The following is a 141059-nucleotide window of genomic DNA, read 5'->3' on the forward strand; positions in this document are numbered from 1 at the left end:
TCCGAGCTGGTGGCGATTGCGGGGATGCAGGATGGGGAATGTGGGGATGTGAGGATGTAGGGATGAAGTGTGCGGGATGCGGAGCCGTGGGATGCGGGATGCGGGCACTGCGGATGGGGCTGCGGGCGGCAGCTCTTCCGAGCGGGGCTGGACTCGGGTCCGCCGCTGCTGCCGCTGCTCCGAGCCGGCACTGACCTCTAGTGGCACCGGCACCGGCACCGGCACCGGCACCGGCAGCGGCACCGGCAGCGGCACCGGCGGACAGCGGCACAGGCAGCACCCGTGCGTCCATGGGTGTGCATGTGCATGCATGTGGGTGGGTGTGTTTGTGTACCTGTGTGTAGGTGTGTGTGTGTATGAGTGTGTGTGTAAGAGTGTGTGTACATGTGTGTGTGTGTACACGGGTGTGTGTTTGTGTGTATGAGTGTGTTTGTGGGTGTGTGTGTGTCTGTGTGTGTTTGTGTGTGTACAGCGTGTGTGTTTGTAGGTGTGTGTGTGTCTGTGTGTGTTTGTGTGTGTACATGCGTGTGTGTTTGTAGGTGTGTGTGTCTGTGTGTGTTTGTGTGTGTACATGCGTGTGTGTTTGTAGGTGTGTGTGTGTTTGTGTGTGTACATGCGTGTGTTTGTAGGTGTGTGTGTGTCTGTGTGTGTTTGTGTGTGTACAGCGTGTGTGTTTGTAGGTGTGTGTGTCTGTGTGTGTTTGTGTGTGTACATGCGTGTGTGTTTGTAGGTGTGTGTGTGTGTGTTTGTGTGTGTACAGTGTGTGTGTTTGTAGGTGTGTGTGTGTGTGTTTGTGTGTGTACATGCGTGTGTGTTTGTAGGTGTGTGTGTGTGTGTCTGTGTGTGTACATGCGTGTGTGTTTGTAGGGGTGTGTGTGTGTGTCTGTGTGTGTTAGTGCGCCCGTGTCCTGGCTCGAGCTGTCCCAGGCTGCGTTCTCGTTCCCGCTGTGGCAGCGCTGGACACCCCACGCTCGGGGCTGGGCAGGGCCGGGGCCGAGCTGCCCTGCAGGGGGAAGGGGCGCTGGGCACCACGGCCTCCTTTGGTCCTCACAGGTGCCAAGTCTCGCTCCGTGGCACAGTCAGCGGGCAGGGACGGGCCCCGGGGGCTGCTTGTGCCACCATCCGTCCCTCCCGGGCTGCAGAGGAGCTGAGGGATGCAGCCTCTGCCGGCAGGTCTGGACGTGGCCAAGGGCCTGTGCCGGGTCAGCCCGGCTCCCTTCAGTGCTGGCCGATTCCTGGAACAAGCAGCTGATTCCCAACGGGAGCTGCATCCTGTGTGCACTGGAGTGAGCCTGAACGCTGTGCCCTTCCAGGGTGACCACGGGAGTGCTGTGGGACCAGAGCTTTCCCCCGCCACCCCCGAGTCAATTATTAGGGGGATTTTTCCATTTAATTTATAAATGAGTTTAACTTTGCCTCAGATATTATTTTTCAATCTAATTGAAATGTAGTGTATGTGTGCCTTCTAATTGCTTTGAAGAACCTAATAAGAAGCTCCTCAAAGTCTAAAGGCTAAAAGCTGGAGGATTTTAATAAATTTAACATTAGCTTAACATTTCCACAGGGATTGGAAAATATCTACTTGTAAGGATATTTGCCTGAGCTGAGCAATGCAATTTGTTCCTCTGTTAATACATATATGATATGTGAATGGTCCAATTTTTAATTTTTCTCATTGTTTAAAAACTTTTTTCAAATGAAGGTTGCTTTTATTTTTAAATCTCCCAGGTCTTTAAAAATTGTTATGGTGAAGCATCAGATGTGGGGTGCCAGCCATTTCCTGGCCCACACAGGAGGCCAAGGCTGGGCTGCCGTGGGCATCCCCAGCTGCCCACCTGGGCATGTTCTCTCTGGGCAGGTGGTTCTCTCCAGCCTGCAGCCCATGGCTCGTAGGAGATGAGAGCCCTGTGGAGGGCAGGCCACTGCCCAGATGTGGGAGAATCTGAGCTCCCTTTCTGTGGCCCAGGCAAGGCACAGCCTCCCCAGCTGGCATGGCTGGGCAACCTCTGCTCCCCAGCTGCGAGCAGGCATCAATGCCCTTCAGATGTGTTTGCACCCAGCACCAGCAGGACTTCAGAATTACTAATAACAGGAATTTGCTTCGGTATTGAACAACATTTGCTCTAAATGAGGCTGTTGGCTTGTGGATGCAGCACCTGGGTTTGCTGAGCTGTGAAATTAAGTTCTCAAAGATCAGAAAAGTGAGGATATAGGGCCAGAACACCACTTTTGGGAAACAGCTTTCCGTGTGGTTTCAAGCTGCTTGCAGTAACACCTGACTGCAGGTGTGGTTTCCTCCCTGAGCCCGCTGCAGTGCCCAGGGCTCTGGCGGGAGGGGAGCTCCGGCTCGGGCAGGTTTTACTCTGAATTTATGGGCGAACAGTCCTGCCGGTGCTGCCGAGTGGGTGCTCTTAGAGCGAGCAAGGACCGTGACAGGAGCAGGGCGGGCCCAGCCCCGGCTGGGCAGGTGCGGCCCCGCCCGCCCCGCGCACCTGTGCGGGATCGGTGAGTGGGGGGCTCGGGGGGGACCGGGATGCCAGGGCCCGCCCTGGGCTTTCTGTCCCCGTGGCTGTTCCCGAGGCACTTTGGGATGCTCAGCCCGACTTGCTCTGAGTGTCTAAGAGGCTGGCAGACGCTCATTTCCCTGGAACCTGGATGGAGTCCTGCTGGCCGGTGCGAGACTCCGGGGTCCGCAGGGAGGGACCGGGGGCGTTGTGCCCCCCTCGGGGCCGCCCCGGCGGGGGCGTTGCATAACGCTTTACATAACGGGGCAGCGGTGCGGCCCCCCCGCACCTGCCCGGGCCGGGCCCCCCCCGGTCCCGCGGGCGCCGGAGGGGGCGGGAGCGCAGGAACGGGCGCAGGAACCGGCGCAGCCCCGGGCCCGCCGCTGAGGAGCCGCCGCCGCTCCGAGCGGGGTCTGCGGGCTCGCCCCGCCCGGCGGGACCCCCGGCATGGCCTCGGGCAAGGCGGCGGGGGAGCGGCGCTGGGAGCTGGTGCGCTGGTGAGTGCGGCGGGCCCGGGGCTCCCTCGGCAACGGGGAGCAGAGCTGGGCACCGGAGGGGCTCAGCTTGCGAGGGCTCTGGGCTTTGGCTGGGGATGCTCCCAGCCCGGAGAGGGGGAGAACGCGGGCTGGGGGGACACGGACCTCGCCCTGGGTCTGGGACGTGCGGGGCGCTCCGAGGGGCGCGGGGGTCCCGGGGAGGCTCCTGCTCCATCCGGGGGACACACGGGGTGCAGGGAGGGGGATCGCTGGCAGAGGCAGGAGAGGCGGTTCCGAACACTTTGTGCGCTCGGGAAAGGGTCCTGCCCGCTGAGCAGGCAGCGCGGGCCGGCAGCGTGCCGGGGTGCCGAGCGCTCCTCGTTCCGGGGAGTCCCCGGGACTCGCGTGGCTGCTCCGGGCTCTGGCGTGCGGGGACGGGGCTGGAACAGGGCACCGTCTGTGCCCGGAGCAGCCGGGACGGGCTGACATTGAGAACGAGCTTTGTCTGTGCTCTTTGATGTTGAATTGTGCAGTTCGTGACGTCCGAAGCTTGTGACTTTTGAGCAGGGCGCTGCGGCGATGCCAGGCTGTGGCTGGGGACGCTGATGGAAGCGCCGGGCCGGGCCCCGGGTGGGAGCAGAGCCGGGCCCGTGCTGTGTGCCAGCTGTGGGTGGGAGCCCCTCAAGCCAGGACAAGAGTGGGAACCACTGAGGCTTTTTCTTTTCCTCTCTCCCTCCCTTTCCCCCGCTCCTTGCAGCCGAGGATACTTTTTCCCCTCACACACTTGAACAAACTGTGACAGTACTGCTGGCCTGGCTGTTCTGCATCCCCACTGCCTCACCCTCACTTCCCAAGGGACATCCTGGCTTCCCTGCCCCTGCTCTGTGCACGGTTATCATACCCCAGAGCTGCAGGGAGCGCTGGCATTGCACCGTGCTCGGTTGTTTTTAACTGGAAAATTGGCAGGTCGCTCTGTGCTGGGGATGCTCAGGGAGCCTTTTGGGTGTCCTTCAGCTGCAGCTCCTGCACTGTCACTGCCCCAGCTCCATGGCACCTGCAGGGTGGGCTCAGGCAGGTCACAGAGCCCAGCAGCAGCACCTGGGGAGCTCCTGGCACACTGGAGCCTCCCCTCAGCCCCATCCAGTGTGGGCACATCCCTGGGGTTAATGCTGGGAATGAACATCCATGTGCAGAGGAAGGGACAGGAGCTCTCTGCAGCTCTGGCTGAGGTTCATGGCTGCGGCAGCTGTGTGCACGTGTGTCTCCCATCAGTACTACAGGGGCTTAACTTATTAATTACTCGCTGATGAAATTTCATGATCAGAGGAGTGTGTATGAAGCACAGCTGGCTGCTGGCATGGAAGCAGGCAGCAGGATTTTGTTCCAAAAGATGGAAACAACTGCAGTTATCAGAATTTTGCTCACTTAACAGGGAACCCATACTCTTCTAATCAAATTCATAACTATCAATTCACTCAAATATTGCTGGATAAGCCTCAGCATCTGGCCTGGCATTCGAAGTGATGCTAGAAAGGCCTTGGAGCCAGGGTCAGCCTGGGGATGGGGCTGGCCTGGGGGTGCGTGTGTGCTGGGGCAGGCTGTACCCCAGCACGATGGTGCTGAGCAGGGGTGCTGTGCCTCTGTCCCCTGGGGCTGTACAGGGGAATGTCCTGCGCTGCTCTGGGAATGTTTGCGCTTTGCTTTCCTGCACAAGGCGGTCAGGGGGGGCTGTGGGGCTGGTCTGGGGGCCCTGGGTGGGCTGGGGGCTGGTCTGGGGGCCCTGGGTGGGCTGGGGGCTCGGTCCCCTGGGGCTGTACAGGGTTGCAGCTGGCAGCAGCCCCACAGGTACCCAAGGGTGTGCAGGGCCCCCTCCCTGGGGTCAGTCTCAGGGGATGCCCTGTCCCAGACACGGCCGTGGCTGCGTGGGCTGGGGGCAGTGAGGGTGAGGATGGCACAGGGAGCAGGCAGAGGAGGGGCTGTAAAGGATTTTCTGCTGCCCCCGGGGCAGGCCGTGGCGCGGGCCCAGCCGCTCCTGCGCGCTGCGCTCCCTCCCGCAATCGGGGCTGATGAATATTTCAGTCTCCCTGGGTTTATTTTTAGGTACGTGCGAGAGGGCCGCTTCCGCATCGAGGAGAGGACGCTGACGGCTTTCCAGTGGCTCTACTCGCCCCAGCAGCACCGCATCGTCAGCAGGGCAGACCTGGGCTCCCCCAGCAGGTGAGGGGCCGTGGGCTCAGGGTGGGCACTGTGGGTAGAGCGCTGGCACGCCCTGCTGCTTGCTCTGTCACAAGCCCTTGTGGGCCTGCTGAGCCTGTCTGGGAGCCCAGTGACACATGAGCATCCTGGGCTGCGCTTCAAAATCAAGCGCCAGGTGCGGTGGTTGCACCAGGAGCTGCAAACACCACATAAGAGCTGTTTGGTTTAAAGCAGTGGGAAGGACAAACGATCACCTGCCTGCCCAAACTCTTCTTGCAATCGTCCCCATGGTTTTGGTCGAGGATCTGCTTTATGTGGGCAGCACTTGAGGTTTACTTAAAAACAGATGGTAGCCAGGGGCTGTGTTTTCCCCAGCCATCAGTGATCATTGGAAAATATCTGTTCTGATCCCCTGATTTTGGTCGGTGCTTAAACTCTCCCTTTGGGAGCCACATCCCAGGCACATGCTGCGGCTCTCCCTGCTGATGCATATGCATTGCTGTCAGTTCCCACCCCGTGTTTGATGATAAAACACCATTAACATAAAAGCCTCATGGGCCTCCAGACACACACAGAGCAGCATCTGCTCTCTGGCCTGCAAGGAGCTCTGGAACATGCTGAGTCCCTGAGTGGCTGTGGCACTAAAAGCTCTTCCCTCTCTGTTTCAGCAGCAGTTTTGCTCCAAGAGCCCTTAAAGCCCTGAAGTATTTATCTGCCTGGAACTGCATGGATGAGAACAGCAGTGGGAGGGTGGCTGCAGAGGATGGAGGTGCACAAAATCCACTTGGATTTCCCAGGACAGGAAGGGCTGCGGGTACTTTTCATGCAGGGCAAGCCGGGTGGGGTGGAAGGAGGTGACATTCACACCTGGGACAGGTGAAATTCACACCTGGGAGAGACTTCCAGGGGCACGATGAGGCGCCGGCTGTTGCCACGGCAGACACGCTGCCTGCTGCCATCTGCTTCCCGCGACGGGAATTCCTCTGCCTGCCGCTGGAGAGGCTTTCCAGAAACTGGAATGACTGTGCTGTTTATTGATTTTAACTAATTTTTGCAAATTGCTTTCAGAGGTTGTGTTAGCCCCGCGCCTGATGTGCATGTTTCATTTGGCACGTGCAACTGAAATGCGTGTAACATCATTTATAATTGATGTTAAGTGCTGTTGGGGTTAATTTCACTAGATTCATTTGATTTCCCGAGGGCGTTAATTTCCCTGGATGCCTTTGATTTCCCAGCGGAAAAGTTACCTGGAAGCTTCCCCTGGGAAGTTACCTGGAGCCGTCTGGAGACTCTGTAGGATACCAGCGACCTATTATGAGTGGTGTCTGTGTCTCTCTCATGGGAGTAAAATGTTTGTCTCCCAAGGCGGCCCAAGTGTAAGCTCTGGCTCGGCAGGAGCAGCCGCGGGCACCGGGACGGGCACAGGGACGGGCAGGGGGAGGCTGCGGGCACCGCTGGGGCACGGGGATGCTGCGGGCCGGGCTGCCCGCTGCGGCGGCTGCTCGGCGGGGAGGGAGCGAGGGGACAGACGCGGCGGGGCTGCGTTGGTGCCTTGGGCAGGACAGGGCGGTGGCACCGGGCAGGCTCTGCCGCCGCAGCCGGCGGGATCCCGGGGCCGCGGCGGCGGGCGGGGAACGCGCCCCGCCCGGTTCTGCCCCGCCCCGCCCGGTTCTGCCCCGCCCCGCGCGGGGCCGGCTCCGCCACCGCGGCGGGATCCGCAGGCGGGAGCGGCGGGCACGGCACGGCGCGGGGCTGCGGCTCCATCCCCGGTACGTACGCGCTCAGCGGGGCAGCCCCGCACGGCGCTCCGCGGCTCCGTCCGCGTTCGGGGCTGGGGACGGACCGGGGTAACGGGACCCGTGTGTGGGAGGGCGGTGAAGCGGCTGCCAGCACGGCTCTTAGAATATTGACCGTTCGAGGAGGCGACTTCCAGCAGCCCGTGCGGGGCTCTGCCTGCTGTCCCCGGGGTCGGGGTGCTGGGGTCCGGCGGCATGCGGGGGGCTCTGTCCTGCCTCCCCCGGCGCCTCCTGGCCGGGAGCCCCAGGTGTTCGCACAAGACGGGGATGTCTGAGCCTCCCTGCGTGCCCACGCCAGTCTGCTGGGGCGATTCCCCACCACGGCCCCTGTGCGGGGCTGCAGCTCATCCCTGACAGGAAAGCCGTGCAATGTCTGCCCACCAGGCTGAGCTTTCCCTTCATCCTGCTCATTCCCACAGGCAGAGCACCGGTGTGCCTGGCGTGGAGCTGCACAGAGCCTGTGAGGGCTGTGAGATGTTGTTTGCATCCCTGGCGAACGCAGGCCGAGATGGATCCTGCCAGGTTGTGCCATCTTCTGCACGCTCTAGGCTCTGCTGTTTTGTTTAAGACTGCTTGTTGTTTTAGAAGCAGAAGGGACATAATATCTGTCCACAAGGCAGGATTTATTGAAGGTTGGAATCATGCCAAAGAGTTTAAATTCAGATCCACCCCGCGGTGTGATTGCAGGCAGCCGGCTCGCGCTTGCACACACCACGTTTCACAGACACTGCATTCTCCCTCTGCTGCCGGTTCCTCCCAGTGGAGAGGATAACCATAGCAGCAAACATGCCTTTTTCTTTGCTTGTTTGTTTTATCATCCTCCCTTCCCTCATCCCTAGGCACATCTGTGTGGTAGCAGGGTCCTGAGGGCTGCTCAGAGAGGCCCTCTGCTGCTGCCTGTTGTGTACCTGCTCAGATGCTCTGGTGGCTGCTGCTGCTGTGGAAACAGGAACAGGACTTCAGCAGCAACAGGAGGACAGACATTTTTTCCAGGAGCTAAAACCAGCTCATTCTCCACAGACAGTTTTGCAGTTTTGTGGGGGCAGATGAATCCTCACTTGGAGTTAACATCTGCCTCCAAGCTGGATGCTAGAAGGACTGTTGCTTGACTGTGATTTGGTTTCAGCCTGGCTCTTGAAAAGCCCACTCAAAATGGTTGAAAAGTACAGATGATGTTGGCAAGAGGTAGCAGGGTTTGCAAAAGCTCGAGTCCAAGCCCCACGTGGCTTGTTTGCAATGTTCAGTGTCCACACACGGGTTTGGCCTCAGACCTGAGCCCGGCTGCTGAGGCCTGACCTTGTGCCAGTGCAGCTCAGCCTCGGGCAGCCACGGATTCCCTGTCTGCTGCTGAGGCCAGGGTGCAGGGCAGGGTGAGCAGAGGAGCAGCCCTGGGCAGGGCAAGGTGCCAGGACACATGCTGGGTCAGCGAGCCCAGCGCCCTGCTGCTGAGGGCATTGCAGGATCACACAATCACAGAATGCTTTGGGCTAAAGGGACTGTAAAGGTCATCCAGTTCCAAACCCCCTCCTATGGACAGGGACACTAGACCTTACCACCTTGTGTAATATCTTAAATGTTCTGAGTCTCAATGAGGGGGTTGGGGTATTTTTGATTCCTTTATTTCCATTATTAGGAAATTGTCCCAGAGATTGATTGTATTGAAAATTAGAAACCTCCTAATTTCCAGCCAAAACATGTTCAGGTCTCTCTCATTCCCATGCTTTCATCCCGCCCCCACGTTTTCCCAGCTCTGGTTTTCAGTTTAAGCTGTTCTTTTTCTGTCTCTCCACAATTTCTTCACTGGCTGCAGCCACCCCCTGCTCTGTGTTTGCTGTGTGAATTGGGCCAAACCCTCTCCAGCTCCTGGCGCAGCTGCCAGTGCCAGCCTGGCTCTGGGGGCAGGTTTTTGTGGAGGTTTGCCCCAATGCACCCTCCTTCCTGCAGCCCCTGCACTGCCTGGGCAGGCGAGCTCTGGGCTCCCGTTCCTGCAGGCAGTGGGGACTGACGTGCAGGGATGTGCAGGTAGCCATGGTGACAGCCCAGGACCTGCTCTGGCACGGCAGCTGCTCCTCTGCCTGCAGCAGGGCTGCCACAGCCACGGCGGGAGGAGCACGGCGGGCAGGGGTGCTGCCCTGTCCCTGGAGCACCCTGTGCAAGGCACCCGTTGGGCACTGTGTGGGTGCACAGAGCAGCCTCCCTGCTGGCTCCTGGGGAGGCACACGGCACGGGGATGAGAGCTTCTGCTTCCTTCTGCATCCTCCCTCTGGCTCTGCTGGCACAGGGATGTGAGCCTCTGCTGCTCCCCTCTGCATCTTCCTTCCAGCTCCACTGGCACAGGCATGTGAGCCTCTGCTGCTTCCCTGGAGCATCCTCCCTCTGCCTCCACTGGCACGGGGATGTGAGCCTCTGCTTCCTTCTGCATCCTCCCTCTGGCTCCACTGGCATGGGAAGGGGGTGGCTGGAAAAGGTGGAGAAAACAGGCCCAGAAAATCTGTGTGCTTGAACAGGCTTTTCCTAGAGAGAGCCTTTTCATGCCTTTTCATGAGAGAGGAATTTCGTGCCCTTGCTATCAAGGCAGAACTCTAAAATGGGTGGCCTTGAGAAAACAAACAACGCTGTGCATTAAATTCAGTGGGCTGAGAAGAATTCCATGAGCCTGGGAGCCCGTGTGATGAGTTTCTGCATACAGGGCTGTGGTGAGACACGATCTGTGGCAAAGAGCTGGTTCATGTGATGGTGGGAGCGGCCAGTGGGGCTTTGGGGGTCACGGGCACCTGGCCAGCACCTCTTGGTTTCCTGGGCTCCTTTCCTCTGTGCTAGGCGCTTCCTGGGCTGCTGGGAAAGCTGGTGCTGCCATACCTGGTGTAAGTGTCCCTCTGTGCCAGCTGCCTGAGAAATGAGGCTCTGCAGGATGCACAGTGGCTTCCTCCAGGATCTGTGTTTCAGCCATTTCCACAGAAACGAGCAGGAGAGGTCGGATCACTTTGGACGTAGGGATGAGTCCATGAGCCATCAGTGGTTTCTCAAGAATGTGGAAGAGGAGCTGGAGCATGGTTTGAACTTGAGCTGGGCTCAGGAAGGGCTCTGGCTTTCCCATCCCGTGCCTGAAGCTGCCCTCTGGGTGACACACAGCCTCCCTGTGACCAAAGGAGCCGCCCGGTCCTTCTGGTCTGAAGCTGTTGGACAGTGAAGAGCCACCCCTGAGAGAAAGCTGGGGTTTGTGGGAAGCCGCATTTAAGATATGGAATTTCTCTTTTCACTTCAGCAGTACCATAAAGGGAAGAAAATAGTGCTTAAATATTCCTTGTACTGAGTCAGAGGTAATGTGGACACTGTTTTCCTTTGCTCTGTAGGTCAAGCTGATGATGCACACGGTATGTTCTTCCTGTCAGGACAAAATCTAATATTTCTGGGTGCCCACAACCTTCTTTAGAATCATTAAAGGAAGCCGAATGCCCTCAGAGTGCCACAGGCAATATTAAAGCACTAATGATGCAATCCCAGTAAGAAAGGGAAGAATTATGCTGCCCTTGCAGGGCACAATCCTGCTCTGAGATGTCACCAGCAGTGTGGCACTGTTCCCAGTGGGCAGGGGCTGCTCAGCAGGTTTGGTTGGAGCAATGGGATCCTGGTTCTGGCAGAGGCCCCTGGGAGATGTTAATTTAGACTGGTGCAGATGGTACTGAGGAGTCGTCCTCCCCCAGGGTTTTGTTTTCCCTAATTTTGGCTGCTCGGCTATGATTTGCCTGTGCCTGCTCTGAAAGTAGGAAGGTTTTCTCCTTGTTGTTTTTGAGCCTGTGTGAAATACCTCGGGGGGGGAAGAGGGGAAGTGAGAAAATGTCATTGCAGAGCCTATTTCTGGAGGCACGCCCCTGCGGGTGAGATGGTGCTGGGCAGGCGGTGGTGAGGTACCCACAGCCAGGGAGGCTGGGGCAGCTGAGGCTGGCCCCTGGTGTGTTTTTAACCTTTGCCTGGTTCAAATGCAGTTTGTCACCTGGATCTGGGGGGGCTGATGTGGCCCTGGGGGGCTGCCAGTTGTGGGGATGGGGAGCAGGAAGAGCTCCACTCCTATCACTGCCAGCCATGGGTAACCCCAGGTGCTGGAGCGGGTGAGGTGGGCTTGTGCAGGGGCTGCCCCACTCCCTCCTGGAGCAGGAAATGGAGATGCTTCCCTATGGCCCTCCAGGGTCCTGCCCTCTTGTGCTCTGAAATCCTGGGGCAGGCAGGGGGTCACCCTGTACTTTAGCGTGAGGTGAGGAGGAGCTGCAGGAGTGACAATGGTGACCATGACCTACTGACTGCAGTGAGCTCCGGCAGAGGGGAGCCAGGTCCTGCCCTGCTGTGGGTGTCCCTGTCACCCTGCCCTGCTGTGCCTGTCCCTGCTGTCCTGCCCTGCCGTGGGTGTCCCTGTCACCTGTCCTGTGTCCGTGTCACCTCTGGTGGCTGTGAGCTCCTGCAGGGCCGAAGCAGCAGAACAAGATGCAGCAGATGGTGCTGCAAGGGGAAAAGGGGACAGGTCTAAAGCTGGCCGTGTCTCTGGGGCTCTCCCAGTTGTTCCTGGCCAAGTTGTGGTGCCAGCCAAGGTCAGTGCCTCCCACAGCCACTGTCACCCGTGTCCCACACCGCTGCAGGCAGGGCCCTGCTGGAGCAGCCGCACTGGGGCTCGTTCCAGTGTGTGGCGGAGCCTGGCTGCACCCAAAGCTTTTGTTTTCAGACATTTTAATTGTGAGCAGCTCGGTAGAGCTGGGCAGAAATCAGCTGGGAGGAGTGTAAGGAAGACACGACCTGGGGGAAGATGAAGCGATAGGATAACGTCACACTGCTGCTGGTGCAGAGCTTTGACACAGATCAGGCAGGCCAGGAACAAACGTGTTCCAAGCAAATGATTGCTCCAGATATTTTGTAGCACCTGAATTATGGCTTCCAAGCCTGCAGCATTTTTTTTTTAAATAATGTCCTTAAGAGATCTAAAATTAAAAGACTTTCCATCGTTTCATCCCTTTAAGGCTGTGGGCAGAAAGTAGGAGTTGAAATAGCTGGATTTCAGTCCAAGTTTTTTCCCTGGAGTTGAGCGATTTCTCTCTCCAGCTTGCTATACCCCCTCTCCCCCCACCCCTTTTTTCACACATCAGATAGAATTCAAGTGCCTCTCAATTTAAAGCTTTTGGGTGCTTGTATGAGAACGCTGGGCTAGAGCTGCCTCTGAGCCAGGAGCCAGCGCTGCATGGAGTGCCAGGGCAAGGGGATGCTGCGAGCCCACACCAGGCGTTGGCCTGGATCACTGGGGTAGGAGGTGAGTGTCTGGCTGGACCTTGGCACTCAGAAGCTCTTTCTGGCCTTTGAGGTGCTGATCCCCTGGTGCAGCCCAGCTCTGAGCAGGTGCAGGTGGGCACTGGCTGGTTTGGGGAGGTGAAAGGTGTGAGGTGGGCACCACACTCAGCCTCTGGGCACCATGCCCACCCCTGCAGCCAGGCTCACCTCCCCACGGCTCTGCTGTGTCCTGCAATGCCCAAAGCGGGGAGCAGCATCTGTTTTCTGGGGATTTGTGATGGATGGGAGCTCATACCCAGCTAGATGTCAGCATTTCCATTCCCGTGGGATTTCCGAAGCCTGGCTGTTAAAGGACAGGGGAGTTTGGGGGGTGGTCAGGCTTCAGGTGCCACTTCGGCCTTACAGAGCTGCCCGGGCACCAGAGGGTGGAAAACCTGTGCAACAGGCAGCAGCATGGGAGCCAGTGGGAGATGCCTCGCTGGGCTCTGGGATGGTGGGATGTGTTTGCCATGAGAGATGAGGTGATGGGGTTTTGATGCCTTAGGTGGGATGTCTGTCCCCCGAGGGGCACTGAAGGGGTGGGTGGAGGTTCCCCTAGCAGGGAGCCAGCCTGGTGCTGTGACTGCAGCGCTGCCATTTCGGGGACAGAGAGCAAGGGGCAGAGCACCGTGCTGCACCAGTGACCCTCTGGATCGGGCCTCAGCGGCCGGGGCAGCCGCAGGGCACGGCGTGTGTGGGTGACACGGTGGCCGTGGCTCAGCCCCGCTGCCCGTGTGGCGGGGATGGTGGTCCTGCCTTTAGGAGAAATACGATATTTGCAGCGTGAGGTTGCGAAAAGCCTGTGGCCACGAAAAGAAAAGGAAACGACTTTTTTTGTGGTGTTTCTGTGTGCGCGTGTGCATTCGCTGCTGCGCTGGGGGCGGCGGACGCGACGTGCTCCGGTCCCCCGCCCGGCACAGCTCCGCTCCGGCCGTGCCCGCTGTGCCCGCCGTGCCCGCTGTGCCCGCCGTCCCGTGCCCGCTGTCCCCGCGGCGGCAGCGCCCCGGCAGCACCGAGCCCCCAGCATGTTCCAGAGGAAGCGCAGCGTGTCCTTCGGCGGCTACGGCTGGTGGGTGCCTTCCCCTCCCTCCCTCGCTCTGCTGGAGCCGTGGGCGCTTCCCTCCCTCTGGCGGAGCAGGAGCCACCGGCGCGGTGCCCTCGGGCACAGCCCTCCCTCGCAGTGCCAGCCCGAGCGTGCGGGTCGGGAAGGACCTTCCTGCCCCGTGCCCCGCGAGCCTGGCACGGCTGCGGCCCTGAGCAGCCCCCCGGGGATGGCAGTGAGGGCATTGCCCCGGGGCTCCGCCGGGCTCGGCACCTGCCGGAGCGGCTGCCCCCGCGCCTCTCTCGCTGCTTTCCCTGCTGCTGCTCCCGCACTCAGACAGCGATGCTCGCAGCCGCCTTGGGCACCTTGGCGTGTGCAGCAAGCTCCCTCCTGGTCCAGGGCAGGTCCTGGCACCCCCAGGAGTCATCCCTTCCTTGTGTGGCCTCAGCAGGGCTGCTGCCGGCACCCCGAGCTCCTGTCTCTCCCCTCTGAGAGGCGTTCATCTGTAGGGAAACAGCTTAAGGAGACGACACGGTTCTCCCTCTGCCCTCTCCGAGGTGTTTTGTGCCCGTTCCAAGTGCGCTGTGGCTGTGGTGGTGTCTGGGGCACAGGGATGCTCTGCACCCTCCCGGGTCCGCAGGGGCTGGACAGTGGCAGCGCCGGGGCTTTGAGGGCAATACGGTGCCTGGGACCGGCTGGGGAATGCTGAGTGACTGCGAGGGCACCGGGAGGGCAGCTGAAGCGCCGACGCTTTGCAGGGTCCCCTGGGATGGAGCAGAGCCTCGCTGAAGCCAAGAGAGCTGCCTTGGCCGCATTGCGTGTTCTTTACTTAGGAAGGCAAAGGGAGCACTTGGATAGACCTCTGTTCAAATAAGTTTTGTGATATGTGGGCTCATTTTGGGGTGGGCAAGTGGCAGCTCTTGGGCAGCTCTGTCCCACGATCCTGTTGAGAGCAGCGGCCCTGGGCCCTGCCTGCCCAGGGGCATCCCAGGAGCTCCTGTGGTGCAGCAGAGCCGTGACCGTCCCTGGCAGGGCATCCAGGGCCAGCTGCGCTCTGCTCTGCATTGTCTGCTTGTGTGCTCTGGCAGTTGTAGGGGAGAGAAAATCACGAGCTGGAGAGTCACTGAGGGAAACGGGCTGTGCCAGCTGGAGGGGGCTGCACTGGCCCTTGGGGGGCTGCACTGGCCCCTGGGGGAGCTGCACTGGCCCTTGGGGAGCTGCACTGGCCCTTGGGGAGCTGCACTGGCCCTTGGGGGCTGAGGTGGCCCTTGGGGGGCTGCACTGGCTCTTGGGGGGCTGCACTGGCCCTTGGGGGCTGTGTTTGCAGTTGGGGCTGGGGGAACAGGACAGGGCCTTTCCTTTAGACACCCTGCCAGTATCTGCACGGTGAGGGCGGCGGGGGAGCCCCATCCCCAGGAGCCGGGGGCTGCTGCTAAGGGATCTGTGCTTTCCTGCCCGGGTCCCGGGGAAGGCACTCCTGGCAAGCCCTGCGCGCTGCCGCAGAGCCTTCCCGGGGCGTGCCCTGGAAAAGAAGGGACCTGCCGGAGCCCCATACCTGCGCCCGCCTCTTCTCACGGCCCCGGCCGCCCCACCCTTCCTGTGGGGCTGCGTGTGAGGTGCCTGGGCACACCCAGCGCCTCCTGCTGTGGCCGCACTCGCTATTTCCAGCCTCTGCTGGGCTGGAAATTGCTGTTTTATAAATCTCCAGCAGCTGCATCTGCTGCCAGCGAGGTCCCGGAGCAGGGTGCGAGGTCCCGGAGCAGTGTGCTCGTCCCGGGGCCAGATGCGGTGTTCCCGGTCCGGCTGCAGGGATGCACAAGCTGTGAAAGCCGCTGTGGGTGCCGCCCCGGAGCTGCTGCTGCCCAGCGCTGTGGGGTGTGGGCAGTTTCATTTTGCCGCCTTTGGGGCAGGGCAGGGCACACAAACGGCTCTCACAGTCACCCTGCCACTGCGGTTTCCCAAATATGGGAGTTTATTTCCTGTGGCTTTTTTTTTTTTTTTTTTTTTTTTTTTTTTTTTTTTGTTGTTGTTTCTTTTTCTCCCCTTCTCACTCTAAGAGGCCAAAAAACAACAACTGTTTTTTCTTGCCGTGGCTCCGGATGGAGCCCCTGGTGCAGCCCTCACTCAGGGACGGGTCCCATGGGAGCTGCCCCAGCCTTCCAGTGTCCCTGGGCTGCTTTGCCTCTGCCACTGAGTTTGGAAACAGCTCTGCTCCCCAGCACGCTCTGATATCAGTTCAGTGTGATTTAATGATCAACAAGGTCTGGGCAGGCTTGTAAGGTATTGAGTCACAATAGCAGGTGCCCTAGATCTATTTTAGGAGCAGCAGCACGCTGGCTCTCCAGAGCAGACCATGGAAGCTGATGCTTGGGGAAATGCCTGGCACAGAGCTCCCGCAGCCATGGGGTTTTGGGAGGGTGAGGCTGCTGCAAGTGAGGGACCCTGGGCCAGGTGATGGCACCTGTGCCCGAGTGCCTGCCAGGCTCAGGCTGTGCCACAGAGTGCCAGGGCCCGGCCCCTGTGCCCCCCGCGGGTGCAGCCCCTCCTGACAGCAGAGCCCGGCCTGGGGGGGACAAGGTAGAGCTGCAAGGGGGGGGGAAGCTGCATTTCTGTGGCCATGCTGTGTTCTCTGTGATCACAGTGCAAAACAAGAGGGTGTTGGGGGTGTTATTTTGCTGTTTGGTCTTTTTTTGAGATGTGGAATTGATTCCATGTGGCAGATAACAGAGCATTTTCAGTGACTGCCAAAAGACATTATTTTGCATTTTGAGACATTACTATGATTTGCATTAATTAATATTAATATGTCTGTAAGCACAATGATTCTGAGGAGATGAGCACTCATTACCAGAGGCAGGGAAATGAGTGAAGCAACTGGGGTTGCTGGTCCCACATGAGCCAGTGAGGGCTGGGAGCAATGGGGCTGCTCTGTGTTTTGTCTGCCTGGGCTGGGTTGCAGTATGTGGGATCTGGGGGGATCTTCCCAGCCCCAGGGCTGCCACAGGTCCATCATCTGTGAATACCTGGTTTGTGGCAGCTGTGCTTTGGAGAGAGTTGGGACACAGGCGATGCCCTGCTCTGCTGCCCAGCTCACCTCTGGCATTCCAGACTGGGAGGCAGCACTTCTGCACCGGGAAGGAACTAGGGGGGGGTTTTCTTGCTTGCTGCCAGGCTTCATTTTGGGTTAAGTCTTGGTTGACTTTGTTTTCCGATGAAATCTTTCTGTGGCGTTGGTCGTGTCAGCCGGAGCGCTGGCACCTCCAAAGGATGTGCTGAGGTCGTGTTTGGCAGCAGCCCCCAGTACCCAGCCGCCTCCAGCCACATCTGGAGCCCCGTGCCTGCAGTAACAGCCTGCTCTCTCTCTCTCTCTCCCCAGGATTGACAAGACGATGCTGGCCAGCCTGAAGATCAAGTGAGTACCTGGCTGTTCCTCGCCGCGATTTCCCGCGGGCTGGGGCTGGGCTGGCTCGGGGTGCGGGGGATGCTCCCCTGGGAGCTGGGCTCCAGCTGGTGCAGTGGAGCCCAGCCATGCCCGCCCACTCCAGGACACGCGTTCGTGCCTGTCCCACAGTCTGTTCTCCTGGCAGCCTGGAGTGAATCAGGCACTGGGGGATTGCAGCAGACACGGTGACAGGAGCGCTGTGAGATCAGCGGGCTGAGGGGTGCACGGGGCAACCCACAGGGCACCAGCTCTGCCTCGGGGGTGGGAATCAGCTGGTCAGGCTGACACTGAGCTTCTGGATGGAAATCCAGTGAAGTGTGGAGGTTTTGTATTTTGTTTTTCAATCTGGAGAGGTGGTGTCAGTGGAACAGTGAGTGCCGGTGACCCAGCTCCTCTCCTGTGCTGCTGAGGGGCTCTGGGCACTGCTCTGGAGGGGGTGGAGATGCTGCTGGGGTCCAGGAGGGTCTGTGGACTGGCAGTGTTGCTTAGTGGGTCCATCATGGATTTGCCACTTGCTGGACACTGGTGGGTGGTGTGGGCTGTGCAGCTCTGGCAAGGTGGTACTGGGCCAGGTGCTGTGCTGTGATGGAGTGAGCCGTGTGAGGTCACCATCCCTGCTGAGGAACGCCCTCAGCTGATGGGGAAGAGAAGGTGGAGAAGGTCTGGGAGTGGTGGCACCGATGCTCTCTGCTCCCCCAGCACTTGTGGCTGTCTGGGACCTGCCTCCTGTTCCCACCAGCTTTGTTCTCCTGGCTGCACATCCTGGGTACTGATCCCTTCTCTCCCAGTGTAATGCATCCTCCCCTCTCCTGGATTCTGGATTCCTGGGTTCCTGGAACCCCAGGCTGGCGTTCTCCCTTGTGAGCACACGTGCAGCTCCAGTGCTGTCAGCTGCACCCTGTGCTGATGCAGAAATGCTCTGGCCAAGCTTCCCCTGGGCTCCAGGCAGCGCACAGGGTGATGGCTCATGCAGTTTCCCTCTATAATCATTGTGCAAATTATTCATTAATGGAAAAGTATCCGGAAAGCCTGGGGGAGCTGCTGCCTGAGCGAGCCCAGTGCCCGTTGAAAACGGCACAGCAGAATCGCTGGTGCTACGCTCATTGCTCAGGTTTTGCTGAACTAATGAGAAGTTTAAATCAATGCTTTCCACTTTGGGGAGGGCAGGGAATTCTCTGCAGACTTTCCTTTTTCCGTGAAGCCGAGAAGGACTGAGCTGCTCTTTGCACTCTGCTGTGCACCGTGCCCTGATTTCTCTCAGGGCTGCTGCAGCAGTTCTGCAGCAGAGCCCCCTGTACCCTCCTGTCTCCGCCGTGCCAGGCAGGCTGGAATGCTGTGCCAGTGCTGTGGGCACGCTGCCATGCTCCCGCCTGGGCAGGGCGAGGGTTGGCGCCACGCTTCTCTCTCTATCTCCGCCTTTCCTGCCCTGGCCAGAGGAGGGAGTTTCCTTGGAGCTTTTGATGAACATCCGCTGCTGCTTGCAGAGAATGCTTCCCACAGCCCCGTAGTGCTTCTGCTCTGTGGGTAGGCTGCTTCCTTAAGTGGTTCTGTAACTGGGGCTCAGCCGGAGCCGCGTTTCATATTTGTAAAAGCTTTTAAAATTATAAAAATATTATAAACCCAAACTTTTGGGGGTTTAGCGCCCTCTTGTTATTGCTGCAGCCTCTGTCGGAATGTCCTGGTTTAACCCGTGGCACAGAGGCACCAAGCATCGGAAGTTTTCTTCCCCTGTATAAGTTATTACCGAAAATCGGAGCTGCTTTCCGCATGCCCTGGAGCAGCTCAGGGAGCCTCGCGCTGCGCAGAGGCAGCGAGCCCGGCCCGGGGCACCCGGCCGGGGTGGGAGGGTGAGGGATGCGGGGCGAGCCCTGCCTATGCCCCACGGGACCGACTGCCCGCGCACAGTCGGGATGAACTCACCCGCGCAGGTGGGGCACCACAGCGGCTCTGCCTCCGCCCGCCTCTCCGTTCGCTTCCTCGGTTCGGGTTCCGTTGGTTCCTATGGTAACCGGGGATGTGTCTGAGGGACCGGAGGGCGGGAGCAGCGTCGGGAGAGGCGGTGGGGAGCCCTGGCAGCGCCAGCTGACCCCGCTGGTGGCAGCAAAGGTGCCAGGGCTGCAGGAGGGCAGGGAAGGCGTTGTACAGGGCTCGGGCATTCCGCACAGCTGGGCTCTGTGAGCGCCCCGGAGCTCTGGTCTGGGGGAGGCTTGGGGATACTCTGCTGACTGTGTTTGGGGGTGCACGTCCCCAGGGGTGGCAGCAGGCACTGGTGCTGCTGTGCTCGGCTGCTGGGGCTGTTGAGAGCTGCTGGGACTGGGGCTGTGGAATGGAGACTGAGACACTTGGGCAGTAAATGGGATTTGGCATTTGCAGACCCTGGGTTTGGTTTGGACCAATTCCGTTGTGATCTCTACTTTTCTGTTACATTTTATTATTCCTTACCCACTTCAGGGGAAAGCGCTTGGAGCTGCTGAATCCCCTGGGCTGGCAAAAGGGGAATCGTGTCCAGAAGCTGCTCCCCAGCCTTGGCTTGGTGTTGGTGTTTTCTTGTGTCACATGAAGTCTCTGTAGGGAGCTGGAAGTGTCTCCAGGCTCCCGGGGGCACAGCTCCATGCAGTCCTGGTCACACATGGGGTGTTTGAGGTCAGGTTGTGCTGCCAGGAAGGGAAGACCTGAGCCAGATGGCAGCTAAGCTGCTTCCCTGGTGGGAAGGTCACCCTGGAGGAAAACATCAGCCTGCAAAGGATCCTTGCATGTCAAAGAGCAGTTCTGGCCAAGTGAGCCAGCCAGGTGGGTTTGCTTGCCTCTCACAGGAGCCCAGCAAGTGCAGGAGTCCCCAAGAAAGCAGGCAGAGACCCTCGAGCCCCCTTGGCCCTGTAAAATCCTTGGATTGGGGATGCTGGAGGTGGAAAAGTGGGATGGCGACCCATGGGACCCTTCCTCCTCCTGTGTGGAACAGTGGCAGGGTGATGTCCCGTGGGGGCTCACCAGCCCTTCCCCTGCTGACAGCTCCTCAGCTTTGTGCTCTGGTTATTTGCTCATTGCTATTGATGGGGTGCACTGAGAAACCACAGAGCTTTAAACAAAAAGATCAGTAAAAAAGCCCCCCCTTCAGGCAGAGTCACCTCTTCTTTCAGCCTTATAAAGCAAAAATAGCACCAAAATAATCATGTCTCTGTGGAACGGAGGAGCCATGCACAGCAATTACTGGGAGCCAGTGTGTGTGCAGTTAGAACTCACATGAAAGAGCATGTGATCCTGCTCTGCTGATGGCAGCAGGAGGATGAAGGTGGGAAGAGATGAAAGATTTGCTCGACCTTCGTAAAAAGAGCTATGTCCAGGCTTGAGGTTCTTTAATATTTGATGGGCTGGAGCTGAGTTAATGGGAAGATGTGGGAATGATTTAGCATCTTGGAGCTGGCTGCACTGACTATTGCACTGATCTTGGAGGTTTGAGCTTGGGTCCTGTGAGGACAAGGTCTGGCGAGCAGATTGCATCTAAGTAAATTCCTTTGACTTATTAGCACTTCATAAATGGATAATTGCATGTAAATGTATGTTTTGCAATTATATTTAGCCGGAGAAGCACATGCAAAGGAAATGCTGTCAGAACTACTGCAAGCAGCCAGCTGCAGCACACAGGGAGGTTTCCCATCTCCGTGTCTGTGGAACTGCTCCTCTCCATTGCTAATGGGCATGGAGCTAGCCCAGTGCCAACCCCAGCAGTGAGCCCCCACAGCATGCCCTGCATGGCTATCCCAGTTCTGGAGCCTGGCAGTGCCCCCCTCCTGTCAGTGCCTGGAGAGAGACTGAGTGTGCAGGGCCAGGGTGCAAGGAAGGCTCTGTACTTGCACAAAACTTTAAACTCAGTTAAAGCCAGTGCTGAGCTGGAGGGCAGAATGAGGCTGGGCTGTCTGTCCCCATGGGTCAGTGCTAGACAGGTGTTAGCTGTGCACCCAGCAGAGTGCAGGAGAGCCATGGCGGGGCATGGCATGCCACGCGAAATGAGTCCGTGTGTTGGCAGCAGGTCTGTGGCTGGGTTCCTGCTGGGATGAAGCAGTGCCAGGGAACTGCAGGTGTGTGCCCAGGGATGGTGACAGGCCTCTGCTGCTGCCACGGCTGGGGGCTGCTACCAGCCCTGCTCACCATCAGCTGCTTGAGTGGCCTGCCAGGATGGTGGCAGGGCCATGGTCTGTCCTTCCCCGTCAGCCCGAGGACTGGTGGGAGATTTACAAAATCCAGCCAGTCCCAACGTCTCGCTGCTATCTGTGGCAGGCAGGCTGGAGCGCTTCCCTCTTCGTGGAAGGGCAGTTATCGCCCTGGCTGCCTGCCCACACCCAGCCCTGCGCCCACACAGCATCCTCCCAGCACGTCTCACAGCCTGCCTGGGACAGAGGAAGCTTTCACAGGAGGAGGAAGGTGCTGTCAGCTCTGAGGACTTGCAGTGTTTCAGCCATTTAATCTGGTAAGCCTTAGCTATATAAAATTCCAGGCCGGGGGAATGGGTACTGGCACAGCTCCACTGATGCTCTCCCTGGGTACTTGACTCTATGCTTTCCTCCTAGTGGCCTGGTGTAGACTTTGGGTTTATGTGAGGGTTTGTTCCTGCAGAAAGCCCAGGCAGGGAGCAGGGAGGTGGTCTGGGATGTGGTGGTGACGTTGGAGGTGGCGCAGCGGTGAGTGCCGCCCCGTCCATATGCTGAAATGTTGTTGTTGCTGTCAGACAGCCTTCCCATATTTAAAGCTAGATTATCCACAATTACATGTGCCCAGAGGACTGAGCAGCCCCACATGGGTCTATTTTTAGCTCTGTCTCAGAACTAATAAACTGTGCTGGTTTCTCCTCCTGCCATATTTATGGCCTGTCAGGCTGGGAGCTGTTTGCAGCCGGAGGGCGGTTGCTGGGAGAGCAGCCACCTTCCGAGAGCAAATATTGTCCTGATGGGTGGAGGGAGCCATGATGGCTGTGGTGATTGAGCCCCATCTGCCCTGGGTTTGGTCTCTGTCTGCAGAGTCACTGAGGTCACCCAGGCAGGGTCTGCAGGGGCTCTGCCCCACTTGGGGTGGTTGCTGGCTTCCTCTTGGCCCAGGCCATGTTCCCACTGGCTTCCTCTTGGCCCAGGCCATGTTCCCACTGGCCTCCTCTTGGCCCAGGCCATGCTCCCACTGGCCTTCCCTCGGCCCAGGCCATGTTCCCACTGGCCTCCTCTTGGCCCAGGCCATGTTCCCACTGGCTTCTCCTCGGCACTGGCCATGTTCCCTCTGGCCTCCCCTCGGCCCAGGCCATGCTCCCTCTGGCCTCCCCTTGGCCCTGGTGATGCTCCCACTGACCTCCCCTCGGCCCTGGCCATGTTCCCTCTGACCTCCCCTCGGCCCAGGCCATGTCCCCACTGGCCTTCCCTTGACCCAGGCCATGTTCCCACTGGCTTCTCCTCGGCGCTGGCCATGTTCCCTCTGGCCTCCCCTCGGCCCAGGCCATGTCCCCACTGGGCTCCCCTCGGCCCTGGACAGGGTGGGTGTGATTTGGGGACCGTGAGCAGCCCCACGTCTGCCGGGCCAAGGAGCCCAGAGCAGGGTAGGCAGTGCCGGCGTGGCAGTGCAGGCATTCTGACAAAGCCCGTGGTTTGTTCCTGATGATAATTTTGTTAATTACTGTACGCTCTCGCCGGCTGTCGCTTTTCCTGCCAGTTGGCAGGGCCTGGCTCCAGCCAGCCCGGCAGGGATGGGCGGCCACGGCACCCAGCGGCGCTCCCGTGCCACGCTCCTGCTCTGGAATGGCCCTCTCCATCTCGCCTGTTCTAGTTCTAGTGGGGCTTGTGGTGCTCTCCGTGACCCATACCGTACCCAAGGAACTCACATCTTCCAAAGCCCGTTGTGGAAACATGGCTCATCTCAGGCTCCCACCCAGAACAGACATGTAGAGGCTTGACAGGTACTTGAATAGGTCAGAGCCGTATTCTGGGTCTCTGTGAAGTCTCAAAGGTCAGTCCTTTCAGGCACTGCCCTGTCTCGCTCCTCTCAAATGTTACTGGTGTCACACCAGGGACCATGACAGCTCCTTTCTGCTACAACAATATACTGTTAATTCCCAGTTTGGAATGCAGAGTCCGCTTTCTAAAGCCCTGACAAGCTGATCTGGGTCTCCTCTTCCTGATCATTGATAAAGTTACACAGTGTGAGGTGATTTGAAGAGGAAGATGATGGGTCTGCAGCTAAAAACTGCTTCATTTTCCATCTTTTCTTGTTTGGAGCAAGAGGCAAGGAAAAATCTGTATAGCAGCAGAAACCCCTGGATTTGATTGACTTCAGAACGTTCCCCGTAGTACGGATGTGTCAGAGATAATACCTGTGTTTTAGCTCCGCAAATTATATGTCTTTTAATGCTTTCACATCAAACAAGGTGTGCGAGGGAGGCGGGTAATTGAGATGGTGTCATCTCCAGAAGCGTGGCTGGGACCCAGGTGCTGCTGCTGCTGCTGCCCCCCCTGTGGCACTGGGACCCTCTCTCTGCCCCTCTCTCTGCCCATCTCCTCCTCCCACATCCCTTGCAGCACCCTCGGGAAGGGCACGGCTCCATTGAGGCTAAAGTTCGGGCCTAATCCTGAGCTTCCCAGCAGGATTCCAGTGGTGACTGGTTGGCACAAAGGCTCCAGGGATGGTCTTTGCTCTGCACGGGCAGGGCTGGGGCTGAGCAGGGTGCTGGGGGTGCTGGAAGTGTTGGGCGAGTGGCACATGTTAGTGGCTGTGCCTCCAAATCTGGCTTTATGAGTGATGTTAATGATCAATGCTGACATTTAGCTCATTGATTTACTAGTAAAATTCAGAGGATCTGCTCATGCTGTAAAGACTAATTTCCTCTGCTGATTTGATCTAATTTAATTGGATGCTGAAATCTTGGAGCTCATCTCTTCAGGAGGCCTGTGTTCACAGGGAGAAATACCCCAAATTATCAGGAATACAATTTCTATGTAATTGTGCTGCTGTCATGGCCATGACTACCTCGTTCTGTGTCAGCTGTGCTGTGGCTGATGCTGCCCCCAGTTGCCACCACACAGGCAGGCTGCTGGGCAGGAAGAGCCCAAAGGTGACTCACTTGGGCTGTCTCACTTACAGAATAGGGTTTGGTTCATAGCCAGTGGCACACAATGGATGGGAGAGGTGTATAAGAGACTCCTTGTACCCACAGCTTGCTTTGTTCCTTGATAAATGAGTCTCAGAAAACCACCCACTCGTGCATTGATGTGTTGATGGCATGGTCAGTGTTCCAGGCTCCTGTCACTGATTGCTCTTGGGTCACTGTTCTTTCGTGGCTTTCTTAAAGTTCTTGGCTATGGCTCAGGTCTTACCCCCTCTGGAGCTGTTTGAGTGTGTCTGTCACACACGGTGCTCAGTGTCCCCTGCACACCTGCAGCCAGGAGCCTTCACTGGGCTGCTCTGGAGGCTCTGTGCCAGGAGGAGCTGCTCCCAGCACCTTCCTTAGCTGTGCTCCTCAGCATCCCCTCTGCCCAGGGGAGGGGGACAAGACCCACCTGGCCTCAGCTGCTTTCTGCAGTGAGAGTTCTTTCATGTTCTTTTGTTGTGGCTTTGACCACTCTTTCTGCCTATTGCTTGGGAGGGCTGGAAATTGTGCTGGGGAGATGGGCACTCCTGGGCCCGGCTTGGCCACAGCCCAGGCAGAAGGTCGATGTGGAGAGCACTTGTCACAGGGATGGGCTCTGGACAGGGCCAGCCCATCCCTGTGTGCTTCTCCTTGAGCTCAGGGGTAAATTTCTCCTTTCTTGCACTTGAGCTCTGCTCCTCTGTACAGGAGCCACAGTGCTGGGCACAGGGACCGTCAGGGCTCGGGCACTGCTGTGCTGGGGGGCCTTGCCAACGTGTGGGGTGGGAGTTGGGGCTGCCCCACGCCTTGGCACACCATCCAATCTCAGAATTGATGTGGTGTCAGGGTGGCTGTGGCGTGTCACACCTGTCTCACGCCATTTCTGGGGAGATGGGCTCACTGTGCTCTGTCTCACTGCCTGCATGGAAGAGCTGGCTCTGTGCTTTCCTGGGATTGCCTTCATGTCTTTCTAACTGAAGCCATAAAATAAATTTCTAATCAGATTACTTGGGGCTGGATGTAATGTAGTCTAAAGCTCTATTTCTTGTGATACTTCTGTAAAAGTGGATGCCCTCTTATCCTCCTCCTGCAGCACCAATTGAAACACTATAATCGCTTTCTCCCTCGTTTGCAAGCTTCCAAATCCATTTCTGCCATGCCAGGGAAATTGGGATGTGACTGCTCCTTTGCAGGGAAGCAGTTTCTATTTCTGGGGTATAGACTGTGTTGCATTGTCTCCTTTTGTTCCTCCCTGGCTGCCAGTCCTCGGTGCTGGTGCAGCTGCCCCATCTCAGCTCTCCCACCTGGGCAGAGCAGGTGCTGTGCTCTGGTGGGAGGCAGTGCCCAGAGGGGCTCTGGGCGAGCGCCTGGGCAGTGGGGAAGGGTCCCGGGGGGTTGGGGCAGGGCCTGGGCAGGTCTCTGGGCTCCCCTCAGCCTCTGAGCTCAGGCAGGCTGGGCTGGCCATGCCTCCAGCCCGGCTGTGGCAAATGCCTGGCATAGCTCGAGTATTTCTGGCACTGTCCCTCATGAGCAAGGGAACCAGAAATATCCCCTGCCCAAGGAGGCAGGGAGGGTGACAGGGACGTGTCCTGCACTGTCTGATGAGGCAGTGCCACAGCTCTGGCCCGAGAAGCCCTGAGTCACCAGAGCTGGGCTCAGGTGTGAGCAGGGGGCTGGCTCCTCTGCAGGTGGCTGAGGCAGACTGGTGGGCTGCTCACCTATGGGGGGCTTCATCTCACAGCAGCAGCTGTACAAAAGCCAAAGTTATGACATAAATTAATGGCTTCATAATAACATTGATAGTGTCATTTATTCATGGCAGATCCAGTACTCCTAGGGGTAAAGGCTCAGTCTTGTCCCAGCCTGGCGTTTTCAGGTCCTTCTCTCCCAGCAGTGTCCAGACGGCTGCCAGGTGATGAGTTAATCACCGGGTGTAATTGTCCTGACCTGTCCTGACCTGTCCTCCCTCCTCCAGCCCCTCAGGCTTCCTAGCTCACTGACAAACTGCTTTGTCTGGAGCAAAAGTGTCAGGGCATTTTTCAAGGGATATATATTCCTTCAAAAAACAGGGGCAACTGCTTACCCTGGAGGTAATTTAGTCACTGACAGGGTGATACTGCTGTTTTAAAGGAAGGATGGACATTAAAGGAATGTCTTGATCTGCAGCGTTCTCTCTTAGGAGGTGTCCTTTGGGACATCTGGAGAGCTTCTGGGGGTGCTGGCCCTGACAGGGCGTTCCTATGGCAAACATAGGATGTGATGGATGCTTGGTGGCATCGCTGCGGGAACAGGAGGCTGGATGGAGTGGAGACGGTGAGGCATGGGGAGGACAGGCAGGGCAGGAGCTTTCAGCTGCACCAGTCCTGCCACCCTGTGTGCCTTCCTAGGCATCCCTGTCATCCTGCCCTGTCCATCCTGGAGCAGCTCCCAGGTGGCAGAACCCAAGAAATACAGGGCAGGCTCTGCAGGGCCTGGCTCAGCCAGAGGTGATGTCCTGTGGGGCAGGAGGTCCTGGTTCCTTTTCATGTGTGAGCCCATAGCCCCCAGCCCACCCCCAGCCCTCACCATCTATTGTCTTCTATAAATGACAAGTCAGCTGCAGTGAGTCCAGATGCCATTATCCACTGTGGGCTGGGCCCTGTTTGGGTGGAGAGGAAACCTGAGTTTCTGCTCAGTGTTTGTCTATTTCCAAATAGGACAGAATTGAACATCTTTAAAAATCAATACAAAGCCACTTCAGCATAAACCAAGAGGAGATTAATACTTAGCTTGTCTGGAAAAGGGGAGGAGAGATGTGGAAAATGTCTCCAGAGAGGGAGACTCAATGAAATTTGAATCTGCCTGTTTAATGTGAGAGCTAAAAGATTTAAAATTAACCCCCTCCCCCTCCATTAATTGGAAATGAATTTGAGAATTGGTGTAATTTGGCACAGAAATAGGATCTATTTTTTTTTTTTCTGTGCCTGAGGAATTTGTCAGACTGATAGCTTCAGCTTGGAGGAAAGCAGACAGGTATTTTCTGCAGGAAGAGATCTGTTGATCCATCAAAGACTTTATTGAAAGGCTTGGCAGTACAGGTAGCACCCGGGTTTAGCAAGATTCATTCCTCTTACCAACTTATGTATTCTCACCAGCATTCAGAGTTTGGCATCATCTGATGTTGTTCTGAGGAGACAGAAATGCATTTTGGAATTTTTGGAGAATGAGTTGGACTTTTTCCTGTGAGAAAGTGGGTACCTCAACACTTGTCTGCTGGAATTGCTGCTGCCTCTCTCCCCAGGGACCTCGAGATCTGGTGAAACACAGAAATACTGATCCTGGGTTTCAGTTTGGGTCTTGGCTCTCTGGAGTGCTCCATGTGCACAGTGTAGGTCGGGATGGGTGCTGTGGTGACACTGAAATGCTGTCTGGTTCATCTGGGGTGAATTCATGTGGTGCGCTAACAGAAATAACATCACACCTGCTTTTATCTGGCTTACAGTAGGATACAGAAAGAGATTACAGCAATGATAGGGGTTTTGTTATGGTGGCATTTAGGGAATCCATCTGATTAGAGATTCTGCTGAAACATTTAGATAGAGAAGGCCAGAGCTGAGGTTGTGTTGATCTCCTTAAGGGTGGTAGACAGGAGGGTGACAGGCAGGGCGGTGGGTGAAGCAGGAGTGTGACAGGCGGGCTGAGGCAGCAGGAGCGGCTGTTCCCTGCCAGATGTGCTCTGCGGCCTCTGCAAGCTGTTTCTCCTGAGCAAACACATTTATTACAGGCTTTGCCAGGGGAGCCCCATGCATTGTTAATGATTGACTGCCCCAGCTGGGGGTTTCCAGGCAGCTCCTGCTCTGTGCGTGGGGAGCAGGGGGCCTTTCTGGCCATCCTTCCCTGGGAGCTGCTCAGGTCCTGTTCGAATGGATGGTGGATGTGCTTGCCTGCAGCCCGTGTGTGCCCCACAACAGATTGCTGTTTGTGGCAGGGTCTCCCCAAACCCTGAGCTGGCTGTGGCACTTGGAGCTGCCCCAGGGTCCCTGCACCTGTGTGCCACTGCCAGGGAGCTCCTGCCCTCCCTGCTCCGAGGCCAGGCTGGGTGCACCCACCCAGGGCAGTGGGCTGGACCAGCTGCAGGAGGATTGTTTGACTGTTCCTAATGGCTGCGGGGGTACAGAGAGCCAGCAGGTTTGGGCAGGCGCCCGTGTCCTGTCCTGGGCTGGGTGGGTGCTCTCATGAATGATCCCGCACCTGGATGTTGTCTTGAATGATCCCACACCTGCTGGCAGCGGGGATGGTGCTCCATCCCTTAGGCTGGGAAGTAGCTCAAAGAGCTGTAGCTTGTCCTGTGTCTAATTCCTGTGAAAATTGAACTGGCCGAGGAGAGAGGTGAGATAAGGGGGGCAGAGGGACCTGGGTGTTTTATCACCATGGCAACGAGGACTTCCAGGGAAAGGTGCTGAAGTGAGAAGTAGATAATTTACAGTTTACTTAATAAAAGAAAGAAATCATTTCCTGGAGTGAGCTGTGTGTCAGCTCCCGGTGTGAGGGACAGGCTGGAGGCCCCGTGCTGTCCCGGTGCCGCAGGGAGGGAGGGATGCTCCATGGCAGAGGGATGGATGGCAGGGCCGGGCTGGGACCAGCCGGGAGCTCCTGCGGGGTTTGCTGCGGTGAGGACCCGTCTGTGGGGCAGGCGCGAGTCCTCCCTCTGAGGGGGCTGAAGGGGCTGCGCTGGCGCTGCGCCCCTTGAGGAGCCCGGGCTGCGGCAGCCGGGAGAGCCGGGAAAGCCTCGGTACCGGGGCGCCCGGGCTGTGCCGCCGACCGTCCGCTCCCCGGGCCCGTGACGCGCTCCGAGCCCCGCCCGCCCGCCCGCGGCCCGGCCCGGGGGTGTCCGGGGGTCTGCAGGGAGGGGGCAGAGCTGCCGCCATTCCGCAGCGGCTCCCGCGGGGCTCCGGTGCCGGCCCCGCGCTCGTTACCGGCGGCGCGGGGCGCGCGCGGGGCGGCGCGGGGCGGGGGCGGTCGCGGCCGTGGACGCGCCGCCGCCCCCGCCGGTGCCGGCGCTCGGTGGCGGCGGCGGCGGCAGCGGCGATGTCCCGGGCGGGCGGCAGGACGCGGTCCCGGCGCGCGGGGGTGCGGGCGGCCGTGGTGCTGATCGGGCTCCTGCACCGCTCCCGGCAGAGCAGCGAGAGAAGGTGACGCCGCGGGCAGCGCCCGGTACCGTGGGCCGGGCACAGCCGGGGGCTGCGGGGGACGCGGGGCCGGCGGCGGAGGGAATTACCGGGTGGGGTGTCGGCGGCGGTACCGGGAGCTGGAAACGGACACCGGGGTACCCGTGACCCGCTGGCGGTGCGCGCCGTGCGCCGGAGCGGTGCCGGGCAGCAGGGGCCGGTAACGGTGACCCGCTCGCCGTGTGAGGGCGCCGGGAGCCGCGCTCCGGCCCCGCTGGTCAGTGCGGGCGTGCCGGGCCCGCACCGGGCAGGTGAGGCCCCGCTGCCGCCGCACCGAGAGGAGCAGCGCCGTGCTCGGGGGGCTCCGGGCGGTTCTGCCGTGACTCGGCTCCGCAGCTTTGTCTGCGGCGGGAATAGCTGACCCACGGTTTCATCTTTCATTGCCGAGCCACGGGCTGGACTTGGTGTCCAACTTTGTGCCGTAGAAATGGCCTGCTCGCAGCGCTCCGCGGGCGCCGCTCCCCCCGCTCCGCACGGAGCCGCTGCTGGCCTCGGAGACTGACCCCGCGCTGATCCGTGCGGGCTGCCCGGGCAGGGAGCTTTCTCCTCCTGGACTCTGCTGCTCCAGCAACTTTGGCGTTAAAAATAGTCAGAAATATGTACCCGAACCTCGCAGTGTCTGTACCTCTGTTTCAGGGTGGAAGCAACATGGGCCCTGCTGCAGGCTGAGGGGTTTTTTGTTTCTTTCTTTTCCTTGGTTCAATTCGTGATTTTGTACCAAACTAAAATGAGTGAAGAAATGATTATTTGCAATCGTTATTGTAAAATATTCCCTCACTCCCTAATCTATAAGCATGAAAAATCAGAGTGAGGTGACTGAGGATGAAGCTTTTTGTCTGCCATCAGTTGTGGATTGCAGGGCTTGTACCCCATTTTTCAGTGCTGCTGGCATTGGGACTTTGCTTGGACAGCTGGTGCCATGGAGAGCAGGATGTCAGTGATGCACCAAAGACTGAGCATTGGTGTTCCTGGGGAGTTCCTGTGTCACTTGCTGGTTTGAGGTATTTTTGTCTCCCTTGCTGGGCTATTAGGTAGATCATCGAAGCAGAACAGTTGGGAAAAGCCAGCGTGCAGGTCCTGAATGAGCAGCAGCAATGTCTGCTCACCTGAGCTGAGCCGTGGCTGGGTCCCCTGTACTGGGCTGGAATGAAGGTGTGGGGACTGTGCTGGGGCTCCTGCTGGGCTTGACTGTTCCTGCCCTGCTGTTGCTCCTGGGGTTTTGTCCTGTTTAGCCCAGGCCCGTTCTGGCCATAGCTCTGCCCTTGGGCCATGGGCTCCAGCTACCAGCTGGCGTTTAGGGAGGGACTGGCTGGCTGGGGTCTCTCCTCCTGCCTTCACATGTGTGGGGACTGTGCAAGTGCAGAGTGACGCTGGGGGGACCCAAATGATCCTCTGGATGTTGTATCCATTGAAACTCACTGGCCAATCCTGCATTTGCCTCAAGGGCAGGGAGTGCTTTACTGGTGACACAAGGAAGACTTTGCCTTAGAGTTGTCTTTCCCCCAGGTACGAGGTTTTTATGAATGAGCTCAACATGACACTGGAGTGCTTAGAAAAAACCTGGCTCTGAACTTGCACTGGAATCTGCCCCGTGATGTCTGAGCCTGGTTTTCCTTTTCTTTTTTTCCCCCAGCATCATGTTGTGCACAAAGTGTCTCAGTGCGCCTCTTGCTGCAGGGTTTACTGAGTGCAACAAGAGTCACACAGATTTCTCAGGGGGAGAAAAAGACCCTGAGGAGGTTTTTTCTGTCTGCCATGGACTGAGGAGCTTCCATGGGAGTGATTGCAAGAATCCAAGCAGTGCTTTACGGTGGTTGTTTCATCTTATGCAAGCTGCCAGGGCCATCAAAGTGACATAATCTGCAGGAAAAGGAAGGGACTGCTAGCGACATCGTCAAAAGGGACTCTGTTCCTCCACCTGCTCCTATTTGCTTTTTTCCCTCCTACATTCAGTCTTTGTTCTGCATTTGCAATTGAATTTTGCTTTCCATGAGCCATATGCAAGCCTGGCAGGATCAGTGGCAGCTGCAGAGTCTGTGGTGGCCCATGTCCCTCCTTGTCAGCAGCCCAGCAAAGTGCAGTGCAGCACACCAGGCTCCCCTGGCAGAGCTGGTGATGCTCACCTGCCCCCTCCACCTGCACTCTTCTCACCTGTGCCTCCCCTGCACACCTGAGCTGGAGGGGAGGAGCAGGGAGGTCTGGGGGGTGGCTGCTGCTGTGGGCTCCTCCTTTCCTCTGAGAACCTGGGATTTGGAACTGTATTTATATCTAAATGAGTTTTCCCAACTGTCCCACATGCAAGTGAGGTGATTCTGTGGTGGCTGCCCTCTGACAGGGGAGAGCTGGTGGGTGGGTGCCCTGGTGTGGGGCATTCTCCTCTCACAGCCCTTTGGCAGCAGTGCCATGGTGTTTAGAGACGCAGGTTTCTGGGAGCTGTTCTCTGCAATTTGCAAATTATTGAATCAGCTCAGAAACGGCTGCCCAAGGTTCCTGGCTCGGGTTTGGCAGGAATAGGATCAGACGAGCCTTCTGGTCTGAAAATGTCTGCAAGTGCCTTGGCTGATTTACCCAGATCTGCAGGAAATTGCCACTTTCTCTGTTCCTGCAAGGCAGAGCAGGCAGCACATTTTGTGAAAGATAAAAACTTCTTTTCACCATTACTTGCATTTTGAGCCGCACTGGCCTGGCCTGGCCTGGCCCAGCCCAGTGAGAAGCCCTTGGCCAGCTGGGCAGATTCCAGTGTCTGTAGAGGTGCAGGCAAAGCAGGAGTCAGCCCCTTGCTGTTCCCCCTGCCCAGCAGGACGGGCAATGTGTGCTGCAGCAGGGACCCCATGGCCGGGCAGGCAGCTGGCATCCTGCCTGCTCAGGCACACAGTGCCCTGAACTGTTCAACAAAGTTTATTTGCTGTTTGGAGGGGCAATTAAAGCCAACCCCAGTGGCAGTTAAATGTCACCTTTCTCTGAGCAGGGCTGAGGACAGAGTGCTGGGGACACTGCGTGTGTGCAGGTGCAGGCTGGCAGTTTGCAAAGATGTAATTTATTGCAAGAAATGTAGATGAGAAAATGCTGCACTTTTTTTTTGCTGACTCTCAGGCTTTGATGTGAGAAGGCAACGCTGCTGAATAGGGCTAAGCTGAGCCAGGACATAACAAGGTAAATGAGTTTCTAGGGAAGATGTTCCATAGCAGGGGCTCTGCCCAAGGGTCCTGCAGCTCTGCAGCAGCGAGTGCTTGGGCTGCACCCCATGCCTGGGGGGGATTCTGGAGCCCCACAACTGTCTGACATCAGTGGGAGCCTGCAGCAGTGCATGTCCTCTGCTGATGTCCTCCGTGGGATGAGTGATGATGCAGCGAGATCTTGCCTGCCTGGCATCCTGGGATTGGGTGGAGAGCTGCTCAAAGTCAGGGCAAGGTTCTTCATTCAGGCACTCACTGCAGATTTCCAGGTGTAAACTCACAGCAAGGTGCCCTTGTCTGTGATGCAAAAACCCACAGGTTTTTTTGGGTGTTTTTTTTTTTTTTTTGTTTTCTTCTGCAATTTGTGAGCAGCTGGCAAGGGCCCCTGGCCGTGCTGCTCCGCCTGGTGTGTCAGCAGGTGCTCGTGTCCCGGGAGCCAGGGGTCAGTCCCAGCTGTGTGGGGCATGAGAGGAGTCCCCCAGAGGGGGGACGAGCAGCCTGTGCCCCACTGCCCGCTGTGGGCAGGGCCGAGCCTGGCTAGGGGCAGGATGGAAAGTGATAGGGAAGCACATCCCCTCTGGAAACTTAGGAGATCAGGCATGCAATATGAAATAAACTAAAAAGGAAGCAGCTGGCAAGGTGATGCCCATCAAGGATAAAAAATTATGAGTCCAAAAATAGAGGCTGTTAATTTACAGGAGAGTCATTGCTGACCTTCTCAAGGATGAGGCATCTGACAGGCAGGACTTGTTGCTGCAGGAGTTTGGTACCTCCTTAGGCCAGGTTTGATCTGTGGAATTAAGCACAGGCATACGGGTAACCTGGGCTGCTCCCATCCCATTTGCACATCCTGACAGAGTAGAGCCAAGCACATGTGGAGTATTCACCATGTCAGGTAATATGCTGGCATCTCCCCTCCCCACCTGGGGTTTATCTAAAGGTTCTGTGTTGATTTAGAGCCTGTCTGGGAAACAAATCAGATGGACACAATGAGGAGGTGGGAGGCACTGGGGTTTTTTCATTAGGCTTTGACTTGAGAGAGCATGAGAGAAGTGAGCACCCTGAGTCAGGGACTGGATGGGAACACGCCAGGGGTCCAGGCAGCCTTGGCTCTGTGCTGAGCAGCACTTATTAATCAGAATTTCAGTATGTCAGTGGGGTTTACTAAATACAGGATATTAATTTGAAGGTGCTTTAGGACTGTGATCAGGGATGCTTTAAAGAGCAAGACCTCACTTGCCCTTGCTGTGCTGGAAACTCACCGGTGTCCGTGGTTTCCCCCCAACAAGGGGGGGAAATCCCCATTTTCTCCCTCTGGAAGAAGCCAGGAGAGCAGCCCTTGGCAGGTGGGCTTTGCCTCCCTAGAGCTGACAACAGGTCCCCAGCACAGTCCTGGGGGCCAGAATGGCTGGGGTGATCTCAGATTCCGTTCGGAAACCCTGCAGTCGGCCCTGCCATAACCGCATTAAGGTATTTCCTTAATTAGATTTACTAAGAATGCAGGATTCTAATTCTCTCTTTTTCCTTGTCTCTTAATTTGCCTAATGAGAAAAACAAAGAAATAATTACAGAAGTGATGCCCACGTTTCCTTCTGGAGAGGCTGGTGTCCGGCCGCCGGCTCCTGGCCCTTCCTGTGCGCTGGTGCCTGGCCGTGGCCCTGGCCAGGGTGGACACGGGGGCATCAGGGGCGGGCAGAGCCCCCTGGCAGCTGCCAGGTGCCCCCTTAGGGAGAGCACACAGCGCTGTGCCCTTTGGCTGTCCATGCTGGGGCTGTGCCTCTCCTGTGGTGCCAGGGAGAGGCAAAGGGAGGTCCCCAACGCCCATCCTCGCTGGGGTGGGCACCTGCCACCCCTGCTGTGTTTCAGGCTGTGCAGAGAGGCGCCCTCAGTGCCATCTGGGGACCGGGTCACTGAGCGGGGCTGCTGTGAGCCCCAGTGCACTGACAAAGGCGTGCTAACCTTCCCCTGGTTCATTTACCATCCCCTGAGGGCAATCAGTTTGGGAAACGGGCGCCGGCCCTTGACCCCAGCGCTGATGGCGCTGATGGCGGGCTGAATCATCGGCGTCTGTGGTTGGACTTTACCATAACAGATTCTCAGCGCAGAGGCCCGTTCCAAGCAGTCGTTGGGGATGGGCTTGTTTTGCTCTCCCGGAACTGCAGGAGCAGTTCCAGCACTTTGGCCCCAAAGAAGCAGCCAGCATGTGACAGAGGAACATGTTGTTAAGTTGGGTGATTTTATAATACTTAGAATATGATGCTATGGCAACCCACTACAAATCCCAAATCAAATCAAATTATTTGTGCGTATCCCTGTAACTTTAATCTTTTCAAAGTCGTATCTGTTTTATGCCTTTGAGGCCACTGTGCAGCTGAGTGCAATCAGGCAGAGCTCAGGGTTCAAAACAAGGAGAGCAGAGGATGAGTGGTTTGCTCCAGATCAGGCTGTGCTTTAGTGTCCTAGAAAGTCAAAGAGCAAACAAGGAAAATCTGTCATCTCGGCATTTTTCAGCAGCAGAGACAGGGTGAGGTTGTGGAGAGCAGAGAGGGAAGGAGCTTGATAAACAGTATGGGTGGGCAGGATGGGAATTCTGCTATTGCCCCACATTGCTTCACTTAATTTCTTGCACTGAAAAACTAGAAGATACCAGGAACTCAACTGAGGTGTAATAATGTAAGTTTAACCTGCTCTGATATGAAAAAGAGAGAAAGAAGATTTACTTTGATTTAATGTAATGTGAAACACCAGTTCTTGGTCTGGATTCACATTTGGGCACAATGCAGTGGGTATTGCCCCCAGTGCCTCTGGCTAAGCCCGTGTTGCTGGCACAGCCCAGGTGGGGCCATGACTCCCCTGGCTGTGAGTAGGATGGTGCTGCTGGTCCCACTTTGCCTCCCCAGCATCCCTGCTGCCTCCCCAGCTCATTCCCCAGCCCCTCCGTGGCTGCTGAGGAGGGGCTGCAGGCACCCATGACCAGCAGGCGTTTGTCACCCGCTGTCACGAGTCCCGGGGCCTGGGAGGGCAGCCCGGGGTGCTGGGCCGTGGGGAGGGCAGGTGTTTCAGGGGGTGTTCCTGCAGCAGGAGCTGTGCTGGAGAGCCCGGCGGAATCGGTGCCGGCGCCGCGTGGAGCATCCCGGGGCGCGCTGCCATGGGAACCAAACCTCGTTACCGAGAGATAAACAGTTGGACATTTTGGCCCGGTTTCTGCAGGACTAACCTGGCAGGGACGAGAGGAAACTAAATTAAATCTCAGATTTTCTGACTCCCGGAGGAGCATCTGGCAGTGCCGCTGTGCGATGGCGTGGCTGCCTGCCCGGGAACCGCCGGGCGACGGGGATGGGAATCTTGTTCAGGGGAGGGCTGAGGCTTTACTTTCCCAAAGCTTAGGGAACTTTTGGGGGGCTGTCTTGACAGCTCCGTGGCACAGGGGCTGCTTTCTGCTTTCCTGTGGTCTTGCATCTTCATGATGCTCTTGGTACTTCCAAATCGGGTGCCAGGTGCTGTGTTGGGGCCCTCAGCTGTGTCCCTCCCGTGCTGGGGTGTCCCTGGGTGTCCCTGAGCCTCCTTTACTGCCACAGGGCTGCTCAGCCGCAGGTCCTGCCCAGGTGGGGATGGCTGGCTCCTGTCATAGGAACGGCCCTGCTGTCCCTGCACCACCAGCACTACACCTGGGGACTCGCAGCCCACCCTGGGCACGGGCTCTTCTGATGGCTTTTATCACCTCCTCACACTGTCTGCTGGGTTTTTGCTCAGATTCCAGATATTACTGTACAGGCAGCTGCACAACCCCGGCTTTGCCAAGGGAGATAACCCTTATCTCCTGCCTGGTGCGCTGGCTGGGGCGGGGGGAGCTGACCTGCCTGTGTTTGGTTTTCCAGGAAGCAGGAGCTGCTGAACAGCACGGATGTGGCCGTCCCGGAGCGGCCGCTGTCCCCCCCGCTGACGGCGCCCCCGACCATGAAGGTGAGTGCGGGGCCGGCTTCGGAGCGCCGGGCTGGCGGGGAGCGGAGCTGCCAACGCAGCGGCTGCAGGGAGCAGGGCTGTTCCCGCAGGAGCAGCAGCAGGTGGTGTCTGCCTGTTCCGGCTCCGTCCCTCTCCCCCCGCGGCGGCGGCCGTGCGTGCGGCCCGTCCCGCACCGACGCTCCCGTTCCGCCGCCGCGAGCGGCGCTGCCAGGCGGGGCGCCGGGTCCCGGGGCTGCTTCCCTGCCAGCGACCCTCCCAGCCCCGGGCCGGTGGCTCTGTGTGATTCCCAGTGTGATTCCCTCCCATTGACCCTCCCAGCCCCGTGCCGGTCGCTCTGTGCCCGCATGGGCAGGCGCTGTGCCCGCCGCGGGGCCGGGCACCCTGAGCTGTGCCTGTCCCACCCGCCTGTCCCCGCAAACCCCACCTGTCCGTCCCCGCAAACCCCGCCTGTCCCATCAAACCGCACCTGCCTCCCGCCCAGCCTGTTCCGGGCGCTGCCACCCTTTGGAATAACAATCCGGCTGTCTGGCTGCGCCTCTGGCTTGAGGAACCATCCCCGAGGGGAGGCGGGGCTGGGCGGGATGGCCGGGCTGCGGCTTTGCTGGGTGCCCCTGAGGAGCTCGGGCTGTGCGGCTGATGCGGGCGGGGAGCGATGGTAATAGATTTCTTCTATTCAGGAAGGTAACAGATTTCTTCCAGGGCTGTGACATTTGTGGGAGAGTGCTGGGCAGGGGTGCCTAGCTCTGCTTGCTGCCCTCCACTCTGCTCCTGCCTGGTGCAGGGTTTTCTTTCCGTCCTTTCCTTTGTGGCCCAGCAAAGCTGGCTCTAGGTGTGCACAGCTCTCTGGGGAGCTGCAGGCTTTGCTCAGTACGTGTGGCATTTTCTTTGGGGCTCACTGTAGCACCTGGGTCTGGTGCCACCCTGAGATCAGGTCTTGGCTCTGGTTACTGGTAGAGCAGGACCTGAAACTACCCTGGAACATTTGTACCTGGAGATAAACAGAATCCAAACCAAGATCAAACTAAGGAGGACTTTTCAAAGAGTATTCTGCTGTGGGCACAGAGCTGTCTGAGCCTGAGGTTTTTCTTTTTGACTCCCTCAGGTGTGTTAGGTGAGGAGGGGCATGGTCTAAAGCTGGAAACAGCCAGGGTGGTGTCCGAGGCACAGCTGCCCCACCTGTGCTGGCAGCCACAGACTGCTTGTGCTGTATATTCGACCTTTGCTCACCACAAATATTAAAGGGAAAAATGTCTCTGAGACTTTTCTTTTTCTTTGATTTTCATTTCTTCATCCTCTCCTCTGTTTTTTCCTTTTTTTTTTTTTTTTGTCTTTTAAGAAATTAGTCTATTCTAAGGGCTCACTAAAAATCATCCCCCTTGCCTTTCCCCTTGTTACCATGACCCCTTTTTTTGGCCCCAAATCACGCGTGTCCCTCCCGCGAGCCGTTTCTGGCCGCCGCTGGGATGGGGGCTGCTGATGCCGCGTTTCCCTGGGGGATCTGCCGCTCCCGGCCCGGTGAAAGGAGGGCAGAGCCAAGGGACGGGGCGGGGGCGGCCGCCTCCAGAAAAGCCACTTAGGGGCTTAGGGGAGAGCCACGTTCACAGCCGCAGCTTGGCTGGGTGCTTTGTTTGTGTGTACCTGGCGGCAGCAAGAGCTGGGAGGGGGATCGGGACTGTCCGGCCGCTCCGGCTGCTGCGGTGCGGAGCGATGCGGTGCGGTGCGGGAGCCGCGGCCCCGAGCAGCTCCCGGACGGCCCCGCTGGGAGCTCAGGTACATCGGAGCAGGGTTACCTGCAGGTCCCGAGGCCGAGCGCGGCTGAGCCGTCAGTGGGGTCCGGGCAGCTCTCCGGAGGGGCCGTGGTGGGCTGCGCCCGCCCCGGTGGGTTCCTGTCCCTGGGCCCCTCGGTGTCGCCCAGGGTGCGGGGCCGCTCGCCCTGTGCGCGGCTCCTGCCCCGCGCTCCCGAGCCGGGCAGCACAACGGGGATTCCGACGGGAGCAGCTCAGTAATCTCTTTAGTTCCTGTGGCAAGGGGGATTAACCCTGCGCTGGGCAGCCCAGCACCACAGGCAGCAGCTTCACCAGTGCTGCTGTGATTAAGAAAATAGATGATTCGAGGCCCCTGATCAAACGTGCTCAAAGCTCGGCATTTTGGGGGTCGAGGGCTTCTGGCAAGGGCAGCTGCAGCAATGATGCTGAGCTCCAGGTGGGGCTGCATGGGAATCCCAGCTGCTTGGTCACATTCAGGGAGCAGGACAAGTGCTCGGGGTGGGGGTCCAGTGTCCCTGCTGTCATGTGGCTTGGACTGGCTTGCTTTGTGTCTGCTTTTCTCAAACAGTCGATTTCCTTCTTTTCTTTTCAGTCGGCAGAATTCTTCGAAATGCTGGAAAAAATGCAGGTGAGCAGCAGTGTGCATGCCAGAAACTCGGGGTGTTTGCCCCGGCACAGCCCCTGAGGGCAGAGGGCCTGTCCCAGGAACAGACCTCACCTTCCAGCCACTTGGATTGGAGTGATCTCCATGTAGCAAAATACCCTCATGCTGGTGGACTGACGCCCTGTGTGGGTCAAAGCATCTAAAATGCATTCATTTTGTTCCAAACAGGCACCAAAACTGGAAGAACAGAGGTCTGGAAGCCAAAAACACAAGGTTGGTTGATTTTTGTTTCCTGGCGGCATCTCTTCAAGTGTCCCCCCCATCTCGGAGGTTTATTGTGATTGTCAAAGACAGTCACTCACAGGGCTGGGAAGGATTTGGATGTTATCTAAAAACAAGGCACTGATTGAATTGCAGAGATGGGAGCATGGTGCCTGTAAATCCCTAATCCAGCTTTATGCCCAGCCCAGTGCAGGTCAGCTCCCAGCTGTGCAAAAGGGTTGGGGTTTGCCACTGCACTGGAAGTTGCACCAGTGGAGGAACTCCCTTTAGGCAGGGCTTAGCTTGCATCGGTGCCTTCCTGCAAGGGACCGGCAGGTGCTGGAGGCATTCCCTGGCTTGGGTGGGTAGGGCTGGGGTTTTAAGGGACAGCCAGGGGAGCAGATGGTCATGGATGATGTTTTGGTTCCTTTTTCCAGGAAGACTACATCCCGTACCCCAGCATCGATGAGGTGGGTGCCCTGAACCCCCTTAACACCTTCTGGTGAATGCCTTTCCAAAACTGCTGATGGCAGAGGAATTGGTGGAGATTCTCTTTCTGAGAGGAGCTACATAAAGCATGTTCCTCCTCCCTACCTTTGTGGCCTTTCCTCAGTAGCATGTGCCCTCTTCTGTCACAGAGAAGAGGTTTCAGAGAGGGGCTGGACTTGTCCCTCCAGGGCTGGGGTCTGCTGCAGTAGAGGGGCAAAACATGGAGCAGTGAGCTCTGCATCCCACATCCACACCCCAATCCTGCCTGAGCCCTTGTGGCACATGTCTCTGCAGATCCTGGAGAAGGGCAGCCCATACCCATTGATCATCCTGCCCCAGTTTGGGGGGTACTGGATAGAAGACCCAGAAAACCTTGGCACGCCCACCTCATCTGACAGCAGCATCTGCGAGGAGGAGGAGGAAAACCTCAGCCCCAGCACCTATGGCTACAAGCTGGAGTGCAAGGGAGAGGCCAGAGCCTACCGCAAGCATTTCCTGGGGAAGGTGGGTTTCTCCACCCCACGGGCTCAACCCTTTGGCTAAGAAAACTCTCCGGCTGAGAGCAAAATGGGCAAGTTTTACAATTTCCCTCCTTGCAGGGAATGGAGCAGTCGTGGGTTCCCAGCATGGCAGTGATGGCCACACGTGTGGCTTTGCCCAGCCCCACAGGCACAGGTCTCCTGTGACACCAATGGGGCTGTTGGCTCTGGGCCTGCTGCCCCTGGGGCGCAGCCAGACACGGGGCCTGTAGGGCAGCCCCTGCCCTCCTGCTCACAGCCCTGCTCCTGGCAAGGGGTGCAGGGGGGGCGGTGGGAGGCTGTGGGGTGGCAGGTGAGTGGCCAGGCAGTGTCCTTGCCATCGGCGCGTTGCTTCCCAGCTGCTAACATGCTGTTTTCTATTTTTAGGATCATTTAAATTTCTACTGTACAGCCAGCAGCCTTGGAAATCTGATCCTTTCTGTTAAATGCGAGGAGACAGATGGCACAGAATATTTAAGGGTTATACTCAGGTACAGAAAAAAAAAAATCTTTGTTTAACAAAATATTCTCTCTTTGTGAGTCCCTGGTTCTGTTTCTACAGCAGGTGCTTGGGCTGGACTGGCAGCATGTGGAGGGATCTGGGTGGGATGGGAGGCAGTGGCAGCATCCCTGTGTTTCTGTGCTGGGACTGCCTAAACCTGATAATGAACGTGAGACTTTGATCTGTCACTAAACCTGCTGGAACTGAACATAAACCTCTGGGGTTTAATCCTCCCTGGGATAACACCAATCACTTCTCTCACTATCCGTCCATAAGCTGACAGGACCCAGCATGTCTGAACCATTGTGTCATTTCCCTCGAACTATGAATATTTTAAGAGATGAGAAGACAAATTGAGCCTTTGCTCACTAACCAGGCCCAACAAATGCGGCACAACTGTGTTTCCCAACAGCGGGTGCTGCTTTGCTGTAGACACTCTGACATCTGTGTGCTCGTTGTTTCTTTGCCAGGTCTAAAGTGAAGACATTGCATGAAAGGATCCCATTGGCAGGATTCAGCAAACTCCCGAGTATCCCCCAGATTGCAAAGGTGAATTTTCTGGCTTGGCTGGAACTCGTGCAGCAAAGCCTGTGCCAGGCAGTGCTGGGCAGTGCTGGGCAGTGTTGGGCAGCAGTGCCTGGGCTCTCAGGTCAAGGGGCACTTGGGTGGTGCTGTTGTTTTCCTGCAAGGAGAGCAAGGGGCTCTCCTTTGACACGGAGGGACCTGGGACCTGGCTTGCTGCATCCTCAGTCGGGGCCAGCCAGGCCATGGGGCATCCCAATGGTGGATGTGGGGAGCTCCTGCCATTGGAGACTGTATTTGGCTTCTTTATAAGACATTGATGGCTGAAGTTTTGGCCCAGGACCTGGCACTCACTGCTCCTTCCCCTTGCCCACAGGCCTTCTGTGACGATGCCTCTGGGCTGAAGTTTAACCCGGTTCTCTACCCCAAGGTGAGCTAACTTGCCCAAGTTGGTTGTGGGACACTGAGAACCACACCCTGGGCCACTGTTGAAAACTTTTAGCCTAATTATTTGGGAATTTGGCTTCTTTCCCCCTTCCACTCCCCTGATGCTGCCCAGCTGTTGTTGTACCCTGCTGCAGCTCTGGTGGGCTCTCCTCACCCCTCTTCATGGATCTTTTGGCCATCACATTTTGAACCACCAGATGAAACTATTGGCATTTTGCTTTCCTGCAGGCATCCCAGATGATAGTGTCCTATGATGAGCATGAGGTCAACAACACGTTCAAGTTTGGTGTGATCTATCAGAAGTTCAGGCAGGTGAGTTGTCCCCACGCTGCTTTCATGGAGCATGTCCCAGTGATCCCAGAGATCCATGTTTCAGGAGCACAGGCTCAACTCTGACCTTGGTTCTGCCATGTGCAGCACCCTGTGGCACTGGCTGTCCTCACTGACTGTGTTTCTCATTGCTCGGATGTTTTCCCCACTCATTAAAAAATTATATGACTGAAAAGTCTCAGTATGGAAATCAGCCCACAAGCTGCTGTACGGAAAAGCGGATGTGAAAATGGATTTTAGCAGGCGTGGTATTTTAATCAGATATATGTTTAGACAGCTAAACAGCTACGTTTGTCTGGAGGGACTGTGGGCTCTGAAGAGAGGTGCTTGCTGAAAGTGCTGTCATTAGCAGGGGTACTCTGGATGGGGAGTGCAGAACTCAGCCTCAGAACTCACTGAGAATTACTCTGACAGGCACTCTACATATTGCATTTTGGGTTGGATTGAGTGACTCGTGCAAGGCTGTAATTAGGGTCTCATTGTTTTGAAATACAGCAAGCAGGAGATGATTAGGGATTTTTCAACAGAGGATTCACTTCTGGTTTGGTATTTCCTGGACATTGTCCTAAGGCCCTGCTGGGGCTCAGAGGAGGCTCTCAGCAGCTTTGCCCTGGGCTGTGCTGGGTGCTGAGCGGGCTGTGCAGCCCGTGGATGGTGCTGGTGGGGAGTGTGGTGGTGCCAGCCGGGGAGCAGAGGTGGGGAGCAGCCTGTGGCTGTGCAGGACACCAGGGAACAAGGTGCTGGTCAGACCCCAGGACACCATGGGTGGAGCTGGAGGTGGCAGGGGATTGGACAGGCAGGGAAATTGGGGCTGTCAGCACATACACCCTGTGTTTTGTAGACACAAGAGGAGGAGCTGTTTGGCAATAATGAAGAGAGCACTGCCTTCAAGAACTTCTTAAGTTTTCTGGGAGACACCATAACTCTCCAGGACTTCAAAGGGTAAGTTAAATAAAAAGGATGATTTTACAAATACATTAACAAGAGACCATGTCATATGTAAAAATATCTATGTGTGAGAACAGAAGTCATCTCGCTCTTGAGCGGGATGTGCGGAGCAGAAGCAAATATAGTTTTGGCTTGTTTTTCAAGGCTGGGGGAGTTAAAAAAAAATTGGAGCTGCCAAGAGAGAAAAATTTCTTTTCCTGCAGCTTTGAGGTTGTGATAAAATCTGGCTATATTCAGCCGTAGATGGAAGGCAGTCTGTGGCAATGTGCTGTGCCGGGCGTCGCGGCTCAGCCACGGGTGCCTCCGGGCAGTCCCACCGTGCAGGCAGAGACCCCCGCTGCTGGTGAGGGATGGGGAGGCCACGGCTCGTGCCCATGGCCGTGGTCAGCCCTGCTGACCAGCCCTGCCTTGTGTGCCCCCTGTATTTCAGGCTGGTGACAGCGATGGCTGGTTGCAGCACATGACGCACGGTTTGTTCTTTCCCATTTGCTCGCTGCTAGATAAAGATAAATGAGCTGGGCTGTTCATCAGCCTGTCCCCTGACAGCCGCTGGTGCTCCCTGTGAAGCTTTCAATTAACATCTCTGAGCTTCTCTCCGCCTTTCCCTTGATCTCCAGTTTTCGAGGAGGCCTGGATGTCAGCCATGGGCAGACGGGAGTGGAGTCTGTGTACACGGTGTTCAGGGACAGGGAGATAATGTTTCATGTCTCCACCAAGCTGCCTTTTACCGAAGGAGACACACAACAAGTAAGAGAGATGTGGCTGCTTGCTCAGAGGGGTCTGAGTGGGGATGCCCTGACGCTGCCCAGTGCTGTGGGCCCTGCTGAGCCCTGGCCCGTGGGATGGGGCTGCTTGGCTCCCCGGCATGGGACTGGCACTTGCTGCTGCAGGAGCAGAGCTGCCTGGTTTTACTGACCCAATGTTCTGCCTGCTGGTTTAGCTCCAGAGGAAGAGGCACATTGGCAACGACATAGTGGCAATTATCTTCCAAGAGGAGAACACGCCATTCGTGCCAGACATGATTGCCTCCAACTTCCTGCACGCCTACATCGTGGTGCAGGTGGAGAACCCCGAGGCAGACAATACAGCATACAAGGTGAGGCCAGTCCCAGTGTCACCCACACAGTTTTGCTTCAGCATCTTTTGACAGGGGCATGGAGTGACAGGACGAGGGGGAATGGCTTCCCACTTGCAAAAGTAGGGTTAGATTAGAGATTAGCAGGAAATTCTTCCCTCTGAGGGTGGTGAGCCCTGGCACAGGCTGCCCAGGGCACTTGCCCTGTGCTCAGTGATGCAGTCAGTGTTAGGCCTGGTGGGGACTTGTACCTGTGTGCTGAGCACACACACGTGTGCACACAGGTATGTTATGTAAGCACTGTGACAGAATGTGTGTGTATGCAGACAGTAGTACATGAAATACATGTTTGTGAAACAGCTCATTTGTTAAAGAGTTTTGATGATCCTGAGCATTTGAATGTGCCTTGGAACAGTCTGACATATCACCTGGGTGTAGGTGGCACAGACCCTGTTATCCTGCCGCACCCGTGGGAATAACACGTCTCTTGGCTCCCCAGGTGTCAGTCACAGCCCGGGAAGATGTTCCCTCCTTTGGCCCGCCCCTGCCGAGCCCGCCGGTGTTCCAGAAGGTAGGGGCTGCCAGGGAAGCGTGTTCCAAGATGTAGAAATGTAGATGTGCGTGTCCGAGGTGTGTCCATGCACACTGGCTTGGGGAAAACAGGACTGCTGGAATCGACCTGCATTAATTTTGGTTTCCATTGGGGCCCCTGGTGTTTATGGTAGGGTGAGTGGCCGTGCACCACAGCATGGCATTACTTGAGCAAGGCAGCAGCCGCAGCTCTGGTGCTGGGGCACTGTGTTGGTGCAGGCGAGCCCCTCAAACCCCCTGGGTTTCCACCAATGCTTCCACACCTGGAGGCACTGCCAGGTGCTGAGAGCTTGGGTTTTGGGTTGGTACAGCTTGCTACCAGAGACACAGAGAGTCCTGAGCTGGAGGGTGTTTTGTGCCTCGGTTCTGTCCCCGCAGAGCCCCGAGTTCCGGGAGTTCCTGCTGACCAAGCTCATCAATGCTGAGAACGCCTGCTGCAAGTCCGACAAGTTTGCCAAGCTGGAGGTAACGCTGCCCCCGTGTCCCTGCCTGGGGCAGCTCTGGGGGCTGTGCCAGCCCTCCCCAGAGCCGCCTTTCCCTGCCGAGCTGGGTCAGTGCTCGCAGGCACGAGAGGCGCTGCCCATGGGTGGCTGTCTCCTCCAGAGGACGGGCTGGGCTGTGGGTCAGTGCCACTGCTCCTCCCGGGCCCTGGCTGAGCCCTGGCTCTCCCCAGGACCGGACACGGGCTGCCCTGCTGGACAACCTGCACGACGAGCTGCACGGGCACACGCAGACCATGCTGGGGCTGGGGCCCGAGGAGGACAAGATGGAGAATGGCGGTCACGGAGGCTTCCTGGAGTCTTTCAAGGTAAAGCCCTGCCCTTGCCAGCAGCAGGGCTAGAAGGCACCTGGGGCTGGCAGAGTGCATGCTGGGGGACAAGAGATGTCCCCCGAGGGTAGGGTGGCAAGAGGAGGTGGGGGCAGCTGCCACCACTGCCCGCCCAGCCTGCCGAGTGCCTGAGCTGGTCCCGGTGGGAGCAAGCAAAAACTGGCACGGTGGCATTGTTGGGGAGTGTCCCCATTGGAGTGACTTCTCCAGAGCTCCTGAGCACTCTGTGCCAGTGTGCTGCAGCATTTCGTGTCCCCAGAGGGGTCTCAGTTCAGGCCCGTGCCACAGAGTGTGCCTGCAGCTGGGCTCTGCTGTGGCAGGACATGTCCTGCTCATGTTCTGGCTGCTAGCTGGCACTGCTGCGGGACAGGGAGCAGGACGGATGCCTGGGGCAGCCGCCACAGCAAGTGGGTGGTGGTCATTGTGCTTAAAACAGAAATAGCATGCTGGGTGTGGAGTGGGGAAGGGGTGCTGAGTGTGCCAGGGAGCCTGGGTGACGGGAGGGAAAGCAGGTGATGTGGGCTGGAGGAAAAGGAGTGGGTAAAGTGCTGTGGGGGAAACTCTGAGCAGCCACTGGCAGCAGGGACAGTGGCTGGCTGGGCAGCAGGGACACCCTGGAGATGGAGGGGCAGCACCTAAGCATGAGGGGTGAGCCACTGCCAGGTGCCTGTGGTGCAGCTGCCCTGCAGCACGGAGGGGCTGGCGCTGGGTGGCTGTCGCTGTCTGGGCAGGGGCCTGTCCTGCTGGGCCTGCTGGGACAGTTCCTGCTGTTATCTCAGGCATGGCTGTGTCTGTAGCACAGACAAGTGAGATGGTGAATGGGGGGATGGGGCTGGGGAGGAGGGTGCACAGCTCCCCAGACCCCGCTGCAGAGGCTCAGGTGTGTCTGTTCCAGTGTGAGACATGTAGGAAGGGCACAGTCAGTCGTACACCGCAGCGTTCACGTCAGGTCTCAGCGCTGAGTTTGGGCAGGGATGTTCTGGCCCACTGTGTGTGTGTGAGGAGACAGCCCGTGCTCTCTTGGCATTGCAGGGAGTGCTGGGGTGGGAGGTGAGCCCCGTGGTCCGTGTGGGGCGCCTCGGGCCCGCGCTGCTGGGCTGCCTGCTGGCTTACATCCTGCACCGCATGCTCTGGGAGTGACGGGAGCACACACGGTAAAGGGCGGCTGCAGGGCTCACACCTGTCCCCATCACACAGGAGGGCTGCAGGGCTCACACCTGTCCCCATCACACAGGAGGGCTGCAGGGCTCACACCTGTCCCCATCATGCAGGGAGGCTGCAGGGCTCACACCTGGTCCCCATGGTAAAGGAGGGCTGCAGGGCTCACACCTGGTCCCCTTGACAAAGGCTGCAGGGCTCACACCTGTCCCCACTGTACCTTTTTGCTCGCTGCCTTGCACCCATGACCCAGCCTACAGACCCATCCCCTTGGCCAGGGGACCAGTTCTCAGAAGTGAGCAGAGCTCAGTTCTGCTGGGCTCTGGGTGAGTGAGTGAGAGGTGCCTTTGCCTCTTGTGTGGGGAAAGGAGCCCCTCCTCAGGGCTGGGCTGTTGGGGAACCCCACAGAGTTCCACAGCCCTGGACAGGAGCCTGCAGGGTGGGAGTGCCTGTGGCTGCTGCTTTGCAGCAAAACAACTGATCACTTTTACCTAAAACGACATCAAATTGTATGTCAATGCTGCTGACCCAAATAAATGCAGTCTGATGGACTCTTGCCTGATGTTCATTATTGGCTGGGCAGGAGGGGCTGCTGGGACTGTGGTCTGCAGCACTGCAGGCTCGGTGAGAGCTCAGGGCTGCAGTTCCTCTCACCCTGTGCAGGTCCCCCTGTGGCTCCATGAGCCCCAGAGCCAGCAGCAAACAGCCTGCATGCTGCAGATGCAGCGCTGGCACCCGGGGAATTTGGCCTGCCATGGCTCATTTACCCTTTAGCCTGGGCTGGGGTTCAGGGCCTGGAGCAGCCATGGCTGAGGGAATAGCTGAGAGGAGAATGGAGAAGGTTGCTGATGTGAGGAGTGAGGGAAGGGACGTGGAGAAATGAGGATCCATGGGAGCAGGGAGGGCCTGTGGCTGCCGTGGGGCCAGTGCTGCACAGCTCACCTCCAGTCCCTTCCAGAGGTGCATAAACCAAACCAGAAGCCACAGCAGGGGTTCAGGCTAAATGTATTCTCAAGCAGCAGCTTGCTGAAGAACAGAAGCACTTTCATGTGGCTGTGAAGCCTCCAGCTCAGGGGCTGTTTTGAGTAGGCTGGAGAGGTGCAGGAGAGGTGCAAGAAAGGCAGGAGAGGATCCGTCCTCTCTGAGTCCAGGCAGAATTGTGGAGGGTGTGCACACAAACAAGGCTTATGGCTTGGCTGTGGTTCCCATTCCTGCTGAGGGGTCTGCGAGCTTGGGGCTTGGGGCTTGTGTCCGCATCTCCTGGTCCCAGAGATGGAGTCCTTGATATGACAGAGCAGTGGGGGAAAATCTGATCCTGTGGTGGCTGTGGAGCTCCCCAAGGGCAGCCGTGCTCAGCTGTGCTGCTGTTGGGGTGTGCTTGCTCTCGGGGAGGCACAGGGGGTGGCTCTCCCTTGTGCCCGGGGAGGAGTTCTGGGGACAGCACTCCCCTGGTGGTGACCTGCTGTCCCTGTCCCCTCTGGCACAGAGAGCCATCCGGGTGCGCAGCCACTCCATGGAGACCATGGTGGGCAGCCAGAAGAAGCACCATGGCAGCGGCATCCCAGGCAGCCTCAGTGGGGGCATTGCCCACAACAGCGGCGAGGTGACCAAGACCACCTTCTCGGTGAGCATGTCCCTGTGTCCCTGTGTCCCTGCCTCCTCCCAGCCCTGCACAGCCAGAGGGGCTCTCAGACCCAGACTGTTCTCTGCTGCCAGCCCCCTGTCCCAGCTGTTGCTGCCAAGAACCAGTCCAGGAGCCCCATCAAGCGCCGCTCAGGGCTGTTCCCCCGCCTGCACACGACATCGGAGAGCCAGGCAGAGAGCAGGACAAGGTGGTGAGTTTGTGGTGGTGCCTGTAGAGCCTCTGCCACTCTCACAGTTTATAGCTGGTGTCAGGTAGTACAATTTGACCATCCTTTTAAAATCTCTTGTATAACTCATGCAACTTGTCTCTTTGTGCCCTCAGCGACAGTGTTTCTGGAGCCCAGAAGACACCAGATTTGGGACATTCTTCCCAAGAGATGAAATCTGAAACCTCATCCAACCCCAGCTCCCCTGAAATATGCCCCAACAAAGACAGGTGAGCCAGGAGGAGCCCGTCCTCCTTCCCCCACAGCTCAGCAGACGTCAAGGAATTTGTCAAACAAAACCATATCTAAATTTCACTGTAAATAAGTTTGATATTAAGGGAGAAAAGATTCTGGTGGTTCTTGAGCCCAGCTCCTTTTTGGTTTTACAAAGAAGAGCAAAGAGCAGCATTAGACCGAGGTTGCCCGAATCCTCAGGACGTGGAAGGCTGCTGTGCCTGTTCCTCCCTGCCAAGGCGAACTCAGCTCCACCTAGGGTTTCCTGCTGGCACCCACCCTGTGCCCTGTCCCACGCCTTTGGAGGTGGTTATGTGCTGAAGCATGCCAAAGGTTCATTCCTGCGGCAGCACTGTGCTCCGGGGGTGCAGGAGGGCCCGTCCCCGTCCCAGTCCCAGGGACACGCTGCCCTGGTGACAGCCACGCGCCCTTCCTTCGTTCCGCCTCTCTCTAGGCCTTTTATCAAGCTGAAAGAGAACGGGCGGTCGAACATCTCCCGTTCCTCCTCCAGCACCAGCAGCTTCAGCAGCACGGCGGGGGAGAGCGAGACCCTGGAGGAGTACGACAGCGTGGTGGGTACCAAACCCTCCCCGTGGCCCGTTCCCCGCTCCCTGGGCTCCCTGAGCTCCCTGCTGCCCCCAGGGCCCCGGGCTCTGAGTGGGATGTGCCTGCCGGCCCCCAGGTGCCTCCTCGCTGCTGAGGCGCAGGGGCTCAGCCCGTCCCTGGCTGTGGGAGGATGGTGTGTGCAGGGTGGTGTGCCTGGCAGGGCCCGGGCTGTTGTGGCTGCCCCATCCCTGCAGGTGTCTAAGGCCAGGTTGGACAGGGCTGGAGCAGCCTGGGCCGGTGGAAGGTGTCACTGCCCATGGCAGGGAGGGTCTGGTAGATGGTCTTTAAGGTCCCTTCCAAACCAAGAACCAAACCACTCTGTGATTCCGTGGCACCCCAGTGAGCCTTGGAATGCCCTGGGCACTGCTCGCTCTGCCCAGGCCAGTGTTTGCAGCGGGCCCGGGGGCAGTGGGGCGTTGGCAGGGTGCGTGGAAGGCCTGTGTGCAGGAGGAGCCATGTGCTGTGTGTGTGAGCAGGGGAGCCAGCCCTCCACGGCGTCACCGTTCAAGCAGGAGGTGTTTGTGTACAGCGCTTCGCCCGGCAGCGACAGCCCCGGCGCGGGGGCCGCGGCCACCCCCGTCATCATGAGCAGGAGCCCCACAGGTGGGTCAGGCCAGCTCTGCCTTCCCCTCCTGGAGCCGCCCAAAGCCACAGCCCCAGGTTCCTGTGGGGTGGGTGGGGATGCAGGAGCCCACTCCCAGCCTTGCCCCAGGGTGAAGCAGCAGCCGTGCCCACCATGGCAGGGCGGGCACCCACGGGTGTGGGGCAGCCCCATCCTGGCAGGGCTGCTCTGGACACATGGCCCCATGTGCTGTGGTTAGTTCCATGGGGAATTGGTTTCCTTCCTCAATTAGAGTGCAGAGGTGGCTCTTGCTGTGGCTTTGTTCCCTCTGTCTCCCCTGACAAGCATGTGCAGTAGTCGTGGAAACTCTGTCTCCAGAGGCTGAGCCATGACTCACAATTACTTAATTAACAATCAGCTTCCCGTGGTCTTGGCTCCATTCCTCTCGTGCCAACCCACTCACCAGCTCCATCCATTTCATCTGGATGATTTGCTCAATGACGTGCAGCTCAGAAGGGCCAAACAGGCAGGAAAAGCTCTTTGCTGGCCCGTTCTGTGGTGAGGGTGCAGTGAGATGTGATGGCCACAGCCACCCCTCGCCCACAAATCCCCATGGCTCTGGTTCCTTGAGCTACAGAGAGCCTGCCACAAGGCACCAGCAGCCACGTGGAGACACACTGTCAGCTGAGGAGCTGTTTCTGAAACAGCCGGGAAGCACAAATAGACCCAAACAGCTCAGTAACTGGGAGTGTCGCAGGCAAAATGGGACCATGGAGTGCAGGCAGGCTTTTTGTGTCTCAGCACCCCACAGGTCCTCCTCCTTACTTCATAAGTGATTTTCTGAACCCTTAAACCAGCCCCTTTTAATGCTTGAAGTGTTTATTTTGTATTTTTCCTGCCAAGAACATGAAAATCCACCCATACATTATATGGATCAGTCATTCCTTGTAGCCTTTTCAGTGGCATTTCCAGGAGAAAGACTGTGAAATGTAATTAAGCCTCAATTTGTTCCATCGCAAACACTTAATATACAGCTTTTGCCAAACATTCAGCCAAGGCAGACTAAATATTGGTAGCACTCCTGACAGCCTATTAAAGTGCCTAGCTGGGCGAGTGCAGCCAGTACTACAGCAAATATTTTTGTTCACAGTTTATTATTTTTGTTCTTTGTTTGTCCTCTCCTTCCAGCAGATCTAAAGAACAGAAATTCTCCAAGGTCCAACCTGAAGTTTCGCTTTGACAAGCTCAGCCATGGCAGCTCCAGCCTGGTAGGTGCCAGGGCTCTCTCTCACTGGTGGATGCTGCCAGCTGTGTCCTCCCTGCCTGACATGGGCCTCTGGGCTCTGGGTGTGCCTCTGGGCCCATGGGGGAGAAAAGGGAAGGGATTTTGTGACTTCTTGCCCCTTTGTTTGCAACCCACCCCGTGTTCTGTTCTTTCTCATAGAGCCACTAGCAGGAGGAAGTCATGAACTTGTCACAGGTGAGTGTTGGTGTGTTTTGCTTTGTGCAAAAAGGCTGCTTGGGGGCCAGCTGTGTTCAGCTACCCACAGCTGCTCACTCTGCTTGTTCTTGCTGTGGGATCCATGCTGTGCCTTGGAACACCCTGGATGCTGCTGTAGGTGAGGGAGGGAAAGGGCAGGGGTGCGTGGCAGTGTGCACCCAGCAGCGCTGCTGCTCCTGTCTGCAGCACCGTGCTCCTGCACCTGCTCCCAGGTCAGCCCAGCAGGCTGCAGTTTCCCCAGTTAACCTCTGTCAAACACTGGTGCCCATCTCCAGGTTTGCTGTGCTGTGCTCTGGGCACTGGGGTGGAAAGGCAGTGCAGGCCCTTACCCATTCCAAAAATCCAAGGGGAAACAGAAGATACACGAGATGGATTTCATGGGCAGAGGTAAAGGGAACTCAGTGGGATTTACCTGGGTTCCTTCTGTTCCATGGAATTAAGGGTGTCATTAGGAAGAACAAAACTGAGCAGAAGAGCCCATAGAACTTGAAATGAAAGAAAGTTATATTTCTGAAAGCATGGGTCTCAAAAGCTGGGCTTTTCACCCAGTCACTGGGTTTCCTTCTCCCACAGCCTGGGAGTGATGGGTGGCCTGGTGTTTTGGGGAAGGGCACTGCTGTGGCATCAGCTCCCTCCCTGGGACAGGTGCTTCACAGCCAGCACCTCCGGGGTGGGAATATTCTCCTTCCACACTCCTGACTTTTATCCTTTTCTTCTCTGCACAGAATGTTTCAACAAAGGGAAAAATCTTCAACACCCCATGGAGCACGCACGCCCCAGCCATGGGCAGCGAGGTGCCCTCACCCACACACCAGAACAGAGCTCTCACCTTGCTGCAGCCCTGTCCTGACAGGGACAGCCACCTTCTCACCCTGTGCTGTGCAGCACAGCCCTGTGCCCCTCTGCGTGCAGGAGGAGACTGTCCCTGCCTGTGCTGCACTCCTGGCCAGGGCCATGTCCCCTTCTGGTCACCCTGCGCTTGCCCAGAGTGCCGCAGCTGGTGGCACCGTCCATCCCCCTGTCCCTGGGTTGCCTGGCAGCTCCTTCTGGGCAGAGGGGCAGCAGGAGAGACCTCCACATAGTTTAGGTCCCTCCCTGCTTTATTTGCAGTTACCAGTGGGGAAACAGGGGTTTATGTTTGTTTTTTGAAGGGTGGGGGTCAGGCCAAGGCTAGGTGTTAGTGGCTCTGGGGCAGTTTACCTTCCACCATCGTTTGCTGTTGCTCTTCTCTGGGGACAATGGGGCAGAACCTCCCAGGGGGGTCCTGGGCAGCTCTCCCTGGGGTGGGGTCTGCAGGGTCCCTCCAGCCATCCCCCAGCTCCTGCCTACACCCCAAAACTCTTGGGGCAGAGGCAGCCCCTCGCTCCAGACTTGCTCAGTTTCTTGCACACGAGGCAATGAGTGACTTGGCCCAGGGAGGGCAGCTGGGGACAGCAGCCAGCTCATCCTCCTTGGCAGGTTCATCCTGCCTTCTTTGTCCCTGCCTGACACTGGGCACAGGCCTGGAAAAGGTGATCCAAAGTTGTGCTGTATTACGGCTTTAGCTTTTCTTAGTGCTAGAACTGGAACCAGAGGGGATTTGCCTGGTGGGCTCTGCTTTTCCCTATGGCTTGGATCACCAGGCAGGCAAATGCATAAAACTCTGGTGATTTGGGAGGCATTAGGCTGCTCCAGCCCTTACAGAGTCTGTCCTGCTGCTTTTGAGCAAACTCTTGTTATTATGAAAGGATTATAGATTCTGCAAGGTAACTCTCCGATAATGCCCTTTCCCAGAAAATACCTCTCTCAATATGCCAAGAAATCCTTTTGCTCTTTTATGGAGCTTCATGTGAAGTTTCCTGAAGCCTGTCCGTAAATTTCACATTGCCCATAGATTTCCCTTACCCATTTTCCCATGGAAGACAGGCCATGATGCTGCAGAGATATTCCCCCCTGTCTCCCCAGCCTGTGACCTTTGGACACCCTCATGAAATCAGGTTCTCAGTCTCAAGTGAACGCCGTTCTTCAGGTTTGTGATTCCTACTGAAAGCAGGACTTTGAGTGCCAAAGCCGCCTTCCCCCGTGGGTGCTCCAAGAGCACAAAGCGCCTGGCAGAGGTTTCAGAGGGGCAGAGCTGTGCTCCTGGAGCAGCCCTGGCTGTGCCTGCTCCTGCTCCCCTCTCTGGGGCCAGTGCTCATGGGGTTCAGCCACCACCTGCCCTCCTCCTGTCATCTCCCTGGCCAGAGGCGAGCCCAGGCAAGCAGGACGTGCTCTGCTCACCCTGGTCCTGCAGGGAGGTGCTCTCCAAGAGCCTTAGACCCGGTTCACACAGGTGCTGGAATTAATCCATGGGGAAGGCTGTAGCTATGATGGGTGGGGGGGAACCAAGTTAAAAAAGGAGAACAGTTGTGAAAAGGCAGGGAACAGTTTCACCGGCCCTAAGTGCTGTGTCGGTCTAGTAAATACCAATAACTCCCGTGGGCATGCTCCCTCCTGCTCCCAGCCAGCTGCATTTCAATAGGGTTTAAGCCTTGAGTTTCCTTTGGAAGGGGAGCATGCCGTGTGCTCAGCCCAGCCCGCAGCTGTAGGTGTCTCAGGATCACACACTTTGCTGCTCAGCACTTGTCTGATGATGCTTCAGTAGCACTTTCAAACCCACCCCCAATTTGCCTCTTAGAAGCTTTGGTCTGATTTCCTGAGGCTGCAGAGTGAAACACTGACTGGTGCAATGACTTGCTCCCAGGGTCTGCTCTGGGTTTTTTTCCTCTGAGAAGTCACTTGGTTCTGTAGATGTTGTCATTCCTGTGGGTGTTGATCTCCGTGAGATCTTTCAGCAGATGATGCAGTGGCTACTGTCAGCTGGTTTGGCATTTTTGGTTGTTTTGTTGCTTTCTTTTTTTTTTTCACTTGAAACTGTGGCTTTCTTTTTGACCTAGATAGGTTTGGGAATTATTCGAACGGGACTAACAGGCAGACAACAGTGTGAAGCCTCAGGGAGGGTTGCAGTGCTCTGGGCTTGTCTCCCTGCCAGCCCACCGGAGCAGCGCTGGGGCCGGGTTTGGCTCCAGGGGCCGTGTCCCGCAGCGCTGCTGGGTGCGTGTCCCGCAGCGCTGCTGGGTGCGTGTCCCGCAGCGCTCCTGGGTGCGTGTCCCGCAGCGCTCCTGGGTGCGTGTCCCGCAGCGCTCCTGGGTGCGTGTCCCGCAGCGCTGCTGGGTGCGTGTCCCGCAGCGCTCCTGGGTGCGTGTCCCGCAGCGCTCCTGGGTGCGTGTCCCGCAGGGCTGCTGGGTGCATGTCCCGCAGGGCTGCTGGGTGCATTTCCCGCAGCGCTCCTGGGTGCGTGTCCCGCAGCGCTGCTGGGTGCGTGTCCCGCAGCGCTGCTGGGTGCGTGTCCCGCAGCGCTCCTGGGTGCGTGTCCCGCAGCGCTGCTGGGTGCATGTCCCGCAGGGCTGCTGGGTGCATGTCCCGCAGCGCTCCTGGGTGCATTTCCCGCAGCGCTCCTGGGTGCATTTCCCGCAGCGCTCCTGGGTGCATTTCCCGCAGGGCTCCTGGGTGCATTTCCCGCAGCGCTCCTCGCCAGGGGGATGGAGCCCGCTGTGTGCCCTCCAGCGGCGGGGTCGGCTGCCCTGCCCTGCCCTGCCCTGCCCTGCCCCACTCTGGCCGGGCTCCAGCCGCCCCCGCAGGGCTCCTGCCGCATCCCGGGCACTTCTGCGCTGCCAGCGGCCGTGCAGGTGCTCCTGTAGATATCTTGCAAAATGTTTTGTGCTCATAAGTGACACTTACACATCTATACATATATGAAAGGGATATATATATATGTATAAAATATATATATTTATATATATAAAGGAAAGGATCCTTAACTGACACTAGAATTACTGGGCAGTGCATTTTCCTTTCTGATTCCACTGTTTCCAAGCACACAGCTTCTGTCCTCCTCAGAAGTGACATGGCAGAGGGAGCAGAGGGGGCTCAGAAATGCCTTAGGGGGGTGGTGGGGCAGCCCCCGCTGTGCGGAGGCGTTTCTGGGGGTCTCTGACCTCCTCTGCAGGGAGGTCCCTGTGGCTGGGGGTGCTCCCCCTCTGCCTGCTGGTGCTGCAGCCCCTCGCTCGGCCCAGCCCAGGTGCAGCTGCACCCCTGGGGCCGCTGCTCCGGGTCCGGTGCGGGACCTTTCCCTGCGGGGGCATCGCCTCGGCCGGGGCCGGTGCGCGGCTGCCCCGGGCTGGCACAGCCCTGCCCTGCCCTGCCTGGGCTTCCCTTCGGCAGAGCTCTTGGCACGCACTCGCATCGTCTCGAAAGGCCACAGAGCCGAAGCACAACAGGAATTGCTTTTTGTGAGGGAAGCAGGGCATCGCAAGCACAAACTCCGTTTCTTCCCCGAGCTCTGAGGGTCCCCGGGAGCGGCAGGCGGGTCCCCGGGCTGTTTGTGCCGCCGGGGGCTGTTCCGGGCCGGATCTCGGCCGCGGGCGGTGCCGGTGCCGGTGCCGGTGCCGGTGCCGAGCCCGGCGGGTCCCGCTCTGCCGTCGCTGCCCCGCTCAGCCCTGCCCGGCCCCGCACGCTCCCACCGCCCCAGTGAATGTAGCACTGCCCGCGTCCTGCAAAGGGAACGCTGCGCTTACAGCAGAGAATGTGAGGAGAGTTTATAGAGTGACTATGAATCCTGGAGAAATGTATCTGACAAAGTTTATTTTTGATGTAGAGAGGCAGTGCTTTGTAGTTTCTGGTGACCTATGTCTGTTGTAAATAATGTATATTTAATTTATTGCTATGGTAGCAGATTGTTATGTATAAAACTAAAGGTTCACAAATGTATATTTTGTTGCTTAAATGTGTCTTTGCAAAATTCACAATAAATAACATATTTTGTGTCCATATACGTGCTCTGTGTGTGTGGCCATGTAGTAACAGCTTTAGAGGAGCTTTTGGGGAACTTTCCTTTGAAAACCAGGTGAGGGCATGGAACCAGCTGAGCCTGGGGAGCTCCCGTGGAGTCAAGCACCCGGCAGTGGAAGCACAGGAATATTGGGGCACGGCGACATAAACGGGGAAATCTCTCTGGTGCTCCCAGCTCTGGGACTGGAGCAGTGCAGGAGGAGGCAGCCACTCCTCTGCAAACACTCAGCCATTTAACCATGAGAGCTGTCCTGTCTGAACTGAGGTTAGTGTCCCATGAAGCTCCACACAAACCGGTTCCTGTCAGCAGCCACACCGTGTGGCAGCAATTCTGTGCCAGCCGAGCTCCCCTCAGGGCATCAGGCCTCTGGGCAGGCCAGCTAAGCTAACAAGGAAATTGCATTTTCTCTCTCCAGCTCCTCAGCCTCCTTTCAAATCAGTTTAATTTATTTTTTTCAATATTTTAACAGGGGCTAGGGAAAAGGCTGCTGTGGGAGAACCTGAGCAGCTCGGTGTGTGGTCAGTGGGCACAAAGCCTGTCTGGTGCCACAGGCGGCTCTTACATGGTGCAAACCCACTGACAGCTCCTCCCTTTGGGAGCAGGGTCAGCCTTGAGGGGCTTAAAAAGTTAAGCTTTAAAATTAAATAGTGTGAGACAATGTTGACAGATAAACAAGCAGTTTAGACATATGTTTTAAAGGATTTAAAGAAATGTTTTCTAGACCTGGCAGATGGGCAAGTTGGGAATTAATGGCTGAGTATTCCAGCTAGAATTTGGAAAGTTTCCCACAGAATCTGAACTCCTAAGTTTGGTGGGAGGGAGACTCAAATACTGCAGACAACTGGAAAACAAACTCCAAACAGGCTGCTCAGCCAGAATTGCTTCACTCGCTTTTAAACAAAATGCAAGTGTTGTGGAAACAAGGACCTAAATCCAGGTTTCAGAGGAGTTTGTGGAGTCTTTCATTCACTGGGTTCCAGCTCTCCTCAGAGCAGCGTCCCCGAGTGATGCTGGCAGCAAAGGGCAGCTGTGCCCAGAGCCAGGCTGGGACAGGTGCTGCTGCCAGGCTGGCCCTGCCACAGGGGCAGAGTCACGGGAGCAGGATTTCACTGCCTGAGCACCTTCTCTATTTATTTCACTGCCTGAGCACCCTCTCTGTCTCCCAGGGATGCCCACTGTGCCACACACTGCCCGTCCTGGTCACAGGGCAGGATTTGATCCCTCAGTGACAGGAGCATCTGCAGACGTGAAGAACTGACCCCAGTTAAAAGTGGTTGGATGTTCTAAGGCTGTTCCAAATCATCTTGAGAGCTTATCAGATCTGGCAGGGCAGCATGGGGCAGCTATTAGGAAAGATGATAAGACCTTGTCTGTCTCTTTAATGAAACTCTGGAGGTACCAGATAATCATGCTGAATAGTGCTTAGAGGAAAACCTCCTGAATGTAATTAGTCAAGTAATCAAGTAATTTTCTCAGCACTGTAGGCAAGTAGAAGGACGAATGGAATCACAGAATGCTTAGGGATAGGAGGGAAGTTTAAAGATCACCTGCTCACCCCTGATAAGGGCAGGGAGATCCACGAGGCTCAGGTGCTCAAAGGCTCATCCAGTCTGCCCTGAGCCCTCCCAGGGATGTGGCTCTGCAGAGCTGCTGCTCTGGATCCAGCTTTGACAGCGGCTCTGGGTGGCTCAGCCAAGCAGGGCACCAACTGATAAAAACCAGGTTTGTTCTTAATATTTGAAATTGAAATTAGGGACATGAAAATTCAACTTGTTTTTGTTTTGGGGCCTTTTTTTTAATGCTTGCAAACTCTTTTTGCAATATGAAAAAGCTGGATGTTTCCTGCAGTCCTTTGTGTGGCTGGATGCAGTGTTGGTCTCCAAGGATGAGGGGTGTGTTCCACGGCACAGCCAGGACACTGCAGCCCCACAGCAGTCCCGGGCTGAAAACCTCTGGGAAAGGCTCAGGATGACAAAGGAAAACAACTATTCCTGATCACATATTTTATCATGGCCCCATGAATTTATTTGGCATGTGGTTTTGATATTTATAGCCAGACTTATGCTTTACTTTTTTTATAATAGTGGATGTTTATTTCTCTCACCCATTACATCCCATCCCAGAAATGGCACAAATTTATGACAAACACAAAGTGAGGCTATGTACTTTCTTTGTAAAATTAGAAGGTTTTGGCACCTGTGGGTGTCTCTAGCACACAACTCAGTGTGCTGTTGAGCTACTGAAAATGTAAATCCTTCAGTGTTTAATTTCAATAGTGACTGAGTTTTTCCATGTGGGTGGGGGAAGAATTTTCCAGTTTCATTCCTCGGAGCTGCTGAACTCAGAGGTTTCCCCTTCTGTACAGAAGGTGGCACTGGAAATACAGGAATGAGATGTCACCATCTGCTTGCCTCTACCAACAGGCTTCTGTGTGTGTGTGGGTGGCACCTGCCAGAACAGCTGGGAGCAAAGTGCTCCCTCTCTCTGGCTGTGGGGTCTGTCCTGTCTCCTGCTGAAGGTTAACTCCAGGAGACCAGCACAGCTACCACAGAGCACATTTGAGATGTCTGAGCCCCGCGGATGAGCTGCGCCCTGGTGGGAATCGACAGAGCCGAGCGCTCAGGATGGCGACAGACAGCCCTGACAGAGAGCTGAGCGGCGCTGTCCCCTCTCCAGCGAGGGAGCCCTGCTCCCATCGGCAGGTTAAGGGCTCTCCAGCCCATCCCAGCTCCCATCGGCAGGATAAGGGCTCTCCAGCCCATCCCAGCTCCATGGGCGGCAGGTTAAGGGCTGCTCCAGCCCATCCTAGCTCCATGGGCAGGATAAGGGCTCTCCAGCCCATCCTAGCTCCATGGGCAGGATAAAGGGCTACTCCAGCCCATCCCAGCTCCGTGGGCGGCAGGAGCGAATCCCGGGGCTGCAGGGACCGGAGCCGGGGCTGTGTCAGCTCCGCCCGGACCGCGGGGCGGCGGCGGAGCCGCGATCCCGCCTGGGGAGCGCCGGCTCTGGAGGTAACCTGGAAATAAATAACTGCCCTCGTAGGAGCTTAGGGCTTACACGCTTGACTAAATGGGAAAAACCTTGGTTTCGTTCTTTGCGATGTTGGAGGCGCTGCAGGAGAGCGCAAATTCACAGCAGCTCCTGCTCAGGGACGGAGCAGCTGCTGCCGGGAGAGGCTCAGCTGCAAAAGGCATGTTTGTGTTCATAGTGCTACTCCTGTTTCCTTTACAACTTTGCCAAATGCAACAAGTTTAAAGAATGGTTGTCCCAATGAGAAGAAATGAGTTCGGCTTGCTGGAAGTCCTTCCTGTGCTGCTGGGATGCAGAGGGAAGGCTGCTGAATAGCTGTGAACTTTACAGTGCCAAACACAGGTCTGGCCAAGGCCCAGCAGCTGCCTGCACATCTGGCAGTTCTCTTACAGCCAGTGCCACGGTCTTGAATTTCTGTTTCTGGCTCTATTTCTTGTGTCCAGTAGGAGAGGAAAGTTTTGAAAGGAAAACTGATAGATCTGCCTCTGTGCATGCCTGGCACTGAGACCTGCAGGAGCAATTGTGTGGCTCTGTGGAGCTCTGCAAGTCCTCACTCCAGCCATGATCCATCTCCCTTGGATCCTTCCCTCTCCCTGTTCCCATCAGCTCTGTCTGGGAGGGCCTCCACACCTCCTGAAGCTGCAGGAGCTTCTCCCTGTGCCCTCGAGGCCATTCCCCTCTGCTGCCTGAGCCAGAACCTGCAATCTGGAGTGCAGAAATGGCCACTGTGGCCACTCTAGTCGTGCCTCCAGTGGCTGACAGGGACTGTGATGCTTTGCTTTACTCTGGTGCTTTGTCTGAATTTTGTGTGCAGGAGCAGGGACTGGGCTGTGTCTGCTGTGCTCTGTTGTCTGTTTGCTTTCCCTGAAGCCTTCCTAGAGGAATTATTTGTTAAACAAATTGAATGTGTTGGGAATAACAGACAATGGTTCATAATTCTCTGTCATGTAAAACTGAGTCCAGTGGGGATTTCTGCTACATCACTAGCGCAGTGCTGGGGCTGAAGACAGCACTCTGGGAGGTGCTGCAGCTGCTGAAGACATGACCATATTCATTGACAAGTAGAATTAATTTGTTGGGTTTTGTTTGCATGGATTTTACTGGAGTAAAATCCCACTTATTTTCCATTTCAGTGCCATGAAAAGTGTATTGATTTTTCTTCACTTCTGATTGTTCACATTACTGGATTGCTTTTAAATAGTTGACAGAGATCATTCATTTTCCAGCTCCAACATATTTTACAGCCTGCTCCCTGTTTTATTTGTGTGCTCTGGGGGAGTTGCACAGTCATTCATCACTCTGGTCACATTCTGCCTTGGCAGCCCTGGCAGCAGGGAGGAAACTCTGCCCCCGCGGGGTTTTTGCTCCTCCTGCCTTCTCCCTCGCAGCTTCTGCACCTGTTCCACCTTCGAAGGTGGAGCTGAGGCTCAAAACCTCTCTAAGCCAAAGAGCAGAGCAGGCCAAAGCAATAAGGAGGCCACAGAAGGATGAGTGGTGCTGTGAGAGGTGCTGGCTGGTGAGAAGGCATTAAGGGCTGTCCTGGTGTTGGTGAGTGAGGGTGATGAGCTCAGCAGGGAGGGGCAGCATCTTCAGCCCACACACAGAGAATGAGGGAGCTCTGGGCATCCCTTCAGTGCAGAGCCCACGGGGCTTTGGAATGCTGCCCCAGCACAGCTCCCACCCTTCCCCTGAGCTGGGCCACCTCTCCAGGCTGAGCCCTTTGGGAACAGGGATTGTCCCTGTTTGCTAGCACAGTCCCTAAAGCAATGGGGTCCTGATTTCACAGAGGCCTCAGGCAGAAGGGAGACAGTGCTAATAATGAGAATTAATTATTCATTTATCACTTCACTCTCAGTGAGTAATCTCCAATAATCATGTATAATTTGCTGCTTCAGTGAATACTTTGATACTAAACAGAGCTGGTAGAATAAAGTCACAGAAGTGAAAACCCCATGTAAATGAAGTGAGAAAATGGTCAAGACTAAAAAAATGATCTAAGAAATATTTGTGCGTAATCATTTGCCCAGATCTAGTTGTGTCCTGGATAAACACATGGAAGGCAGATAGAGACATAGATTGCTCAATCTCTTCCCCAGCTCTTGTTAGAGAGTCAGAGATCACAGTATGACCCCAAACAGAAGCCTAGGTTCTGTGTCCAGAGGATGGTCCAGGAGATCATTTTGCCTTCTTTAACTTCCTTCTGGGATGAAGGAAGTGCAGCAAGGGAAAGCTGCTTGGCACGGAAGCAATTAAGTGGGGAATTAAGTATTCAGCAGGCCTAAATGATTGGGACATGCCGAGCGCAGGTCTGCCCTGGGGAGTCAGGGGAAGCTCCTCCAGTGCTGCTCAGGGTGAGTTTGCATGGTTTGTGATGGTTCAATGACTTTGATTTTCCCCTTTGCCTTTTCCCTTCCCATGGCTACTGAGTGCTTGGCCACAGGGCTGTGCTCACCCACACCAGGGGCATTTATTGCAAAGCTGTTTGTGACAAGGGCAGATCTCAGCGGCCAGGAGCTGTGTTGGGCTGTGGTGTTGTTATGGGAAACTGCTGAAACACTGTCTGTTTCCACATGGAAATCTCTCAGAAGCAGATTGCACAGTTGTATTTTACACTGTGGTGCCTGCTCACATTATCCCTCGCTGACGTGCAGTGATGATGCACATGTTGGATCCCACAATGCTGAGAGAATTAACGCTTTGGAAGTGTTTACCTCCCCCATTATGGATGTTCTGCCAGTAGCAGTGTGCTCATATTCTCTGCAGAGAAACTAAAGGCACTGATAAAAATCACTGAGCTTCTCTTCTCATCTAAATCTCCAGGTAAGAAATGGCATTTCTGTATGTGAACAGCACTGTTTGGTGACACAAACCCTTACCTGTTTCTCCTTTGAGTTACAGGATATTTGTTCAGTTTTTCTTTCTTTTTTTTTTTCCCCCCTCTGGACAACTTTCCGAAGCATCACTTGGCAGATTTTATTTATTCGTGCTTTCCTCCCTTATATCTATTTCCACAGAAGTATTAAAACATTTAACTTCCACTTATACATTCATAAGTGTGTGACTAAAGTCCTGTTGGTGGGATGAACAGCTAGAGCTCTCCTGTGCACTGAAAAATGGGCATTTTCAGAGAGAAAACAGAGTCTAACATCCTAAAGCTACAAGGAATTCAGATATCTCATGTTTTGGACAGCTGGTTTGAACATAAAAACCCAGGAAGGGATTTACTCATTTTCTCATTAAGCCACCTGAACCAAATCCCAGTGTCTGTGTGAGATTCTCTCAGTGAAGGCCACGGATGCTGCCAGTGCAAACCAACCCTGCAGGCTGGGCAGTGCTGGGCAGTGCAGGGATGGGCAGTGCCAGGTGGGCAGTGCCGGGCTGGGATGTGCCGGGCTGGGCAGTGCAGGGATGGGCAGTGCCAGGCTGCACAGTGCCGGGATGGGCAGTGCCGGGCTGGGCAGTGCCGGGCTGGGCAGTGCCAGGCTGGGCAGTGCCGGGCTGGGCAGTGCCAGGCTGGGCAGTGCCGGGCTGGGCAGTGCAGGGATGGGCAGTGCCGGGCTGGGCAGTGCCAGGCTGGGCAGTGCCGGGCTGGGCAGTGCCGGGCTGGGCAGTGCCGGGATGGGCAGTGCAGGGATGGGCAGTGCCGGGCTGGGCAGTGCTGGGCTGGGCAGTGCAGGGATGGGCAGTGCAGGGATGGGCAGTGCCGGGATGGGCAGTGCCGGGCTGGGCAGTGCCAGGCTGGGCAGTGCCGGGCTGGGCAGTGCAGGGATGGGCAGTGCCAGGCTGCACAGTGCCGGGATGGGCAGTGCAGGGATGGGATGTGCCAGGCTGGGCAGTGCAGGGATGGGCAGTGCCAGGCTGGGCAGTGCCGGGCTGGGCAGTGCCGGGCTGGGCAGTGCAGGGATGGGCAGTGCCAGGTGGGCAGTGCCAGGCTGGGCAGTGCCGGGATGGGCAGTGCCAGGCTGGGCAGTGCCGGGCTGGGCAGTGCCGGGATGGGCAGTGCAGGGATGGGCAGTGCCAGGCTGCACAGTGCCGGGATGGGCAGTGCCAGGCTGGGCAGTGCCAGGCTGGGCAGTGCCGGGCTGGGCAGTGCCGGGATGGGCAGTGCAGGGATGGGCAGTGCCAGGCTGCACAGTGCCGGGCTGGGCAGTGCTGGGCTGGGCAGTGCAGGGATGGGCAGTGCCAGGCTGGGCAGTGCCGGGCTGGGCAGTGCCAGGCTGCACAGTGCCGGGATGGGCAGTGCAGGGATGGGATGTGCCAGGCTGGGCAGTGCAGGGATGGGCAGTGCCAGCCTGGCAGGGCCTGTGCGAGCAGAGCAGCCCCACCTGGGAGCTCGCCTTCCTCTCCAAGGCCACCAGCCTGGCCCCAGAGCGGGTCAGGGCAGGAGCTGCAGCGTGGGAGCTCTCCCTTGTGCTGGCACCAGGGATCCACAGCACCGGATCCAAACTTCCCCAGCCTGCAGCCCCAGTGCTGCTCACTGCTGAGTAAATGCTAATCTTCCATCTTACAGGCATGTCCTGAGACTTAATTAATGCTTCTGAAGTATTTTAAAGCCCTCAGATGGCAAGCAGGCTAAAATATTGCCAGTCCCTGAGGAACCTTCCCCTTCAGGGAGGACTCCGGGTGTTTTATTTAATGAGCAGCAGTGTCTGAGGACTGTCTTGACTGATTATTTCTGAGGCAAAGCAGCAACACGTTCACACGATGCTGCTGAATTTTAAATGGGCTCCAGTTTATTGTGGAAATACAGCACTGGAGCAGGTACTCCCTTCTGCTCTCCTGCAGCCAGCCTGGCCAGAGACTCCTCCTGCAGGAGCTGCACCCATGGAAACCCCTGCACCGTGGACAGGCTGGGGAGCTCCCCCCTCTTCTCCCTCAGGGAAAAGCGTGTGGAGCCAGAGGATCCATGTTTTCTGCAGGAATGTGTCTTGCTCACCTTTTCTGTGTCTCTAGGTTAGACAGCAGTGGCTGCATTGGGCAGCATCTCCTCACACCCTGGGAGTGCTGGGCAGCTCAGCCATGCTGGTAAACAACTTTATGATAATGCAGATTATGCAAATGTCCTGGTTTTCCTATCATTTCTTGTGCTACCCATGGGGGCAAGTATTTTCTGGTGTGTGAGCAGGCTGCGGCATTCAACCTGCTGCCTTTTTTAAAAAATGCTTTACAGGAGCAGAACTGTCTTCAGAGGTTCTCTCGCCTGATACCTGAACTAGTGACTGTGAACACGACGTGCACCGTGTGAAGCCAAATAACCCTCCAGGAATTCCTTCTATTAAAATAATTGCTAGGGCAGGGGAATACTGCAAACAGCTGTGGTTCATCCCATAAACATATTCTGCCTCCTTTGGAACCTCAGCCTCCAACTGATGCCAGAGCCTGTCAGCTGCAGGAGCAGTGGAACATATTTCCTTTGCAGAAATGAAACGATTACTGATGAATAAATCTGTTGTGCACAGACCTGAACTCCCCAGTGCGTGCTGCATATGCAAAAGGGAAAAGTGACAGTGTTTCACCCTGGAAGGAGCTGGAGCGACAGTTCATCTGCTGAACACGCTGGCGGTGGAGCTGCCTTGTGTCACTGAGCACGTCAGTCCAGCAGTGAATGGCATCACCGTGCCACGCAGCGCCCTTGCTCTGGCAGGGAGGCAGCTGTCCCATGGCGTGGATGGGCTGAGAGGAGGCTCCCTGCAGGCCCAGCATCCTCCTTTGGCAGTCTGGTGGCAAAGGGCTGAGCTGGGGAGGGCAGGGGGGCCTGGGACCAGAGGGGCTGGGGGTCCCTGGGCTGGGGCAATGGTGCTTCCAGGCTGATTGCTGCTACAGAAACCCAGAGCTGAGCCCCTTGCTCCACTGATCCCCCGAGGTGATGCCTGGAGTGGAGGGGGAGATGGGATGGACCAGAGAAAACCCTGCTCTGCATCTGTGAGGGGACAGGAAGGAGAAATCTCAGAGGTCGCTGAGACCTGTACGTGCCCGGTTTCACGGGCTCAGTGCTGTCTGGCAAAGCCAAACCCTCTGACAGGCCCATTTATTTCTGTCAGTCACGTCTGAGTGCAGGAGATGGGCAGTGGACACGGTCACTGATGGCCCTGGTGTGCAGGTGAGCTGTCCCCAGCCCTTGTGCCACAGTTTCTGCAGGAGTGGGAGCAGGGCTCGCCCAGCCCCACCAGTGCCTGTCAGGCTGCTCAAACAGCCTGCACTGCATTGTCAAATGTTGTTAATCAAGAGCCACAGTTCAAGGCATTTGACTGGCACATCCAGTTAAGTGGCAGCAAACTCGCTGTAAAACCACTGTGCTGAGGCCACCTTCCTAATGAAGGCAAAGTGGGAGCAATCAATCAGGGCCGGCAGCCAGGCTGGCACCGCCTCTGCAAATGCAAATTGAACGAACAACAATGAGCGTTATCTAATTAGTGCACACAGCTGCAATGTTACAGCCCTGTATAGGACACACCTGGTTAAATTTCATGGTATGTATCCCAGAGTGTCTGAGAAAATGATGGAGGTTTGCACGTGCACACCTTGTAGAGCACAGACGGGTAGAACCGTGGTGATAAATGCGTTATTCTCAGCAGGCGAGCTCTGGATTGGGCAGTGCCAGGATGGCCACAGACTGGGAATGGACCCTGCTGTGGAAGGGTCAGCCCTCAGTGAACTCCTCCTACGCTGCAGCTCCAGCACCTGCTCTTACACCAGGAGGAAGAACACCCGGGGCCAAATTCTTCCATGAGACACTTTTATACAAATCCATGTCAGAAATTTGGTGAAAGAAATATTTCAGGCAATGCTTTCGCCTTTGTTGCTTTAATGTTCAGCAATATCTGTTCTTCCTGTAAGATCCCTGGTGACACTTCAGGGGATGGTGGGATGGTGTTTAAATATTGATGTTTTAGCAGCTTATGGTTTTAATACAATTTAAATTATGCACATTTTTATTGGACTCATAGGTTCATCAGCAATTAGTCTCCCCCAGCTGCACAGGAGGGTGTTCAGCAGCTCTGTATTGATTTCTGCCTCAGCCTCTGAGTTTTAGTGACTGGCTACGTCTTGGTGCCTTGGCAAGGTAAACAAATCCACAGGCCCTTATTCGAGAGCTGCTGGTTAGCAGCCATAAATGTGTAAAATGTGTAATCAACAACTCAGTATCCTTGGATTAGATCTTCTTAACAATCATTAGTTTCATCCCTTGCCGCTCTAATAAACCTCTTGGTAGCAGGCCAGAGCCAATTATACATGTGCTTGGAAAATTATAAAAGAAGGAGAAGAAGTCTGTGCTGCCACAAATAAGTGAAAATTTTAACTGGCCCAAACCCGTGGCACATGCAGGACTCATCTGTTGTTTATAGGAGGTTGAGCATTGAGTATTGGAGACAATGTTAGGGAAATTCTGTATTTATTTTGCACTTTATGGTTCTTCCACCTGATGCCAAGCTGGCATCAATGCACAAGTCCTGCAGCCCCTTTCACATTTCTTCTGTGGGCTCTGCAGACCAGAGCCAGGGTTGTGAGAGCTGCAGTGAGCTGACTTTGACTCCAAGCTGTTTTGTGGCAGGATCCCTGCCCAGGGATGCACTGCAATGCTCAGGAGGAGCATTGCTGTCATGATACAGTGACCAAATCACTCATTTATCTTCTGAGAGACAGGGAACTGCTCAGCCTGGGGGTCCAGAGGCCTGGTTTTCAATTTCCCCCTCCCTTGTGCAGCCCTGGGCAGCTCATGGAAAATCCCTGGGCCCAGCTCTTTGCTCCCACAGATCCCTGTCCTTTGGGATGAGCCTTGGGGGAGAGCTTGGAGCCCTGGCGTGCTCCCTCTGTTCCTGTTTTGTCCCCACTGCCGTGGGATACAACAGATGAACACCCCTGAATCACTAAGGTTTTGCTTGCATTTGGTTTCTGTTCATTCAGTGGGACTTTTGCAAGGAGCAGTGAGAAGAGAGCATGCACCTGCACCAAGTGCAGTGGTTTTGTGGGCTCTTGCTAAAGAAAATCATTAATAACAGATCCACCTGTCCTTCTCCAGGTGGTTCTCATGCCATCCTGCACAAGACATGTTTTTTTGGGAGAGGTGATAAGTTTCCAGGATGTGCCATCAGCTTTACAGTCAAGCTGCTGGCATTAGGAGAGGAGAATGGGAACACAAACCATAAAAATAACAGATGGGAGGCAGATGTGATAAAATGGAAGCACAGGCAAATTATAAAACCATTCAAACTGCTCATGCAGATAAAATCAGGAAACAAAATCACATCTGAAATCACAAGGACTGGGTGTCTGTTTGAGAAAAGCGTGTTTGACTTTGCTGTTTGTTAGTGGTACTGCTGGTGGAGGTGCTCAAGTTCAAAGCCCTGGAGGAGAAGCAGGGATTGCTGCTGCAGGCAAGCTGGGGCTGTGGCACTTTCATTTGCTGCTGAGGAGCATTTCTCCTGTGGAGGCTTAAAGATGGTGTTTTTTCTCAACTCACACTGCAAATGTTAATGCTCATATTGTGCCAGTGCAATTACTTGACTGCAGTGATAAAATATCATCCAAATAACTGAAGAAACACGAAGAGAGAAACAATCCCTCAAAAACCTGAAGGGCAGATGAACATGAAATGGAAAACCAAAATAATGCTGGGATCTTCAGGAGCCCAGCTAGGTGTGCCACAGGACCTGGCAATGCCCGGCAGTGCCCGGCAATGCCCAGCGAAGCCCAGCAGTGCCCAGCGATGCCCAGCAATGCCCAGCAATACCCAGCGATGCCCAGCAGTGCCCAGCAGTGCCCAGCGAAGCCCAGCAGTGCCCAGCAATGCCCAGCAGTGCCCAGCAATACCCAGCGATGCCCAGCAGTGCCTGTCAGTGCCCGGCAATGCCCAGCAGTGCCCAGCAGTGCCCAGCGAAGCCCGGCAGTGCCCAGCAATGCCCAGCAGTGCCCAGCAATGCCCGGCAATGCCCAGCAGTGCCCGGCAGTGCCCAGCAGTGCCCAGCGATGCCCGGCAATGCCCAGCAGAGCCCAGCAATGACCAGCAGTGCCCAGCAATGCCCAGCAATGCCCGGCAGTGCCCAGCAGTGCCCAGCGATGCCCGGCAGTGCTCAGCAGTGCCCAGCAGTGCCCAGCTGGTGCTGTGGTGGCTCCTGAGAAGGCTGGGATGCTGCAGAGCCCCCCAGCCCAGCAGAGCTGCAGAGCCTGAGCCGTGGCTCGCACCAGGGCATTGCTGGGCACTGCTGGGCTCTGCTGGGCATTGCTGGGCTCTGCTGGGCTCTGCTGGGCATTGCTGGGCTCTGCTGGGCACTGCTGGGCATTGCTGGGCTCTGCTGGGCATTGTTGGGCATTGTTGGGCATTGCTGGGCTCTGCTGGGCATTGCTGGGCATTGTTGGGCATTGCTGGGCACTGCTGGGCTCTGCTGGGCATTGCTGGGCATTGTTGGGCATTGCTGGGCTCTGCTGGGCATTGCTGGGCTCTGCTGGGCATTGCTGGGCATTGCTGGGCATTGCTGGGCTCTGCTGGGCATTGCTGGGCATTGTTGGGCATTGCTGGGCACTGCTGGGCTCTGCTGGGCATTGCTGGGCTCTGCTGGGCATTGCTGGGCATTGTTGGGCATTGCTGGGCTCTGCTGGGCATTGCTGGGCTCTGCTGGGCATTGCTGGGCATTGCTGGGCTCTGCTGGGCATTGCTGGGCATTGTTGGGCATTGCTGGGCACTGCTGGGCTCTGCTGGGCATTGCTGGGCATTGTTGGGCATTGCTGGGCATTGTTGGGCATTGCTGGGCTCTGCTGGGCATTGCTGGGCATTGCTGGGCTCTGCTGGGCATTGCTGGGCACTGCTGGGCATTGCTGGGCTCTGCTGGGCATTGTTGGGCATTGCTGGGCTCTGCTGGGCATTGCTGGGCATTGCTGGGCTCTGCTGGGCATTGCTGGGCACTGCTGGGCATTGCTGGGCTCTGCTGGGCTCTGCTGGGCTCTGCTGGGCACTGCTGGGCATTGCTGGGCACTGCTGGGCATTGCTGGGCTCTGCTGGGCTCTGCTGGGCATTGCTGGGCTCTGCAGAACCCACCGCTGCCTTTCCAGGGCGCTCTGCTGGGCCCTGCTCCATTCTCTCCTCCAAACGTGGCATGTCTGCGAGGTAATTGGGTTCCATTATTTGATATATAAAGTGGGAGTGGGAGGGAGGGTCAGGGAGGACGAATTAAAATGAATTGAGAATCTTTATGTGAAGAGAAAAGAGGACTGGAGGGAGCCATGATAACTCCTTACAAATACTTAGAGGGACATTATGAAGAGGACAGAGACCAATTACTCTCATTAGTCAGTGCAGCAGAACAAGGAGCAATGCTGTGTGCTGCTGAAGGGAAACCTGGACTCTGATGCAAAAGTTCTAAGGATAACAGTGCAGAAGGAGCCATCAGGGGAAGGTTTGTCCTGGCTTGGCTGAAGAACCTGGTCAGGGTTCAGGTAACTGACATGCAGACTGCCAGGTAATTCACCAGTGCATTGGGGAAAAGGTTTTGCTGATTTCATGTTTACCTGGCATATATTCCTACTCAACTGGGGACATATTTCCTGCTCTCATATCAACCCTCAATATTTGACGTGACACCTTAGGAATCCACCTACAGTTTGTTGCTCCTTTTGATCAGACACTTCTCAAGGAAATGGGAGGGAAAAGGAGAAAACCTGGGAGGAACCAGAGTGGGAATCAGGGGGAGTATATTAGCATTTGCTGAGCTGGGCGCAAGAATCACTCAGGAAATTAAAAGCAGAATGATATTTTGGGGTGATAAAACATTAAAGTATGAAACTTGCATTTGACTCAGATCCAGCCTCAATTTTTCCTTTTTAAGCTGCAGTTTAGGAAAAGTTGAACACTTGCCAGTGACAAATGCAGGCTCTGGACTCTTGCAAAAGGGAGAAAGAATTAAATTATGTTAGTTGGTGATGAAAAGACATGAGAGATGCAGAAAGAGGACAAAGGAAAAAGGTAACCATGGAGGCGAAACAAAAAAGGTGCAAGAGTTTCCTTACACAATGTATTAATTAAGGCAATGCAGTGATTTTCAGGGCGACTCCAAGCTCACTCAAAGTCTGACCAAAGAGGTCAGGCAAGGTCCTGGGGCCTTTGGCACAGTGCAGGGTGGTGGTGATGTATACCAGTGCCCTGCTCTTGGATGAAGCCTCAGCTTTCCATTGGCTAAGTTATAAGCCTTTTGTTCTGTTGGGTTTTTGTTTGGCTGTTATTTTTTTCCTATGTTTGGAAATACACCCAAAGAGGGTGTAAAGCCTGCTGCAAAGGCAGCATTTATTTGATAAATCAGATACCCTAAATGCAATGTAACATAAAAGCCTCGTGTGGTTGGTTTGTGCTGATTTTCCTGTTTTCTGTGTGTGAATGTGGTTCAAGAAACAGCGTCAGCTCTCCTTACACAAGCTGGGAGTGGCACCCAGCATTCCCCACGCCAAAGCTCTGTGGTCCCTGTCCTGCAGGGGCACCATCCCTGCCCTGTTTGTTTTCATTCATCCAGCCTCTTGAGCAGAACGATCCCCCGAGCAGGCAGTGATTCAATCACTGATTTTCTCTCATTCCCTTTCACAGCTGTTATTGGAGGCACAGCTGTCACTACATCCATTCAGGGGAAAGAGATGATCAAAGAGGAAAAGACAGGAAAACACCATTTAAGAGATAAATGCAAAGTTATGATGCCTCTGTTTGCCTGAGAAAGAGAGATTTTTATGCAGCTTTTGGCATTTACAAATCCTTTGTGAAAAGGTCACCCTGTAGCTGGAATCTTATTAATACAAAAGAACGGCCCAGAAAATGTCATGTCTCTTTACGCTGATATTTGCCCGGGCAGGAGCGACTCAGCAGGCAGGGCTGCTGTGGCAGGGTGGCACACACGTGCGGGGCTGGCAGAGGTGGCAGTGCCGCCGCTGCCCGCGACCCTGGAGCAGCGGGTCCGTGTGTGCAACCCTGCACCTCCCCGGCCGCAGAGGGCAGCCCATGCACTGCCCACCGCATGCAGCGTGCACGTACACAACCCCCCAAAAAAGGCAAAAGTGCATAGCGGTTCTAGAAACACGCACACAGATTTTATAGGGGTACGGGTATAATCACATCCAGCAGGACGTGGGGATGGAGTTTTGGCAAATAAAGGCTCAGAGGGCAGTGTGAGATGCTGCGAGGGGAAGGCAGAGGGCACAATGAAAAAGACACGATAAATGCTTTTCCTCTGGAAAATCACCAAGAAAAAGTTGAAGTTTGTCTGTCATCTGCAGTTTATATTTCAATCTTTAATCTACTGCTTTTAGTTATGTTTGTGCTCACTTCCTTCAAGGGAATTTTCGTTCTGTTTGCCTTAGTGGTGACTCATGTTACCTTTAATATGTTTTGGCAGAACTGAGGTATTTATTTTAACAGAGTAGTGGAAACAGTTCCGAGCGGGGCGGCGCTGGCTGCGGCTCCCGCCGTGTCACTGAGTGGGCAATGCCCTGGCTCAGGCTGGCCCAGTGAGCTCCGAGCACACAATCAATCACCACCACACCTCACCCTGGGCACAATTTCTTCATTTTTAATAACTGGCACAGTGAAACATTTTGCCACTTCTGACACGTCACAGACTGACGCTGAATGGAGCTGTCTCGTTTAGCATTTTCTAACCCATTACAGTGTTTTCATTTTACTTTTCTCTTTACTGGAGCTGCAAGAGCTCAAGGTGGTGTTTATAACAGAGAACAACTGTGATACACCACCTCTGACTGGGGAACTTCTCAATATCAGTGCTTCTTTCATTTTTATTTCCCGTGGGATTTAAGGTTGCTGCTGCCCTGTCCTGTGACCCAAACATTGCTTTCCTCTCAGGACACAGATCTAGCATGAACGCTCATGAAAGGACACACATTGTCTCTTGGTTATTCGTGCATCACTGCTCACTCACAAGCTGACTGAATTCTGCAAAGCTGTGGGCAGAAAGCTTCTGGTGCTCACCTCCACATTCAGCATCATGCCAGTGAAAGATTTTACAGGAATGTAATTGCATTCCAAGATGAAATACCCTCAGTCTGGGTTTTCAGAACCACACCCAATTCTTTAACAGCATTTCCCTTCCACTGCAGCTATACAGCCTGAGTACCACATCACTCCTCCTTTACCCCTTTTCCCCCAGCCCACCCCATGTGCCTCTCACCATCACCTGCCTGGTCCTCAGGCTCTGCTGCTCACTGGGGAATGGCTGTCACTGCCACTGCTGCTGCCACTCATGACTGAAAGCACAAAGGAAAATTGACAGACAGCCAGCAAACCAATGGCTTCTGAATCCAGCTGCAGAGAGCCAAGTGAAGGTCACCCAGAGCTCTGTGTGGGAGCTGTTGGTGTTGATATTTGTAAAACCTTTTGTGAGCACTGTAATGATGAATGGTGACGGCTCATGTTGGTGTGCCTGTGTACACACACACACAGACCCCCCCACCTTGGAACACTGTGCCAAAGAAATTATGTTTCACATAATTTCTAGTGTCATCTTTGATTAATTTGCGTTTATTTTCTCATTATGACTCATCCCTCATTTCAAAGGTGTCCTTCAAACCAGAACATGGGAAGAGGACCAAGAAGTGACAGGCAGCAAGGAATAATCTTAAGGCACAGCCCAGGAAAGCCATTCCCACTGCCACATCTCTGGTTTAGCACTCCCACCCCACTTCCCACAGACAGTTTCCTCTTTGGAGAACTTGTTTTCCCAGAACTGATTCATCGTGTCCCAAGGGCCACAGATTCCCCTGTCACCCTTATCAGCCAAGGAACAAAGAAATGCCTAAATCAGTGAGATTAGCCATGGGTCATTTGACAGCTACGCAGAGTCACAATATGCAGAAATCCAAACAGCCCAATGCCATTTCTCCACTCGTCAGCACCCCCTGCCCCACCGTGATGTGTCTGGGCCGCTCTGTGTTGATTGCCACAGCTCAGTGCTGAACGGGCTGCAGGACGTGTCCCCAGTGCTGTGACCCTTGCTCTCCCCCTGCCGAGGGTGGCCACCCTGCAGGGGCTCTGAGGACACCTCTGCCATTGTGCAGTAAATCACAGCTCCGCTGGCCACAGTACTGTTGTTAAAATAGCTGCAGAACATCATAAACAGAACTCGTCTGGGGAGATATTTCATCTCAAGCTTTGATGGCGAGGTCAGCACTGCTCAAACACATCCTTCAGCTGCAGGTCAGCCCTCTCTGCACTCTATTTTGAGATCTCCATACCCCATTTGCTAACCCTGGAACAGTCACAAGACCCTCTGGACTCCTGTCTCCCTGAAATCCTGCCCAAACCTGTTGTCTCTGGAGGCACAAGTGGGTGCTCAGAAAACATGAGCTCACCTTTCTGCTCATGTGTGAACTGTACAACACAGACACAGTTTGTTCTTTGCCTAATACAGAATTAAACGTTATGCAACTCACTGAGTGATATGTTTTGTCCCACGAGAGATTTGCTTCAGAAATACAAAGACAGAAAAATACTCAACTGTCATTATCATGCCAGTTTTTAATCAGCTGGGAAATGCTGCTTCTTCCCCCAAAAGAGCAGGCTGGATAGAAACAATGTTCTACCTCTGCCTCCCCCAACACTGCTTCCTTTTCCCACAGAAATTTTCCATTTTAATTAGATTCCTTTATTACCACCCTCTTTTCTAGCATATCTTTTCTTGCTGTTAAACTTTTTTCCCTCTACATATCTATTTTTCATTTTCTTCAATTGCCAAGAGCTACAGCACGTGTCCATGTGTATGTGCTGGGGGAAGGAGAAGAAAGAGATAAGAAAGGAATAAAAAGAGAAAAAAGATGGGGAAAATGAATCTGATAATTGTTGGAAAGAATTGTTGCCAGCAGCAAAAGTGCTGAAAAGCCACTTTCATAAAACCAGAAAGTTCTCCTATTTTGCCAGGATGGAGGTGACACCCACAGGCCCTTCCCCACCCTGGCTGCACCCCAAAAGCGCAGGGGCAGTGACGCCCTGAGTGCCTGTCCAGCCTCTGCTCTGCCGTAAGGATCCATGCAGAGAACAAACCAAGCAGAAATAAGCAACCTCTGGTTTCTAAGCCACTCCAGCTCACTGACAGCTCTGGCCCACCATGCTGAGGAGGGGGATGCCCATGAGCAGTGTGGGGCTGCTGGCCCCAGAGCTGTGCTGTGCAAGGGCTGATTTGTGTCTTTCCTTGATGCACGTTAAAGCTTACATTTGCATTCCGACTCCAATGAAAAATTTATGACTGTTAAACTTCTGTATGTCATAATTAAACACAAACAATAATTTCCAAATAACTGTTTACCATGCTGCATATTCAATTGTGCAATCAATCTCAGTGACTCTTTTTCCTGCAGAGGAAGGGAGGCGGGCTGCACCCGCCACACGCGCTCGCACCCAGCCTGTGGAAGATGAAGAGTCAATCTGACATTTCAGGAGAGAGCGGTTACCTGTGGAATAAATAGATTGAAGCCCTGTCATTCCCAAATAGATGCCACCTCCTCCTGCTATTTGTTTGGAGGAAGCCTCCCAGAGAGATGGATGGGCCAACTGCTGTTCAAACATTAATCTTAATGCAGAGAGAGAGGGAAGCAGCTGCTTGCAGAGCTCTGCCAAGAGACCTGCAAGGAACGTGTGTGAGGTGGTCCCAGCCCTGCCCCAGGGATGGCCCCACAGCCAGGACCTGCTCTGGGAGGGGACAGGGACCAAGTGACCAGCAGAGACCCCCCTGTGCTTGTGACAAGCTCCAGCAGCAAGCAGGCAAGGGGATGAGCAGGGAAAGCTCCACTGAAAACTGGCAGAGGAAAAAGACCTTGGCCTGAGGGTAAGGTCCTGCCAGAGGCCCTGTCCCTGGGCATTGCCACCCTTGCCAGCTCAGGTGGCTCTGCTGGCAGTGCCCAGGGTGGCCAGCGAGGACCAGGGCAGCCGTGGGAGCTGAGGAGGTGGCTCATGCTGAGTCAGTGGCACTGTAAGCCAGGTACTGCTGGCATTCAGAGCAGCCTGTTTCCTTTGTGGCATAAAATCTGCACTGGTGACCTGCCAGCGGGTGCCAGTTGGTGGTGGCTTCACAGGGAACTGCATTTGTCCTGGAAACAAGGAAAATAAAAGATATAATGGAGTTCAGTGATGCAATACAAATAACAGCGTCCTTTTACATTACTAAAAACACACTCTACGCTGTCTGGCTCCCTGTTCTCCTGAGGACACCACTAAGAAGCTCTCTGTAAATAGGACGTCTTAATCAATGTGCTCTCCCAAAGACTGCATTAATCACCCTTTGTGAATGCAGTCTCGGGGGCAAGGGCTGTGCTGGGTGGGAGGAAGGATCCCTCCTCATGCGAGCGGTGTGGGCGCTGCCCACAGCCCAGACCCTCTCCGTGGCTGAGGCCCAGGGCGGAGATGCCAGCTGTGGCAGGCCCCACGCTGCAGGAGAGCCAGTGCCACGGCAGCACGGGGCTGCAGACAGGGCCACGAGCCCCTGGGGCTGGCACAGGGCTGTGGAGGGCACGAGGGGATGGAGCACACCTCTTGGGCAGCCCTGAGCTCCGCTGCCTCCACGAGCAGGCGTCAGCGAGTCTGGAGCATACCTGTGAGCTCAAGAGCCTTCTAATTGGGTCTGAAGGGTTTCTGCTCCAGACTGTGGGTTTACACTGCCCCCAGACCGATTCCAGTGACTGGAAGCTACATCCACCCAGAGAATTTGTAAAGCTGAATATTGTCCCAGACTGGGCCCCTTCTGTAACTGCAGCCCCTGCTCATGCAGAGGAGGACAGGGCTGGCAGCACATGGACCCTGCTCTGTCCCCCGCCACCAGGGCCAGGTGTGCCCCATGCAGGGCCAGGTGTGCCCATGCAGCAGCTCCCAGTGAGATCCTGTGTGCTCAGCTCATGCCACGGCCAGAAGATTTCAGCTCTCTGGGCTGTCAGCTTGCTGGCTTCCATAAGGCCTGATTCCATAATTAAATTAAATTCTTTAGTGGTATTTAATGTTGCATATGCAACATTAATTTTTGTGCTAGCATGATCAGTGCCATATTCACACTTGTTTATTCTCAGGGTGTTAACGCAAATCCTGCTGTAAACACATTTTCACAGGTCAAAAGCAAAGCATAAAAATCAACAAAAATATTTTCATCATTAGTTTACCAGTTCTACAGTAAATGTGATGAGAGAAAGAATGTCTTGAGAGCAGGAGAGGCTGCTGGAGGGCCCTGATGCTCTGAGACTTGTCATCCCACAGGGGAGCTGCTCTCACAGCCACATCCAGCAGCAAACCCAGCCCGGGAGTTTAACTAACCCCACAACATTCTGTCTTCCCTTCTGGCTGAGCCTCATGTCCTGCCTAGGCAGGAGGTTATACATGGGGTGAAAAGTTTAAGGGAAGGAAAAGGCTCTGAAAGGCACAGAACCCTCACTTTGGATTGCACAGATTCAAAGTGCTCCCACTGGGACCTCAAAACTGTGTCAAACAAATGCAACCTATTGCCTTTTTCCCTGCCTTTGTCCCTCACAAAGCTGTTTCCATTGCTGGGGAAACCCCTGGAGAAGGGTTAGCGTCCTGAGTAGCCCTTGTAAGCACAACCAAATGAGGGAAGCGAGCAGACAACAGAGCAGAGCAAACAGATTTCATTTTCTGTCTATCAGGTTCTGTTAGCTTCACAGACAGGTCTCTATCACAGCCAGGGCCTGTCTGTGGCCAGAGTGCACCCAGCAGATTGAAATGGAAATGCCTGCTGAGGGCTGGTGCTGCTATTGAGGGAGCTCCATCCCCAGCTGCTGCAATTACAGACGTCCCTACCGAATCCTGCAGGCAAAGCTCTCTGCAGGGCTCACAAACAGCTTACAACACAGACCTCTGATGTGCATCCAGGTGAGATCAAACTGCTGCTGAAAAGGTTCTTTGTGCCTGCTCCTCCACACACTGCTGTGAACCCCTTCTACCCACCAAACTCTTTTCCAGCACCTGTAACACATCATGGGCAAACTGCTTAATCACCACAGCACCACTCACCCAGCCCTGGCAGCGGTGGGACACAGACCCCAGCCACCTGAACAGCCCTCACAGCTACAGAGAAGCACCACCAGGAGGTGAGGGAAAGAAAATTTACCTAGTAATTGCTAACAAGCCCCATATTTCCTTGCTAGCACATATACAAGGGAATTTGGCTCTCTTGCTGCATTAATGTCACTTGTGAAAACTAACTTGGGAGGCTGGATGTTTTTTCCAGGGTAAGGAGATGTTCCAATTACCACTAAATTGCCAGCACTTGGAACAACACTGCATATTAATTCAAAGCAAGTGAATGTTCATTGAATTACCCAGAAGAGTAAACAGCTTTTTGTGGGCTGTATAAATAATCCCAGGGTAACGAAGAAATTGGGAAAAGAGATTTTAAAAACTAATTTGCCTGGGCAGAGAAAAAAAATCGAAAGGAAGTGAGTAAAAGAAAGGGTTATCAGTGAAATGGTTATTGTGGTTGTCACAAGCTGGGTCATGCATTTGTGGGTGGAAGGAGCAGCCCCAGGCTGCCCACCAGAGCAGCCCTGGGACAGGAGCACACGAGCAGCCCCATCCCTGCCCCGCAGCCCCCTGGCTGCCTCGGGCTCCCCACGGCAGGAGGAACACGGACCCAGTGCTGTGGGAGCAGGAAGGGGATGCAGGGGCTGCTGCTCTTCCACCCAAACCAAACTCCGATGCCTCTCCAGTGTCCACCACAGCCACCACTAACGAGCAAAGGTTTAATGAATACACCTGCCTTCAGGCGGTTTTCCACCATTTTCTTTTTTTTTCCAACTCAGCTCCCTCATCACTGAGCTAATGCACTAATGGACACTCACCATTACCTAACTTCCGACCTAATGGGCACAGCAAATAAGTGAAAGGCTCATAAAATCAAATTTACTGAGCATCATTCCTTTTGCTGTCCATTAACTGAAACTATTTATCAGGTTAAGCATATCCAGGGTATGGAGCTATATCCATCTTGCATTAATGCTGTTACAGGGACATTTCAGGATCCCAGGCTCTCCAGCAGTTGCAGGGGAGTGCAGAGAGGCCAAGCTCTCGCTCCTGGCAGTGATTTCAGCAGCTTGAGGGCTGCACCAGCCCTGTCAGATGGGTGGGCTTTCTTCTTAAGGCATCAAGGAGCTCCAGTCAACTGGCTGCTGCAACATTCCCAGAGCAGGAAAGTGCTGTTAACCTTGATATCAGTGCCTGGTTTAGAAATACCAAAACTAGAGACAGATTAGATGAACTTTAACAACTTTTCTGTATATATATTTAAAGGGTTTTCCCTTGCTAAGTTACTTTTTTCCTTTCTAAACTCTCAAGGCCCCAGTAAAGCCAGTCAACATGCCATTACAATCATTTGGGGACCAGTAAAGCTTTGAAAAATAGCATATGCACTGTGGATTTAAAGAAACCATGTGGACCACAGTAAGCCTTGAAGATAACTTTGAAATGCATTTTTATTTCTCAATAATTTCTTGAGAACCATTTAAAGAAATGAAAACTCTGCACCCCGGACAGACACAGGGTGGTAAAGCACTGTGAGGGGGAAAACCACATTGTCAATACTTTGGAAAGGATCTCAGGAGTGTCCCCAAGCACTGTTTTGCCAGCAGAGGCGACAGCTGCAGCTCTCCTGTTCCCACATCTGTAACCCCAGCGCCACCCCAGAGCCCCACGCTGCCCCTCTGGGTGCTGCTGGTCCCTGCTGCCACCACGAGGCTCAAGCACCTGCTTGGGGTGGTGGTTTCCTGCTTGAAATGGGTTTGGTCCCCAGAAACCCAGTCCTTCCTCTCTCCTTTCTCCTCCTAACCATCCATTTGACTATTTTCTAAAACAAAACAGCAGCTTCATCGCATCCAGGTAATGACATTTCAGGCCTGAAAGCGTGCTATGCACACAATTCAATGAATCAAACAGCCTCTAATGTCCCCTGACCTACTTCTCAGATCCTTCATTGTATCTGTTTAAGATAAAACCCTTGCCAGGATTAAAGCATTCATGGCATATGTCCAAGGGGCAGAAAAGGCCATGCTGCAACCACAAACCAAAAAAACTGCTCGTGGCAGTTTCTGTGTTGTATTTTACCTTCAGGACAGGAAAAAACTTATTTAAACTGTGAATTATCACACCCGTGGGAAGAGCTGGAGCCTCTCATTGCAGAGTGGTGTCTCCCGAGCCAAACCTAGCTTCTGAATGTACCTTTCTTCCTGTAAGGCGAGAACAAGACATCAACAGAAATTAGGATCTGTTTTTCCTCTTAAAATACCTTGATTTTCTTTAGTATTTATGCTATAAATGGGAATTAAGTAGTAAAGGATTTGAAGCCATTAAACAATGAAAATCCTGGTTTTCCATTTTCTCAGCTGTGGGTTAGTCTGGTCTCCATGACAGGTGGCACTTTGCAGGGGAGTACCAAATGCATTTGGAACATTTCTCAAGCATTCCCAGCTGGCAGGAGAGTGAGCTTGGTTCTGAAGGCCACGGTGGTGCCAGAGCCTGGAGAAGTGACAGGGATGCACAGTCAGTCTGCCCTGTGGGACACTGTCAGCACATGGGAGCAAATTCTGAGTGGGATTTCCCCCTTTCTGTGGGTGCCGCTCTGTGCCCGAGGAGTGTCAGAGGACAAACGGTGCCACGGCAGTGCCCAGGGGTGTCCCAGTGGGATGAGGGCAGGGTGACGCTGTGCCCGGTGCCACGGCAGTGCCCAGGGGGTGTCCCAGTGGGATGAGGGCAGGGTGACGCTGTGCCCGGTGCCACGGCAGTGCCCAGGGGGTGTCCCAGTGGGATGAGGGCAGGGTGACACTGTGCCCGGTGCCATGGCAGTGCCCAGCCTGGTGTCCCAGTGGGATGAGGGCAGGGTGACACTGTGCCTGTGCCACGGCAGTGCCCAGGGGTGCCCCAGCCCCAGCAGAGCTGGGCAGTGCCAGCCCTGCACTCTGGCCCTGAGGGCTGCCCGAGGCTCCGCGTGAGTGCCAGGCTGTGCCATGCTGCAGCTGGGCACGGGGTCAATGACAGTGAAGAGAGGAGCAGGAGTACACTGTGAGCTGGTTTGCAGCTAATTTAGCACATGATGTCAGCTGTGCAGACTCGGGCTATTTCTATTCCCCCATTAACCTCAGTCCTGACAGATTGTGCTGCTGCACTTCAGGGACCATCCATCAATCCCCAACTCCCAGTGACACTGCTCCCACTTCACTGATGGTGACTGAAGAAAAATTCCATTGTTTCTGCAGGATCAGGCCTCTGGGAACCCATGGTGCTGCTGGAGAGGGGGATTCAGGCACTGGTGCTTGGCCCTTTCAGCTGGGTCAGTACCTGACCCGATGCCTGCTGCGAGTGGACACCGGGCTCTTGGGAAGGCCTCTTGCAGATGAGCTGAAAAACTGCTGTCCCAAGTCACCAGGGTCCATGAGAATTTGACTATTTCTGTTTAACTTTTTTTGTCAGAGATGGGCAACTCTAAGTCCTAGAGTTCTACTTAAAATCTTGCCACCATCTCGCATACTGAATTTCTGTTCTAGAAGGAATAGGGCTTTCAGTCTGAACCCCCTGTACTGTCAGTGAAAGATTACATGAGATATGTGATGTGGGACAAATCTTTCTGATTTTTCAGATGAAGTTTCATAATTTCAATTTTCTCACGTTCTGGAGAGGAAAAAGAACTCCTGTACAAGGAGTCCCCTGGAAGAGGGAAAATTTCGTTACTTCAAAGGCTCTGTTAGAACAAAATATAATTTCACTCGAGCCTGACTTGTGGAAAACGTCAGAAAACTGAAACATTCAATTCTGAAAACACAAACAGGCACTCCTCCTTGAATGAGGCTGGAATGCTGGCCCCTTCCCAAAGTGTTTTTTTCCTTCCACGATCTCCCTGGAATACACGTTTTGTTGGAACTCTGTGGCCTCCAACACCTGCAGCTACAATGATGCCGCGGTTAAGGGCTGTGTTCCACAGGAAGTCAGCCCATCCAGATCTGGGCAAATCAGCCCTTATTCCTTATTTATGAGAGTTAATTTCATGTGCTGGCATTTCACACGCCATATGGAGGAGCGGCTGCCCGAGCCAAGCTGCAGGCAGCTCTCAGCTGCCTTTTTTTTGTTGTTGTTTTAAATACCGCTGCTCGTGACTGAAGCAAGGTTAATCACTGCTTTTACCAAGAAAAATTACTTCTTGAGAAACCCCAAATCCTCACCTCCCAGGCATGATTATGCCACAGAGGGCTGGTGTGCCCCAGCCAGGGCTCCAGCTGCCCGGTGCCTCAGGATTCACAAACAGATTGGCTTGGCAGGTACAGTTACAGATAATCAGATGCTGGGAATGTGCAGCCACGTCTATTAATTTTCACAAGCACCAGTTCCTCCTGGTATTTGCTCATCTGACGGTGACTGGAAGGGGAACAGTCCAGAGTGATTTGCCATCACAGCCCGAGTGCTGCACACCCGGCAGCTCAGTCCTGCTGCTGTGTTCTGTGCCTCCACCATTGCTGAGAAACCTTTCCTCACCACTATCTTCTGTTAAATCTGGAGTCTTTGTCACTTTTGGGAAGCTTTTTGTAAGGGTACCAAGGCCCAGGTTTGACCAGAAACTCTTACTGTGTAAACAAAACTAGACCTGTGCAGACTGGGGATTTGCATTGCTTCAGCTGCCCGATAAGCTGATCCCTGACATCCATCCAGACAAAAATATACATCCAAAAATATACAGCTATTTTCAGTATTACTTCTTTTCAGATGAGGTATGTCTCCAAAGATAGAACTGAGATAGATTCACAGGAAGGTTGTGGCACTTTTGGTATTTGCAGTATGAGAATGACATTTATGATAAGAAAGATGGAAGACATGTGGAGCAGTAATGATGGCAATAACACTTCACTGGGGACAGAGAAATTACGTAAGGAAATGAAAGCTGAAATGGAGGGATGGCAGGAAGGGGACCACGGCAGTTGGGAAGCAGAGAACAGCAGTGCCAAGGTGGGCTCAGGGAGCAGCTTTTGTCTGGGGTGGCGTGAGCAAGAGAACAGCCCTGGCTATCTGGCACGGGTGGGACCTGAAGGAGCCCCGAGTGAGCCGCCAGGGTCTGAGCACGTGGGTACAATAATCACAGCCACCTGGCTCCCCATGCATCCTTCCTCACCACAGCACCAATTCCCTCTCTTTTTCCCCACATAAATTTCTTTCCTCCTGGAGATTCCCATGGCTAGTGGATCCTGCACAAACCTGTTTGCTTTCTTCATTTATGAGGCATCTTTGATCTATCTGAGAAATGCTACAAACACTGTAATAGAAAACTGTTCTCATTACAGTCTGAAATTAAAATTTATTAGAAGATGCACAAAGCAGAATAAACCTTCAATTAAAATCTAAACACTGTACTGAGAAAGAAAACTGGAGGGAGTTCCTAGGTTTCTTTGCATTGAAAATGCTTGAGATTTAATTTCACTGTGACATCTCCTTGGAATTACACTGCTAATTGATCAAATTTTGTCTGTCTGTTATTTAAACTTTCAATAAAACTTAGATTAATGGAAGGTGTAATCCTCCCGGGCAGAACAAATATTCCCATTGTTCATTCCAGGTATGGAATAGCAATGCCCCCACTAACAGCTTCTGCATGCAGCCTGGGAACAAGAAGTTAATCATAAAAGTGTGGTGATTCCTTAATTGCTTGAATGAAATTTTCTCTGTGTGCCATTCTCCCCGCCCCCAGTCTCTACAACTGCTGCTACAGATCCTTCAAACACACAGGCAGCATTTCCAGACTGACTTGATTTGCTCCTGATGGAAATGAAACCCCAACTTGCTCTACTCACGGTCTCCCAGAAGGACAGAAGCACCTTCAACAGCTTTATGGAACCACAGTTAAGGAGGCTGGAAAGCCACTCAGGACCCCCAAGTGGAACCGTTCCCCCAGCACTAAACCAAGGCCACCACCAAACCCTGTCCCCAGGTACCACACCTGCATGTCTCCCCAATCTATCCAAGAATGGGACTCCACCACTGCCCTGGGCAACCTGCTTGGGGCTGGACTCCCTTTCCGTGGAGAAATTTCCCCAGTATCCAGTCCAAACCTCCCCTGACACAGCTTGGGACGTTCCTCCTGTTCCTTGTGACCCTCTAGAGCGGATGCCCGCTGCAGTAAACATTAACTCCCATCTCCGGCACCAGAGAACCAAGCCTGAGCCAGGAGGCAGGAGCATCCTACTCTCCTGGAATGCCCAAGGAACCTCTGTGCATCCCTACAGCTTCTGGACTGGCTAAGGGGGAACCCAAAATTCCTATCTGGCCGTGGGGACATTACTGTTGAAGAGCCTCTTGGCCACACACCAGCTGGACCCCAACACTTGCTGAGCATCTGGCTTGCACAGGAGCTGCAGCTGTAAAGGAGCCCTTTGTTAGCACAGCGACCTCAACCTGCAGCTTTTGAAGATCTGGTGATTTTCCTACACAAGGCACTTGCTGACACAATGTATTTTTGGATGCTTCTGGGGGTAAAACCATTTCTCTATTTCAAGCTGAGTTTGAATAAATTATAGAAAGCCTCTCCAAGATGCAGAATGCTTTCCAAATTGCTTATTTTAGTTTTCCATCTCAGTGAGGACTAAAATGTCTTGCATTTTTAGAGAAAGTGATCGACAGTCAAAGTGCCACCTGTGGGCTGAAATGGTTCTTGCTCCAGAAAACTGGGATCAGTCTTGGACAAAGGACATGCTACACAGACATGACAACACCATACGGTTCATAGATACTAATATTAACATACTGCAAAAAATTAGAGCCCATTTTTTACCATTTTTTTCCACTGAGATAGCAATGTATCTGTGCCAAACTGTTAATAACCACAGGAGGAGAAAATCATGCAGTATTTTTTCCTGATTTCTGCCTTTACAGCAAATTTACTCTCTACCAGACTAAGACCTTTTGTACTACATCTAATAAAAGCCAAAGAGGAGCACTAACAAGAGGGAGGAAGAATTCAGGAAGCAACACCTAGTTTGTATTCCTGCAGTGGTCCTGTTTGTTGTGAACTGCTAAATTAACTCCCATTAATTCATTGTGAAAACAAGCTGTAGAAAATAGCAAGGAACTTACAGTTTCTTCTGAATTAATGCTGCATGGTAGCACTTTATTTTAAGAATAATTAACGGTAACTCAGTGGTGGAAAAACCATCTTTTGATGCCTCTGAAGCATGTCAGGGTAGATGGCTATGATTGTACCTGTTGGGAGTCCTGCTTAAAATATAGTTAAATATTTTCATTGCTGTGATTCATCTTTTCATCCTCCTAGGCCTGTGCTATATTTATTACATACGCACTTTAAGAGGAGAAGAAGGAAAAATCTGGTGCACCTGAAAGAGGAATAAAAGGATCCATTTCAGGCACTCTGCTTACACCAAGCCAGGTGTCACTGGGACATTACTGTGGACAAGAACTAGCAGGAGGGATGCTGATCCACAGGTCAGCTGCAGGTCCTCGGATGTCCCTTGATGAAGGTGGCAGCCCTTGGAGCCTGAGATAAGATGCCTGGCCAGGGCTGTGCTGTGCTCCCTGCAGAGCTTTGATATCACTCAGCTGAAACATGGCAAGGTCTTCTTTGCTGGGTTGAGACAGGGCCTGTGGTGGGGGCTTGGCAGGAATGTGCAAAAATTATTGATCCAGGTGAGTGGCACACACCATCCTCATTAAACCATCAGTGGGGCTGGAAATGAAAAAGATTCATGTCTGCTGCAGGAGGCTTTCAGGGATCAATATGTTCCAACATATGTTTTAATACTTACTCAGTTCTCATGTGTGTCTCATGGGATTTCTTTATTTATATTTTCCCCCAAGGTTATGAAGCCAACTGTTTTTTATGTGCTCTGAGGCAGGGACCTGATTTTCATAATAAATCTCTTTCCTAGCAAGTGAAAAGCATGAAACTGTGTTTCTTATCCAAACAGAGCACGATCAGATTACGCTGCGCACAGAGCCCTGGCTGCTCCCGCTGCGCGTTGCTGGAGCGCTCCTACACCTTCAGGAGATTATTGTTCCAAAAGGGGCTGAACACAACTCCTGCTTGTCGGTGCTTCTGGAACATTTTCTTCTCTCCTTATCTCTCCTTTTCCCAGAGGATGCTGTGCTTTGATGTCTCTGTAACACAGATCACACTGACACTGAGAGGTGAGTGGCTGCGCAGAACCATACTGGAAGTGGGAAAAGCTGTCCTCTGCAGCACTGGAGGAGGAGGGAGAGCAGCCCAGGGAATGGGATTTGATAGGAAAGAAAGGGGAAAGGGCATGAGACTGTTGAAGCATGTGGGAGATGCAGAGCAGCCTTGGTTGTGCTGGCCTAGGAGCACAAACCAGTTCACAGCTGCTCTGTAACTTGGCTTCTGAGGCTCACGGGCTTGGTAACTAACCCAGCTCCTCATCAAACTAATTAATTGAGAGAGCTCAAGGGGCCTCTTGAAGCCAGTTCATGGCAGGATGCTGTGAACAGCTCCCTTGCTCACTGCAGAACACAGGACTGGGCTCTCAAACGCAGTTCAGCTCTGAGCTGGTGGGGTGGGTGTGCTCGTAGCTGCACCAGGAGTGACCCCCGTCCCCTCATGGTGCTCTCAAGGTCCTGGGCCACCGACCCCCGGCCCCTCGTGGTGCTCTGAAGGGCCTGGGCCGCTGGGGGGGCTGAGATGCCCCAGCCTCCCCTCCCCTGCTGGCTGGCCCCAGAGGCACGGTGGCCGCTGCTCCAGCCCAGGTCACCAAGGCCACACAAATCCTCTACCTGAGGTGCCCTTGTCCTTCTTTTTCATTCCGGGGACAAGCGATGAGCTGCCTCTGCAGCAAACGGGTGATGAGCAAACCGTGTGCGACACCTCCCACGTGTCTCGGTGCTGCAGCTCGCTCTGGGGTCCATCCCTGCTGGTGGGAAGGAAAGACAGGACGCTTTCACACCCTGCTCTCATTAGCTGCGTGAGCCTGTGCTGCTCTTTTCTCCAGCGCTTCTTTCCCCTCTCACAGCAAAACCATACTGGAAAAGGAACACTGCTGGATTCAAACCTGGGCCTTTATACAAGAAACCATTGTATTCCAAAAGTCCTATACCAGGGGCTAAATAATAGGATAGAAACAATGTTTGCGTGAAATCCAAAATCAACACAAGAAAGGAAGTCTTTGCAATTGCAGAACCCCACCCAAGACAGCTCAGACTATCCCAGTATTGCACTGGAAATGCTATTTATTTGTATTCACACCACCATAAAACTGCCTTCAGCCAGATTTACAGGCCTGTCATTTTCTAAGTGTATAATGTATGGTAAATACAGGCCTCTGACAGCACAGGAAGATACAAAAGCCAAAGGGTAGGAGGAAGCACATGCTACTCTGGTCCCGTTTCACATGCCAGGAGAAGGGATTTGGAAGAACCTTTGCTGTTCTCACTACAGCACATCCCTGCACTGACACCCATGGTACCTGTGCCTGGACACCGTGCTGTAGTGGGGAGGATTTGAATTTGCATCTCCCAGCTCTCCTACACAGAGTGCAGAATTATCATTTGTAACCTAAAATTCCCACTGAAACCTGCCTTGGATAATCACTGGTGTGCCCTGTGCCCCTCTGCCCTCCCGAAGTCGGAGCTGTCACAGAGCCTGGGGCAGGTGGCAGCTCCCTGCTGAAGGAGAGAGTGTGCTGGGAAGCACAGAGAGCTGCTTTGGGTGCTGGGCTGACTGCTCTGATTTCACCCTACAGCACAAAGTGCTTGTGAGAACCAAAACATGCAGCAGGTGCTGAAACTCCCTCCCTTGGTGTGGGATTCAGAGCTGAGACACGGCCAGGATGCAAGGCCAGCTCGGCCAGGCTCGCGCCAGGCATGGCCCTGCCCCAGCTGGGAGGGTCGGTGCAACTCCCAGCCCAGCCCCTCACACCAGGGCTAAGGACTCATCACCAATTCCTCATTGTCATCCTCAACAGGGGGACCATCCCGAGCTGTGCCCTTCTCTCGCTGGGACAGCCAGTGATAACTGTATCTGACGTGATGACACAACTCCATAGCTCACAGGCCCTGGAACAGGGACTGCTTGTTGGCCATCCTGCCTGAGAGACCATTTAAAAATAATTAGAAGATGTAACCGTTTATATGGTGTATGATGCTTTGATCAAGGTTTTTAATTAACCTACCTTGCTTTCAGCTACTGCAAGTTCATTTCACCCTCACTGACAACATCATACAGGGATTGACTATAACCCAGTGGAGAGCGTGAGCCACAGGGCCCAGCTGCGGAGCTCCTTTAACCCCTTGGCCACCAGTGCTCCTGACAAGGTCCCTAAGGGACGTGGGGCTGCTCTGAGGGGTGAGGTGCCTGGGGGCAGGGGCAGCAGCAGGCTGTGCCAGATGCTGGCCAGGCACCGCCGCAGAGCCGGGCACTGCATCCATCAGCACTGCTGCCACGCCAGGGCCGGCCATTCATCAACCAGTCAATTGGGAAGCAGCACGGGGGCATGGCCAGGACACGTCTCAATGCTGCTGCCTTGGAAGGGAAGTGTCGGGCTGGAATTAGTCACCTGAGTCCCTACAGTCAGAGAGACACAGGTCCTTCGCAAGGGTAATTTGCTCCATCAATCTGTGTGGAGACATTGAACCACTCACACGATGTTAAGTCAGTGGGGAGGGAGGTATAAATGTCACCTGACATTAATGCTGCTGCCTCTGCATGGCAAGGGAAGCTGCTCTGCATCAGCTCAGGGCAGATCTGCAGTGGCAGCGAGCTGGGGAAGGTGGAAGACAACCACAAGTCATGATGGTCCTGCCAAGAGCTGTCAGAAGGACCAGGGCAGGGAAGGAATTAAAGCTCTCCTGTCTTCCAGAGTCCTGTTCCTCTACTAAAGCTGCCATCAGAATGAACTTGTGCTCACACTGCTAAATGTGGGTATCTCCACTGGGCTGCCACGCTGAGCTGTGCCCGCCCAGACTGCTCACAGGGCGTGCATTGCTGCATGCCACCAAGCAGCACCACCGTGCCCCTGACCAGGAGATTGCCTGACCCACGGCTCAGCTCCCCACAGAAATTGCCCTAAAGGCACTGACTGGTAGAAGCAGCAGCACCGTGTCTCCTGGTGCTTCCACCCAAGGTCACAACATGAACTTGATATTGAACAAGAGCCTAAAACAATTTTTGGCAAGTGAAGAGACTTACAGCGTGCTGTGCCAAGAGCTTTCCAAGAGGCATTGGAGCAGGCTGTGCTAATAAACCCTGTAGAGAGCCATTGCATGGGGAAATGCTGAATCATTGCAGCATCCTCTGAACAGCCACTGGGCCTGGATAAATCCATTCTCTGCAACTTCTTTAAGAAGTGTTTCTTAGGAAACTGTTTTTAAACAAAATTGACATTTCTATCTCATATCATTATCTTAAGGAAAGGCTAATTAAGCCCAAGCTCTTGGAATAGAAAGATTTTCTGAGTCTGTTTCCAAAACGGTCATAAAAATTTGCATTTTCATGATGTTGTTGTTTTCTTAAAAAAACCCTCTTCTACACCCTGATCCCACTGCCCTGAGATATTCCTGCAGACAAGTGCCTTTGTCTGCTTTTTTTTCCCGACAGCTAGATTTGCCAGAGCAATCCCAGATGGGACTGAGACTCCTGCCCCACTGTATTTTCATAAAACCTGAGCCACATCTTAGTAACAGGAATTCTAAAGAAAGTAGAATGCTGGTGATGGGAAAGCACCTCAACTCCTTATTGAGGAATGGAAAAAAGACAATAGCAAAAGATTCAAAGAAAGAAAAAATTAAGTTGTTTATAGCAGGAACTTTCCTTAAAAACTTGAATACCTGTGGAAAATGTGAGAATGAAATAAGTAAAAGATTTATTGAGTCTCAAAGTCTCCAGTTAAAATTAAATGTGGTGAGAAAAGTGGCTTTCCACTTTTAATTGTCTTTACCACAGTAACTGTGTGTCAGTCTCTTCTAAAAGCCCATTAATTCTGTAATTTAGTGCTAGCAAGAGCTGGGAGACAGTCAGAACCATCACCGTTCTTTTTTTCTTAATTCATTGACTAAATGTCATCAGGCATCAATACTAGGGGGGCTTTCTCCTTCAAGGCTTTAAATACTAAAAATTTAAAACTTTTAATAGTTTACTGAATAAAAAAGTACTGGCACATCAGTTAACAGAAGGGGTGCTATGACATTGTATGTTGGTGTCTTAATTGTGGCTAAAAATAACCTGACAGGTCCAAAGAGCTGTTGAGTGAACAATTTTCCAGGCAAGAGAGGGAATTAGCTTGTTTAACTGCTGCAGCTAGATGCAATGTGTGTGTTTAGCCATAGTTTTAGAGTTTATTCTGAAACTAGCTAGAGCTGGTAATAGAGCTACTAAGGCAGAGACAGCCTGGTAGGTGGATTTCTTGACATTTGAGATTGTATAACAAGCTGAGTGGCAAAAAATCCCATTACCTCAGAGCCAGCAGCAAAACAGTGTCCATATTTGAGCTTTTAAAAATCAGGAGGAAACATACTCAAAGAAATAAATAAATCAAGGCATGGGCTAAGGGGAACAAAGGGACGTGCAGGGGCACCAGCATCCCCCGCGGGCACTGGGGAGCTGCTGGCACCCACAGCTATTTCTGAATGGTCAGTTATCACAAAAAACTCACTGGGGGCCCCTGGTCACCTCTGTGGCTGAAGCAGCAGCAGAACTGAAGAGTCACCTTGAGCAAGGGCTGGCACTGGAAATGAGAGCTTCTGTGTGCTTATGGAGGAATGCTGAGGGTGGACCCCAATCTCACTCATCCATTCCAGTTCTTTGTGCATTATTTCATGTAAACCAGGATGCAATTTCCCTGCATCCCTCCTGCAATCCATAGGTAGAAGCCTATAGGAATGTTTTTCATTATTTGCTGTCTGTTTCCATTTCCCAGGCCTGCAGACAACCACAAGAGATTTTGTAACTGGCAAAATCTGAGATTTAGGTAACTCTTTTTCTTATCTGAATGCATTTCATACAGTGCCTCAGCCTGATTCACAACTAAACTTCCTTTCTCGTAACAATTTGCAGTGTAATTGAAGTGCAATTTCGTACTCAGCTGTTGTCAGGGCGCTGCAGTCGTGGGCAGGACGGTGCCTCCTCCTGCTGAGCGGGACACAGGGCACAGGGCATGCCAGGGCTGGGCACAGACACTGCTCCACCACTGCACTGTGGCACACACACCCTGGCTGCCACCCTGTGTCACTTTGTCCTCCAGTGCCAGGTAAGCAAGCACACTATGTTAGCCTGGCTGGCAATTTATTCCCTACTCAATCTAATAGAAAAGAAAAAAAAGCCCTTAGATTCAAGGTTTCAGAGTTCAGGACTGATTTTTTGCATATACTTTGTTCCTCACTTTAGAACCATTGGGGTTTTTTTCTCCCAGGAACATAAACAACTGAATTTTAAACCAGACTCAGCAACTAACGTGACATTGTGAAGGACACACCAGCACTTATCATCTCTCCAGATGAGTTGGTAAGTATTTATAGAAACATTTCCTCCTTGGCACAGCTTTAACTAAGCAATGTATCTAATTTCCTCTGGAGAAATGTGTTGGAGAAATCAGTTAGGTAAGTCTCATCATAAATAGTAATAAATAACTACTCTGGCACAGTTGCTTATTTAGTGAAGTTATTTGAATATCAATGGCTTTACAGGTACACTCGCAGGGTAAAAATCCATGACAGTAAACCCCCAAAACTAAATCCAGGATTCTATGGTCTGAATTACCGGGCAAGATGCGGACGAGGTTACTGGAGATAACAATGTACGGAATAACCCAAACCTCCCCTCACACATCAGAGACTGCATGGAGAGTCTGAGGTCACCCAGAGCAGGCAGCCAGGCTGAGGGGCACCGGGGCACAGGTGCTGCTGCGCGGGACAAGCCCAGCACGAGCTGCACGGCTGCCCAGGAGGCAGCAGTCTGTGCTGAGAGCACGGGGGCTGCAGGGCTGTGACCCAGCTGCAGGGACAGCGGGACAGGAGGGACCAGCCCTGCAGTGCTGGCCCTGCTGGTGCTCCCTGGGTCCCTGCTAGCAGGGTCCCCATCCCCATGGCGAGATGGAACTCCATGGAACTCCCTGTCCTCTGCACACAGCAGTGATGCCTTGGGTTGCTTTGATGTTAGCAGCAGGAGACATCACAGCAGTGCTGAGATGCTTATTATCCCCTTGGGTTCTTTCCTTTTATTCGTCATGGGTTTCAGCCTGTTGTATAATATACATTTTTCAAGTTAAGCATCAAAACAATGAATACAAATGAGCGAGGAAGTGTTCGCTTGCTGAAGGAGGAGAATTACTAAGAGCAACACTGTGCAGTATTATAATGCATTTCCACTACTACACCATTTGTATTAATGTATTAGAGACATCTACAAAGACAAATTGCAGCTTAGTTCAAAGGGAAGAACACTCAAATGTCTGTAAAACGCTGTAGGCTGCTCTCAGAGATGCTCTCCCTGAAACAACATTTGGATTTCAGATCTCTCCTGGCATCAAGGACAATATGCTCCCACTCCCTCTCCCCAGCCACACCGGCCTGTGGCAGCACGTGGGTGCCCACGGGCCCTAGGAGGGGATGGCCACTGTCCCCAGTGTCCCCAGTGTCCCCAGTGTCCCCAGTGTCCCCAGTGTCCCCAGCCCAGGGCAGTGCCTGGCTCCAGCCCTCGCTGCGCTGCATGCTCGGACACCGTGGGCAGATCTGACAGCACTGGCTCATCCGAGTGAAGACTTTGTTGCTGAATATAAAGTAGCTTCAAAAGCTGCGGGAAGATCTCCCTGGAACCTCCTCTCCCCTTCAGCATTTGGAGGTTCTGAATTTCCCAGGGAGAATGGACAAACCCTCAGACCGTGGGACACAGGACTCCCCTCCGTTCCACAGCCCTGCAGTGGCTCAGGAGCAAATGCATCGTTTTGGAAGTGCCATTTCTCACCAGCACCAGGGACCCTGCAGATAAAGAGCATAAACCCAGGCTGGGAACACAGAGGTCACTCAGTGCAATGAGATCTCTGGGTAGGATGAATCAGATGAGCCATTTTCGGGACATTAAGATTGTTTACAAATCCAGTCAATTTTTATTTTGTTTTGAATGAATTTGTGTACGTATTTTCTTTTGCCCTCTGCAAGCACAGTCATCCTTTCTGATCTCCTTCCATCTCTCCCTGGCATATGGTATTTTCATCTTGCTAACAGGATTACATTTACTCTGCCAGGCTATAGCAGGCACCCAGTTTCGTTCAGACTTCCAATGCTTCTCAACCAATGCACTGCTATAGCAAATGTCAGCCCTGGAGCAGGGAGGTGGGAGAGAAGGAAAGAGCGAAACAAGAAAGGAGGGTGGGGGTCATTGAAAGAAAAGGAGGAATGGTGTTAATAGCAGCTGTTGGGAGCACAGAGTTGCTGGTGAGCTCCTGGGGCTGGAGCCCTGGCACACGGTGGAGTGAGGGGCAGAGAGAGGGGACCCTGTGCCACAGCCCTGTTCCATCCTGCCGGGCCCTCATGGCTGGGCTGGGGCTGAGCATCACCCACAGCAGCCTGGGGAGAGCAGGGGGATCTGGGGGGCCAGGTCAGTGCTGCACACCCTGACACCGCGCTGGCTGCGAGCCACCAACCAAAGAAACTCTTTATTCTTCGTGGCTATCTCATGTTCATCAAAAAGCAGAAATGTTATTCCTTAGGTATCATCTCCCTCAGTGTTTGTGCCAGCTAAAAGGGACAAGTTCAGCCTATCTACAGGTGCATGCATCCAGGTTCTGTTTGCTGTGTGCCAGGTCTCCTCCTCAGCTGGCATCACCCCTCACTGCAGGTACCACTGTGGCCACCTGGAGGTGCATCTCCTTTACATGCCCATCCCTTCCCTGTACATCTTGCAAGAAGAATTAATTAGTTCAGATGATAAAGCACCGTGGGGAAGGAGAATCAAGGTTAATAACATATATTAATAAAATATCAGCAAGGAAAAATGACTAGCTGTGTCCCAGCTAAGCCATCTCCGTGACCATAATCTGTCCCTGTCTTTGAAAGTGGTTATATCTCAATAGATCAGGAGGGAAAAATAATGGAGATGAAATAACACTGCAAGGTTTCAGCTCCACATGAATGCTCTGCTTGCTGCTCCAATGGCAACAACCTGATGTGCCAAGGAGCAAACTGGGTGGCTGGCAGCACCCCGGGAGTTGTTCCCAATATTTCCGCTGAGGGAGATTCCAGCCTGGTTCACCACCACACACAAATGAGGGACAAGGACAAGGACCAGGTCCAGCCCTGGGCACAGTGATGTGCACACCAGCCTGCAGTTCTAGGTTTAGGTTTGCAGAGTGGAAATAGTCAGCTGCCAGAGAGCTGTGGTTGTCATGCTGCCTCAAAACATCACCCAGATTCTCTTTTTAGCTTGTTTAAATACATCACTTTATCATTCCCAGTAAGTTTCCCATTAAGTGTTCCCATCAGCAGAGAAGCCATGGAATCACACCATTTATCTGAGGTTTCACCACCGCCCCAACTAATTACCTGTCCCCAAGTCATGAAGCAGCCAGAGAAGCAAGACAGGCACCTTATGTAACAGGCAGGTGAGGAAAAACATTTTATCTTCACTGCTGCCTCTCACTCTTGCCCGGGAGAAGAGCTGAAGGGCAGGAACACCACCACCACCACCACAACAGGAAATGCAAAGCCTGTGGAGAGGCGTCTGCAAACGGCATTTGCCCATTAAATTGCACCATCAGAGGGGAAACTGAAATTCATCTCACCAAAATAAGAGGAAAGCCTCAATCCAGAACTTCCTTTCTAGAGCCAGACTTCCAGCGGCTGGTAGGGGCAGGGTTTGGATGCACTCCCAGCCTAAGGGGATTGATTTAGACATTATAGGAACAGCAGCTCCTCCCCACTGCAAGCAAAGCAGGAACCTGCTCCGCTCTCTAGCTGCTATTGATTTATAACACTTCAGAAACCTCTCACTATATAGTCTTTTAATGCTGAGCTGTGAAATGAAAAGACATTTTCACACCATTAAAGGGAGGTTAATGTAAGATGAAAAAGAGAGTATTTGCATTTAATGAGTGAATTTGAAGAGCTCGGCTGGATTTCTTGCAGGCTGTCCCTGGAAAGCTGATTCCTGTATGGAGAAAAGTTTCTTCCTAAAAACAAGTGTGTTCCTCCCCTCTCCAATCCCAAAGCAAAGGACACTTTTAAAGTTTCATATGGTCTGGTTTCAGAATAAGAACTAATAGCTCCAAGAAGTCAGAGGGTGGGAAAGCACGAGGAACCTGGCAAGGAAATGACACACATGTGGCTGCTCATGAGGCTTGTATGTTTCTTTTCCCAGTTTTCCATTTCTCTCAATTCCAGGTGCTGCAGCACAGCACCAATACATTGACTTTATGCATAATTGAGTAACAGCAGATATTTCCATTCCTCCAGGAATGCTCCTGGAGGCAAGCTGTGTCGGGGACAGATGAGCCCAGCTGGCTCTCCGGGCCCTGCAGCCACAGCCCCGGCGAGCACAGGAGAGTCCTGGTGCCCCTAGCCCAGCCCTGGCAGCTGCTCCATCACCGACACACACACTTCGCTCCAGCCACCAACAGCTCCTGAGCAGCGTGCAACAGCTGCGAGCGCAGATCCCCGCACTGATCTATGCTCCCATTCGTATCTTTTGATATCTGGAAGCAGAGAATTTCAGCGAAAAAGGGCTTTCCACTAAGATGACCATAAATCTCAATGTGTTTACAACAGAAGACTGACCAGAAGAGTTTATTAAATCTCTGAGGGATTTGATGTATATCAAACGGTTACATAAAGTCAATACTTTGGAAAGAACTAGACAATAAATACCCTACAAGAGGCAATATTTCTATCACAGAGAAAGCAATCACATAAAGATTAGGAGACCAATTTCAATACTGAATGTCAGTCTGCTGTAAGAAGACATTTATTGTTTTTCTGAGTTATCACAGAAGAGCAAGATAAGCCATAACAATATTCTGAGCCCAGCTAATCATGCTATCAAACTCAGAAATACTCTTTCACCTTTTAAAAATCACTTTTCTACTTCGCAAATAAAAGGAACAACTTCTTGAAGGTGCAAGGGGAGGGAGGGAAGGAGATTTATCATGGCAGGTGGTGAAAAATCTGGAACTGCTGCCCCTCAGCCATGAACACAATTCAAGGTTCCTCTGTGGGTGCAGCCCACCCCAGGGACCCAGGTTCTGCTCCAGTTGCTACAACTGGTTCAAGGACCAAAGCATCACCTGGCACAAAGCTAGCCACAGTGGAGGGTTTGGGAACTCTTTTTAATGGATGAAATATGAAGACCTATGACAAAATATCAACATTCAGCATGCAAAAATGCCACTTGTTTAAATTCTCCAAAACAATCCCTACAAAGAATTTTTTCCTTTAACCGTTCAGATTAAAAGAAAGGAAAATCTCAACCAGTTTCATTTTAGCAGAAGCCAAAGAACAGATATCACTGGGGAACAGTATTAACCCATTGATATTTCAAGGGCAACTGCTTGTTTCACTGCCATTGAGGTCCTGCCTCCCCAGGCAGCGTTCTCCTCCTGCCCCAAAGCAGCTCCTGCACCGCAGCGCTGCGCTCGGGGGGATGCTGAGCATTGCAGCTTTGAGCTGCAGCCCTGCCCACTGAGGGCACACCCCACTGGCAGCAGTGCAGGTGCACTGTCCTGCCTCCCAGCACTCTGGGAAGGATGTCACACCAAGGACTAGAGGTACTGGGATACCCTGGGAGCATGGGTTACTCAAGCCATAGAAGCTAACCTGGAAACTGCCAGTAGCTCCAACCATGCTGGTGGGATGAGTTTGAGAGTTTGGCTTTGTCCGGCTGAAGCAAAAATTTCAAATTTGAATACCAGAACAGGAGCTTAAGAAGGAATGTAATTTCTGCACAGCACGTTTCCCCCGCTAGTGGGGAGCACAGCGAGCACACCAAGATAAACCCTCTGCAGCAGAGATTAGCTGACAGCCTAAGTGAGCACAGCTATTAATAATGACCCGGTCCAGAAGGGAATCATCAATTATCCTTATCATCCTCAGCTTGTACTTCTGGAAAGATGAATCCAGCAGATTGGTGTGTACAGGGAAGAAAGGAAATGACACGGAGCTGTTGCACATTGTTATCGAGAACTGAAACGCAGTGAGATGGAGGTAATTATCAGCAATTTCAACACAACCGTACCAGATGCATCAATGCTGTAACATTGAGCATCAGTGGGTAGGAGGTACAGGAGGTACCACACACGATTTTTTTTCCAAATCAACCTTTTTATCTTTTACAGGATCCACATGGCAGTGCTCAGAGGCCTGAAAATTCATTTGAAAAGAGCAGGAAGTTAATTCTGCAGAGGTTATTCCTTCACTAAGCCCTGCACTCTTCCCTTGCCCCAGCAAGAATAGTGAGTGGCTTTCTGAGAAGTTACTCTCGCAGTCTAATCAAGCCTGTTCTCTCTAATTGAAGTTAATCACAGGAAAGAGGTTAGAGAGGATGGTCCTGGTGAGCGATGCCCATTCAAGGGGTCCAGTGATGTCACCTGGCACAAGCACTGAGGGGTCTGGCACTGGTTTTATTTCACCTGTTTACCTAAAGAACTGATCTGATCTGTTTCTAATAGAACAATAATCTGCACTCTTCTGGGGCTGGAGAAGCTGGGTTTCTGAGGGAATTTGACAGCATCTTTACTAGTTTATGGCAGAAAAGAAAAGGCACTTAAGGGGATTTTGTTTGTCACTTGAAAATTAGCCTAGAGGAAAAAGAATCTTCAATTCAAATTTAATTAAAAACTGATGAACCAAATGCCTTGTAGTGGTTCTGTGAAGTCCCATTCTTACAAGAACATGGCCCTAATAAGAAGAAAATAAACACAACAGATTTAAAGCAAAAACCCGAACACAAATGGGCCAAACTGTAATTCAGTGGCGCCAGACCGTTGCCAGAACAGAAATTGTCCCACTGCACTAAACAGGGGCTTTAAGGAAACTGCTGAGCTGCTTCTGTACTATTGGCAACATCCCAGTAAACTTAATGTCATTATTTCATCCATCTCTTTTGGTCAAGACCTCCTGCCCCCGCGGGGAGGGGACATGTCCCTGAGGTGCACATATCCCTCTGCACTGTCACACAGCTCTGAGCCGGGGTAATTGCACACAGCCAAGGTCAGCTTTGTTCCCTAAAACATTAGAGCATGTTCATAAACAGCTAATAAACCCACAGATGAGTGATGACTTGGCACAGGAGGAGGAGAGGTCAGTGGCGCTCAGCTGCTCCAGCCTGCTCGAGAAAGGGCAAGCAGCAAGTCCCCAGGGTGGTTTTGGGGATGTCACTGGTGTTACTGGAGCTGCTGTGGGAAGGGTTGAGCAGGGCACCACACTCATGACCTGTGCACTCACACAGCCCTTAGAGGCATGCATGTGGACGTGACCCACAGCAGCAAATCTCTGAGCCCAGAGTGTATGGCTTCACTTTACCAGCTGGACCAATTTAATTAACTATGGGAACATTAATTATTGGCTATTGCTATTTTTATTTTAGAAAAACCAACTGGCATTTCACCAGGTCAATATAATGCAAAATAGCCACTAACCCCAGCCTGAGCTCAGGCCCCAGATACTTTAGATTGATAGTAATTTCTCTGCAGCTCTTACTGGCAAAAAACAATTTTTAAATGGTCCTGAATACCAGACCAGCCAGACGAATGAAATTTCCTCAGATACTTAAGACCTCCTGTTTATCACCCTCTGTAGCATGCGATATACATGGTTGTACATTTTCTGTCACCAGTGATTTATGAACAAAACACATTGTTCAAATAAGCTTAATACATAAAGACCGGAAGCATTCTGTGCCATGGTCTTGAGGCAGCAATTGCCTGCCCTACCTCTGGGCCTCCTGCTCCATTCTGAAAGACTAGAGGGGCTGCAGGAGGCCAGCAGCCAGCAGCCACCTGTGCCACATTGCTGGGACAGGGCTGCTCAGGACAGGGAGGAATTTCAGCCCACTCTGCCTGTGGGGCAGCCAGGACGTCATGTCTCTGTTACAAATGCAGGCAAAACACTACCCTGACTCCATAGAGGGTTTAGGCACAACAATGTATTAGAATGAAAAGAATGATGAGAGTAATTCCATGTTTCTTTGTGATTCTGGTATTATGGTTTAAACTCTTGGCCTAGCTTGAACAGCTTCTAAGTTGCACTAAAAATTCTTCCAGTGAGAAAGGAAAAGTCCAAAGAAAACTGTGGTATTGAAAGCAGGGGGAGGATGGAGCTTGGGTGGCTCCTGTGCACCATTTGGACGTGGAAACAAGCTGCCTCTGGTTCCGTGTTGCTTCTCCTGCTGATGGCCTCCACGGCTCACACAGACCAGGAACAGCTGGAGTGTCACACACCATCACCTGCAGCCCCCACGCTCCCCCTCCGCCTTCCCTTCCTGTCCTGAGGCTGCCGAGACCCACGTGGGGCTTGCAGAGCATCCAGCCAGCTCTCACCGCCTCCTGCCCACCCCTCCCACTAATGGACGCAGCACAGCCATTTCCCCAAACTCCTGCATTTTTCTTTCCATGATTATCTTCTTTAAAAAGGCACGGATTGAAAATGAGATGCAGAGCCAGCGGGCTCTTTTGAGCTATGGTTATTAGCTGTGTGGAGGATGAAAGCGGTACGACTCCCCAGATAAATATATAGTTCATTAAAAGTGTTCGGGATCACTCTATTCTGCTGATCAAAAGCCTAAATCACACAGTTAGCAACATTAAGGAGCTGTGTTATGATTTGAGTTATATCTGTATAAACCCACAGGAGGACGGAGGGAAGCCCAGCGGCACTGGGGCCCGGGCTCACTGCGGCTCTGCTCCCAGCACCGCAGCCCAAGGCAGGATTTCATCCTGTTTTCAACAGCTTAAACCACTCTGGCTGTTGGGGAGCAGCAGACTGCACACATGAGTAGGTGCTTTCTTCCTCAAACCACAGCTGTCAGGTTCCTCTTGGGTTTTAACCAGGCAACAAACCCAACAAGCTCTGCCCAACTTCAGAGGTATTTTTAAAACCGCACCAGAGCTCTGCTTTCCTTAGTGTCCCTGTGGAATGCCATGAGTTTGGGGAACGGGCACATCCTGGTGTCCCGAGCTTCCAACGCTTACAGTGTGTTCAGGCTAAGGAATGTGTGGGTCTGGAAGGTGCAGGGAGGCTGCAGACTGGCTCTGTAGTCACGGGACAATGACGTACTTAATGCCACAGTTCTGGGCTTACTGCAACCAGAGATACGAAATACTGATTCTGGAGAACAACTGCACACTTATTTACGCAGAGCTACCAACACTCAGCAAAGGTGGTTGTCCCATCCCTTTTGTGCAACTACTTCTTTTATTAAGCACGCAGCTTAATACAAACACAGAAACTCACAAATCCTCTGCATAATCAGGCTCCAGCCCTCTCAGGCAGAGACCTCTGCAAAGTCCAGCCTGACCTCCTAAGCCTTGGCTCAAAACCTGCCACTCTCTGATTTCCGATCATTTCAAATTTGGCTCAATAAAAGCTATCTGAGACTGAGGACATGAATACTGATGACAAATTTTGCACCCAAATGATATCTCAATCAGTCATTTTTAAAGAGAGCACAAGTCTCTTGTTCAGCTTCAGGCTTGTCAAGGACACCACAGAGTCCAGGGGAGCTCCTTAGGAGGTGGTGAAGGAGTGCTGGGTCTCAGCACCTGTAGCAGCTCCCGTCCCACTGCTCTGCCACCTGAAGAACTCACCATTGTGCTCACCCTGCTCAAACAGGGCTTGATCATCTTTCCTGGCTGCTCTCACAGCCCAAGCCCAATGCTTTGACAACTGGATGTTCCTGCTTACCCTACCACTCCTCCCATGGCAGCAGGACAACTCACAGCTGAAGGAATCCCTGCATTTCAGTGTGGCGCAATTAAACAACAGGCACGCTAATCTACAGCAGGAGAGCACCAGTTTGAGACTGCTGTTCCCCCCTTCCCTCTCTGGGAGTTCTTGGCCAGTCACTGATAAATTAAACTCGGCACCTCCTTTGACTAAGATGGATGGCAAGCTTAAGTGATATCCACTAAGCAAATGGCTGATTTGTGTATTCTTCCATTCAGGATTAGGCTAATAAGATGTTCATTTATGGATCTATTACTCAGTCATTTCACTGCTTAAAAGAAGAGCACCGGGCAAATTTCACTATCCAGGAATTGATTTCCATCTTTTTAGGCCAAATTTTAGTGGAGGGTTTGCAAAGGTAATTTAGTGGGACATATCAAAACATCATTAAGATGACAGAGTATTTTAAAATACATTAAAAAAACTTGGGGCGCTTGAAGCCTCCAGGTTTAAGGCAGCCCTGCTCCTCCCCAGCTGTCTTTTTTTGTGGAAGGACACACAATCAGGGTATTTTAGACTGAGAAGTGGAAAGGGGCTTCCAATGACCCTTTGGGGAACCCCGGGCTGTCCCCAGGCAGAGCAGGTCTCTGCAGGGCTGTTCCCAATTGCTGCATGCTGCAACCTGTAACTGCAGCGTTCCCTCGGTGACACAGCTGCACCTGCTCCAGCCCTGGAGAGCAAACAGTCAGTCACATCCGGCTGTCCCAGCAGCACCAGCATCTGCCGCCCTTACTGCCTGTCATCAGCAGCAGGGAGGAGGTTTGTACATCCCTGCTCACACCGCTGGGACAGTGCTCAGCTCAGCGCCCATCATGGGCAGGAGCGCTGTCTGCTCTGCTCCTCGACTCACACACTTATGGAGACAACAGGAAAATCCACAGCAGATTTTTCAACATGAAGATTTGCAGTCACTAATCATCCACACCCAGTCCATGGAGGCTTTGTGTCCGGATAAACAAACCAGCACTCTGGCATCTGTGCAGCTGGCCTCTGGGCTGGCATTAATTCAGGCACGGGGAAAGGCTTTCTGCTTGAATTAAAATAAAAATCATCAGCTGCCTGGTTCTGCTTTATTAAACCAGGAAATAACTAAAGACACTGGTATTTAGGGTGCTGTCATTAGGATTCAGGATGAGAGCCCTGCACTGCTCTCTCCTCCCCAGCCCCATGCTTGTGTTCCTAACTCACAGCCGAGGGGCTCGCCCACCGGCCAGGGCTGGGCTTTATGGCTTTACCCAGTGCTGCTGCAAGCTGACAGAATCCTCCTCGCTGAGCCCTTTGGGGCACCAGAGACTGAGCTGTAACGCTCTCCACACCGGTCACTCGGGGAACAGCTCATTACCCAGGATTTTGATAACACTGCTGAGCGTTGGAGACAGGAACACAATTATCTTCCAACCCGGATTGCCCAGCGCTCTCGTCCTCTTGCCTCACTGAGGCACAAGCTCTAATGGAGCACTCTGCTCTGTGAGATCACTGGTGCCTTTACAGAGACAGACAACAGGAGGGGACGCAAGAATGCTTAATTTATACTTCATCTACTGGGTCTTGGTTAATTTAACAGGTCCTTAAATTCATACAACAAATTGTCCCTCCAGAAAACAGAGCTGGTGCCAGTATGGAACTGTTTCATTTAATACACCCATCAACACCACGAAAACCCATCTATGTGTGTGCTGTCGAGCACTCCACATGGACAGAAATTCTCATGCACATCAGGGCTCTGTCCGTCTCTGTGATGTGTCTTTTCATGCAGACCACTAAGAAGAAAATACAAATGTTTTGTCCAGAAATCCGCTTTCACCTGGCGGCATGCTTTGTCTCCTGCCTGCTAAGCATGGCAGGGGTGACGGGGCTTAGCACGGGGCCAGATGCACGGAGCAGAGGGCGATGCTCTGGCTCCCTATGGGGAGGAGAGCTGCTGACAGCCACTGGAGCCAGGACTCACAGCACCCTGCTCTTCTGGCTCAGCTCCCCTCATCAGGGCCCCACGGGGCACAGTGAGCCCCTCTCCCTCCCAGGGCAGCTGCCCACGGAGCCCAGCAGAGCCAGGGCACGGGCGCTCCTTGCCCAGAGCACAGGTCACAGAGAGGAGCACAAGCACAACACCCCGCGTTTGAACACCCCGAGCAGGCAGTCTGTCTGTCCACCCACCAGCCCTCTGTGCCCTGACAGTGGCTTTCCGTGGCAGGCCCCCCTCCCCAAAACAGCCCAGGGAAAAACCCTTCCCGGGCTGGTTTCTCTGTGGATTCCACACTCTTTCAGAATCCAGGGCAGAGCACTGGGCTGTGACATTCATCTGTCTCTTTTGCATAATGCATTCAGAAGTGGAACTATTTTTTATTGCAGAATAATATGTCTGGTTTATATATTGGCATCTTTGTGATGTACTGACATTTTGTGCACATTCACTGCTCACCCCAGGGACAGCTGGTAACCGAATAACACTGTGGCCCTGTTTCACAGCACCAATTATGATCTTTCCCAGGTACTACTCGCTTCATTATCTGAGTGAAGAGTTTTATCTTACCTACCAGGCAAACCTTCCAAATTCACAGCTGGGTAGATATAACCTTGAATATTTAGCTCAGCCATAATGGCAGCTAATATTCCTCTTAACTGCTGCTCTTAAACAGTTTCATCCTATCATTGTTAATCACATTAAAAGGTATTGGATATATAATTTCCTTTAATTACGTGAAAATATTGGTTGCTTCCTTTCTTTGGAGTGTTATGCACAGAGCAGCAGTGATTAATGCCAGAAGTTTCAAAAGGCAGTCAGAGAAAGCTCCTAGTTGTCGATTTATGCTCTAATTGGAAGACACCTGTTTTTCCCATCCTTTTGATCTTTACTTTCTGTATGAGTCCAAAATTATTCTGCATGTGTCATCATTACATTAATCAATACAAGTTTTGTCCTTCACAAATCTGCCTAATTGCTTCTCTCATTTAGACAGTAATTTGCTAACGAACACCATCACCCACTAGTACCAGCAGAAGGATTTACTGGGAGCACTGAGCAGATTTAGAAGGGGAAAGATATCATTGTTAGGAGCAGTGAGCTTTTGGGACAAGACTTCAGAGAGCCAGCAGGGAAAGGGAAAACCAAGCAGTTCAAAAATAAGTAATTTGGCCTACAAAGCAAGATTTTCTATTCACCCATGTACACAAACATGGGTTTGGTTTTTCTGACTATGATTCCTGAGTTATTTTTTTGGAGGCCGCAAACAACACTGAGTCTTCTGTGATAGTGTAATAGGAAGGAAGTGCCTAAAATGACAAATTAGGAGGAAGAGTGTTTGTGACAGTGATAAAGGGAAAGTTTAAGGCTTGTATTTAGATAAATTGGCTGGAAAATTTGATCCACACAGTCTTTCAAATACGATTATACAAACATAATTTGCATAAATATAATAATTAAAATTCTGCCTATGGCATAATAAAGAAGGGAAAATAGTATTAAATGATCAAGGCATTTGAATGTTTGAAATATCACAGTGTGATGTTTCATGCCATCCATTAAATAAGTAATTTATTGCAAAATCTATCAAAGCAAAAGGAAATTAAGTCAGATAAGGCTGGTTTTTTACTTTGCATGGGTTTTTTTCTGAGGATATCATTCCTTTCAGAGCACATTTGATTTTTCCAAGGTACTAACTCAGAGTAATTACAGTACTGGGTCTGCTGTAGAGCTGTGACTCTCCAAATGCTGTAACTGCAGCATGGGCCAATGCACAGCTTAGGGCAGCAGGGGACAGGACTTGCCATTCCTAGATGGGAGTCCCAGCCTGTGTCCTGCTCTGTGCCACCTCCTGCCACCTGGAACAGCAGCACAGGACCTGCTGCAGCTTCGGGTGTCACACGTGGGCAGCAGGGACACAGGCCGTGTCCAGGTGGGCAGCCCACACACAGGCTGGCTGCTGAGGCAGTGTCCTGTGTCAGGATGGCCCAGCCAGGCTGTTGTGAGCAGCCTGCATGCACCTGGGGAGCCTCTGCCAGGTGCCAGCACCCTCCTCTCCAGGTGTCTCCACACTGCAGCACTGTTATTTTCAGCTGCCTGGAAAAGGCTCTCCTGCCCTGCCACAGCCTGACAAGTTTCATACAAACAACACATTGCCACACTGCTGAGCCCTGCTGGCTCTGGAACCCAGGCACGGGCTGCTGCCACTTCAGTCACTGCTTTCTTCTGCACACGTGGACTCCCACAGCCCCTGGCAACCTGCTGCTGTCCTCTCCGTGCCTCTCCTTGCCCTTGGCACAGGCTGCCACAGCACCACCTTTGCCCTGGCACACCTCGCGCGGGCTGCCAGGGAAGGTTAATGAGGGATGCAGGCACGGGAGGGATGGCAGCATCAGCAGCCCCTGAGCACACACAGGGAGCATTAAACATGGTTCTCAGCAGCAAACCAAGCTGGTGGATAGCAGCAGCCGATTGACTGCATCCCTGGCTGGACTCCCCATCTGCTCCTAGGACACTGGTGCCGGATCTCCAGACCCAACTCAGCCCGGTGTGTCCCCAGCCACCCCAGCTCCTGCCAGGGCCGGGGACCCACACCATGAGCACCCCATCCAGAGAGCAGATCGGGCTGGTTATTTATCCTGTCTGTTGGCTCAGCCTGGTAGAGACCGAAAGATGAAAGGGCACGTAGGAAATGAGCTTTGACTGCTCAGGGAAACAGCCTTCCTTATCAGCCACCACTGCTTCGTCCCTGCCACTGCAAAGATCTCTTTAAGCAAACTGCAAAGAAAAATAGGATAGTAAAGGAAAGAAAACTTACAAACAGTTTACTGAAGCATAGAAACTAAACTGCTGCAAGGTACGTTGACCCTCTGATATAAATCCTCTGCCTTGTCCACCTCCAGGCCTGCAAACAAGGCAGCCTCGCCCCTAATGTCACTTCTACTGCTGAAAATTTGTGACATCAATAAAATCCTGGTTTGTCAGTACAAATGGAATTTTAAATTGAATTCTTATCAAATTAGCCTTCCATCAAGGTCATGCAATATTGTGTGAATAACCTTTTGTGAGGCTGTGTACATGGCTGCTGCCGGAGGTGAGAACGAGACAAATTCTAATGAGATTACCCAGCTGGAGCACTCAATAACAGGCAGTGGAGGAGATGGGGTGACATTAGGCTTAGCGATAATTTAAGTAAATGGCTACACCAATGCTTGAAGCACAATGCTTCACCTCCCCATCTCGACTGAACCCACACTTGCAGTGCCTCTCTCACAGGCCTCAGCAGCCCCCGAGCAGTCACAGCTCTGACACGTCAGCGCCAAACAGAATGTCCTGGAGGAACCAGAATGAATTGTATATGCATCCCCTCTGCTGGCTCTGCGGTGCAATAAAACTTCCCTTCCTTTCAGGGAAATGGTGTTTTGCAGCAGCAGCTGGAGGGATTTTCCATCAGCCTTGCACACCACGACCAAATCCGGGGGAAAAACCTGTTTTTCAGCACAAGGAGGCCAGTGCTCCGGGAGCTGGGTAGGAGCTGAGGGAGTCTGAGACGTGCACACACACTGTGAAGCAAGGACACAGCCTTGCTCCCTCGTGCTGGGCTTGGCTGCCCGCAGAGCCCCGATCTGTGTCAGACACTGCCTGTGGCATCACCCATCCAGGCAGCCAGGAAGGGGCAACACTGCCCTGGCCCCCCAGCCCTGCTGTGCCAGCCCTGGGAACTCAGGACCCAGCTGAGGACGCTGTTCCCACCATGATGGAATAATCCTAATAAATAAATATGAGCTGCTGGTGCTATCCTTTTAGATAACATCTTCTTGAAATGAAATATGTAGATCAAATTGCACAATCAAGAAATAAACTATCCAGCTGCTAAAACCTCCCTCCCAAATAACAAAATAGCTGCATATTTGACAACTCCAAAAAATATTTCAGCAAACATAATAGAGAAGTTAATGATAATTAGGCTGGTATTTTATGCCATAACACTCTTGAATGCCTACAAAATACAATATTTTCAGCAAAAGATAATTGAAAAGATTATTTGGCTTATCTAAAATAAGTTTTCCAAGCCTCAGCATATCTGTTACGAGAATTCCTGCAGATACATAGTGCAACTCTGTTGGCTCAACGCACCGCTCATTACTTTGAGAAAGAGGTGGAAAAAGACACAGAGGGTTTTGCTTGTGACAAGTCCCTTTGACAGAAAACAGACATAATCGCTTTTTATGGGGCCCATGGAAAAGGGGAAGCGAGTGAATGCCCGGGAAAGCAGCAGCGGCCAAGCTGCAGCCCTGGCCGGGGCAGAGGAGGGATGTGAACCCTCAGCATTTCCCGGCAAACCCGCACGACTCGCTCTTTGTGGCTGTTTCGTGTGTATCCAGCCCCACACAATCCCTCTGGCACCCAGCACAGGGGTCCTCTGCAGCTGCAGCCTCGGTGTTCGCTCTTGGTGAGGACTCAAGCTGAGAATTTGGTTTTAGTTCATGTTCTTGCTGTCGGGATCTGCAGGCTGAACCTTTTAGGTACGAACAGGGTCACTGAAAGTCACTTTCTGTCTTTGGGGGGGGAAATCCAGGCTCAGCTGCAGCAACACAATACAAGGGAGCCTGCCATACCAATGGACTGTGGATGCAGCCAAGGCATCAGTTCTGACAACATTCTGATATTTCAAAATTGATCATTTCAAAACTGAGGGGCCACAAATTCCTTGTCTTTATCCTTCCCTGCTTGTCCCCCTCTCCAGACACTCTAGCTCCAGGCAGACTGAGCAAGACCTTTTGCTTTCAAGAAGGTCTGAACAGTGCTCTGGTGTTTGTACCTCCAGCTGGCAAGGCAGGGGGAAATGCCTTCATGCCTTGTTTTGGGGTCCCTTGGCGCTCTGCCTCAGGTGCGTGTGTTCTACCACTCCAGCCACCTTGGCCGTACTCACCTCCCAGGCTTCTGTGGCCACAAGGAAGTGTTCCCAGTGATCCCTGGGTGCTTTTGTGACACAGGATTTTTATAGGTCTCAGCATTTCTAAAAACACTTACTCCTGTTCAGCCAGTAGTTGTGGCTGACTGAGGAGAATCTGGAAAACAAAAGTTTTACACGGGCCCTGGTAGGTTCACTCTTCAGTGCTGCTGTGCCCCAGCCCTGGAACACGCAGAGCTGTCAGCACGTGTGTTACAAGCTGAGCACAGAGCAGGAGAGAGCAAAGGGGCCAGTGCTCAACTCTTCCCGTGCCAGTGAAGAGCATCTCAATACTTTGGGGCAGAACCCCAGCTGGTCCTCAGCAGCCTCTCCCCAGAAGCTGCTCTGCTGGTACTCACTGGACTCGAGGCATGGACCAGGTTTATCCACGGCCTGCAGGGCCCATCCTCCAATTCAATACTCAGAATACACTAAGCACAATGCTTGTGAAAAGTGTCAAATGCAATAATATATTCCTGTGTTTAACTTCAGGCTACCCTCTCACCAACCGCACTGAAAAGTGTTAAAATTGGACAAGATTTCCCAGGAGTAAAAGAAATGCATGTTCATGTGCTTATAAAGGCTGACAGGTGAACAAACTCTTCTACAGGGCAATTGCAGATGCTCTAAGTGACATTTTAAATTCTTAAGAATTTTCGTTTGCAAATAGAAGTTGCCTTGCAAAATGACAAGCAAACCAAGCAGACTTCCCAGAAACTGTTGCCTTTTAGTGGTTTTATTTTCCATAAGAGAGAAAAATGATCAGTGGTCCCTCAGAAATGGACTTTTGCATCTATCTTTTTAAATCTTTTATGGAAGAATAATAGGCCAGATACAGCACTAATTTATTTTGTAAACTACTCTGGGAACATATTTTACTCAGAGCCCTTAGCAGAGAAAGCAGGTTAACTGGAAAAGTTAATGGTATAGTTCAGCATGAATATTTACACAAACGTTTAGCTAAATCCTTTATTAATAGGTCAAATTTTCTCTGAATTTTTCACCTTTTGTTATGAGCTTTTTAATGGGTTGATACCTTTCCAGGCTTTAAAAACTCCTCAAGAGAGGAGGAGACAGCCCCACAAGCAACCTCAGCTCTTGTTGCTGTGCTGTTTTCATCCCACTGGCTCTCACAAAGCAGAATTATACCTAAATTCTGGTGCCCCTCCATGGGACATGATTGCTCAGAGAGTGAGGAACAGCCAAAGGGGCTCTCACAGCAGAAGCCCCGTGGCTGTGTCACTGTCCCGGCACCCTCTGGCCCCATTCCCACCGCATGGTGGGACACCAGGAGCCTCTTCCCAGAACAATCAGTCTTCTTGTTCAGCAGGGCAAACATTCTGTTTCTCCCTCCTTCCTTCTGTTTCTCATTTTACCATACATAATTCTAAGGTTAATAATGATCATTAAGCACACTAAAGATCAATACCTTCCAAAAATCTCTGAAAAATGTTTTAATTCAAGGAGCTGGAGGTTGCTGTTGGGTCCTCTTACAGTTTTACAGCCTTGAATTTATTTGAGATGGTTTCAAGCCAAACCAGACATGCTGACAGCAGAGAAGGAAGGTCTGGACAAACTCAGTACATCAACTCTATCATCAGGTGGATTCACCAGTCTTCTCAGAACCAGGATAAGAAGTGTGGCTTGCACTTGTCAAATTTCCATTCTGTCTATCCAGTAAAAAGAAAAAAACCCCAAAGGTTTTGAGAAATCATCGCCTCGGGTCACTTAGGAATTTCCCATTTAGCCCAGCTGCGATGAACTCTCCTGGCACCACAATTCATCCAGGCCAGCCTGCCAGTCCAACGAATCCTGTCAACACAAGGAGCTGCCAGAGGCAGGGGACACCTGGGCCATGCCCCAGCAGCCCTGCAGCACCCACCCACCCACCTCTGGGGGTTTGTTTGGGGTTTTGCAGGGATTTCTTCCTTCAAAACTTTTGTCTTGAAGGATGGGAGCAAGGTCAAGGGCGCATCTTGGACAGAGGTCTGGTAGAAGGCATCTGTATCTGCATGGGTAGCAATGCCTAACTACTGCCAGCTCAGAGCCAAGGAAGAGGTGGGGTTGTTCTTCCCCTCTCCTGCTACTCAATCTGTCCCCCGTCATTAGAATGTGCTTTTTTGCCACAGACCTGAAACAGAGCTGATTTACCCCAGCAACAGATCCTACCCTGTAAATGTTCAAAAATCTGTCTCATGGTTCTCCAGTCATGCATATAATTTTGTTCTTAATTAAACAAATGCCACAATGACAGCTGGGAATTAGCAGCTGTAGTTTGACCAAGGAGGTATAATACCTCCTTTAATTAAAAGAAAAACTCTCAGAAGTTCCCTAATGAAATCTCCACTCCGATAAGATGGAGCAGCTACAAACCCAGAAAGCAAGACATAACAGGGAAGCACAGGGATTCAGTCAATGCAATTTTCTTGCAGGAAAATACTTCAACTTTCAAGAAAAGAAAAGAAGACATGGAAGTTGCAAGAAGTCAGCTTTCCAATTGATTTTATCTTGACTTTGTAGAGCATCATTCCCAAGTAATGACTAGAAAAATGTACAGCATCCCAATTACATTCAGGAGCACCAGACACCAGAGGTATCGAACTTAACTGTGACAGCTCAGAGTGTGTTAAACAATATCTTTTATTTCCTAAGGAGGTAGGCATCTACAGCAGAGGATATGAGACAGCCAGAGATTCAAATCTGTTTTTTTTTAATATTGGCTCTTTTGCCAGCCTCAGAGCTACTCAACGTATTTACATATTCTGACACACCAGACTTGCTCTCTTGATAGATAAAATATGCAAGTCTATTTAAAGATAGAGAATCTCTCTCTGCATATTTTCCTAAATAATATCAGATACATAAGAGACGCCCACTGGCGTAAAATTTTCTCTTACTCATTTGACTCTTAACATTGCCCCCTGGACCCAGCCCTTAAAACACTCCCCACACTGGGCAAGGCACCGAGGGCTCTGCGTCACCCCTCCTAGAACAGCTCTCCACGGCCATGGTGCAGGGACAAAGCTGGAGCATCACACAGCTGCCAAAGCTGTGACTGTTGGCCAGTGGCTCAGAAAAACAAGGGGGGCAGAAACCATTGGGAGCTTATGCAGAGTGGCCAAAGACACCAGTTACTGCAGAGCTGAGGCTGCTGACATCTGAAACAGGGTTTTTCTCAATTTTTTGCAGTCTTAGGAAATTATCATTTGCCTCCAGGTAATCATTTCACAACAAATTTGGAAGAGGATATGTACCATCTTTGATGTCTTGTGGACTCTGGGGTTTGCCATAGGGAGTAAATACACGAGAGCAGAAACTGGGTCAGGTCACCAAGGATAACTAAAAATAAGACAAATGTACAAGGACAAATCCAGAAAACTAGTGGGCACTAAACGAAGTAGAAATCCAGGGTCCATCATCCATAACCCAAGAGAAAGCCTGGGTGGTGTGGGAAGGGGTAAGTGCTCTGTCCAAGAAAGGGACAGCAGAGATGGGAGCCCATATGCCTCCAGGCAACCCAGGCTTGCTGATCTTCTCCCTGCCCCACCAAGATGCTTGTCTGAGGCCACCCCTGAGCCGTGCTGGCAGTGGCATTCCCACAGAGAGCAGGGTCAGAGGCATTAGCCTGGCCACGGTCAGCTCTGGGGCTGACCAAAGTACCAGGAGGGAGGAACTGGTGGATTTTATTGAAATAATTGTTTTGCAGAAAACAGTCACTGCTGAAAATCATCTGTAAAAGATGATACTCATCTGACACAAACTGATTCAGAGCTACAAACTTTGATGGAGCACCAAAAATCATTGCAAAAGTAGCTCCCTGCCCCATTGAGGTGGCAGATAACTCCACGTGACAAACCAGGCAGTGACTGTCAATAACATATTGACTTTATAGGTGCTTCCAAGAACAGGGACTACACAAGTTTCCAAAAGCCGGGACATACGGTCCTCTGCATATAATTACATATTAGCAATACCCAGGTTGTGCCTGGAAGAACCACTCTGTGTTGTAAAACCCATTCCTGGCTATGCAGAAGGCATTCTTATGCACAGACACCCTCGGTGCCCATCCTGCCTCAGGTGTGCACAGTGACTTCCCACACCAGCCAGCTCCCTGAACCCAAGCTGTAAGCATCACACATGTTCCTGCCTCTTTAAAAAGCATTTGGAGACCTGGGGTAGCAAAGTGCTGCTTGGTATTTGAACTGCCTTTTGATCATCAAAGCACATGCATAAGAACAGATCAGCAGGATTAGGGCACGGGCCAAACCAGAACTCCCCAGGGCACAGAACCCTCCATCCTTTTGTATCCCCACCAAAGGAAAGGGGAGGAAAAAAGAAACTGCTTGCAAGGCTGCTATGCTACAGCAAGGTCAGCCTTCCCCCTGCTATGATGAGAGGCTCCAGCTGTGACCCCACCGTGTTACTCAAAGCAGAACAGTCCCATTTATCAGGAATGTTTTTTCCTAAAGCAAACCATTCTGGTATTAGCCTTTTCCAACAAATACCAAAGTTTGCACAGCAACAGCAACCAGCAGGGTAGAGCACTGGTCTGCACTTGACTGGCTGGGGTTTGCTGGCAAATATTCACTCAGATGAGGACTCCCAGGGATGCCTAGGATTCTGTGAGCACAAGGACATAGGCTCCCTGAAAGCCCATTGGGAACAACCAGTTTTCTCCAGAATTTCCTAGCTGGGCACACATAGCTACTCACTGGGGAGAGTGGGGTTGGTCCCTATCCCAGCACTGGGGGACAGTGCCAAATGCACTGCAGAGTGCTACCAGAATTGATATCACTGTCCAGCTGGAATTTGATAAACCAGCTTCTGTCCAAATCCCATCTTCCTTTTCTCCTTCTTTTGTTTATTTGTTTTATGTTTCTCCTGTTTGTTGCTTCAGAATAACCTACTTTTCCCGTCGGAGGAGCTGATGACGTGCTCACCTCTCAGTGCTGTTTCCCTCCTTCCTTCCCGTCAGAGCTGACTGAACCTGGGCCCAGGGGCTCAGCTTTTATCTTGTTTACTCATGCTGTGGTTGGCACAATGGGGCAGTGAGGTCTGGGGAGAATCTGCCCATTTTACTGGGCAAAAAGGTACTGATGTGAATAACTCGAGTTCCTCAGAGAAACCGTAGCTGCCAGCACCGTGCCGCCAGCCCTGGCTCTCTGTCCCCGTGTGCCAGCAGGGCACAGCACTAGCAAGGCACCAGGAGGGTGTGCAGTGACAGAACTCCATCCCTGCTGCCCCTGTAGCCTGGCACAGAGCACCATCAGCTGATGTAGGGAGCTGCTGCCACATTCCCTCCTGGCTGGCTCCAGCTGGGGCAGAGGAAAGAGTGTTCCCTCCTAAAGCAGGCAGCAGCAGGGCACAGACACCAGCAGGGGCTGCTTGGTGGTGCTGGAGCCCAGAACTTGGTGGGCAGGGATGCTGATGTGAGGGCAGGAACCAGCCTCCAGGCCCTGGGGCAGCTCTGCAGGGATGGAGCAGCTTTACCACCACATTCATTGCCCTTTGTGTTGCTGCAGTTTGCAGTGGCACACACAAAATCACAGTGATGTATTATTTATGAGAAATAAATATTAATCAAGATCAGTAAATACATATGCACACATAAAGAGAGATTGGCAGTAGATGATGGCCACTGAGTGATGGTGAATGTCCTTGCCCACAGGGACCCAGCAAACACCATAAATATATCAACCAGACATACAAATATACCCCCTCCCTCTCTGGGGCTCAAATAGCAGGTGTAAACACCCAGCTTTAATATCCGATACACAATAATGGTTTTTAAAGACTGCAGTAGAATAAAGCCCTGTGGTTCAGGGGCTGTGCAGGGAAGTGGGTTTTAGACTGCCCACCACCCAACAGGGATGGGGCTGAGGGGATGCTGCTGAACAGAGACCAGCAAATTGTCCCTGCGGCAGGACAATCCATCAGCTGGGTCTCACTGTCCAGGCATGGCACACGGCTCCCCTGGCATAGCAGATTTACCAAGGGAAGGGGAAGAACCAAGCAAGCTGAGAATCCTTAGAAAAGCTGGAAGTCAAAGAGGAATGAGGGCCCACAGCCGCAGCAGGAGCTGTCAGTAATCAGTATGTGCCACCATATGTTTTAATAATTTCAGATTTCTCACATGTCTCTAGGGAGCCTCAGAGGGGTTTTCATGCTCTTCCTTTAGTTTTCAAACTTATGGCTGCTCTCATCAATAAAAGATTTGGTTTACACACTGTTGCAACTGCATAATGAAAACCAGGTGCAGCTATGTAATATTTCTCTTTAATTACTATTTGTGGCATGAAAAAGAAGAATTAATCATTGTACACTGTTAGAACAGGATGAACCACCTACTAATCACAAATTTGATTTTCATTCAGGTGATGCTGCACAACATTCTATTAGTCCAAGTAAATATCAACACTAGTCTTAATTATTTCTTTGGTCCTTCTCCCTGCATGAAACATCTACCTGATGGGAACAGATACACATAAGTTAAAGAGTTACAGCTCTTTCCTCTCACACACCTGGTCCAGAGACATAAAACACTTTCTCTCCACACCCTTAGAATGAAAGAGATGTCCTTGTTTCCCCTTTCAGCTATTTTCTCTAGCATCAAATTTGTTTTTATGACTTATGGGTGAAAAGTGTGAATTCAAGGAAAATGTAGTCTTCCATCATTTATTCATAGTATCCTTCAAAGCCAACCCACTCAAGGATCCACAATCATTTCTTTATTTTGACTGTGGGCACACGTGAACAAATGCATCAGTTAGGTGTTAGCCCTGCTACAGTACTTCCTGATGGTCAATTTTTAATTCCTGGCAGGGGTCTGATGTCCAAATCTGACAGAAAAACAAGAAATTCACAGAAATGCCTATCCACAAAGGAGTTGTGTTAGCACTTACTGAATGCCATTTTGTGATGAGATGCGCAGAAGGCTCCAGCACTCCTAAATTATGCATGGCTGTGCATTCAGCAGATCCTTTGCTTTATTTGCAAGTCTCACTTGCCAGAGCACTCCAGGGAAGGAGGAGAGGCTCCTGTCAGAATGAATACAGTCAACCAGAGAAAGAGAATTCCACCAATTAACTGATCGGGTTTCTTTATTCTGGTGTTTTTCCTCTCTGCCTCTCCCCAGCCCCGTTCCTGCAGCCCTCCAGGACAGCAGGGCAGGGAGCAGCGGCTCCGCTCGCAGCCCGACGGGAGCGCTGCGCCCAGGGCTGTGCCTGTGCCTGTCCCGGTGCCTGCCCCTGTCCCCTCCGGGCTGGCAGGGACCGGGGGCTGTGCCTGTGCCTGTCCCTGCCCCTGTGCCCGTGCCCTCCGGGCTGGCAGGGACCGGGGGCTGTGCCTGCCCCTGTGCCCGTGCCCTCCGGGCTGGCAGGGACCGGGGGCTGTGCCTGCCCCTGTGCCCGTGCCCTCCGGGATGGCAGGGACCGAGGGCTGTGCCTGTGCCTGTCCCTGTCCCCTCCGGGCTGGCAGGGACCGGGAGCTGTGCCTGTGCCTGTCCCTGTGCCTGCCCCTGTCCCCTCCGGGCTGGCAGGGACCGAGGGCTGTGCCTGTGCCTGTCCCTGCCCCTGTCCCCTGTGCCTGCCCCTGTGCCCGTGCCCTCCGGGCTGGCAGGGACCGAGGGCTGTCGCTTGGTTTTCCTTTCCAGTCCAACACAGGGACACAGCAGGCTGTGCCCTCAGCCCAGCTCTTGGCAGCACTGGCGTGGGGCAGGAGCAGGCACAGGACTTCCTCATGCTCCCTAGAGATTTCACTCCCCCATCTATTACCGCTCCCACTTCCCAGCTGCTCTGCCTCCCTTGAAGCCACAGCCCCTTCGAAGCAGGGGTTGTCCAAAGAAGCTGCGTGCTCCCTGGGCTTGGCCAGGAAAGAGCCTGCTCTGGGTTCACTGGGAGGTTTTCTCTGCCGGTCCCACATGCCAGCCCCGTCTCTTGGTCAATCCTACAGGACTTGCTGTGCTCAGTCTCCTACTCCCACACAAGTACCAGGACCCCAGTTCCTCAGCAGCCTTCAGCAGATCCTGATGCGCTGCTTCTTTGATGTGAACTTAATTAACCGCAAATGGACATTCCTGGGGTTTCCTACCTCCCACAAGGCTACTGGGACTCCCAAGCTCATCTCAGGCTGAGTGCAGCAATTCACCAGCCCTGAATTCCTTCCCCAGAGTTCTTCTCCTGCTTTTTAGCCAAGTCTTCCACTCGGACCTGTCCATCCCAGCCCAGGGGGCAGGCAGCCCAGAGATGAAGCCAGTTTGGATCCACTGCAGCTGTGGCTCATCACAGCTGACTGAGATGAATGCCCGTGTCCCTGCAGCCTCCTAAGTACCCATGGCAGCTCTGACCAGATAAGATGCTTGTACAGGACACGTTACAGCATGTCCTGGCAGCCCTGCTCTGCACTGGCAATCAGGAGACTGAGCTGAAAACAATTAAAAATGGAATGGCACAGCTCTCTTACCTGGGAATTAACCCAGAAAGGAGATTAGAATAAGGCTGTGGGAAAAAGCATGAGGTAGTTTACAGCTACAGTGTTCTCCATCCGAGCGAAGCACGCAAAGAATGATAATCCTCAGCCATGTTTCTCCTGCTGTCATAAACACAGTTTTCTTTGGTGAACTTGGGGGTTTTAGTTTTGCTTTTTCTTGTTTTTCTTTTAAAACCAAGCACCCACATGGTCTGCACTGCATGGGACCAGCGAGTCCACAACATCCATCCTACCTACACTCCACCATGGCTAAGCTGGAAACAACTGACCCAGCTTCAGACTCAGGAGCTGCTCCTGCACAACACGGGTGTGTGGACATAGATGGAAGAAGGGAAAACCACTGGCTAGTTCTTTCCCATTGCTGCTTTCCTTTGCCTCAATTCCTAGTACAGATTTTTTTATATGAGGAACTCTAAGAAATACCAATAGAGCAGGGGAAACACCAGCACTCACGTTGATGGTCTGAATCATAGTACAGATTAATTGTGGCTCTCTAGTCCTGGGAGCCACAACCATGAATTCATAATCATCACAGACAACTGCTTAACACAACAGCTGCTCAGGCTCCCCATTACATGTATTTATAGTGGTGGCAATCCAGAAAACAGACACTGCTTTACGGAGAGAGTTAAAAAGTGATGCCATTTGCAACACACACACGCACATTAAACAACCATAATGCTCCCCCCTGCACGGCACAGCATTGTAATAGATGTTGGCATTATGTCAGGAAAAGCAGTTTCCTGGATTCAGCCACATTAATGTTCACCCTAATGAACTCTCTGGAGGAGCTGTCATAAATGACAGAATATCATAAAAGAGCTTTGCTGCCAATAGAGGCCAGGGAGAGCACAGACCCTGATTACATGCACGAGATGAACTCAGAGCTGTGATGTTCTTGAGGCAAGGCAATGATATTTCTGCTTTATCAGTTATTCATTGGGCTAAGTTTGCTGCTTTTATCTCCGAAGGTGCATTTGAAGTAGGATTCATGGAAAAGAACTTGAAATATTTCCTACAAAGTTATTAAAGATAATAATTGAAATCATCATTTTGCCTGATAAAGCCAATGGCTTAAATTATTCAGGCTTTTAAAAATCAGATAATAATCTAAGTTTCTTCCTACTGGTAATCAGCTCATTTCATTGCAAAGGTTGTCTTAAAAAAAGTCAGCTTTGTTAATGCCAATCTTGTCAGAGGTTATTCAGTGGTGAGTAGGTGCTTGTTTGTTTCTCATTATTTTGGCTTTGGCTTGTTTTGTTTAGGGTTTTTAAAACTGTATAGATACTAGGGAAGAGGAAGGGAGATGAGACCACATGGAATAGTTCTTTCTGCTCATCTGCTACTTTTAACCCACACTGAGAAGTCACCTGAAAGCATTTACCCTAAAATACTCACAGGCCTTGGAGCTGGGACCATTTCTGGGCAAACAGTCTACAGCCTGTCCTACCCGACAAGAAGTTCCTCTCCACCAGCACATTTTTCAATGTAGTCTTGAACATCCACAATCCAACCAGAGCTCTGACTGCCACCCTCTCTGCAGTGACATCCAACCAACAGAGAACTTAATTCAGCAAGCAGCCAACAAATGCAATAACTCACTGACACTCACAGACTATTGTCTGCTTTGCTTTGGGAATTCAGGTATATGCCTTCCCATCTACACTGCATGTCATCTGAGGATAGCAGCATTTCTCCAATGATTGCACCTCGAACAGACCTTTTCCTTTCTGTTTGGTTTCATTCCCTTTTCACTGCCTCATTTGGGCTCCTTTCACTATTTCCTGCCTCCATCCCTCTTCATGCTACAGGTGATCAGAAATGGAGTACAAAGGATTTCATGTCACACGGTCACAGCAAAAATAATGGAACAACTCTGGAATTAGATCAAAACAGCCCCATCATTTCTTTTGGCAAAGAGTTATTTTATACAAATTGCAACTGCAGCCTCATTTCCAGAGAAACAGATGCTCAAGGTTTGGATACAAACGCCAGCACCCATGCCACAACCCTCTCCTCCCTCAGAGCAGGATGGAGCCCACACAACCAGGTACAGGCAAGAGCGGCCTGACACAGAATAACTTCTCCATCCTTTCCAAGACCAGCAAGGGGCAAGACACCAAGTGTGCTGTGCTTCACAACCCCCCCAGCGCCAGTAACAGCCCTCTGCACCCAACACCTGCTGGGATAAATTAAATCAATCCTCTGCACTGCATGGCGCCAGCCAGGCAGGCAAAGCCAGGCGCAATTCCCACTTTTCTTCCTGGGCTCTGCTTTTCAGGAGAGCAAACACTGCTGCATTTTTGCAGCCCATCCCCTTTGCTTTTTTCTCTAACCCCTTCAAAGTGGGACCAATAGGAGCTAATAGAGCCTCCTGCAAGATTAAAGCAATTTAGCAAGTTGAAGGCGTCCTCATTTAATAATCTCTGGATCTCTATCACCCTGACAGCATGTCTTCATCAAGCCATTACAGTCTGAAAAGAAGCGGGGACATGAGATAGGGAGGCCTGTCACAGTCACTGGTGAGCTGGCTCCACAACTTACCTGTCAGCTGCAATCAGGCATCCACAGATTGCTGCTCTGCTGCAGACCTGAAAAAAAAGGAAAAAAAAAAATCAATCACCATCATCATGATGTGATAAAATCCTCAGTGCTCCAGACATGCCAGGTAATTGATCACTTCCTCATAACATACATCACTCCCTTGCTCTTCATCAGAAATAAACCCACCAAAAATTGAAATACAGAATGCAGCTCTGCCTCTGTGGAGCAATCCCAATCCCTTTGCCCCAAATCCCTTAACACTAACTGTTACAAAGCTGCCCACCCCAAAGAGTCAAGCGTGCTTCAGTCATAAAAAAAATAAACTGGGGTGATAACGTAGTCATTAAAGTATGACTTCTCCCAGGGTTAAGAGCAAGAAGGCTCTGGAGTTTAGAGCTGAGTGTTTTTGGAATCCTCAGAAGAGCTTTAGGGTGATGATGCCCCCCCTTCAGCAGCCAGATTGCAGTTACCCAGATCCCTTGTGCAGTCTCAGCCTGCCACAGAACCTCAGGGCAGATGGGGAGGGGGAGTCACCCCCCTGCATTTGTGCACCCACCGATCCCTCCCCTCCGGGCGTGCCTCCCTGAGCCGCCGACGGACAGCTGGGCGGGATGACCGAGCCCATTCCAGGCTTGGGCTTGGCCCTTAGAGGCTTCTCACGTTTCTGTGGTGCTGAGGGAATTCAGGCACCTGCACAAGCACTTGGCTCTGCTGGGGCTGAGGGGGGACAGGCCACAGGGCTCAGCCCCACGGCAGGACACAGGGTACATCCCCAGCCCATCTGTTGGGCGTGCCGCACTGCAGGTTAATTAATGCACTTGATTAATGTTTTGGTGCTTGCACGTGAAGAGCAGGGCTGGGTGTGGGTTCTCTAGTTTTGCACAGGAACTTCCATTTCTTTGGACTTCATGAGCAGCACAAATACAAATGTAGGAAATGTTGTCTTGCTTTCCTTGAGGCTTATTCCTGGAAAACAAGCCAGTTCCTTTAAAAATGGTCCCAAATCCCTGTATTTCCAGCTTTTGCTCACTGCTTGAACAAATACCATGCTCCCAGTATACCCTCCCATCTGTTAAATTCTGGCAAAAATGTTTGGTCTCTTTTTATTTACCATCTTAATTAATTGCCCTGAAGCTTACCTTTCCATTCTTACCTTTTGCTTGTTTATCAGCTCATTTTTGCAAAGCTGCCTGGTTTGCATATGGAAGAATAAGGACAGTAAGCGGAAAACAAATGGGCATTGCTGCAATGTGTGGTGTTTATGGCTGCAAGCTCCCCAGCTCTGCCCCAGTGAAGGGAGGGGTATTCAGTTAGAGGAGAGCAAACAGAGCACTCCCCCCTCCATCCCCTACCCCAGTGGCTTGGCTGGGGACACAATTGCATAAAGCAGCAGAGGTGGAAGCTGAGCACTGTTTATGTAAAGCAGCAGATGGTGACATTACATAATCTGAAATGTTATATATGTGTGTATATATATATATATATATAAAAATTTCACTGAGGCAATAGGACATTACATTGCAGGGACAATGTGTATGGCTGGTTGTGGGGTGGGTCTATACCATCTGACAAGTTGAACATGTTTTTGGCTGCTATGTCTCAAGAGCAAAAACTTTAGGTGCAGATTTCCATCTCAAACCTTCTCCCAGCAGAAGGAAAAAGGAAATGCTAAAAGTCATAAAAGACAAAGTAAGAAATTATCACTACGAAAGCAGCAGCATAAATAACCAAACATGTAAACAAACGTGGAATTCCAGGTATGTGCTACACGCTGAATCCTTGCAAAGTCTGGCCCAAACCCCTTTCGTGCAGAAGCCAGGAGCTGTTGATGACCACACAGATGTGGGGTACGGTGGTTTGGACCGCAGGGCTGTGTGTCCCAGGCTGTCCTGTGCTGGTGCCAGCGAGCGCAGCAGCACGGACCCGAGGCCACGCAGGAGGGCTCTGCACTGGAGCAGCCCTGTGCCACAAGCTCCCGACTGACGGAGCGGCAAGATTGCGTGGATGAATGCCAGGTGTCCATCCTGAAATGGCCATGGAGCACAGGGCTCCAGATGGAGGCAAGTGACAGCGCCTGTACAGGGGTATGCTACACGTCCTGTGATGGGGACTGGCCACTTTGGCAGAGAACACAGGCATTGCCCCTGCAAGGTGATGCTGGGCTTGAAATGGCCATTGGCCTTTAAATGCAGAAAGAGCAGCAGGCATTGACTGCACATTAATTTAAAATGTAATTTTTATCCTCCGCCTGAGACTCATGTGGGATTTATGCTATTAAATATTAAATACCAAGACCTTTATGCAATGAGGAAGCTTTACTGAATAAAATTACATTAAACAATGAAATCAGAAGCTTTGCAAATACTAACTATGAAACAAGTTCCAAAAAACAGGGTGAGGGCCCAGAGGGGATGTGTCCTTCAGCCAGTGACCCCAAAGAGCTCCTGGGGCTTGTGGCCTCTGGCACGCACCTGAACAAGGGCCTCTGTCTTACAGCTGCACTGTGCTAGTGTCTGCACCCTCCTGAGGGCAAGGCTTGCACATCAAAACAGGGCTTTGAAGGGTAGCTCAACTCCCAATTTCTGAGAAGTCCAACAGCAAATAATAATTATCTTTTGTTTTCTTTTTCCTTACATTGCCCTTCAGGGAATTATTTGAATATTCTGCATGAGAATTATGATTACTTTGTCAAGATGGGCTGTTAGAGTGATATGGAGCTGATTTCATTCCATGTCCAGGTAGGAAGAGAAACACTTCTGTAGCAATTGACAAAGCTGACCTCTAATTAACACTGGTACCACTGAACCTCAATTCTGTAGGATCTGCAAATAAACAGCCATGCTAGAGTCCCAAATGTAACAAATATTCAGTAATCTGTTTTACTCTTAGATTGTTTCAGGATTTAAAACAATGAGAAATAAGTTACTATCCCACCTCACAGCCTGGCTGACACCCAAGTGTTAACACAGGTCTGGGTCATACCTGCTCTGTGAGCCTTGATTTCAGAAAACCCGCTTAAATGTCGTCTGGATACTACTTAGCATAAGCACAGGTTAAGGACCTGCTCCATGTGAGGCACTTCTCTGAAGTTCCTGTGTTTAAATGTCTTCCTCACTCAAAATATTTGAGTCTTCTCTCACATGAGGTCATTTGTCAGCAAGTATCCAGAGCTTGAACTGGGAGAGGTAAGTGGAGAGGTTTTCTAAGTGGAGAGAGGAGAGAGAGAAGTTCTTTGTTAAAATGCTCATCTTGCAAAAATAGAACAGGTAGAAAACACTATTTCCCAAGTTCTCAAAATGGACTTGATGTTGAGATTGAGATTTTTAGAACAGAAGACTAATGTTGAAAAGTAATTGGAAACCTGTTTGAACTGCTTTAAAAAGATTGTCTTTGGGGAAACATCCATTTAAGAGGAAATAAAGAAGCGTAAGGGCCTGGAGGCAAAGCAAGCTTCAATAAAGTGCACGGTTTGCTTCTGCAGCCCAGGGAGTGAGCGTTCCAGGGCGAGCAACCCCAGCTCAGCTGTGTGCTCCCCTGGCCAAAACACTCTGTCCACCACTGCTGCTGGGAAAAAACCCCCAGAGAAGCCAGGCAGCAGGAGCACAGATAACAGAGAACAATGTAAATACAGACATTAGTATAATTTCTGTCAGAACAGATAACTGAAGGAATTTCTGCAGCTCCATTTGTAGTTCCAAATTCAACCCATGCCACAAGAAGATTTCCAAACATTAAACATGTTTCCCATGTGCTGTGGAAGGACTCTGTGTACCTTTGAAATTAACTATCTCCACTATTTCTCTTGCATCTGCTTATAGTCCAGCAACCTGCCAGGGACAGAGCCAGCCAAAATAGCAATAAAAATAATTCCCAAGGTCAGGGGAGTGCATCACGCTTGGGGCATTAAAAATCTCAGCTTTGCTCTAAGCTGCGTTGATAATCAGCACCAGAGACAGCAGGGAGGACTTTCCACAGGGGTGTTATGCTGCTTGGTGTCCATATGGCTCAGTGATATTTTGCTCGATTTTATTTCATGGTTGGAGAGATCAGAATTTTCCTTGAAGAGCTGGCAGGCAGAGCAGACAAAATTCCCAGGGTATTTTCCTGTTCTAGCAGCAAACTGCAAGGAGAAGAGTCCCTCCTGGGCTCTCATGTATGCGAGGGCTCTGGAGCAGCAGTGGCACGCCAGGACACAGAATTGTGCAGGAGCTGAGGACAATTCCTCACAGAAGTGCTGGCTGGCACTCACCTCCTGTCCTGCTCAAGAGGGGGAGTGACACAGGGGCAGGGGGAACAGGCACTGCTACCCAATGCCAGGTCACTGGGTGACTGTGCCCATCCCTCTGCCTTGGCATCCTCCTGGGGTAGCACTCCCAAATGCACCCAAACCTCTTAAACCTGGGAGAAGCCAGAAAAGTCAGTGTGGTCTGGGAAGCTTTAGGAAAAGATATAAAGGTAATTATTGCCACCTCAATAATGATAGCTTCACACTGCTGCAATTATTCTTCTACCAATATTTTGATGTTTTCACTTACAGTCATTACTAATGACTTATTCCTGTTCCCAGACACCAACCAGAGCCACCATTAGTAATATTCTGACCACAGGCAGGTGTAATAAAATCAATCAAGGTGTTGACACTTAAAGATACAAGTAAAGGAACATGATAAACTGCCAAGAACTGTGAGCAAGAAAAAAAAAAATGTTCTTTCTTTGTGAAATAGCACCTGGCAGGGGTGAGTCTTTTGACTTTGTTTTGTGTAGACAACAGCTTTCAAATTACTCAGGTACTCCATTTGTACTCCATTTGGCCTCTCAGAGCAGAACGGGCAGGCAAAATGGCCCTCGTGCCCTTGGACACAGGGCATCCCTGCTCTGGGCATTGCTAGATGTGGGGGACACAAGGGGGGTCCATCATCATTTGTGCCACCCTCTCACAAACTGGAAATGAATCCACGTGTGTGCAACTCCTGGCAAACAACTCTGCACATTTCCCTCCTGCCCCATTTATATTCCAGTTTAAACTAAACATAAACATGTGTGTTACATGCCAACAAGATCATTGTGTGGACACACAAGGAAAAGGTGGCAGTAGGCTGAGAACATCAGACTGTGCAGCTTGGCTTACCCTGAGCACAAGGATCATCCCTGAACTGAGGAGGGGATGCTCTCCCGGTCCTTTTGCTGTTTTACACAAAGCTGCCACTTCTTCCTGCAGCCCAGGTGTGTGATGTGCACAAAGGAAAATTAGGAAGATGCTGTTGCTGACTAACTGGCAAACCACTGAGGCAAATTCCCTGGAAAAGTGAAGAATTTTAAAGGGCAGTGCAAAATAATGAATTGCTCCAACAAAGGTGGTTTGACAGCAGCTGCACGATTTGAATTCAATGAGAGAAAAAACACAGCAGGGCCTAAACAAGAGTGTTGACCATGAAGTAGACTTTCCTGGAACTGAAGTGAAAAGGCTAATTCATCAAGCTGTAATGAGAACCTCATTGTCATTCATCTTTTATGTGAACATTTGCAGGCAAGAGCCTGGATGTCAGGGGAAAGCCCTGTAATTAATTTATCTCTGTTGTGTAAAAGGTAACGGATCTGAACAATAGGTTCTGTCCCAGCACAGCTGCCTCAAATAAAAATCAAAGTGATTATTTAGGTATTATTTCTACTTCCATCAAAGGAAAACTAAATAGCTGCAGAAAAACTGGAACCATGAAAAATGCACTGTTTGACAGAAAAGGCGCAGAAGACCACTTCCAAAAATCATGTTGGCAAGAACAACCCAAACCCTCAGCAGGGAGGGCTGAAAAGAAGTATCATTTGCTTGCAAAGAGAGAATTTTATACCTGTCTGAAGTTACTGAATTAGTATTAAGGACAAATAATGGAGGCAACAATCAAAGTTATTTCCCATGGATAATTTGCCCTCTGTGTTCAGAAGACTATGTCAATAGTCCCTACAATTAAAAATCCCTGGCTTACTCTTGTGCTTGCTTTAATCAAAACACTTTCTTTTTTGGAGCAGGAGCACCAGTAGACTGACAAGAGTGACAAAGACTTGCCTGAAGTGCCTTTTGTGCAAACAGGTGCCAGAGAGCATTCTTACAACTCTTGGCCCAGAAATGGACTTGCACAGGTTGGGGTCCAGCTCAGCATGTGTCTGGTGCTGAGCACGAGCTGATGGCCCTGCTGCCAGGGCTGCTGCTTCCATCCAGCAGCTCCAGACCTCAGGGAGGGACTGGAAAGGCAAGGAGGGGCACAGCTGGGGCTGCATAAATTATCAGTCACAGTGGATGATGTATTGACATGTAAAAAGCAGGAAGAGCAGCCTGGGTCGCTGTTTGCAGCCAATGTGTTAGGTGAGCTAATTAAAAAGACAAGAAGGAAGTTACAGTCAGTGGAAAGTGAGGTAGTTGATGGTTGAGAAAGGAAAAAACCATTCTGCTGCCCGTGCCAGACCTGCCAGGTGTCCCTCCATGGCCAGGCTTGCTCAGTGCAGGGACCATGCAGGGCCAACAGGCAGAAGTGTTTTATAGGAGGATAAAAACACAGCAAAGGAGAGAGAAAGGGCAAAGAAACACGCCCGAGCCTTGAAACACAAAAACAACAGCAATTTGGGTCTGTTCCTAGAGTTGAGATCCTATTTTTCTTCTGCTTTATACATCATCATGCAACTCTAGAGATTAAAACAACCAGTGTGCTCGCCAATACTCTGGTGAATCCACAAAAATGTAGGTCTCCAGGGTTCGTTAAATTATTTTTTTCTGTTGCTGGTGCGGTTGGAATTCAGCCTTTAAGGATGTTCCTGCCAGCTGGGATATCCCGGAGGACATGTTTCTTCCTCTGTTTTGCTGGCAACTATGAGGAAAAAAACCATAATGAATGACCTCTTTTCTCTTTTCCTTCTGCACCAGCTGGCTCCGACACCCTTTCCCAACCTGCACTTGCATCTTCTACCAAACAGAATCTCATTTCCCAGAGACTTCTTCAGGCTCCTCAAGATAATGAAAAAACCAGTATAATGGAAATACTTGGCATGGCCTTTCCTCTTTTAAACCAGCTTGCTTTTTTATTTAAAAAGCTATTGGAATAAGTAATTTCCCTCTATTCTGTTAATCCCAGCTCCCTGCACATCAAGACGCATCCTAAACTGGCCATACTGAAAGCCATTAGATAACCTTCAGAGGGCAGAAACAGAGCTCTCTGCAATTGCTCTACTGAATAGTTTGCCAGAAGGAAAACACTGAATGGGCCTTCAGAAGTGTGCGGGAAGAAAAAAGCAAGAGAATAAGATTTTTTTCCTGTACCTATTTCCTCTTGATTCTTTATTTCCACAGAAGGTGAGCAGAGTGGAAGTGCCCGGGGAACGGGGCCAGCTCAGAGCCTGCAGTGCTGGGGCTGAGCTGCAGCCTGGGCACCAGGCAGGACGGGAACATCCCAAAAAAACACAGCAAAGGAGAGGCAGCTCTCCATCTCCAGCCCAGCCCAGAGGGTGGCTCTGCAAAATATGGTACTTGACTCACATTTTCCCTCCTTTAGTATTTTCTTTTTCACATTAGGTTTTCTCCAGTTCCAGTTGTTCTGGTCTGAGCCCAGTTTGCTCCGTGAGCATGACAGGTTGCTTAGCAGCTGACTTTAAAGTTCGATTATTGTATTAATATTGATGCTATCATTGCATGAATCATGACTCCTGTAGGAGGAATAATTTAAGTTTCTTTAAAATATTGATTTTGGAGAGATACCAAAGTGGAGGCACATGGGACTGAATCCTGCTGGCACAGCAGCTTGAGGATGAGCATCACCAACTCTGCTGGGTGGGATGGAGACTGGGAAAAGCAGATGGAAATTCTGGGATAGTTTGGATTTTAAGGGATATGCCCACCACTGGGGGCAAAAACTCAGGACAACATGAAAATGTTTCTGCATTCGAAGGAGCTAATGTTCTCATGTGTATGGGAATAACTTTATCTTGAATCCAGGGAGATATCCAAGGCCATAAATGTGAGGGCTAGAAATCATATCTGGATTGTCTAGAATATGATAAGAAGTCAAAAGAAGTCATGAATACAAAGTTCTGTCAATAATGTCTGTATTATCTCAATATTTTCCACATAAAATACAAAAAAATGGGTTATATAAACAACATTCTGTGAAAATGTCCTTAATGGCTGTGTTTTGACACATCTTTAAGACCATAAACTTCACTCTTTTTAATGTTTTTGGTAAGACTTGTAATGAGAAAAGACAATTCTGAAGTCCTGACATTAATAAGTCTATTGTAAAAAGGTCACCTTTGCCTAAGAATATTTTATTATCAGTGGAGCAGAATAGCTGTGAATGTGTAATGACTTTTATCTGATGATTGCCTTGTATTCTTTCTAAGGAAAGATGGCTTCAGATGTTGATAATTTACATGTAAGTGTTGAAGTGTTTGGCAGCAGAAAAACAAACTGGTTCAGAGAAATTAATTATAAAGCAGCCATAGGAGAGACATGAAAATTAACTTCTTATCTTTGTGTGTTTCTAAGAGGTTTTAAAAATCACTACAGGACAGCCTGTCCCTGGGACACCACTCCACAGGGTGAGGCAAACACACACACTGGAGACTCACTTTGAGTATAAAGCACTGGAAAGGATATTTCTCATTTTCATTTAGTTTTTCCACTTTGGTGCAGAACCTTCATTTGCATTGAACAGAACATAATGGATTGGGAGGTACACAGAGAGGAGATATAGGTAGAATAGGTAGAGACAGATAGGGACAGATAGGGACAGAGATAGAGATACAGACAGAGATAGAGATAGAGATAGAGATAGGCAGATAGGAGCGTTAGTGGCAACAGGAGCTCAGATCAGCAACTAGGATTAACAGCCCCATGCAAAACCAGAGCTGCATGAAGGTCCCTGTCCCCAGGAGCTGCCGACAGGAGAGACAAAGGGGAATCATGCAGTCAGGATCCAAGTGAGCATGTGGGACCCCTCAACTCCCAGACTCCCTGCAGGAGCTGCCAGCCTGGCACGGGTTTGCTGTGGGGTACAGAACCTGTTCTGCAGCTCAGAAATGTCCCTCCTGCCTGCTGTGACCACGAGCACACCTCAGACTCTGTTCTCCTGTCAGATTAGGCTTCCCCAGGAGAACTGGGTGTTCATAAATAGCTGTGCAGAGCTTGCTTGTTATTTTGAGTCATTGCATTTCACTTAATTACTCCCAATCCACCACCCATGAAGGCTTTTCAACAAAAGCTGCCTCTGTTAAGAAAGCATTTTCATATACTAATGATCTTATCTCAGGAATATTTTTCAAAGAGCATTTAAACATCATGCTCTGTTTGCCAGGGGACACAGTGAAAAGTAGGGGTATTTTTATAATTGTAATTTCAAGAAAAAAGTATTTTCTAAAAGTGCTATCTGGGACAAAGACTTTATCTTACTATGAAGTCCAATTATCTGGGGATCATATAACTGCAAAACTTCATCAGTACAAGAACACTGTGCCAACTTATCAGTATTTCAGAGGAAATACGATGGATATTCAGAGAGGATGGTTTTTTGCTGCAAAGTGATGGCTGCTGACTCCTGGAACCCATTTTCAAGGTTCTGCAGGGGAGCAGCATGCCCCTCTCACAACAGCACTGAGTTCACTTCATGTGCCAGAGCATCAGAAAACAAACAGGAACAGTTCTGAGGGATACATGAGAGACTGGGAAAAGAGATGGAGAAGAACCAGAGGAGCAGGACAGGCAGCAATTGAGATTTGTCAAGAACCCTTTTGTCAAGAAGCTGGAGAGACCTGAATTGCAAATGACACTTAACCAAACAGGAGAAGAGAGGACAAAAGCAATCCAGAATGTAGTGAAAGCACGAGGATGTGCAACTGCAGCTCTCCAGGAATTCGATGAGCTGAAGCTGGATTCTAGAGGTGCTCCCAAGCATGTCCTGTGCCATTTGCACCAATTACAGGGCTGTGTCCAGCCTGCCCTCCTAATATGAAACAGGAGGAGCCCTAATCTCTCTGTATCAGGAAATGGGTATTTAACCTAATTTTTTCAAACCCTAATTGCATCCTTATTCTTCCTAATACTGAGCTAATAAATGAGGCATTCCAGATTCCACCCTGGCATTTCAGCACACCATAAAAAAATACACAACAGATTAAGCAACCATTAGCTGTGTCGAGCATTCTCAGCCAGTGCAGCTCCAACAGAAGAAATCCAGCTCCAGTGATGGCAGCCCCAGAGCAGAGCCCACCATGAGGGAAGCCGTGGGCACTGTGGATTGTGTGGGACTATGCTCGCGTCTCCTTTAAAGCATGCACACTGGCAGACGAAAATATTCACAGTTGCCACAAAGCTTGCTTCATTTTTCATCCAGTCATGAATGAAATGCCTTCTTAATGTCCTTTACATCAAAGAAATTATTTCTTTATCTGGTATCATCCAACCTGTTTTCCATTTCCAATCTCCATTCCCTTAGAAAGCTGAACATTAATTGGTATTCAGTGAATGAATTGTCATTACTTTTATTAATTATATCACATTGTTCAACTCCCAAGATAAGGGACTTACTGTTCTCAGTACCAAACAATGATGCTGCCCCTGTCAGGAGAGAGGGGTGAGAGATAGAAATTCCAGAACTAATACTCCACTAGTGAAAAGGGACTTTTGTCAGCTCTCCTGAGCCCCAAGCCCTGCTTGGAGCTCTGGCTGTAGAAAAACAGCCTTCCCCCCTGGGAGCAGCCGGCTCCCCAGGCTCCCCTGCCAGAGCACTCCTGCTGCGTGGGCACACACACTTGGCACTTTGCACACTTTGCACTTTGCACACTTTGCACTGCTCCCCAGTACATGCAGGACTGCAACCCAGGGTGCAACCCAGGAGTCACCACTGAGGTTTAAAAGTCCACCAGTGGAGTTCACAAAGCTCAAGTTAATCTGTAAGTTGGTGTCTGATTCAGAGAAACAAGAAGGGGCTGCTCCAGCTCCTACACAGACAGAATTTATTCCTCCCCATCTCAGAAGAGATGTAGTGCTCCTTTTGTCTTGTTTTTAATTTTTATAAGAGGAAAAGACTTGAAAAAGAATGTATCTGCACAGCCTAATTCCCAATTGACATTTTAGTTTTGAGTCCAGAGATGAACAGGATGCAGTGGTGTGAATTGTTACAATAACATTAAAAATGCAGCAGAACTCATTATCCTAAATTTGATCTCTCCCTCTGAATTTCTGTCAGACTCATTATGTTGGTTCCCTTTTTGACATGGTTTGAGCACCTCTAGGGAGTAGCTGTACAGTACCAATAATAATGATTAAATAGTTGTCTAAAGCTTCACTGGACATCAAAAATAAGTAGATTAAATTCACACTTACAGACACTTTTTAAAGAAAATTATCAGCGCACCAAGATGGTGGAGCTTATGATAAGCCCTTATGGAGTAACTACACTAGCCCACAGAGCAAATGTCCTATAAACCTCATGGGCACAGGACTCCGAGGGGAGCAGGTCACAGCCCTGAGGGAGGCTGTGTTTTCAGGGAAGCAGAAAGTGATGCTTCATCCAAACATATCACAAACTCCAGCTTTGGAAATGTGTTCTTCCTGCCCTGGTAGGGCTCCTGCCCTGTGCTCTGCTCACTGTCCCCCATGGCCAGCTCCAAATCCTGTTCTGCAGCAGTAATGCAAGTGCATGCTTACCTTTTGGAGGGGAGAGTTTTAAATAGAGCTGTATAGAGATGAATATCATCAACCAGATTTGTAATTAATTCCAGCAACTCATTAACTGTAGGAGTAAGTCACTGGAGCTTCACTAGTTTATGAGACCTCCGGATGGTGTCCATTTACTTACTAAAGAATGCAGATCACGCCAGGGTTTTATTAGGTGGTGTATTCATTAATGTAGAGGCTCTGTCCATCAGAGCTGCAAAGAACCAGAACGGCTTTTTAGCTGAAATTCCACATCAGCTCTCAGGAGTTCTGTGGGACACAAACAATATACAAACTTTGTGCTAATTTCTCCTTAAATTATCAATATCCCCACTGAGAGCAGTAAAACTGACCTTCAGCTGCCCTGATAAGTCATGGTTAAAGGAGTGGAGATCCTGATCTGTGCTGGCTCTGTGTGCTTGGTCCTTTGAAGGGTGCTGGCCATGTCCCAGCATGCATCCCTAAATAAACCAAAACTGAACGGAAAAGTCACTTTGAATTATTATTAACAAGCACTGGACTATTTTAATTGGCCCCCTGGTGAATACTGGCCTAAGCATGGGGACAATAAATTGCCTTACTGTGTGAATTTTTTTTAAATCCAACAGTAAAAAAAGTCCCCCAAACTCAGAAAAAACACTGATGAGCACATAAGCACACGGAGACAGCTGAGAGCACCAGGTCTGGTAAGAGCTGTCTGTTCAGCCAGCTCTGGAGCTACCACAGTGATGGACAGGCAAACTCCAGTGGCCTCAGCATCGAACCAGCAGTGGCGATTGAGAGTTGCAGCTCAAGACTAAAACAGCCCAGTTTTTGTGTACCAGGAATGCTTGGAAACTGTATTACTTAGTCTTCTACAATGGCTGTTTCTTTTCTGGAGGATGAGGAAAAGCATCTTGTAGAGCCCCACTGATGTGTTGCACCTCATGCTGGACCTGGGCTTTCCATCATCGCTCAGAAGTCAAAACAGGACCAAAAAAAAAGAGCCAAGTCCTCCTACAGAAAGCAAGAACTGAGCCAAATCAGCCTCCAAGTAAGCTCCACCAGGGCTGCTGCCACCCTCCATTCATCAGGAACAATGAGTGCAGGCATTGAAATTCCACACTGATTTGATAAACGGAGCGCTGTTTTTTTAGTATGTCACATTTAGGCAAGAGAACAGATTCTGGCTGTAAAAAAAGTACCCTTGGAACCTGCTTTTATAGTTCGTACTTGAAATATTTCCCAACAATCCTCTCATCACATGCATTTAAGCAACTGCGGCCTCAGGGGTGTAATAACCGATAGCAAATCCACTGACTTTTCCAGGGCAGAAATGCAAGTCCTACATGCAGGTCACAATTTAATGAGTTCACAGACAACAAACCAGAGGGGAATCAATGCTAATTACGACAGGGAATCTCAGTGTCTCCATTGCATCTGTAGTGTCACTCACCTGCAACCACCAACTGCTCACATATTGATTTTAAGGTTAGCATCAGGCACAACACCTTGATGTGAAGCGTGTCCCTCTGCCCTCAGTTTGCACTGACAGGAATCAAACAGCCAGTAATTGGTAGGGGGGAAACATCCCATACTCCCCAGGCACAACTGGAACAAAGGAAATCCCAGATTCATGAATATTTAGCAAGTTTCCACACTCCTATGCATGACAGATGTATTTTGGTTTTAAAAGAATGTCAAGACCATTCACTGCAGTTCCCTTGTGAGATTAGAGTGGCCCCTTTTCTGGGAGCACTTGGTTTTGTGGCTTCATCCTGCATCTTCCTGAGGATTGGTTTAGGGCTGGAACTTTTTCAGGGAGGAAAATTGCATCCATACAGACATTTTTATTTTCAATTTTCATTTCAATTACACTTATATTTGGGCTTTGAGGTTGTTTACAGCTGAAATATATCTGCCTGGAGTTCAAGTATTTCCTAGTCATCACTCACATTAGTTCTTTGAAAGGATTGTCAAGACAAAAGGAATGACACACAACCAGAAGTGTCAGCTGAGGAGGATGTGTGAGGAGCAGGTCAGGCCAGAGGACAAGCCCTGCTGGCATCCTGAGCAGCCTGGCTGCTGGGGCTGGCACAAAGCACTGCCTGGGCTACTGCCCGAGCCAGAGCTGGGCACACCTGAGCTTGCTGTGCGCAGCTGGCCACCCCGCACTGGGCCAGAGCAGCCACAGCCACCTCCCCTGGCCTCACCCATCCCTTGGGAACGCAGGGCTGCAGGGGCCAGGAGAGCTGTGCAAGGGGCGGAGGGGTACACAGAATGATCCGTTGGTGAATTTAATGCCTGGTGATAAAACACTTTATCCATTCCCAAGGATGGTGCTTAAACAGATGCTGTTAGTGGTTGTATTTCAAAAGTCAATGGGGCTAAATAAATCTAAAATTTACTTCTACTAAAAGTGTTATGAGGCCAAGGTCTTTTTATTCTTTAGGTGTTCAATTAAGCAAAAATCCAGAGATCTGCAGGAGAATTTAAGACTGTCATGAACAGGAAAGCTTTTTAGTTAAGCTTTCATCTCTTCATGTGAAGAACTAAATTGATGATTTTTAAATAATTTACATTCCAGAAGTAGTGTTAACAAAATGTCCCAAATGGAGCTAAAAGCATCGTAAATATAATTTCCTGTCAGATTATATGAAATACCCTGATAAATGAACAGCTCTTAAAAGGACACTAACAGTGGACTTGGAAGGTCTGACTCCAGCTTTCTGAAAATGCCAGCTCTGAGCAGCTGCCGTTTGACTTCAGCTCTGTGTGCCCTGAGCAATCCATGAGATACAGAAGTATGAGTGCGCACTTTTTCCTTTCTCTGATTTATTACATCAATGCTTATGTTTTGAAGAGCCTTATCCAACTAAGAAAAAAAGGGAAACTAGTCATCAACCTAGAACTTGGGGAAGGGGAGAGAGACATGACTGTTTATCTGCTCAATAAGGATCCTTTTGAACGCATCACCAGCTGCCAACAAACGCAAATGTCTTTTATTTTCCTTTCAGTGAGTGCGTGTGGGAGGGGAGGAGAGCGAGGAGGGAGTCTGTGTTAGCTCTGCTGTTACACTGCTGAATTAAGACAGCCACCTACCCATCATCTACTTCCAAATCCCTCTTGATTTTCAGACACATCTGACATTTCACAGTCTTCTGTTGCCCATCCTGTTTAAATATTAATGCACCCAAAGGTTCAGATGACTGCAGCCATCCAGAACAGAGAATCAGAAATTAAAAGCAAACAGGCAGAACAAAGCCCGGTAACGAGTGCGTGGTCCTGAACTTGCTGGGAAGGCTGAGATGAGCGTACAGTCAGCTTGAGCTGTGAGTCATCCTTTCTTGTTATTAATGCAGTATTTATCAGCACTCACTCCTTTGCTCATGATTTCTGCCAGCTCTGTTTTCACACCACGTTCATCACCACAGCTTTCCTGTTTCTGTGCCCAGCAGGCCCAGCTCGTGTTCTCAGGCTCTGCCTGTGTCCCGTACTCCCATTGTGTCAGCAGCCTCTTTTTCTGGGTGTTGTACTTCTTTTGCAATTGTTTGTGTTTCTATGTGACGGGGCAGCAGTGGTGAAATAAGAAGTGACAGCCTACACTGAGTGTTGATATGATGCCATCATTTCCATTCTCAAGCAGATGGAGCCAGTACAAACTGAGCGCAGCTCTTTGGACACATAAATGGCTTCAGCACCATGGCTGACCTGGCCTCTGAGCCCAAGACTCAGTGGCACTGACCTTCAGAGCACAAGGGACGATCTCACTTGTCCTACTACTGCACAGGACACTGGTCAGAGCTCGGGGCACCACTGACAGGGCTTGTGCATCTCTGCTCGGGAGCCCTCTCAGCACAGTGCTGACAGTGGAGCTGCTGCTCCCTGCACATCCTGGCAACTTGCACTGTCCTGTGCACAAGGAATGACTGTGGGCTCTTCCCCCAGCCTCCAGATCACCAGCACTGAATCTGCATGAAAAATGTGACCTGTCCCCATCCCCGCATGGACAGGGACAGTAAGGCCTGAGGAGCACATGACATGTCCAACGGGGACATCCAGCAAACTGTCACAAGAGCTAAGAACAGACTCCAAACAATTCTATGACACCAGTTCCATGACATGTCAGCCATGGAAAGAGAGAAAGATAGAACCCTTAGAAGAAGAAAGCACGCTCAGGAAAGAGAAGATGCCAAATGCAGACGTTATGGGAAGTGCTTAACATTTCCTTCCATTCAGTCTGAAAGTCAGAAATTATAACGGCTGAACCCTAAGGAGAGGAGGATGAAAGGGCTTCGCTCCTGGGCATGTGACACTGCTCCCCTTTGTGGTACCAGATGTGGGGAAAGAGGAGAGAAGAAAAGCAAATCTGGAGCTGAAAGGCTCTTTTTTTCCCTCTTTTTTAAAGAAAGAACAAAATTAAAACGATCCTGAAAGAACAACTCTTCCTTTCAAAGACATTAGTTTGGGAAGCTGGCTGTAAAAGGGTACATTTTTGAAATGTGGCTGCAGTTACCAAGCAACCTGCTCTGCTGGCAGCAGCGCGTCCGAATTCGGGGGAGGCAGAGCCCATGGCTCTGCCCTCCCAGGACAGCGAGTGCAAGCCTGGACAGCTGGCACACCACGGTGTGTGGAGCCAGGACCCTCCACCCAGAGGGGCCTCCAGAGCTAGCTGGGCCTTTGGAAGAAGTGAGGATGGCAAAACAATTGAGACATTGCATTGACAGAGGATGGAGGAACAAGGAGAACAGGAAAATCTGAAATCAGCCCAGTAGCTGCAGCAGAAGAGCTCTGGGTGTATGTGGGTGCAACTATAAGCATAATTTGATGTATATTACTAAAATGAAGGCAAACAGCAAACAAAATTCTCAATTAACATTCACTGTTCTCATATTCATTGCAGTGCTTTGCACAATTTTCTATAGCCCAGGGATATAGCAGTGGAAAGAAGAAAACAGATGCCCTGGGAGCCAACCTTTCCAGGCTGAAAAACCCCCAACTCTGCCTGGGTCGAGAGCTTCACCAAAGCTTTCATTCCATTAACTCCACACAAGGCTATCATTACACTTTTCTAATCATGAGCTGTTTTGTTACATCCATTACTGTTCTAAATGGGAATTAGGGACAACATGCACTTTATTTAGGTTATGAGTTGAGCTGGAAAAAAACCTAAGCGTACATCCAAGACAAAGAGCTGAGATGTTTTATTTCCCCCCATTTGGTGAAGAGAACTGGCCCCAAACTTCACAGCCTCACACTGTCCCCAAAGTCTCCGGGCATCTTCTGCCCCCAAAGTGTCCTGAACTGCCTGGTGCTGAGGGCTGGGTTCAAACATCTTAGCTAAAAGCATTAACAGAAACACTGTGGTTAAATGTTGTTTGAGACACCTGCTGATGCTAATGGTAAAGATGGGAGCACCTCCCAGCACCTCTGTCTACCCTTTTGAGCCACCCTCCAGCACCACCTGAGCCAGCAGCAGCACATGAGCCCCTGTGCTGCCGTGCCACTTGCACAGAGCACACGGCACTGCCACTGTAGCATCTGCCTTTACTCCAACAGCCAAAGCAAACTCTGAGAGATATCCTGGAGTGTGAGATCCCTCACTGATCTGCACAATCTTCAACAAATGTTCTGTGCCTGGCATATTTATAGGGTGCTCTGAGATCATGCAAAGATTTGTCAATTATCGTATTAAACTTCATGGTTTTCCCTTTGTTACACCAACATGGCATGTATGTTATAAAGACAGTCATTGTGAAGAGAGTGGTGTCACTAAACAGCTGGTTTACTCAGTTCTTTCATAGAACAGCTGAAAATTGTAGGTTGGCATTACATGGAATGCCTAATCCCTGAGTATTTAGGATTATTAGATTAAAAGGACAAGAAGACCCTTTGCTACATTGCATTTCTTTATGAAACCACACAGTCTTTTAGATATTTCTTCTTGAAACAGCACTGGCAAAACCTGTCACTTTTCTGAACTGATCCTTACTGTTACAATTGAGACTGTTTTCTGAAGTGACTAAAAGTTTGAGTCATTTAGCACAAGAACTGCTCCCACAACAGGATTCTAAAAGTAATGTCACTCATTCCAAATTTCTTTGCCGTATTTTGTGCAACAACCATGCAGAACCATCAAGCAGAGAAAGAAAGTGCCCAGGACTTTACTGAGACACAGACTGCTTCCAGCTGCCACTTCTCCCATCAGTGACTCAGTTCACAGCATGACCCTAATGCCACAGGTTTTTTTTCCCTGTGTTTTGCCCCTTTTCTCTTAGGTATCATTCTTCCATGTCTGCACCCTGGTCAAAACACCCTTTACCAGCCTGGTCATCCCGCCAGCCGTCCCTCCTGCAGCAAAGGTCCTGTACCTGCCCACACACCTCCCCACACCCCTGCTGCCCATGCATGTGCTGTGGGGCACATCAGGACTTTGGTACATTTTCAGCATAGCTTTTCTCACTGAGAATGCTGACTGCATTTTCTGCACTGCTTCACCTGGGCACAGTCTTGCAATTCTATTGATTTAGGCCCCAACCCAGCACATTTAAAAATGTCATTACATTTAACATTTGATTAATTTAATTTCAGTAAAACTAAATTAATTTCACAATTTTTCAGCCTTAAAGCTGTACACCCACATGAAGGTTGAATGGGTTGCAATCTAACAGACACACATCTTCTTAGGGTTAAGAATAGACCTCCACATCAGCATTTTAAAATTTGAGTGTTACACTGCTAAGCCTCAGGATTTTCTGTTAATCAAAATTCACCAAATCACTCTAGGCCTGCAGCCCTCTCAGTCCATCAGGTCCCAGAGAACACTGGTTATGAGCAAAAGCACTTCGGTTGTTCATGTTGAGCTGAACAACCAGGTTCCTCTTCTCCAATGTCATGTGGAGATGGGAAAGCCAAGTGTCATTTAAATAGTGTCAGCATCCCATTGTGGGGTTCAGACCCCACTCATGGGGTGCACTGCATGGAGACAGGCACATCCCTGCATCACTCAAGTCCATGGGACTGGTCAGAGCATGAAGCAATGTGCAGCATACTGAGAGGAAATAGGATCAGTCCCCATATGGCATTCCAATTCCCTCTTTCCTCCCACATCCAAGAAACCCCGAGTGCTGTTTCCTCACAGCCAGGCAGGTGTTGGGTCCGATGTTTCTGATCCACACTTTCTGGCACAAAGAAGAACCAAAGGTTGATCCCATAACCACATTCTGTTTTGACTCCCAGAGATGGATTTCCACAGGTTTCATTAAATATGTGCAGACCATAGGGTATTTCAAAACCCTAGGCAGGGGTGCAGCCAGCACCCATTTAAATGCAGATGCTTTAAGAATAATTATCAGTTGCTCAATCTCCATGTGAAGCAGCAGCAGGACGGAGCTGGAACATGCAGAGAAGGTGGCAGTGCAGGCAATCCTGAGGACACCAGCAACTGCCTTTCAGCTCTCACATTTATAAATAATTTATTTCCAGCCACCTGTGCCCAGAATAACAATTTTCTGCCCGAAATCTCCAAGCTGGTGCTGGGAGGCGGGCAGGGGCTCGCTTTCCCGGGACCCTCTCGACCTGTTGGGAAGGGGTCCGGGTCTCCAGAGGGGCAGCTCTGAAGGGATGTCCCCCTAGTGGGAAGAGGCACGAGAAACAAACACGGAGCATCCGTTCAGCTGATCGCATTAGGGCTTCTCGCTGCTGCTGCTGCTGCCACTCAGCTCTCTGACGATGCAGCCATCCGTGCGTTTGGACAAACACCCAGGCAGAGGGAATGGGTAGGTCTGCAAACGTCGGAAGCTGCAGAAGGCTGCAGAGCTCTGCTGTGTAGCAGCCTTAGAGGAGAGGCTGCTTCCCCGGGCAGGGGAGCGTTATGAAACACGAGCGCACTGGCTGTGCCTGAGGATTTTGGCAGCGCAGCGCGGACGCCGCTTCCATCCTGCCTGTTGGCGCAGGAGGCCATGGAGCGGCTCCCTCCGGCCGGCTCCCGCAGGGCGCAGGACCCCGGCGCGCCGGCCCGCTGAGCCGCGGGGACCGGAGAGCCGCGGGGACCGGAGAGCCGCAAGGACTCCGGAGAGCCGCGGGGACCGGAGAGCCGCGGGGACCGGAGAGCCGCGGGGACCGGAGAGCCGCAAGGACTCCGGAGAGCCGCGGGGACCGGAGAGCCGCGGGGACCGGAGAGCCGCGGGGACCCCGGAGAGCCGCGGGGACCCCGGAGAGCCGCAGAGAGCCCGGAGAGCCGCGGGGAGCCCTGGAGGGACGCGGCGGCAGCGGTGAGCGGCGCGCAGAGGGGCTGGGCGAGCTCTCGGCAGGGCAGCGGGAGGGAGCGGAGCGCCGCAGACCCGGGCACGGCACCGAGCGCGGCGCGCAGGATTACGGCTCTGGAAGCGGGAGGCAGCAGGAGGATTAGCAGGGAAGGGCAGAGGGAGCAGGATTTATCAGCTTTTCAGATATGCATTACGGCCTTTTGTAATATTTCACTGGATTGTACAGGACTTTGCCCAGCTACAACAGGGGCTCCTCAGCCGCCAAAGAAAGGTGAGGTTTTTCCTCTTTTTCTTACACCGTTCAGTATCTGCCTCTGCGAGCCGTGTGCCAGCTGGCCTGGGCACGAGCAGTGACCGGACAACTTTTTCGAGGCTGAGGTATCAGCATTCATTGCAGTCTCAATGACTATTTGTTTTACTAAATTAATCCACAGCATCTAAGTAAAGGGGCTGAGCGGCATTATTTACAAAGGCTGCAGGTTGCGCTCAAGATGCCCTTCCCCAAGCATCCACGGAACATTTTACTTGAAAAGTCAGCAATGGATACTGCCAATGTGTGTGTGTGACAACCTAGTGAGGCAGGCTATAATGGTCAGCTTCTCCCATCGGTTTCTGGAGCATCACTGTGCTAAATAACTAGACTCTACCAATGTTTAGTAGGTGAATGTTGCAGGATTTCAGATATTGAAGGGTTTATGAAAGGCACTTCTAAAACACCTATGATTAAGTTACAGAGCTCTATGTTATTTTAATTCTAGTAGATTTCCTTGCACACAGGGAAAGATCTCATCTGTAGATCCTGTGGGCTAAGGCAAACATAAATATATGCATAAATATATGGTGCATTTGTTACAACATTCTTGTGCAAAACTTCAGCCACAGACCACATAGGAGCTTTTGGAAACTGCAGATAGAGAATCATTTGCTGGGTGGTTGATCTCTTAGTACCTAAGAACATGCATCATACATGAATGTTTTATTGCTAATTAAATACTTTTGAGATACAGTAACAGTTTGCTGAAAGCTTTCAGTTTATCAGAGAATGGTGACAGCAGACTGTATGTTACCTCTGGAGCACACATCACTCTGTTTACAGAATGTACACACATGGATGTGGATGCACATGTGCACCTGAAATGCGTGTATGCATGTGTCTGCATGCATCTCTTCCATACTGGCATGGAATTAGTCCTGCTGGTTACTGCATTATGACTTGAGATAGGTAAAAATTGTGGGATTAATGGAGAAATACCACGGTGTGATCTCTGCTCAAGCTGTCCCTTAGCACTTTCCAAGTCAGCACTCTCACAATAAGCCGTGCTGGACCATATGCCTCCCACAGGCTCCTCTGCATCCCTCACCTCAGGCTCACCAACAACGTTATTGTCTGGATTTATACCTATGTATGCTAAAAAACTGGTCTTAAAAAGCCAAATATTTGGTGAAAGAGCCACTGGGATAGGATTTGCACAAGTTAGTGCCAACTTCTCCAGCCTCAGGCTGCAGCTCTGCTCTGTGGCATTGCCTTTCCCTTCCAAAGCTGAATTATCTGTATCTGTAAAACGGTATAATATATATTTTAAATTTGTGTTACTTTCAACTTGATTTGACCAGTTCATGAACCGTAGAGTTTTTCTCCATCTTTCTGCTAACTCCATATAAATATTTTTCTTATTTATCACAGTTCAGTGTTATTAAACGTTTTTAACACAATCTCACCATCAAAGATAACTTTGCAATCTGATTACATCTTGTATCAAGCCCACGTGTAGCAAGCAATGGTAAGCTCACTGGAGAGCCCTCTCAAGCTGCAAGACTTGTCTCCACAGCATGTGGAGAAATTTGGGTGCTTCTACCTAATTTCCAACTTGTTGGCAGACCTCCCTTGTTGGGAAACATGTGGGGTCAGCACAGACACATCCTCTAGCAAGGGAAACTTTGTAAGTTGTAAGAAGTGGTTGAAGTTTCTCAGAATTATTGGAATAAAGGAAACTGCAAACAGCTGACAGGGTCCCAGCATCAAATCTGTGGTTTCTTAAGCGTTTTACTTCCTATGTGCATTCACACAATTTGATATTTGTCTTGACTTTCCAAAACACTGAGAAAATGGCAGTGTGTATCCAAGGAAAAGGCTGCAAGACAGAATCCTTCAGTTGAGGCTTGACTGCATTTGTCCTCAAAGAAAGCTGACAAAAGAAAGGAGAGACATTGAAGAAGGATGGATTTTTCTAAAAATAGTAATCATGAGTCCAATTCCCTTCAGTTTACAACAGGAAACATCATCTTGCTTCCTTGCCAACAACTCTGAATTTGCAAAATCCTGCTGGTCTTTAGACAAGGACCAACTCTTGATGACCTGCAGCTGTCAATGCAGCACTGACTTAATCTTCTGCACTGAGCACACATCAAGGGACAGTCCTCAGTTAAGTAACCCTTCACCTGCAAATCTGGGGCTGTTTTTCAATGTCTCCAGCCTTTACCAGCATTCGCTGAAAATATTCATTCTTCCCTTAAAAATTCTGCAAATGCTCCTTCAGCTAGGAGAGTAGAATTGCCAAGAACTTTATCATGTTTCTTTTATTTCTCTCTACAAATACGTTAATGCAGCTGCCTAGTGTGATATCCTCTGTCACATTTTGCGAGTTCATTTTGGAAGCAAGGTACTGATACGCTTTTCCTTATAGCAACTTTTTTGGTAGCAGGAGATCCTTTCCCTGCTGAAGTCTCAGCACCTTGTAGATCTGTGCTTCCACTCAGCATGCCCAAAGCTGATAATTTCCAGTGCTAATTATTGCCCGTTTTTCAGTGCAGTGTTAACCCTTTCATTGCCCTCTTCACCTAGAGGTCTCCTCTGCCATTTAACAGTTCTGACTGCCCATCAATTATCCATCATTGTCCTTTCAATTATAATTTTATGATTTTACTAACAACTTCCAATTCTTATGGTCCTAAGACCCTTTGGCTGTGAGAACTGATAAACAGGGATAGAAGACTTGATTTCTTTCATTTAGCTTAATTGATTCCAGGTGAAACATGCATGAAAAAGACAAATGCCGCATTTTCTATTACAGATACTAGTTATTTCCTCCTTAGTCTTTCCTTTTAAATATAATCATCAGAAGTGATGCACTTCAGCTCTTTTAGGCATACTTTGATGATATTGCAATATGCAGTTTATGGAAAAATCAAATGACAGTTTTTATTTCAGCAGCACTTTGCTATTTCCCCACTAAAAAGCAACATTTAGTTTTTGAGTTGCACATTTGCAGCAGTGGTTGTGGGCGGAGAGTCTGCTTATTTATTTGGTTGGGTTTTACTAGGATGTACTGTCATGGCAACTGCTCTAAGGGTGAGTGCATCTGGAGGTAATTCGTA

The 141059-nt window shown here is 51.9% G+C and overlaps 2 protein-coding genes and 1 long non-coding RNA gene across 13 annotated transcripts in view; all 3 read left to right on the forward strand.

The window, feature by feature from the left end:
- The first annotated feature begins 2893 nt into the window (after positions 1–2893).
- Positions 2894–54174, forward strand: RAP1GAP2 (RAP1 GTPase activating protein 2). Of its 9 annotated transcripts, XM_058817994.1 has the most exons (26): positions 2894–3001; positions 5081–5197; positions 16701–16736; positions 36127–36211; positions 38570–38605; positions 38810–38854; positions 39280–39312; positions 39626–39835; positions 40237–40340; positions 40822–40900; positions 41250–41303; positions 41549–41632; positions 42492–42592; positions 43216–43345; positions 43539–43694; positions 44173–44244; positions 44643–44729; positions 44938–45072; positions 47738–47875; positions 47968–48086; positions 48218–48331; positions 48790–48907; positions 49418–49544; positions 50695–50771; positions 50948–50983; positions 51730–54174. In XM_058817994.1, exons 1-25 carry the CDS (start codon positions 2952–2954, stop codon positions 50954–50956), a joined length of 2316 nt encoding a protein of 771 aa, XP_058673977.1. In that variant the 5' UTR covers positions 2894–2951; the 3' UTR covers positions 50957–50983; positions 51730–54174. The 9 variants fall into 9 exon arrangements, 7 of the variants coding, with proteins under 7 accessions (XP_058673977.1, XP_058673973.1, XP_058673975.1 ...); XR_009275567.1 differs by lacking the exons at positions 2894–3001; positions 5081–5197 and having other exon boundaries at positions 16711–16736; positions 48847–48907; positions 49471–49544; positions 50692–50771; XR_009275568.1 differs by lacking the exons at positions 2894–3001; positions 5081–5197 and having other exon boundaries at positions 16711–16736; positions 48847–48907; positions 49471–49544.
- A 36085-nt stretch (positions 54175–90259) lies between these two features.
- Positions 90260–96619, forward strand: LOC131566636 (uncharacterized). Its single transcript, XR_009275566.1, has 3 exons — positions 90260–90373; positions 95950–96060; positions 96192–96619. It is a non-coding gene; the product is annotated as an uncharacterized LOC131566636 (long non-coding RNA).
- Positions 96620–137225: 40606 nt separating this feature from the next.
- Positions 137226–141059, forward strand: part of WSCD1 (WSC domain containing 1) — a 19398-nt gene continuing 15564 nt past the window's right edge. Inside the window, exon 1 of one of the 3 annotated variants that reach the window (XM_058817832.1) lies at positions 137226–137690. The gene's annotated coding sequence lies outside the window, so the exon portion shown is untranslated. Of the gene's footprint in view, positions 137691–137804; positions 137956–141059 lie in introns of those variants that run through there. The other 2 variants (XM_058817829.1, XM_058817831.1) reach the window with 2 other exon arrangements.

The sequence above is a fragment of the Ammospiza caudacuta genome, chromosome 20 (assembly GCF_027887145.1).
Source record: "Ammospiza caudacuta isolate bAmmCau1 chromosome 20, bAmmCau1.pri, whole genome shotgun sequence".
Taxonomy (NCBI): Eukaryota; Metazoa; Chordata; class Aves; order Passeriformes; family Passerellidae; genus Ammospiza; species Ammospiza caudacuta.

What these genes read in the sequence shown, in the direction of transcription:
- RAP1GAP2 (XM_058817994.1), top strand. Translation starts at nt 2,952, where the DNA reads ATGGCCTCGGGCAAGGCGGCGGGGGAGCGGCGCTGGGAGCTGGTGCGC. An exon ending in CGGCGCCCCCGACCATGAAG is followed by an intron (nt 36,212 to 38,569) that starts GTGAGTGCGGGG and finishes TTTTCTTTTCAG; the next exon opens with TCGGCAGAATTCTTCGAAAT. An exon ending in GTATCCCCCAGATTGCAAAG is followed by an intron (nt 40,901 to 41,249) that starts GTGAATTTTCTG and finishes CCTTGCCCACAG; the next exon opens with GCCTTCTGTGACGATGCCTC.